The 144,179-nt window shown below is 32.3% G+C and overlaps 5 protein-coding genes, 1 long non-coding RNA gene and 4 pseudogenes across 6 annotated transcripts in view; 8 read left to right on the top strand and 2 right to left on the bottom strand.

The window, feature by feature from the left end:
- The first annotated feature begins 10,438 nt into the window (after nucleotides 1-10,438).
- LOC106145559 (olfactory receptor 6C2-like) lies at nucleotides 10,439-11,391 on the top strand. Its single transcript, XM_013366418.4, has one exon. It carries the CDS (start codon nucleotides 10,439-10,441, stop codon nucleotides 11,384-11,386), a length of 948 nt encoding a protein of 315 aa, XP_013221872.4. The 3' UTR covers nucleotides 11,387-11,391.
- Nucleotides 11,392-31,546: 20,155 nt separating this feature from the next.
- On the top strand, nucleotides 31,547-32,347 carry LOC144378361 (olfactory receptor 6C2-like). Its single transcript, XM_078052380.1, has one exon. It carries the CDS (start codon nucleotides 31,547-31,549, stop codon nucleotides 32,345-32,347), a length of 801 nt encoding a protein of 266 aa, XP_077908506.1.
- Nucleotides 32,348-43,947: 11,600 nt separating this feature from the next.
- Nucleotides 43,948-45,442, top strand: LOC144364763 (olfactory receptor 6C2-like; annotated as a pseudogene).
- Nucleotides 45,443-52,566: 7,124 nt separating this feature from the next.
- On the top strand, nucleotides 52,567-53,505 carry LOC144378360 (olfactory receptor 6C2-like). Its single transcript, XM_078052379.1, has one exon. The coding sequence runs from the start codon at nucleotides 52,570-52,572 to the stop codon at nucleotides 53,503-53,505; it is 936 nt and encodes a 311-aa protein (XP_077908505.1). The 5' UTR covers nucleotides 52,567-52,569.
- A 6,709-nt stretch (nucleotides 53,506-60,214) lies between these two features.
- Nucleotides 60,215-61,168, bottom strand: LOC144378359 (olfactory receptor 6C6-like; annotated as a pseudogene).
- Nucleotides 61,169-78,560: 17,392 nt separating this feature from the next.
- On the top strand, nucleotides 78,561-126,630 carry LOC144378655 (uncharacterized). The gene is made up of 3 exons (XR_013440573.1): nucleotides 78,561-78,715; nucleotides 125,517-125,588; nucleotides 125,873-126,630. It is a non-coding gene; the product is annotated as an uncharacterized LOC144378655 (long non-coding RNA).
- LOC144378358 (olfactory receptor 6C2-like) lies at nucleotides 80,684-81,638 on the top strand. Its single transcript, XM_078052378.1, has one exon. The coding sequence runs from the start codon at nucleotides 80,703-80,705 to the stop codon at nucleotides 81,636-81,638; it is 936 nt and encodes a 311-aa protein (XP_077908504.1). The 5' UTR covers nucleotides 80,684-80,702.
- LOC144378357 (ubiquitin carboxyl-terminal hydrolase isozyme L5 pseudogene) lies at nucleotides 119,228-119,902 on the bottom strand (annotated as a pseudogene).
- Nucleotides 126,631-129,069: 2,439 nt separating the features above from the next.
- On the top strand, nucleotides 129,070-135,489 carry LOC144378654 (olfactory receptor 6C4-like; annotated as a pseudogene).
- A 6,225-nt stretch (nucleotides 135,490-141,714) lies between these two features.
- Nucleotides 141,715-144,179, top strand: part of LOC101978087 (olfactory receptor 6C3) — a 2,608-nt gene continuing 143 nt past the window's right edge. The window contains 3 exon segments of the mRNA XM_078015839.1: nucleotides 141,715-141,804; nucleotides 143,217-143,960; nucleotides 143,962-144,179. The exon segment at nucleotides 143,962-144,179 is cut by the window's right edge and continues 143 nt beyond it. Coding sequence (XP_077871965.1) covers nucleotides 141,715-141,804; nucleotides 143,217-143,960; nucleotides 143,962-144,179 — 1,052 coding nt within the window.

The raw sequence follows: 144,179 nt of genomic DNA, 5'->3' as shown, positions 1-144,179 counted from the left end.
TGTAGTAAGACTTTGCCTATTGATAATTTTTTTAAATGTAAGCATATTAAATTCTCTAATTAAAAGATGCAAAGTAGTTAAATGAACAACAACAACGAAAAGAATGAACTATAAATTGCTGACAAGAACCTCAATTCTCCTCTAAGACTCACACAGACTACAAGTGAAGTTATGTAATAAGTTTTTCCGTGAAAATAGAATCTAAAATAAAGCAGGAGTATCCATAGTCACATCACAAAATTATACCTTAAATAAAAACTATCAGGTCAGAGTTGTAGCTCAGTGCTAAAGTGCTTGCTAGAATGTGTAAGGCCCTGAGGTTAATCCCCAGCACTGCCAAGACCAAAAAGGAAATAAAAAAATAAATTTTAAAAAATGATACAAGGGTAGTAATTAAATAATGATAAAGGGTCAACGCTATAAAAGGAAATAATAGTTATACATGTTTCTAATATTGGAGCACACAAATATATAAAGTAAATATTAATATATGTAAAGGGAGAAATGAACTCCAACCAATAATAGTATGGGACTTTTACATCCCACTTTCAATAATGCACAGAATTGTTCAGGCAGAAAACAACAACAACAACAACAACAACAACAACAACAACAAAAAAACCAGCAGAGTTAATTCTACCTAACAGACATGAGGGGGCCTTGCATCCAACAAATGAAGAATACATGTTCTTCCAAAGCCATGGAATAATTTTGAAAATAGATCATATCATATAATAAATATCAATAAATATTTAAATAATTGAGATCATGTTCATTTATCTTTTCCAAACATAGCATTACATAATAAAAATAGAAATCAATAAAAAAGAAAACTTTGGACATTATATAAATTATATAACAAACTCTGTGTTGAATAACCATAGTTAATGAAGTTTAAAAAATTGTTGAAACAATTGAAATTGAAAACGCAGCATACCAAAACCAATGGTATACAACAGAAGCAGTACTAGGAAGAATGTTCAAAGCAGTCACAGCTGCATCAAAAAAGTAAAGACTTTAAATAAAGAATATATCTTCGATCTCAAAGCAGCAGAAAAAAGAACAAACAAAATTCAAAATTAGTAAAAAGAGAGAAATAATGGTCTAAGACAAAATGACTGGAATAGAAAAATTTAAAAAACTACACAAAAGAAAAGTGAAATGAAGAGCTATTCCTTCAAAAAGATAAAGAAAAGTGACAATTCCCTAGTAAGACTATTGAAAAGAAAGAGAATATTCAAACAAATTATATCAGAGATGAAAATGAAATTATTAATTAGGCACTGAAGAAATACAGAGAAACCTTAGATATTATTAAAAATAACTGTATCAAAAATTGATAAGCTAGAAGAAAAAAGGAAAACTAATATCTGGAAACATACACCTTGCCCAGATTTAATCATGAAGAAATAGAAAAATTGAATAGGTCAACAGTGAATAATGAGGTTGAATCAGTAAATAAAATCTCCCTTCAAAGAAAAATCCAGGACTAGATGGTTTCACTATGAAGTTTTACCAAATATATAATAAATATTAATTTCATTTTTAAGTGGCTCCATAAATTGAAGAGGAAGGACTTTTCCAAATTTCTTCTATCATTTTAGCATGAATTTCCCTGATACCAGAAGTAGACAAGAACATAATAATAAAGAAAACTACAGGTCAATATCCTTCATGAATATAGATGCAAACATTTTCAGAAAAACTAGCAAACTGAATCAGGTGACACATTAAAAAGATTATTCACAATATTCGTGTGGGAATCCAGCCAGGGATGCAAGGATGGTTCAAATTGTACAAATCCATAAACAGGATATACAGCATCAAAAAATGAAGGATAAAAACATGTGATCACATGAATAGATGTAGAACATACATTTGAAACAAACTAGTTCACTTCATGATAAAAATTGCACACATGAAGTATCTCAACATAATAAATATGATAAGTCAACAATTGCAATCACAGTGAATGGAGAAAAGATGGAAGCTTTCTCTCTAATATCTGGAATAATAATGCAATTTCCACCACTTTTACTCTACAAAAAAAATCAGGAAAATGAAAGAAATAAATGACATCTAATATAGTAAAGAGGAAATCATATTGTCATTGTTTGTAAGACAATATGGTGTTAGGTAGGGAAAATTCTCAAAACTCCACTAAAAAACTATTGGAACTAAAATTAATTCAGCAAAGTTGCATGATACAAACTCAACACACAAAAATGATTTGTGTTTCTGTGCACTAATAGCCTATATCTGAATTAGAAATAAAAAGAGATTATTCAGCTATAAAAACAATGATATTATGTGTCACAAAATGGATATAATATAGAACAATATGCAAAGGACAATAAGTCACCTGCAGACAAATATTACCCATTCTTTCTCATAAGTAAATGTTAGAAATATTAAGTTGATTTGATTTTAAAATATAATAGTGATTACTAGAACTGGGAATGGGGAGGATAATGGTGGTTTGAAAACTGGTACTCAAATACAGTGAGATAATATTATAAAGAACAGGGGCAACTGTAATTTGTAATAACTTATTTTATATTTTATGAATAACTAGAAGAAAGAAGCTGGAAGCATCCAAAGACAAAGTAATAGAGATGTATGTTTGCATATAGAACAAATAATGTCCAACTCATCAATGTTCTCCTGTTTTCAACTGTAAATTCTGATTAACACAATTACTGATTTTATAATAACTCAGTATACATAATAATGTTTGTCAATTATTTGCATGTAGAAGATAGTTTGCCAAACATTTTTTCACAGAGGCATCAATAAAATATTTTATAAACAGACATAATTATATCCTTAGAAAGTATAATGGGGAGAATGGGGATTTGAATCTGATTTGTGCTGTTTAAATTTTTTTTCCCATTAAGATGAGCACCTGCCCTCTAACTGATTCTCCTTTGCTATCTTACTGTCTCAAAGGAAAGTGTCTCTGCTGCTGCCTATTTTAGTTGCTTTGCCACAGAGGGCTCAGTAAGTGATGTTTGAACCTGGGCATTAAGGATACTTGGGTATAAACTCATTTAATCCCTGTGTGCCTCCAGGAGAGAGAGCGGAAAACATAAATATCATAATTTTGGGAGTAGAAATATTTACTGCCTGCTCAGAAAGATCAGCGCATCATTCTTCTCAACCAAAAGAAATTTCTTTTTTCTTCTCCCTCTCAGATTTTCTACCAGCATGATGGAGAACAAAGAAAATGTTTCCAATATTCAAAGTAAGAAAGAGTTTCTAAAGATCTGAACATACTATGTATAAAAGGGAAACAAGGAAAACTCAAATACTCTCTAAAACATGTCTAGGGATCAAATTTAGATGATGCTGCTAGCCCAGGACAAGTCATATCTTCTTTCACACAACACAGTTACTAAGGAGCTGCCAGTCAAAACAATGAAAAATTATCAAGAGTAAGTAATGTAAGGTAGATGTGAGAACTGCTTTCTTTTTTGAGAGAAATATTTGTTGGTGTATTTTTCTATAATTGCTTTAAGCTTTGCTTCAACCATTTAATATGGAAAATTTTAAAAAAACATGTTTTTTAATTATTCAAAAGATCCTTGAGAAGACTAATGACTTGTCAGGGCATATTTTTATATATAGCCACCAATCCAGTAATTTGTAGTTATCCATCTAAATGGGAGTTCATAACTCACTTGAAACTAATGTTTGAAATATGATATGTCAAGAGCTTTGTAATGTTTTGAACAACCAATAAAAAAAATAAAAAAATAAAAATAAAAGACACATGAATTGTGCTTTCCATATTAATGGGAAATGCACCACAAAGATATTACATTGCTGAAAATTTCAAAATTTTCTAAATTGTAAACATTCCTTTACTATGAAATATCTCCTATTAGTTGAATGAAAGTATTCCCTTAATAGCTAAATGAGACAAATTACTCTTTTTGAGAGAACTTTTTAGCTGTACATCATTAAATGCACAAAATCATCGAGGCTAAGATTTTCACCAAGACAGTTCATGCTGGTATGTGTTCAGAGGGGGAGTATGAAGAATGAGATGACAGAAAGCTTGTCACTTTTATCTACTTCTAAGATTATTGTCCTCATTGCAGTTTTTGTGGCCCTGAAGTAGTTGAGAGACAATTAGTTGCTAGAAAAACTAAGATCAAATAGCAAGTTATTGTAAAGTAATAGCTTATGATTTACCTGTATAAAAGAGAAACCATTAATACATTGATTTTTATCTAACAAAGGCAAAATAGGACTTGTGTTTAAAAAGACTGAGCTGAATATGGGAAACCCCAGCAAATTTGAAAACAAAGAGCTGTTTTCCTTTCCTTGAATAAGCTCTTAAACTGAGAGGCTTTCAGAAACCAATCTTGAGGTGGGGGTGGGATATCATCAAGGGGAATAGATTTGGTTTTATGGATTTCTTTGAAAACCTTGATTGTGACTCAGAAGTAAATGCATGTGACACACTGTTATTGTACAATATTGATCAGTATGCTTTGTTAGTATCTTCATCCAAGACATACCAGGTCTGTGCCATTTCCCTTAGTGTTCTGCCTATTTTTCTGTGATGATATCCTGAAAGCAAGATGAACCTTGCCATATATATCACATTGGATTTTCAAAGGCACGTGGCATTGGAAGGAAGAATTCATTTTTTTCCAGACCAATAGGATTCATGTTATATGAAGGAATTTTTTAAATTTTTTTAAATATTTGTAGATGGACAGCATGGCCTTATTTATTTTTTTTTATGTGGTGCTTAGGATCAAACCCAGTGCCTCACACATGCTAGGCATGTGCTCTGCCACTGATATACAGCCCCAGTCCTATTTGTTTGAATTTTTAAAAAGCAAATTGAGTTTAAAAAATAAAATAAAATAAAGTCATTCTTAAAACAAACTGTTATCTCTTGCAGAAATATCCTTTCATTCAATGATAGGGAAATAGCAAATGCTCCAGAGACTGTGTTTTCAGATAGTGCATATGTTCTTTGCTAGCATTATAAATAATTAATGCTGGCAGACTAGGGGCAATCATTACTCCATAAACAGAAGCACAGTCTGTTTTTCTACATGAAGACTACACATAATGATCAGAGGCTATATTAAGAAAATAAGACTTGTAATTAATGTAAAAGAACTCTATTAATATTTAACTCATCCTTCATTTATGTCTATATTATAATGCAAATATATAAATTAAGTGATGGTTTATGGCATAAGGAACAGCACTGATGAAGTGGGTACATGACAATGTCAGTGTTGAACACTAAACTTTAATTGCCTAGGTGATTCTCAAACATTAATATTCATATGAAACTCTTAATTTTTATACTACAATTATTCTAGCTCTAATTTCTCCACTAGTATTTGATCTCAGTTTCCTACTTCCTGGTGAAAATTTACTAGCTCTGTCTAATTCCCAAGAATATATGCTTGTGAAAAATATCTTTGACAATTCTAATTAAGAAGATGAATATTACCCATTACAGTGACAGTGAGAGTTTTAGTACAAATTAAATTAATTTTATGGTATGGAACCTAGCCTGGTGCTTGGGAAATAGTGGATGATGAATAGAATAGATTTATTTTATATAGCTTACTTCATGTTTGCCAATAGCCAGGTTCAATCAATTCCTAAAACAGAATTAATAAGAGCAAGAGCAATGAAAGGATCCAGAGCACTTCATTCCTTGGGAAGACTAGGGCCAAGAGGATGTCAGAGTGGCGAACTCTGGCAGAAGGACATTGGGAGTTAGAGAAGATGAGTATAGAGAATGGACACTATGAAGCAATCGTTACCTTAAAACAACTTCCCCCAGCCTGCGCTGGTGGAAAGATTTCTGAGAGGAAAAAATTCAAAAATATTAGGAGAATTAAGAGAATTCTTTTCTTATAAAAAAGAGAAGATATATTTACTCCTACTTAGTAAAATATAAAGACTGAAATAAATGTGATATTGTGTTTCTGAGGAGAAAAATAGGTGAAATTTGAAGTTTGGGTAAAGGATCACATGAAAGGTTTTAAAAGTACAAAAGGAAAAACTATGTGTCAGATAATAAGGAGGAAAATTTTTATTTTAAGGCATTCCAAAAAACATCCTATGTCTGTCCCAAATGATACAGTTGACCAAATGATTTTAGATGTGATTCACCAATAGCTCATTCACTAGGGACAGAGATCAGTGGGTATGGCGCCAGATGCCATTAGGCAGAGTATGAGGCATCAAGTTCATAATTATGGAAGTGAGAATGCATTTAGATACTGTAATTGTCTTTAGCATGGGTTTCTTTTTAACAGCTTTATTGAGGTATAGTTTGTAACATAAACTACATATATTTGAAATACTAAATTTGATGAGGTGGGACACATGCATACCATGAAGACATCAACACAATAGAGAAAATGAACATATCAGCTCCCAAAATTTCCTTGTTTCCCTTTTAGGTTTTGATTTTGTTTGTTTGTTTATAACTGTTTTTGTTTATTTCTTTGTTTTGGTAAACACACTTAACAGTACATATACCCTTTTAAATTTTTTTCAGTGCCCAAAACAGTAGTGCTAATAATGGCACCATGTTGCAGAGCAGATTTCTAGACTTACTTATCTTCATACTGAAATTTCTTAGCCACAGAACAACTCTCCATTTCCACTTCCTCTGCTCCTGGCAACCACCATTCTGAATCTCTTTTGCTTGAATCTGACTGTGTTAAATACTCATGAAGTGGAATCATGCAATACTTGACCTTCGGTAATTCATTTTACTTTGATAATGTCTTTAACAAAGTTATTCATGTTGTTGCATATTGCAGGATTTCTTTCTCTTTAAAGTTGAGTTATATTCCATAGTGTGTGTGTATGTGTGTGCCACATTTTCTTTAATCCACTTATGTGTTCACGTAAATCTGTGTTGTTTCCATGTCTTTGCTATTCTCAATTTTGTTGCAATGAACACAGAAATGCAGATTTTTCTCTGGGATACTTGTTTCTATTCTTTTGGAAATATGACAAAAAAGTGGATTTCTAGATTATGCAGCTATTCTGTTGCTAGTTTTCTTAGTAAACTTCATAACATTTTCTATAGTAACTATCTCAAGTTACATTCCCATCAAAAGGGTGCACAGATTCCAATTTCTCCAAGTCCTTATCAAAACACATCTTTGCTGCTGCTAATATATATCATAAGAGATATAAAGTGACATTTTATTGTAGTTTATATCTTAATATGAACTGTTAGGAAGCTGAATAGTCAAGTTTTTTTTCTTATTGTACGAATCTAAACACCCAAGAATTCCAGTGTAACAAATATTGCACTTTATCCTGTAACTGATTCCAGTTCACTGCAAAGGAAAAATTCACTGCTATTGTGTACCTTACCTCAAAAATGTTGGATCCTAAGAAATTTTTAATTTAATAATATTTTAGGTGAATCAATGGAGTTGAAGAATGGAGAAAAGAGAAAGAAACCTGGCAAGGCAAAGCAGTTTTTCAGATCCTGACAGTTCTAGGCCATAGAAATGTGATGATATTATTTTTCCTTTACAAAAGGTAGGTTTATTTATTTATTACTATGGCAAAATTTTTCTCTAGAAACACAATCACTGAATTTTATTATGAAAAATACAGAAAACTAGATGCCTAAATTGCATCCTAATGTAAATGAGACGAATAGAAGTAATACTATGAACATGAAAATGATTTATCACTAATTACATCCTGGTTATATCAGCAAATGTACTTGGAGTGTCAGTGTGACAGAAATGGTTTGGGGATATAGATAGAAAAGTAAATTAAATAAAGAAGAAAAAAAACTATATTGGTTACAATCACAAGATTTCATAGCAATTCTAATCTTCCAGACATTGCAGTGAGAGCCTTTTAGCTATGAGTATTACTTAACATATTTTCTACTTTTAGAAGGATGGAACACATTACAATTACATAAAGGTTCATTAAATTATTACTTCAAACATTATTATACATGTGTAAGATATCAGGTACTGTCTTTGTAGGCACAAAATATACAACAGAAAAAGAACAAATTCTCTGCTTTTAGAGTACATTTTCTATTGACCCAAACAATCTATTAATCTTGAGAATATTCAGGTACTCTTGGACTTTTTGAATGTATCTGTTCATATTATCTATGTGGATCATTATCGATTTTAGTAAAAACAAACACAATCTCTTTGAGAAGATTAAATTTTTAGATATGCAATAAGAGGTATAAGTCTCAAAAAAGAATAATATCAGAAATCCAAATATTTAGTAGGTGGTATAAGCATCAAAAAAATCAGAAGGTGAAATAATTGCAGTATCAAAAAGTGATATATGGGAAGCCAAAACTGTAAAAAGGGTGGGAATCCTAAGTTCCTAACAAGGAATAAGCCAGGAAAGAGTTAATCAGAAACTAGAAAGAAAACAGCAGCTGCAGAGAGACAATTAGTTATGAAGGGTAAAGGAATGGGTAATACACAGAATGGGGGAAACCCTGGAAAAGGAGAATCTTTAAAGTTTAGAACTGGGCATATTCAGGCCTTTTGTTTTGAAAAGTATTCAAAATGAAAGCTTAATTTGAAGCACATGTAAAATAAAAACTTTGTACTAACTGACCAGAATAGGCATTAAAGAAGTATAAATCTCCCCAGTTCATAGACAATGCTGCTTTGTTTTTTCCTTAAATTTGGTATAAAAGCCAAATATGAAGAAAGTTAAGAACACAAAAATATTGTTTCTACTTTAGAGAAATTTATATGAACATACAGGAGAAATGTAATTACCGTGTACAGCATAATATAATGTGATAGACTCCATGAATGGGTAAACAACAGGTACTTGGAAACACCACAAAAGTATCATATGCTTTGGGTTCATGAATGAAGATTTCCTGAAAGAACTGATACCTATGGGGAACTCTGAAGGACTAATAGGCATTAATCAAAAGTTAGCCTGTGCAGAGGAGAAACCATGTAGAAAATATGAGGAATTTCAAGTTGTCAGTGTTAGTGGAACTCAAACCATAAGGAAGACAGGTAAGAAAATGACAAGTACTAAAATGAGAAAATCAAAGAAGGTATTTTCCATTAGCCTGGCAGGTTAAATAAAAAGATAATTCTTACTATATCAAAAAATAATTAACACAGGAAGAAGATAAGGTAGATCATTTAGAGGATATGATAATTGAGATGTGGACACACAACTTGTTATGTTTAGAGCATCCTCAGATTTGGTATCTGTGGAGTATCCTACAGATGTCAGGGATGACTCATATGTTTAATGATATTTTTATAGAAAATAAAAGTGAATCAGTTAAATCATTCATGAATATATAAATAAAATAATAACAAATAGAACACAATAAGCAAGACGTCTCAGAATACAATATTAGAGATCTCAAATATTTCATATATGAATAGAGAAAAGAAAGCTAAAAAGAGAAACACTAAAAATAATAATGTAAACCTAGAAAAAAGAAAATCAAAAATATGCCATGGGATCAATTTAAATAATGACCAAACTTTGGTTTTTAATGCTGTGGAAATTTCAGGCAAGGTAAAACTAAAATGTGCCATTGGCATCAAAAGAAATGAAGTCTTTGGAGGTGCTCAGAAAGCTATAGGGAATTGCAAGTGAAAGTCCCGCACAGCCAGTTAAAACCTCAATGGATTGAAGATGAACTGAGGAGCAATGAATGTTTTCAAATGAATTTTCAACATCAGGAAAAAGATACAGCCAAGAAGGCTATACTTAGCAATATTAAATATAAATTAATGTCTGGGACTTTAAGAGAAAAGGGGTCATAGTCAAGTAATTGAGCATAAATGTATGCATAAGAAAGCACTCTTTTGTATATATCTTGCACATAACATTTTCTCACCCTATAGGTAAAATAGTTGTACATCAAAACGTCCATAAGTACTAGAGTTTCCACTATCAGATATCTTCTTTTGGTCACTGTCATTTATTTTTTTCCTGGAAAAATATATCTTATCCTTACAACAATCACCAGGTCATAACAAGTGACGAGAATCCATGCTCTTAGTTACCTAGTTATACCCTATATCCAAGGTTTGCCTTGGACAAAGAAATGTTAGCCATCCATAATATGACATCTTTCACTAACCCATCCAGAAATCCAGTCCGTGTAATGATTCATATGTGACTAATTAATATGACAAATCGACTACATTTGCAAATTCAAAGGGGTCATAAATGAATAAAAAATGGACTGTTTTACAATAACATAAAGAAAATCTCCACTGTTCAAACACAAAAAATTCATGAAAGCTGCTAGAATACCAAAATATTGATTATAATGTAAAAGGAAAAGATAAATGTCTGATTTGCTGGGCTTCTATATGCACATCTTTCTGTTGTAGAATTTGAATGTTTCTCTTCATACAATCTTGGATTAGGTAAATATCAGTGTTCTATGATGAGGAACTACACAGCAATAACCACTTTCATCCTGCTGGGACTGACAGATGACCCAAAACTGCAAATTCTGCTTTTTATCTTTCTGTTGCTCACCTATATGTTGAGTGTAACAGGGAACCTGACTATTATCACCCTCACATTGGTGGATCCCCATCTGAAGACACCTATGTACTTCTTCCTCAGAAACTTTTCCTTCCTAGAAGTTTCATTTACTACTGTCTGTATCCCTCGATTCCTGTACAGTTTATCAACTGGAGACAATACTGTTACCTACAATGCTTGTGCAAGTCAAGTATTTTTTGTTTTTCTCTTTGGAGCAACAGAATTTTTTCTCCTGGCAGCCATGTCCTATGATCGCTATGTGGCCATCTGTAAACCCCTTCATTACATGACCATCATGAACAACAGAGTGTGCACCTTATTAGTCCTCTCCTGCTGGGTAGCTGGCTTGATGATTATTGTCCCACCCTTAAGTTTAGGTCTCCAGCTTGAATTCTGTGATTCTAATGCCATTGATCATTTCATCTGTGATGCAAGTCCCCTCTTAAAGATCTCATGCTCAGACACATGGATATTAGAACAGATGGTTCTATTTGTGGCTGTATTTGGTCTCATTATTACCCTAGTCTGTGTGGTTCTGTCCTACACGTACATCATCAGGACCATTCTGAGATTCCCCTCTGTTCAGCAAAGGAAAAAGGCCTTTTCCACCTGCTCATCCCACATGATTGTGGTTTCCATCACCTATGGCAGCTGCATCTTCATCTATATCAAGCCATCAGCAAAGGAAGAGGTGTCTGTAAATAAAGGTGTCTCAGTTCTCACCACTTCTGTAGCTCCCTTGTTGAACCCTTTCATTTATACCTTGAGGAATAAGCAAGTGAAACATGCTTTCAATGACTCCATAAAGAAGATTGTGTTTCTCTCAAAGAAGCAGGACTTTTGATGAATCAAAGGAAATAAAACATTCTGTGACTATTTTACTGTTGCTTTTAACTTATTTCATTGTTTCCTTTCTACATTTCAGTCATATTAGCCTTCTCAAAGACATTTAATATTTCATCCTGATCTCATGCTTATTAAACTCTTTATTACTTTGAATCAAATTCATTCATTGTGTTTTCTTTCATTGTGAATCTAAAAATATAATTTCCATGGAATTAAATTTTTTTCCACTTCTGAGCTAGGAAAAGAAAGAAAATAATATTTTAAATTGTACAAATTATCATGTTAAATTATATGGCAATAATGCTAGTTACTTTCTTACTGTAATACAGTTATAAAATGAATAGCACAAATGCTTATTCAAAACATAAAAAAAATAGTAGAGACATGCTAACATATATTAAACCAAATAAGACATATCAGGCCTATTACACTAATTAGGAAAGGAGACATCAACAGGAGTCTATGATTAATCAGAATTGAAGATGTCTTTAAAATCACTTGTAAAATTACTTGCTATTTCCTTATATAAAAGAGCAATATCACTTAAAAATATACTTAATTTAAAGCAATATAAATTTAAAATCACTTAATATAAGTTTCTAATTCATAATAGATGCATGAAACTTAATTGGAACAATAAATTTTAAGTTCCAAAAAAATGGAAAAATTAATGAAATCAACACAGAAATATAGGGAAAAATTAAGGATATTAATGATTTCTAATGAGCAAAATAGGAAAAACATAAAGGAATATAAATGGTGATATAGGGATCAAGAGAACAATGCAGAAAATACTCAAAAATTAAAGGTCCTAGAGTTTGTAGCTATTAACAGCGTACTTGTCATTTAACAAAAAAGAAAAAAAAAACCCAACTATATATTGCATGTAAAATGCACAACTCTGAGGCAAAGAAATCCACAGGCTTAAAGTAAAAAGACAGAAATTAAATTCTGTGGAAATGGAGCCTGAAAATAAGCAGGAGTAGCTGCTCTCATATTTAACACAGCAGACTTCAAGACAAAATTAATCAGAAGAGACAAAGAAGTTCTCTTCACACTGTAAATAGAGCAACCCAACACAAAGATATCATAATATTTAATATTTATGCCCTACAAAGCTTTCAAAATAGTAACCAAAGAGCCTCTGGATTCTACTGATGTCTGTTGTGATATGTCCTTTTTCTTCTATGATTGTATCTCTTCTCTCATCTCTCATTTTATCTCATCTTTCTCTTTATTTAGTTAGTTTGGCTAAGGGTCTGTATCTTGTTTATTTTTATAAACAATCAAATCTTTATTACATATTCTTGTACCTTTTATTTTCTACTTCATTAATTTTTTCTCAGATCTGAATTATTTAGTTAATTCTACATGTTTTAGAATTGGTTTGCTTTTGTATTTCTAGGATCTTGAGATGCAACATTAGATGTTTATTTGGGATCTTTCTGGGTTTGGGGTTTGTTTATTTTGTTGTTGTTGTTTTTATATAGGTACCAATAGCTATAAACTTTCCTCTTACAACAACCTTCAAAATGTCCCAGTGATTCTGTTCTGATCTATATCTATTCTCATTTTATTCTAAGAATTTATTTATTTAGAGAAAGAACATTAGAGTAACAGAACACATGGCCCCTTCATCTTCTTGCTCTTTAATGACATGATCATTATGGCATCTTCTATTGGTGATTCAATTCTGGATGTAATGTGTATGGAGATGTTTTTGTCAATAGGAAGGAACAAGGCAGGCTTTTCTTGTTTTTCACTGCTGGTGTTTAAAATCGGAGATGTGATATTCATGCCACTGGAATTATGCAAACTTCACTACCCATACAAATACAGAATATTGCTGATTTTTTTCTAGAGTTTCTGCTAAAATAATTTAAAGCCCTCTACCTAGTTAACTTGATAACAATAATGTATAAAGAAGGAAAACTGGACCAGAGTTGTAAGCAATTATGCATGAAAAGAGAAGTGAAGACTTCCTGAACTTAGATCATTAAATGTAAAATTGCTGATGAAGAAAGAAGTATGAAAATCATTTATATTTTTCAAAATGGACCCATTTTTCTTTCTTTTCTCCTCATGCTTACAACATTTCTTTCTCAAATATCATGGTTACTAGAATTCGAAGATCCAATGAAAGCACATTTTGGTACAATTTTATGTTAAATCTTGGTAGACAGAAGAATACATTCTGGTCTTTGGAGGTATTGCTATCTTTGAAATAAAATGTGTGTTAACAAATAATTCATACTGTTGATACAAGTTAATTGCATTATTATGTTTTGATAAGACAAAGCAAGTAGCACATCTCACTGTTCAAAGATCTCAGGATGGGTATCCAATTAACCCAGATCACCACCCTCATTGCTTAGGATGAGGTTTCAGTCTGCTTCTAAGTTGACTTAATTAACATAGTTACCTGTCTCATTTAGTTTTTGCTTGCAGGTTTTTTTTTTTTTTTCTGGCTACCATAGTTGACCTAGTTATCTACTTGGGAAGCCAGAGTAGAAAGGGTATTTCATAGTAAATAGCTGCCTTGCCTTCCCTGTTTCACTGTCCTGGGATCACTATCTTGCTTGAAATATATCAGTAGACAATTAGTTACACTCCCATTGTTTAATTACAAAAATTTAATCAGCTTTTAGTATTAATACTAACTATATCTGTCTCTGAGATCAGGGAAAAGTTGGTCCACATGTAACTTGACTTCAATTACATCTAAATAAACATTAGTGTCTTAGTCCACTTGTGGTCCCGTAACAAAATACCTCAGACTGGATAATTTATAATAAGCACAAATTTATTTTCTTAAAGCAAAGGTACTGGCAGGTTCAGTTTTACAGTGAAGCCTGCTTTCTTCTTCCAAGAGGCATCTTGTGACTGCATCTTTAAGAGGGGAGGAATGTTGGGTCCTCACCTGGCAGGAGGTGGAAGGTGAGAGAACCAAATGCTGAATAAAGCCTCTTTCATGAGGACCTCAATCTCATTCACTGGACAGGAGCCCTCATGACCTATTCACTTTTTAAATGTCTGACTCTTATGACAACAGTAACCATTATATTTCAAAGACTAAATTTGGGAGAGTACACATTCAACCCATAGCAACTAACTTCTTTCTTTTTCAAAATTTAAATAGTGGTGTTTATTTACTTTAATATTCTATTAGCTATATTTAAAATGTTATAATTTCATTCCACACATATTTTGGATATCAGGACTTTTTATAGATAAATGGAGGGTATGTAGGAACACCATAGTTTTTATCACTTTTTAATGAATCAATGAATTAGAATATTTAATAATTTACTCTTTTGCACATATTATTTGATATTTTGAGAAATTCTAATTCTAGACCCATCTACTTTCCACTTCTGTTAACTCAGTCTTATATTTATTACCCTTCTCATTCAACATATAAAATGGATTTAAATTATTTAATCATGAATTTTGAGTATCATGACACCCATTCTCCCTTTTATTTTTTCATTGTACTTCTTGACATCATCAGCCTCCTCCATAAAACAATCCAGTTCCACTGGAAAAATTATCTTTTTGCTCTTGTTCCTATTGGTTAATAATGGATATATATTGGACATGTAGTAATCCAATATATATAATTCTTTCTGTTTCCCAGCCAGTGGATCAATTAGTAAGATGATATAAATATGGAGTCAAAATGAAGCGAGGAAAAAATAGGACAATTTATCTTTCTGTGTATTAGGAATATTTCAAAACTTATAGACTAAAGATGGCTCATTTTCTTCCTTTCCAAGTGAAGAAATAGGATAAGTTCTAAAAACAAATTGAAATAGTTGATTGTTTATTAAGTCACAAAATGGCTAATTACTTGGAGTAAAATTACATATCCTTATATATTATACCAAATTATAATTCATATAGGACACAGATGTAAATATAAACTATGTAAGTAATAAAATCACTGGAAGAAAATATAAATAACATGTATGCCCATATCAGGGTCAAAAGAAAAGGTCAAATAATGCTGGTAAATTTAGAAATCATGAATCAAAATCAAGAATATATATTATGATATAAGATCAAATTCTTCTAAATATCAATTCTATCATTAATATTGAATATTAAATCATGAAATAAGATTTCTAAGATATAAGACTTCTAAAGCAATAAAAATTAGATGTTAAGGGCATGCAAGTATCTTAGGAAAGATAAGAATCCAGCAAATATTTTTATCCAAAAACAGCTAATGGGCAGAAAGATTGTATTCATTAAGAATAAAATACAGGGGCTAGGGATATAGCTCAATTGGTAGAGTGCTTGCCTCATATGCACAAGGCCCTGGGTTCAATCCCTAGTACAATAATAATAATAATAATAATAATAATAATAATTACAGGGCTGGGCTTGTGGCTCAGTGGTAAAGCACTCAACTAGCATCTAGCTTGTGCAAAGCCTAGGTTTGAGGATCCTCAGGACCACATAAAAATAAATAAAAGTATTTTGTCCAGCTAAAACAAAAAGAATACATTACAAATACAATTGAAGAAATTTTTATATCATTAGCAATCATCAAAATGTGAATAAAATGAACAAAACCCAAAATATTATTTGAATTATATATACTAAATAGATAATGTTTAGTATGTGTGTGTATGTATATTTACATACACACAAATATGCATCTTGACCTTGATACTATAACACATATCATTCTCCAAGGACAGAATTCTAATTCCTATGTGCACTAGCTAGCTTTTGTTTTGTCAATAACATAAATTACATTTTACTTTCATTAATGACATTGAAGCAGGGTCACCAAGGTTACTTGTTTTATTAAACTTAATTAATCCTTCCTGATACAGGATGACCATATAAAAGATTCTCCATCATGCCTGTGGTGAAACTCTTAAAGGACTCACCCTATTTTAATCTTATTGAGATTGGACCCTTAGCTTTTTAAAAATCAGAGAGAATTTCTTGTTCTCCCCAGCCAATTTAGTACTCTTTTCTTCTCTTTGGCCACATGGATTTGCAGAAATAGTTTTCTTTCAAATTTTAACCCGATAATGGGATTTGATAACTGTTAGACATCAGGATATAAAATCTGAGGTAACCTGGCATATCTATATTTCTGCTGCTCCCTTTGAGTGCCAGTTCAATAAGAAAACATGACTAGATTATATCCACATTACTACTAATAAATTTTACTTAGTTGTGAATTGCATTAACGAGTCTGTGGATAAAATAAAACTAATGCCTGAATAAAAGACTAAAGTGTAAGTAGCTTTCATATTTCTCAAGTCATTTTTTTTGAAGTTTGGTTAAATGAAATTTTTCCTGTCATTATTGGATATAGATAATACAAATATTGATATTGGTATGTGTTTGTGTGTGTGTTAATTTAGTTTTTAAGGTTATGAGAAACTAATTTCATTACTTGAATGTCATTTCTGTTTTGAGATTATTAACCACAGGCACAAGAAGATTTTTAAGCCTATTTATGAACTGAGACTATGTCTGAGTAATAAAATGTTCAAATACAAAAAGTATACCCACACAGCTATGAGACTAAGTAGGTACTGTACTGTATAAAAGTTATTAGCTAATATCTACAACTTTTTAAATAATTCATTACCTTACTATCCTTATTTTTTCACATGATCTATAAAAGAATTTAGATGAAAAGCTCTGTGACCAGTTGAGCAGATGAAATGCCTAGTCTGAGTAATTATGTCATAATGCTCAAAATTTGTACTGAAGTGTCAGTGAAACACAGCACCACTTCTTCTATTGAAGGAATTATTTTCACTATGAGTGTAACACCTTCTTTGTAGACCACAAGAGTAAAGGACTTTCCTCAAGTAAAGAAAATATCCTGGTGTTTGTCTGTCAATATCTATGATATGATCATTCATATTAAGAGAAAAATATTCTAGGACATGATTAAGATATGCATCATATTGCATAACATAGGGTCTGATATCAAAAATATCACAGTTTAAGTAGGAAAATTGGTAAATAGCAATACAAAACAGCTCTGAAATAGAGATGATGGCTCTAAAAATGCAGTGGAGGTGTAGCAACTTCTAGCAACTGCTACTGGAATCGAAATCATATGTTAGGACCTACTCTAGATGCAGTACAGAAAAATTGATTAAAATGATCAAAACAGAAGACATGAAGTCCACTTAGAGAAGTAATGTTTCCTTCTGAGTGTAAGATCAAAAAGATAAAAGTAAGGTGGAAGTATAAAATGGAAAGTATGAATTGTGTTTATAATATATTAAGCGTCTTTAAGAATGTAGAACCTAATGAAAATGGTCATTTTTCAGATGTGCTCAATCAGGTGGGATAACTTTTGAGGGAAATCAAGACACTTTGGGGTTTGGCAAGAAGAATGACATTAATAATTATACAAATATAATGATTATGGACTACTAAATTAAAAAGCCATTTTTTTTGTTTCAGAAAATAAAAGCCAGAGTAGTTAAACACAGGAAAACATGTAGAGAACTGTAGCCTGCACAGAAATTAAAAGGGTGCATATAGGGATAAGACTGTATCCCAATGGTAGAGTACATGCCAACAGGCGCAATGCCCTGGGTTTGACACCCAGCACTGAAAAAAAAAAGAAAAAAAGAGTATAAGCACATATTGACAAGGTGAATTTATGATTTGATTTGGAAGCTTTATATAAATACCATGTCCTTTGAAATACAATGATTGAATGTATGTAAATCTGCGCTACACTAAATCAATATAACTTGTGTCAAGAATGTTATTATATTGCAACAAACTACTTATAAATAAAAGACTTTTATACATTAATTGTTACCAGAAAGTATAAAAATAAGAAACTATTATGAAATATTAAAGGGTCAGAAGAAATGGCCAATATACAAAATTTTTCTGTATTTATATATATTAAATTAAAAAAATACATATTTTCTCATTTTTGTTAACATGTATTAATTGTATATATGAATGGGGTTGTGTGTGATATTTGCACTAATCAAATCCAGCCTCCCTTTCTCTGCCCTTGCACCCACCCTTCCCAATCTTCAGTATTCACTATTCTACATTTCAGGTTGACAATTTTTGGCTTCCATATGTTAAAATATGTAGAAATTGTCTTTCTGTGTCTGGCTTTTTACATTAACATAATACGCATCCTAATAATTTCATCCATTTTGTTGCAAATGTCAAGATTTCATTCCCTTTTATGGTTGAACAATATTCTGTTGTGAATATATGACACATTTTCCTTACCCAGTCATCTATTGATAGGCACCAGACTGATTCCTTATCTTAGCTATTGTGAATAGTGATGCAATAAACCTGGACAGGTAGTTATTTCTTTGATGAGTAGATTTCAGTTCCTTTGACTTCGTATGCAGAAGTGGCATACATGGATCATACGTTACATCTATCTTTAGTTTTTAAGGAACCTCTATACTGTTATTCACAATAGCTCTGCTGATTTACATCCCTAAGAGTTCCTTTCTCTCCAAAGCCTTGTCAGCATTTGGATATTTTGTTTGTATTCTTGCTTTTTGATAATAATTCTAACTATAGTGAGATTGTATCTCATTATAATTTTCATTTGCTTTTCCTTCATGGGAAATAACTAGTGATTTACTCCTCGGTAATTCCTAATATTTCTAATATATGCTTTTTTTTTCTTTAGTGATTATTTTGTGTGTGTGTGTGTATGTGTGTGTGTGTGTGTTTCTTTTATTGTCAGTCTGGTTAGAGCTTTATTAGTGTCATGCATCTTTCAGAAGTCAATTTTGAATTTCATTGATTTTTCTCTATTTCCTTTTTTATTTTCAATTTTATTGACTTTATTGTCCTTATTATTGTTTGTCTTAGTATGCTTGGAGTTAATTTCATCCTTTTTTATTGTACCTCATTCTCAAAGATTATAAGTATTTCTTTTTCTTCTGTTTCGGTACTTTGACTTTTGGCATGCAGATTGCCTAAAACATCAAATTCAGATATGATAAATCACACAGCAATAACAACATTCATTTTGTTAGGACTTACAGATGAACCACAGCTGCAAATTCTGGTTTTTATCTTTTTATTCTTGACATACATTCTGAGCGTCACTGGTAATCTGACTATTATACTTCTCACCTGTTGAGAGCCAGCGACTGCACCCTGAATATGGCGCTGTTCTCTGCTTCCACTTCCTTAAACGGTTAGAGTTGTTAGAAGTAAACAACTCCTTGTAAGGCTGTGGGGCTGGGCTCTGGCCTGCTTCCACTGCACTGTACCTATTAGACTTTTCCACGTGGTGCTAGTTCATTGGCCATTGGCGGGGCTGGGTACTTAAGCTAGGGCAGACCGACCGCTCTCTCTCTTGTTCCTGTTTTCTCATCATGCTTCAAGGGTCCTGAATAAACTGCTGAAAGAAGAATCCTGTGTCATGTTTCCCTTGCATCTATCTTTAGTTTCCCTTGCCAGCGAGGGGTCGTGACACTCACCCTGATGGATTCCCATCTTAAAACACCTATGTATATTTTTCTTTGAAACTTCTCCTTCTTAGAAATCTCATTCATAACAGTCTGTGTTCCCAGATTCCTCTACAGTATATCAGCTAGGGATAACACCATAACTTACAATGCTTGTGCCAGTCAACTATTTTTTATTAGACTCTTTGGGGTCACATAGTTTTTTCTCCTGGCCGCCATGTCCTATGATCACTATGTGGCCATCTGCAAACCCCTTCATTACATCACCATCATGAACAACAGAGTCTGTGCCATCCTAATCTTCTCTTGCTGGATCTCTGGGTTGGTGATCATCATCACACCTCTTGGCATGGGCCTCCAGCTGGTGTTCTGCGACTCCAATGTCGTCAATCATTTTGGCTGTGATGCATCTCCTCTTTCTGAGATCTCGTGCTCAGAAATGTGGTTTCTAGTGCAGACTATTATTATTGGTGCAGTGTTTACTTTCATTATCACACTAATAGGTGTGATTCTTTCTTATAGAAATATCATTAGGACAATTCTCATATTTCTTTCTGATCAGCAAAGATAGAAGCTTTTTCTACCTGCTCCTCCCTCATGATTGTGGTTTCCATCACCTATGGCAGCTGCATCTTCATCTATGTCAAGCCTTCAGCCATAGAACAGGTGGACATCAATAAAGGGGTATCGTGCTCCCTATATCTGTTGCCCCTTTGTTAAATCCATTTATTTATGCCTTGAAGAACAAGCATGTGAAACAAGCTATCAATGACACAATCAAAGAAATTGCCTTTATCTTACACAAGTAGGAGCATGCTGGATATAAGCAATTAAATGAAAATGACAAGTTAGTTCCTTTACGTCTTTCTTGAAGTTCTAACTGGATTAGCTAGATTAACTTTCTCATGGACCTTTAAATATTGATTTGGGACTCTTCTTAGATAAAATTAATTTTTTATCTCTTTAATATCAGAATTGTTTCTATCATTAAAATATATCAGGCTAGGCATGGTGATGCACTTCTGTAATCCCATTGACTCAGTTGGCTGTGGCAGGAGGATCACAAATTCAAGACCAGCCTCAGCAACTTAGTGAGATTCTAAGAAACTTAGTGAAACCTTGTCTAAAAATTTAAAAAAAAATTAAGAAAGGCTAGGGATGCAGCTCTGTGATTAAGCATCCCTGGGTTCAATCACCAGTACTGAAAAAATAAATTAAAATATGAGTACATCAAAATTTACTTCCAGAAACCAAAATCTTCCTTTCTTTCTTATTTGGATTTTTTATTATTGAAAAAAATGGTATAACTTGGCAGGACCATATTTATGATTTCTGGGGAAATTTTGGAACACTCGTCTTATTTTATATTTATCTATATTTTAAATATACAAATATTATGGATATTTGAAACATAAGAAATACATTCATCTTATTAAAGTTATCACAATATGAATGTTTATAGCAGATACAATCATATTAGTCACATTATGAACCAGCACAGTAGCCTATAAACAGATGAGTAAATAAATAAAACGTGATATATAAAACTCCATTTTGAGTTTTACTCACCATAAAGAAGAATAAAGTTATGATATCTGCTGATAAATGCTTGGAATTGGGGAGCACCAGAAAGGCCATGATCCAAAAAGCCAAGGGTAGAATATTTTTTCTCATATGTGAAAACTAATAACAAAATGTGAGGGAAACTCCATAAAAATAGAGATCAGTGGAGTGGAAAAGGGAATTGACGGGAAGGGGAAACAGACTGGGTAAAAGGAGGAGTGGTGCAATTAAACTGACCAAACTATCCTATGTACATACCTGAATATACCATGGAGAATTTCAACTTTATGTGTCTCTATAATGCACTAATTAAAAATAATACTATAAATATGTAGAAGAAGGATTCATTGAATGGAGAAAAAGGAATAGAGGGAGGGAGAAAGGTAGATAAAGGGGATGGGGATTGAACTGGAACAATTAAATTCATGCTTGTATAATTATGTCAAAATTAATTCCAATATTATGTATAAATATAATTCACTACAGAAATTTAAATAAAGTCTCCTAAAAATAGTTTATTTTCCCAGCATCTTTACCAGCATTTATTGCTGTTTATATTACTGATGACTGCCATCCTGAGTGAGTTGTGATCTGTAGATTTGTATTTCCCTGATGGCTTATCATGTTGAATTTTTTTTCATGTAATTGTTGTCTACTTGTATTTTTCCTTTTGAGAAGTATTTGGTCAGTTTATTTGCCCCTTTTATTAGTTTTTTAAATACTGAGATTTTTTGAGTTCTTTATATATTCTGTTTATATATTATATATTAGTTCTCTGTGTCAGAAGAATAGCTGGCAAAGATTTCCTCACATTCTTTAAGCTTTTAATTTCATTCAATTCTGTCCTTTGCTGTGCAGAAGCCATTTTATTTGATGCCACAAATTTATTATTTCTCATTTCCTGAGTTATAAAGCTTCTATTCAAAAAGTCTTTCCCTGTACCTATATGTTGAGGTGTTTTCCCTACATTTTCTTCTAAAAATTGAAATGTTTCTGATCTTTGATGTTTGAATCATTTTGAGTTGCCTTTTGTGAGAGATATGAGTCTAGTTTCATCTTCTATATATGGATATCCATTGCTATTTACATTAATTGTTTAAAAGGTTCTCTTTTCTCCAATGTATATTTTTAGTATCATTGTCAAGATTAGATGACTATAACTGTTTTTGGTTTGTCTCTGTGTCTTCTAGTCTATTCCATTGGTCTATATGTCTGTTTTTATGCCTGCATCATGGTTTTTTTGTTACTGTGTCTTTGTAATATAATTTGAAATCAGGTATTGAGATGCCTAATTTTGGCTTGAAGATTGCCTTTTCTGATATGAGAGTGGCTTTTAGGTTTCACTTGAATTGAGTATCATTTTCCATCCTTTAACTTTCAGTCTATGAATGCCTTTGCCTATGCAGGATGTTCTTGGAGACAATATACAATATACAATATACAATTTCCCAATCAATATCACTAAATTGGAGAATTAAGACCATTTACATTAAGCATTACTATAGGGAAGTGTGTGTTAATAATCATTTTGTTTTATTTCTAATATCTGAACCATTCCTAATTTTTGTTTGTTTATCTACTTTTCTACATTCTTTCCAATGCCCTTATGGTTATTTTCTGCTTTCTCTGCTATGTGGAGGATTCCTTTAAGCATTCATCAATTCCTTCATTTATGCTTATATTAAAAGGCTTTTAATTTCTTATTCAATTCCGAAGGAGAGTTTTTCTGTATATGTCAATTAGGGTGGAGAGTCATTTTCTTACTGAGCTTGAAATATATCATTTCATGCCCTCTGGGCCTAAAGAGTTTCTTCCGAAAATTCTGCTGCTATTCTGAATGGTTTACCTTTCTCAGTTACTTGGTGCATTTCTCTTGCAGCCTTTAATGTTATTTATTTGTTCTCATTTTTTTTGGCATGTCAGTCATAATAGCTCACAGAGAAGTCCTTTAATAATCATATCTGTTTGAAGATCCAAATGCCTCCAATACCTGCACGTCCATCTCATTCCAAAGACTAGGGAAATTTTCTGATATTATGTCATTGAACAAATTTTCTATGTGTTATTTTCACCTATATTGTACTACATGATTAGCTCCAAGTATTTCCAAAGAATATCTAATAAGGTGGAGACTGCTAAGCTATCACAAGTGTTCCTTCCAATTTAATAGTAATGAGTGCAACTGAGGTATCATATGCACTTATAAGTGTTTTGCACTACACAAAACTGCCAATTGATTATATTCTATTCCTAAGTGTAGCTGGGTTTGTAGATGCCATTGATTATTCTCACATTAAATCATTTGATACTCTAAGGGGTCATTACCATTACTGAAATGTATTTACACACCTAAATTCACTTCTCTTCTGTCTGACCAGATTTATTTCTTTTCCTTAAAGTTATGTCATTCACATTCAGACACATGATTTATCAATTAATTATCTTCATTTTCATATATAAAAGAAAGTATTTTTCTTCAGTAATACCTGACCTAAAGGATTCATTAATTTTCTTGGTCTTTGTATGGATTTTTAAAAATTTGTTATATATGACAGCAGAATAAATTACAATTCATATTACACATATAGAGCACAATTATATTTATATCTGTACACAAAGTAGAATCACACAATTTGTGTCTCCATAGACACAAAATAATGATGTCCATCTAATTCCACAGTCTTTCCTACCACCATGCCCTCTCCTTCCCCTTCCTCCCCTTTGCTCAATCTAGAGTTCATCTAATATTCCCATGCCCCACCCCAAACACATTATGTATCAGCATCCTTAAATCAGAAAACATTCAGCATTTGTGTTTTGGGATTGACTTTACTTCACTTAGCATTATATTTTCCAACTCCATCCATTTACCTGCAAATGCTGTGATTTTATTCTCTTTTATTGCTGAATAATATTCCATGTGTATATGTACCACATTTTCTTTATACTTTCATCTACTGAAGGGCATCTAGGTTGCTTCTACTGCTATAGGCATTGATGTAGCTGTGTCCCTTTAGTATGCTATTTTAAAGTTCTTTTGGTATAAAATGAGGAGTGGGATCAAATGGTGTTTCCATTTCAAGTTTTCCAAGGATTCTCCATACTGCATTCTATATTGGCTGCACCAATTTGCAGTCCCACCAGCAATGTATGAGTGTGTCTTTTCCCCACATCCTCACCAACACTTATTGTTGTTTGTATTCTTTATAATTGCCATTCTGATTGGAGTGAGATGAAATCATAGAGTAGTTTTGATTTCCATTTCTCTGATTGCAATACATGTTGAACATTTCTTTATAATTTGTTAATTGATTATATATTTTCTGAGAAGTGTCTTTTAATTTCCTTGGCCCATTTATTGGTTGGGTTATTTGTTCTTTTGGTGTTACGATTTTTGAGTTTTTTATATATTCTAGAGATTATTGCTCTATATGATGTGTGTGTGTGGTAAAATTTGGTTCCCAAATGTAGGCTATCTATTCATCTTAGTGATGGTTTCTGTTGCTGATAATAAGCTTTTTAGTTATGATTCATTCCATTTATTGATTCATGATATTAATTCTTGTGCTATTGGAGTCTTATTAAGGAAGTTGTGGCCTAATCCAACATGATGTAGATCTGGGACCATTCTTTCTTCTAATAGGCACAGTGTCTCTCATTTAATTCCTAAGTCCTTGATTCATTTTAAGTTGAGTTTTGTGAATGGTGAGAGATAGAGGTTTAATTTCATTTAATTTAATTTTGTTACCTATGGATTTCCAGTTTTCCCAGCACCATTTGTTGAAGAGGTTATCTTTTCTCCATGCCTTTGTCTAATATAAGATAACTGTAATTATGCGGTTAGTCTTTGTGTCCTCTATTCTGTAAATTGGTACACAAGTCTATTTTGGTACCAATACCATGCTATTTATGTTAATATTGCTCTGTAGTTTAAGTTCTGGTTTAGTAATGTGACCTGCTTCACTCTTCTTGCTAAGAATTTCTTTAGCAATTCTGAGTCTCTTATTTTTCCAGATGAATTTTATGACTGCCTTTTTTATTTCTATGAGGAATGTCATTGAGAGTATGATTGGAATTGCATAAACTCAGTATAATGCTTTTGGTAGTATGCTCATTTTGACAATATTATTTCTGCTTATTCAAGAATAAGGTAGATCTTTCCATCTTCTCAAGACTTCTTGTGTGTTGTAATTTTCATTGTAGAGGGCTTTCATCTCTTTCACTAAATTGATTCCCTAGGATTTTTTTTTTGAGGCTATTATAAATGGGATAATTTCCTCATCTCCCTTTCAGAGGATTTGTCACTAATATACAGAAATGACTTTGATTTATGGGGGTTGATTTTTATATCCTGCTACTTTGCTGATTCAATATAGAATTTTCTGGTGGAATTTTTGGGGCCCCCTAGATATAGAATCATATCATCAACAAATAGTGCTAATTTGAGTTCTTTTTTTCCTATGTGTATCCCTTTAATTTCTTTTGTCTGTCTAACTGCTCTGGCCAGTGTTTTAAGAACTATGTTAAATAGAAGTGGTGAAAGAGGCCATCCCTGTCTTGTTCCAGTTTTTAGAGGGAATGACTTCAATTTTTTCTCCATTTAGAATGATGTTGGCCAGTGGCTTAGCGTTGATAGCCTTTATGATGTTGAGATATATTCTGTTATCCCTAGTTTTTCTAGTGCTTTGAACATGAAGGGGTGCTGTATTTTGTCAAATGCTTTTTCTGCATCTATTGAGATGATTATATGATTCTTATCTTCAAGTCTATTGATGTGATGAATTACATTTATTGATTTTCATATGTTGAACCAACCTTGCATCCCTGGGATGAATCCCAGTTGACCATGGTGGATGATCTTTATAATATGTTCTTATATTTGATTTGCCAGAATTTTATTGTGAAATTTTGCATCTACATTTATTAGACATATTGGTCTGAAGTTTTCTTACTTTGATATGTCTTTGCCTGATTTTGTAATCAGGGTGATATTGGCCTTATAGAATGAGTTTGGAAGTGCACTCTCTTTTTCTATTTCATGAAATAATTTGAGAAATATTGATATTAGTTCTTCTTCAAAAGTCTTGTAGAACTGTATCCATCTAGTCCTGGGCTTTTCTTGGTTGGTAGGCTTATGATGGCATCTTCTTATCACTTGAAATCTGTTTAAATTGTGTATATCATCCTGATTCAATTTGGGCAAAATATATGGCTGTAGAAATTTGTTGATGCCTTTGATATTTTCTATTTTATTGGAGTACAAGTTTTCAAAATCATTTCTAATTATCTTCTGTATTTCTGCACTGTTTGTTGTGATAGTCCCTTTCTCATCATCTATGTTTGTAATTTGGGTTTACTCTCTTCTTCTATTCATTAGCATGGCTAAGAATTTGTCAATTTTATATATATTTTCAATGATCCAACTTTTTGTTTTGTCAATTTTTTCTTTTGTTTCAATTTCATTGATTTCAGATGACTTTAATTATTTCCTGTCCACTACTGCTTTTGGTGTTGATTTGTTCTTCTTTTCCTAGGACTTTGAGATGTAATATTAAGTCACTTATGTGTTGACCTTTTCTTCTTTTAATGAATGAACACCATGCAATGAACATTCCTGTTAGTACTGATTTTATAGTGTCCAAAAGATTTGGATATGTTATATCTGTGTTCTCATTTACCTCTAAGAATTTTTTAATCTCCTTCTTGATGTCTTTTGCAACCCATTTTTCATTCAGTAGCATATTATTTACTCTCCAGGTGTTGGAGTAGCTTTTATTTTTTATCATTGATTTCTAATTTCATTCCATTATGATTTAATAGAATGCAGGGTAGTATCTCTACTTTTTGCTATTTGCTAATAGTTTCTTTGTGGCATTATATATGGTCTATTTTGAAGAAGAATGCATGTGCTGCTGAGAAGAAACTATATTCACTTGTTGAAATTGAAATATTATGTATCAGTTAAGTCTAAGTTATTGGTTGTATTGTTGAGTTCTATAGATTCTTTTTTTAGTTTCTTTTTCCAGAGCTATCCAATGTTGAAAGAGGTGTGTTCAAGTCACCCAGAATTATTATTTTGTGGTATATTTGACTCTTGAACTTGAGAAGAGTTTGTTTGATGAATATAGATGCTCCATTGTTTGGGGCATATGTATTTATTATTGTTATGCCTTGTTGATGAGTGGTTTCCTTAATCAGTATGAAATATCCTTCTTTTTCCATTTTGATTGACTTTGGTTTGAAGTCTACTTTATTTGTTGAGGATGGAAACCCCTGTTTGCTTGTGCAGTCCATGTGAATATTATGAATTTCCCCAAACTTTCACCTTCAGTCTATGGATGTCTTTTCCTATGAAAGAAGTCTCTTGGAAACAGCATATTGTTGGCTCTTTCTTGTCTATGTCTTTTTATTAGTGAGTTTAGGCCATTAGCATTCAAGGTTATTATTGAGCCATGATTTGTATTCCCAGCCATTTTTGTTTATTTTTGGTATTTAACTTTACTTGGTTTCTCCTTTGATTCATTTTTTTCTTTGCTTAATACCTCCCTTTGCTGATTTTTATTGTGTTTTAATTCCTCTTCATAGAATATTTTACTCAATATGTTCTGTAATGAATGCTTTCTAGTTGTAAATTCTTTTGTTTATCATGGAAGCTTTTTTATTTCATCATCAAATCTAAAACTTAATTGTGTTGGATATAGATTCTTGCTTGGCATCCATTTTCTTTCAGAGCTTAGTGTATGTTGTTCCAGGATCTCTTGGCTTTGAGGGTCTGGGTTGAAAAATTTGCTGAGATTCAAATTGGTCTCCCTCATTTGGGATCTGATTCCTATCTCTTGTAGCCTTTAAGATTCCACCCATATTCTGTATCCTAGGCATTTTTATTATAATGTGCCTTGGTGTAGATCTGTTGAAATTTTGTACATTTGGTGTTCCTAAGCCTCTTGTATTTGACTTTTCCAATTCATTCTTCATGTTTGGGAAATTTTCTGATATTATCTCATTGAACAAATTGTGCATTGCTTTGGTTTGAAACTCCAGATTGTATACTTTGTCTTTATTATCTGAATTTATGTCTTCTAAGTGATCTACTCTGTTGGTGATGCTTTCTATTAAGTTTTTTTATTTGGTTTATTGTTTCCTTAATTTCAAAGATTTCTGATTTTTTTCAGAATCTCTCTCCTTTCTTGAAGTAATCTTTTGCTACATGTATTTACTTCCTTACCTCTTTGTTGGTGTGATCAATTGATGCCTGCATTTGCTCCCTTATTTGTTTATGATGTCACCAATGGTTCCCTGTATTTGCTCTCTTATCTCTTCATTGGAGTTATCAGTTTTGCCTATATTTGCTCATTTAGGTTTTTCTTTAATTCACAGATCATCATAATTATGAACATTCCAAACTCCTTCTCTGACATTTCATTAACTGTACTGTCCATGAGTTTTGTTATTATAGTATCTTGGTTTGTTTGGGGCAATTTCCTTTTTTGTTTTTTCATGTTGTCTGTGTGTCTTCCTTTTTGTAGTGTTCTTCTGAGGTATTACAGTTTGAACACTACAATCTTGTAGTATTTGTGCAGATTATCTGTATCTCACCTGGGTGTTGGGTTTCCTGACCCTGCTGGTGTCCCAGTATGGATGCTGCTGCAACTATAGGTTGTGGCAGCAATAGGAAGAGGTAATTCAATATAGCAGTGGAGGTGCCCAAAGATAGATGCAATGTCTTTCAGAGATGTGCTTGAAAGGGTGGGCTTTACACTGACTTTTTGTTGTCTACTCTAAGATGTAGCTGCTTGTAGGCCCTGTCTTTTGTCCCAAAGTAGAGGCTACAATGTGGGAAAGGCTATGGGGATGACTGCAGTGTCTCAAGATGGAAATGGGTTAGATCTGGGTTCCAGGTGTGGGGAAGGTAGACCCATGATTACCCTGGGACCTGGCTCCATGCAGGTCAACAAGTTGGATCTGGGCTGGACCTGATCTCCAAGGGGTGTCTGCCAGTGGCGGGTGGACTCAGGCCTGGGAATTCATTAGTGTTAATCTCAAATTGACACCTGAAAAATAACTAGGTTGATAAATGTAGACAATGAACCATGAAGTGATGAGAATTAAATGTGTGGTGTCATAAAAATGAGTTTATGAATAGAGTATTATCTCAGGTTTTTTCTCTAAAACATCATTGGAATTTTTAGCCACATTGGCCATACTTGTTGAAGTATATTCTATAATGATTATTACATTATAGATTCTATAATGATTAATACATCATGTATCTGAAAAGGATAATTTAAGATACATGATGTATTCATAGGATATGTAAACATACACACAACACACACACACACACATACACATACATCTAACATCAATAGTCTCTATGTTGCTGATTAATTGGATAGAAATTAGGTTAAACCTTGTTTTCTCTGAAATAATTATCTAGAATACTCACATAATCCAATAAATTTATGCAGTTCAACATTATTTTTAATTATAAATCATGTAGTGTTCAAGATTTATTTCATATGTTCTGTGAATAATTACAAAATCCATATTCAATTTTTTAGAATTTCATAGACTTTAATATTTTATTAACATAGATCACTTGACTTTTAATATTTAGAACTTAAATTGCAAAATGTAAATTTTAAATGAATAGAGAAGATCTCTATTGAGATTTTCATCAACCAAGAGCATCTATATGAAGTTTATAGAACATGCTTGACAACAATAATAGAACACATGGAAAACTATTTACTGTTTTTACTTTTTATCCTGAATGTTAGAGACAATCAGTAAATAGATAGAAATTCTGGAAAGAAAAAGAGTATTATTTCCTAACTACATTAATGAGACTGCACAAATTTTAGGCTTAACCCTGAACCAAATGCCTATGGTTCAGACTAAAACAGACTTTAGCAAAAGCTTAAATGCTTATTTGAAATTTGAAAAAAAAAACAAAACACATGTGTAGGTAAGATTTTGCTCATGGTCTAAGTATAAAAGGGTACACTGTTTACTACAACAATTTATCTATTAGACCAAATCCCCAAAGGATTATACTACAACTCAGAGTTAAACTAATATATATCTATACAGTCCAGGATACAATTCACCTATCCTGAATTGTAGATGAATTACTACAAAGAACTAGTAAAATATATTCCATTCTGGAAAAAATAAGATAATCAGTCATTGCCAAATCCAAGCAGATTCCAATACTGGTATAATCAGATAAAGACTTTAAAGCAAACAGTTCAACAATAATTTCTGAAATAAAAGGAAGAAAAACACAATAAACAAAAAGTTAAGAAAGCCCACAGAAAAGCATAAAATATATATCTAAGGTGAAAATTTAAGATAGAAATACATTATGCAACTGAAAAGAATTCACTGATTGGGCTTAAAAATATAATATAGATTACACAGTGGAAATTAGAATAATAAAATTATGTAATATTTAGAATAAATAGTTATGTATCTAAAAAAATAGAGTCTCCAACATTCAGGATAAAAAGTTAAAGCTCTAGCATATGTGTGATTAGATTCTCAGAGGAACACTCAGAAAGTGATTTTTTTTAAAAAAAAAATATGAAGATCAATTCAAAGAAAATCACAACCGAATCTATGCATTGTGAAAGAATGAACATAAAAATACAAAAAAGTGACTACATTTAAAAATGAAAACAAAAATGTATAAAGAGTATACATTTTAAAATAACAGATATTTAAATATAAAAATAATAATATATAAAAATAAAAAAAAGATAAATGTCTGGATGTTTATTCTACAAATATCACTAGTAGTTATTTTGGGTTTTTTTTTCTGTTTTTATAAGTTTTTTTCTCTTTGATTTTCAGAAAAGCAGTATTAATATTAACTATTATTAATTTTCTACAATCAGTGTGAGAGGAAAAAGTCAACCTTACTATGTTATAATGCCTAAAGTACTGCTAAAATAAAAGAGGGTGTGGTTTTGTTTGTTGCATTATTTTTCATTAGAAATAAAAACATCAAGTGTTTAAAGGTCATCACAACAAAACAAGGCCAGGAGCTCTTTCATACCATAAATAAGAGGAAGGGGGACAGGCATACATCATTAACTACATTCATACTTCTGGGACTCACCAATAATCCTCAAATGCAGGTTCTGATTTTTATATTTCTGTTTGTCACCTATACATTGAGCATAACTGGGAACCTGATCATCATTATACTCACTTTAGTGGATTCTCACCTTAAAAGTGCCATGTACTTTTTCCTGAAAAACTTCTCCTTCTTAGAAACTTTATTCACCACTGCCTGTATTCCCAGGTTCCTCTATAGCTTGTCAACTGGAGACAAGACAATTTCCTATAATGCTTGTGTTGCTCAAGTATTTTTTATCATCTTGTTTGGAGCTACAGAATTTTTCCTTCTGGACATCATGTCCTATAATCGCTATGTAGCTATCTCCAAGCCCTTGCATTATGTGACCATCATGAACAGCAAAGCCTGCGGTTGGCTTATCTGCTGTTGGATGGCAGGCTTGTTGGTCATACTACCTCCACTGTGCCTGGGCTTAAACCTGGAATTCTGTGACTATAATGTCATTGATCATTTTCTATGTGATGCTTCTTCACTGCTAAAAATCTCTTGTTCAGATACTTGGTTCATAGAACAGATGACCATTGCCATTGCTGTACTGACCACCTTCTTCATGACACTTCTGTGTATAGTCCTGTCCTATATTTATATCATCAAGATTATTGTAAAGTTTCCTTTTGCTCAGCAACAGATGAAGGCCTTCTCTACCTGCTCTTCTCACATGCTGGTGGTTTCTATCACATATGGGAGCTGTATTTTTGTTTATATCAAACCTTCACCAAAAGACCAAGTGGCAATTAATAAGGGCGTGTCAGTGCTTACTACTTCAGTTGCCCCCATGATATTTATACCCTGAAGAACACACAAGTGAAACAAGCTTTTGCAGAGTTAATCAAAAGAATTTCAATGATCTCAAAGTAATAGAATGTTGAATTTAAACATTTAACTTATCAGACTAGAGCAGATAGCCTTAAGTGTATATTCTCACTTTCTTAATTTTTTATCTCTTCCTTGTCCCTGGTATAGTATTATTGTCTTACTTATAGCACTACTGTTTCTCGAATTAAAGATTAAAATATTCTTTCACTTCTTTTGGCAAATAAATTTTCTTTGAGGTTACAGCTGTCCTCAGAGAAAATGGAATCAGATTTCCAGGATCAAGGAGTCTTGAGTATATTCAAACTAGTTTAAGCAAAAACAACAAAAAAAAAGTTATAAACAAAAGGCAATAATGACCATTCTTTTTTCTAATTAAATCACCTTCCTGACAAGAGAAAAATATCATATATGCTAATACTATTCTCAATCAGAAACAAGATAATTTAAAAAATAAAGAAAACTAGAATGTCACCATATACCTGAAAATTAACATATACAAGTTAAGGAACCTGAAAATATCTAGCTTGAAAAAGAAAACTTTAAACCCCTGTGATTTAGAATTCAGATTCACTGGATTATCTCCAAAATGAAAGATTGGAATCTCTGCACAAATTGATAACCCCCATAACAGTTATCCAATAAACTCTATTGAGGTATCCTAAAGCCATCTTTAGGATGGCAAGCCAGGACCAATTTGAAAAAATGTGCTAATGGCAAATTCCTTAATGTATCTTAACCAAGCCAATAGGAGGCAGGAAGCTCAGCTAGATGAAAATAATAGACAGAAATTCAAAAACTAAAGCAGTAAAATATATGGACTCTTCCCTACCCCTCTTGTGTACTCTAGGCCTGTGTTCAGTAGCCCTCATCTGTGTACCTGTTACCTTTGTATATTTGACTATGGCCAAATAACAAATAACCTCAAACTAGCACTCTCAAACACAGATTCCTGGGCTAGGTGGATATTTATGGTGATCTGGGGAGCAATCAACTGATCTCAACCTGAGTTGTTCTCAGATCTCAGCCTGAGTTGTTCTCAGGATTGGCAGGATAAATGTCTGTTCTAAATCACAAAAACAGAAGTAGTATGGTTCTTTATGGAGACTACTAAGTCCACTCCATGTGGTGTTTTATGCTATAGGCCACACTTGCTCACATGAGAGGTCATGTTACTCCAGGGCAGGAAGTATAGGCATGCAAAGTCCAATATCCCTCCTACTGCATTGTATTACACAAGCACACTGCACAATCAGACGTGATTCAAGAGAGAAAGTTGACAGAAGAAGGGACAGTCATTATTGCTGTTTTTTTAGAGACACTGCACCTTCCTTATCTTTTTAAATGTGATATTTTATAGTTACCTATTTTGACTTAGTGCTACTTCTCATTAGCACACACATGGATCCCAGAAAGGAAATGGGGTCTAATGTTGCATTTCAAATTAATTTTTAATGAATTATAGCTGGATGAAACACAAAGATAATATCTTTTGGCTATTCTTAAGTCTTCTTTTAAGAAGTGTCTTTTACCCCCTTTAAATTGAGTCCTTGGGGTGTGCTATTAAATTGCTATTGTGATTTCCTTCTATTTTACATTTTGGATATATATATATATATATATATATATATATATATATATATATATATAGAGAGAGAGAGAGAGAGAGAGAGAGTAAGACCACCATAAAGGAGTTTACCCTTATGTTTTCTTTCTAGAAATTTTACAATTTCATATATTACATTTAAGTTTTTAATAGGTGGTGATGATCAGATGAAAACTATTGGTCAGAATTTCTAAACACAGAGATACTAATAAAATGTCACAACAACTAAAATTCAAAATTTGACTGTTGAATAACTGACTCAGGTGACTGATACATTTGGGGCTAAACTGATGCTCACGTTGCTTTTTTCATATCCAACCAAGCTATGTTTTTAAATGGAGCTATCCTCGATTTATAGTTAAGAATCCTACTTGGTTTTCTTCTGTCTTTTACCTCCATCTCTTCATAAACCCAGTGACAGTTGAATTTTAATAGCCACTTTATTTATAAAATCAAAAACTGAGCACCAGCTCACCATGCATAAGCTTTTAAAAATCTGAAGTTTTGGAAGATGTTGAGCCTTCAGTGATTTAGTTTTGATGGCTAAATATCTAATAAGTCAAATTCTAAGTATATTCTCAGATAATAGAGGAAATTAAAAGCTAAACACACTCTCAAGTTTAGTTGTGGGAAGATTTGACTCTTATAATGTGGGTACTTTTTTTTTCTAACATGAGACTCACTCTCACTTGACATTACTTATTCTCCATGGCTTTGAAAGGATGACTTTTGGCGCCTTATTACTATTTTTACTTATTTTTTTATGTTTCTGCTTGTGTCAAATAAATCATTTTTATTTCCAAACACAATGTTCCTGAACTGTAACATTGCAACACACCAAAAAAATATATGACTGTATAAGTACATAGTCTTATTTTTCACCAAATACTGCAGTAATTTCCAAATTTATTGCTTGGTAAATTTTGAATAGGGGATGAATTGGTGCTTGAAACCAATTATCAACTTTAAGGTATCAATTATCTATTATTCTCCTCCTCTACAGTTTCTCAACTAAATGATAAATAATCATTGTGCTGAGATAAAAATGAATATATCATTATTGTTAACAAAACTGAACTGTATCAGACAGACCAAATTGAGTACTACATACTAGCCATAAATTAACAATAGATGATACTCTAGAACAGTACATTAAGCATAATTTATGGTTGTTGGGATTAAAGAAGATATTGCATTTTGGTTGGGTTTTGTTTTGTGATGGGGCAACAACGAGCAGGTGGAGTCAACACTAAGTGATGATATGCAGGCCAATCTCAACAATTCAGGAAAGTTCTATGTCCCCAAGAAAGAATTGACAAAGGGATTAGAAAACACTTTCTACTTTTTTATACTTTGCACAGGGGAAATTATTCCAGATGCATGAATCTTGTTTGGAAAGCAAAAGATGAATATAGTGACTCTGATTAATATGATTCCTTTTCCTGGCACCCTCTAAATGACATCGGGTTTAATTAAGGAAAGAAAAAAACTAATCTTTGAGGGAAAGGATCATATAATTTGTAAGGGCAATCTTCTTTTTATCCCTTTCCCAAGGAACAGCCTACCTACTAGGAACCACAAAGTGGTGTGTGTGTGTGTGTGTGTGTGTGTGTGTGTGTGTGTGTGTGTGTATGCATGGGTGTGTGTGTTGCTGAAGATTGAATTCAGAGTCTTACACATGCAAAACTACTGTTCTATCATTGAGGTACTCCTTATGTCCAGTAACTACCAACCTTTAATGCTCTGGGATAATTGGTGGACCATTCAGATACTGACCCTTGAAAACTTTGAAATAGTTAAAAATGTCATTTTTTTTTCAAATAATTCCAAAGTCAGGAAGTCTATCCTGTCTCTATGAGGGGTGAGAAATGAGGAGAGCAAATATTCTTGTCTAGACATTATGGGAAAATTCAAAATAATTATTTCATTTTTCCTTTAAGAAATCTTCAAATCACATTGATGGTATAATAACTACAATAGAAATTCAGTGGTATAGATATATTATGTTCATACACTCATGTATAATTTCTTATATGCTTATAATTTATTTTTTGCCTCAGGTGATGGTCATTCAGCTCTAGTTCAATGGATGGATGTTTCTAACAAATTAGCCTCTATCTTGTTTCTGTTTACTGCCATCAAAGGTCCAAGACATCTTCTAGATATAAATGAAATATTCATTTACATTTACAGAAGATTTTCCTAAAATTAAGTCCTTAGAAAAATAATGCCTACAGAGTAGGAAGACTATTGCTGATATTTTAATCAAGGTGCCAAGAAGCAGATTTGATGTAATTCACTGAATAATACCGCATTTGTAAATGTTGAGAATAAAAGCAGCTATCTTTGATGTTCCTTGCTAAACCATGAGTGGTTTATTCTGAACCCATTACTTCCATTTTTAACTGATTTTTTAAAATAAATGAGAGTGGAATGTATTATAATTCTTATTACACATATAGAGCATGGGAGGAATACAAAAACTCTAGATAGGGCAGAGGGGTGGGAGGGGAAGGAAGTGGGCAGGGGCTTAGCAATGATGGTGGAATGTGATGTGCTGCAGTCTGGCTGGGCACAAATAACCGGGAGGTCAGGAGCCATTTTTAGGTTCAAACAGGAACTACTTTATTGCCTGAACCCAACAGGCACTCAATGGGAACTCCACGAGAACTCAATGGGAACTCCTCGAGAACTCAAAAGTAGTGGGCACCCAAGGTAGCAGGAGCCACCTTATTGCTGGACAGCAGAAGTTTATATACACAACTGAATATAAACTTCTTGCTTATATTCAATTTAGCATCATCCAGTTACAGCAATCAGTCATTATCTTAATAATTATACACAGCTTAACTTAATTATCATCATCTTAATGGATCCCTGGCGTTACTTCTCAGCCACTCCTTCTGGCAAAATGCCAGGCACCATCTTGACATGGTTGTGGCTCTCAACATCTCCCCCTTTTGTTTTTAAACAACAAGTATATGGCTTAGGGACTGTGCCTGTCTTAGGTTGTCCAATACTACATATGGTCTTTACACCTCATTGGATGAGCTGACATCAAGGCCTCAGCCTCCTGTCTTAGGTTGGTACCATTGCAATTGGATCTTACCCCTCATTGACTACAGGCCCAGCATTTTTAGCCAGACTTGTGGATAACTACCATCACAAGCAGAAGGGAGGAGGATACAAAATACCACAACACCAAGCCAATTGGTGGCTCCTTTTGGAAAAAGTGTACCACCTATGACACCATCAGCAAAGATACCCCAACACTACCACAATTTGCTGCACTAACAGATAATTCAAAATGCATACAAGTGATACATAGTCCAGGCAAGTTTTGCAAGTAGTCCAAAGCAGAGGTATCCATTAATATGTCCATTTCCTCCCAAAGTAATTTGACTCCTTGAATGAGTATCACGTGTTGAGTTACACTAATCATTGATGCATCAGTTTATACAGTTTGTTGTGATAGCTATCACAGAAGCTGTAGTGTGTTTTTATGTTTGTGTTCACCGGCACTGGGATGAAGATAGGAATTCTGGCAATGATGACTAAAAAAAATTATGCAACACTTCAGCAGGCACTAAAAAAAAGCAATTTTCTAAACAATTTAGTATCCTGAATAGAAGTAGATATAATGAAAAGGAAAGGTGAAAGTAAACAAACAGATCTGTTAACCACATTTTAAAACAATCCTCAACAGCTGTTTACCTAATTTAAATTAAACCGTTTAAATCACGTGAATAAAAAAATATTTGGATCCATTTTTTACATGAGTGCTCCTCATATAGGATATATGGACATACACACATACAGATATACACATAACACAAGTGTGCACACATAACACAATGCATACAACACATAATAGTAGCTTTTCACAGGTGAAATTCCCATTGCAATATTTATAAACTCCATAGTCAAAAAGTAGAACTGATCAGACAAATATTAACCTAAGTCTGTAAAAGCTCAAAATACAAAACAGAACTTCATGATATGGGAAAGGGCAATAATAAAATAGATATTGAAAAAAGCATCCTGGTTACCACCTGGGTTTGACTTTACTTTTGATATCCCATCCTTCTTCCTGTAACTTGCATATGGGTCTAAAGGTGTCCCCACAAGCAAGCATTAAGGTTTTTAACATTTGAAATTGGCCTTACTAGTGTTCATTATTCATTAGCCTCCAGAAGTGGGAGAACCACTGTCATAGATGTAAGGATAGCCAAACTGGAGTTATGGATTTGAGCTGTTATGGATTTGAGCCAAATCATCTTCTTTTTGATCTATAGAAATTGCTTTAGTTAGTGTCTCTGGAATCCAAATTGGCTGCTGTTCTCCCTGTGGAAAAACACAAACAGACCCCCAACTCCAGACAATCACTAGGTCAGGACCTTTCCATTGTACTGTTAGAATATTCTTCCAAAGTACCTTCGGCTTATGTCCATTTTTTGGACACATGTGCCTTTCCACAGCACTAAACCCTGATTAATCCAAATTTAAAAAGTTTAGAGTAAAAAGGGTTATTTTAAGTTTAACTTTGGGGGATATATACCCCTTCCCAATTCCCTCTGTTTGCTTTAATAAGTACATTTTAATAGTTTGATGAGCTCTTTCAACTATGCCTAGTCCCTGTGGACTGTATGGGATTCCTGTTATATGAGTAATGCCAAATGATGAGTAAAATTGCTTAAAAGAGGTAGAAGTATAGCCAAGGCCATTATCTGTTTTTAACTGTTTTGGAACGCACACAGTGGCAAAATTTTGTAAGCAATGAGCTATAATGTCTTTAGTTTTTTCTCCGGCATGAAGGGAGCCCATCAAATATCCAGAAGAAGTATCAACTGTAACATGCAAATATTTTAATCTTCCAAATTCTGGCAAGTGTGTGATGTCCATCTGCCAAATATGGTTAGATATCAGTCCTTTAGGATTGATTCCAAGATTAACTTCTGGTAAAAAGGTCACACAATTTTGACATTGTTTTATTATTTGTCTAGCTTGTTTCTTAGTTATTTTAAAACTTGTTTTTAAAGTATTTGCATTGACATGGAAGGATTTAAGGAAAATTTTTATAAGCTTTTTCTAGTATAGAAAAAATATGTATGTAATGTGTAGTTTTGTCTGCTAAATCATTGCCCAATATAAGGGCTCCAGGCAATCCTGTATGTGCCCTGATATGTCCTATAAAGAATGGATCTTTTCTGTCCCAGATTAAACTTTATATAGCAGAAAACAAAGATAAAACAGTAGAGGAAGGAGAAATCCTACTGGCATCTTCAAGGGATACTATAGCACTAACTATATACTGACTATCAGAAAATAAATTAAATACAAAATCTTTAAACATCACAAAATCTTGTAATACTGCATTAAGCTCTACCTTTTGAGCTGATTGTTTGGGTACTAAAAATGTAAAAGTTTGATGAGGGGTAACTACTGCTGCTGTACCGTTATTTGACTCATCAGTGAATATATTTGGAGCATTCATGATACCTGTTTTTCTTTTCATTTTTGGAAAACTGACAGGATGCAAAGACCAAAAAGACAACAAAGGATTAGATGGTAAGTGGTTATCAAATGAAACATTATATTTGCACATGATTATTGCCAAAGTATTTAACTCATTAGCTAACTCATCAATTTGATCCATAGTATATGGAGTAATAATTTTATTGGGAGAAATTCCAAACACTCCCTTTGCTGATTTTATTCCTTTGAGTATTAATTGTCCTACAGCCTCAGGATACCTAGTAAGAATTGTGTTAGGAGAATAAGATAAATGTATCCATAATAATGGACCTTCTTGCCAAAATACTCCTGTAGAAATATTTTTTGTTGGTAGTACAATAAATAATAAAGGCAAACTTATATCAATTCTATTCAAATGCATATTCTCCATATATGTTTCAATGATTTTTAATGCCTTTCTTGCTTCAGGCATTAACATTCAGGGTGAATTTGGATCTGATGGACCTTTTAGGATATCAAATAAAGGTTCCAACTCTCCTTTTGGTATGTCTAGATAAGGCCTTGTCTAATTTATGTCTCCTAATAACTTTTGAAAGTCGTTAAGTGATTTGAGTTGATGTACTCGTATTTGAATTTTTGGTGGGCGAACCATGATTGAGGATAATAGATCTCCTAAATAATTAATTTGAAAATTTAATTGTACTCTATCTATTGCTATCTCTAGATTATAATTTTTTAATAAGTTTGTAAGTGTGGCATAACATTCTAGCAATGTGTTTTTATCTTTGTGTGCTAATAATACATCATCTATATAGTGAAATATTTGTAGTTCAGGATATTGATTTCTAAGTGGCTGGATTGCTTTGTTAACATAAATTAGAGACATAGTTGGGCTGTTAGCCATCCCTTGAGGGAGTACTTTCCATTCATATCTCTGATCAGGATCTTCATGATTCATCGCAGGGACAATAAATGCAAAACGTGGACTATCCTCAGGATGAATTAAACTTAGATTTTTGCTACTTTTGCTATTGAGTATTTGATTTCTTTATATATTCTTGTTATTCGTCCTTTGTTGAATGAATAGTTTGAAAATTTTATTCCCATTCTTCAGGTTTACTTAACTCTGTTGATTGTTTCATTTGCAGTGTAGAAGATTTTTCATTTGATATAATACCATTTGTTTATTTTTGTTGTTTTCTGTGCTTTGTGAATTATCCAAAAAGGACTTTTCCCAGACCAATATCCTAAAGTGTCTTTGCTATGTTATCTAATAATTTCAAAAGTTTGTGTATGACATTTAAGTCATTTTGAGTTTATGTTTGTATATAGGGAGAGGTAGGGATCTAGATTCTGCATGTGGATATATGTTTTCCCTACCACTATTTGTTGAAAAGACTGTCATTTTTTTTTAAATGAGCAAATGATCTAAATAGAAATGTCTCATAAAGAAGACCTAGAGCTGAGTGCAGTGGCAAATGCCTGTAATTTCAGTGGCTTGGGAGACTGAGGAGGATTGAGAGTTCAAAGCCAGCCTCAACAATGGCGAGGCACTTAGCAACTCAGCGAGACCCTGTCTCTAAATATAATATAAAATAGGGATGGGGATGTGACTCAATGGTTAAGTGCCCCAGAGTTGAATCCCCAGTACAAAAAAAAAGAAGACCTACAAGTGGCTAAAAAGTTTGTGAATGTACACTAAACCTCAATGATAATCAGGGAAATGAAAACAAACAGCAATGATATCCTGTTTAATGCCAGGTAGAATGGCTATTAAGATAAAAAAAAGAAAACAAACAAAAAATGACAACTGGTGAGGCTTCTTCCTTCATACAGTGTTGACGGAAATGTAAGTAAGTATTCCCATTATGGAAACCAGAATGGAGGTTCCTCAAAACTGTACAACCACCATATGATCCAGGAATCCTATTGCTAGATTATTTCCTTTGGAAAAGGAAATAAGTATGTGGAAGAGATATCTGCCCTCCTGTGTCTACTGTAGCATTATTCACAAATAGCCAAGATATGGAATCATCCCAGGTCTCCATGAGCAGATACAAGGATAAAGAAAGTGTTTGCACACTCACACCCACATATACACACATTTACATAATTGAATACTTACTCAGCATAAAAATGTTGAAAATCAGGCACAGAAAGACAACTGATGCATGATCTCACTCATAGGTAGAATGCAAAAAATGATTAATTTCATAGAAACCATGAGTAGAATAGTGGTCACCAAGGGCTACTAGGAGTAAAGTAAAAGAGGAATAGAGACAGCTTGGTAATTGAAGGCAAAAGTATAGTAAGAAAGAACAAGTTCTAGTGTTCTAAAGCACAGTAGGGTAACAATAGTTGACCATAAGTTATTTATATACAAAATAGCTAGAAGAAAACATCTAAATGTCCCAAAGAAATCATTCATGTTTGAGATGATGGACTTGCTGATTACTCTAATTTGATAATTACACACTATATGTATGAATCAAAATATCACACTATAGCCCATAAATATATATCATTATGTGTAGTTTAAGAACATTTAGCTTGGCATGGTGGCACACACCTGTATTGCTAGAAGCTCAGTGGCTGAGGCAGGAGGATAGCAAGTTCAAAGCCAGCATCAGCAACATGAGGCACTAAAAGCAACTCTGTGAGACCTTTTCTCTAAATAAAATTCAAAATAGGGCTGGAGATGTGGATCAGTGGTGGAGTGCTCTTGAGTTCAATCACCAATACCACCCACCCATCCCCCCCAAAAAAGTTTAAGAACATTTGGCATTATATACCCAATTATCCAAATTATGTTGTTAATGTTTAATAGCTTTGTAATGTTTTGAACAACCAATAAAAAATGTTTATTTTTAAATAGCACTTATAAATATATTGATAGATTTGTAGAAAAAAAATAGAAATGTAAACACATATATTGGCATGTGATCTTCCATTTGGGGTAGAGAATCATTTTATCTAGGAATTCCCAAAGTTTCCATTCTGGGGCACAACTGCTTGGCTTCCCCTAAAACATGTAACTGCTAAAAGGTCAACCCCATCCCAGCCCATGTCACAACCCCTAATCATGCATGTGAAATTCCTCTTGCAGGCTATAAAGCTGCTCTGGGAGTGCCAACATGCTGCTGCTCTCCTTGGAGGGACAGCCATGTTGGTTTGCTCCATGCTACTGACAATAAATCTCTGGCGTGTGGTGTGGTCTTTGGACTTTGCGAGTGCCCTTTCAACATTTGTTATGTAGTTTTACATTTTTCCTTTCTAATTGAAATTTCCCAACTATAATGAGTAACTCATGTAACAAACTTTTAATGAGAAATGTGATTTCTTATGATCCTCCCTCAGTTTATGTAAAGTGAAAGTTTTTAAAAAGGAGCTAAAGTTGTGTTTTATTTCACCATCAGATTCTTCTTTTGTTCTGCTGACTTTTATCCACAGCTGCATCCTCCTTTCTCTAAGGACACTGTCTCCAAGATTAGCATACTTTTGTTTATAACCTCAAATTTGGTTATTCCAAAGATTTATTAATAACCATTTGTAGGTCACTAGGGACCCTATTTTTCATTTGGTTGCATTTTTATCAAACAGCAAATTTTAAGCTAGATACAACAAAGGTGCCCATTGTCCTGAGAAGTCAGTGCTAACTATACTAAGATGCAGATTCCTAACATTCCACAGTCTTCATATTAAAATGTTTTCTTTTATTTCGTTCCTTTATTTTAAGGGTATAAAAACAGTAGAAGGAAGTCCAAGGAACTGTTTGAAGATGGATACCTCTGAGATGTTTATTCAACCTAGAGTTGTCATGAATTTGACAGTGGATTCACAAGAAAATGTAACAAGATATTCATATGAAAATCATTTTAATTACCTTTTCAGTTTAGAAATTCTAAGAATTTGTGGGTTTCAACAGCCAACAGAAACTATAAATGACTTTTAAAATAGTAAGTGCAATAAATTTTATTATTTTAGTTTAATTATATTTCCTTTTTTGTAATCTAAATATTATTATTTGTGGAAGAGAAAAAAATTATATTTAGTAAAGCATTTTTTTCTTTATAGATCTGGTTTCCTTGCATAATAAATAAAATGCCACTTTGGGAAGATGTTTATGCATTTCAATTTGACATTTAAATGTTAAAATTTGGTAGTTATCCAGAAATATATTACCTATTTATCAACTCACATCAGAAACTATGATAAATATGCATATAACAACCCCCAGCCCTCCAAAAGAATGACAAACTGGCATAAGTTTCATCACCTCATTAGAGTTCTCTATCCTCATTTCAACCACACACTTTGAAAACAGAATAAACAAAAAATAGTCTCATTTAAAGCATAACCAATATCCAATAGTGATAGGGCTGTTTAACTGGACTCAATGATGTGATCACTGTGTTATCTGAGAGATCAGAGGAGAACTGGAGGAAGGAACTATACCTGAAAATAGTAGCAAAATGAAGGCAGTTTCTCTTTTATGAACTATGAAGGTAATAAATAAGAGCAGAAAAGTTGATCTCTTGAAAGTGAAAATTAAAAAAACAATTCACAGTGGTTCAAAGTCACAGAAAATTTAAATGAACAAAGTTAATGTCTAAATTAAGAGTCTAAATTGAAAGGAAAATGGCTTAGTAGGCATCTAATTAGAAAATTTGCAAAAAAATGAATTCAGTTAGAAACATTTTTGGACAATTGAAAAACATGTGTATAACAGTGTATATTGTGAGGACTCTGATGATGAAAAAAAACATGCAGCCTGATCCCCGCCCCAAGTTAGTATTCTTTGTTAGGTGTTAATAGAGTAGCACATGCCATTTTCTACTAGAGTACATGATAGCAGTCATCAGACTTACAGAAAACTTTCTAGAGGGCTTAAAACAAAAGATTAAATTGATCAAATAAAGTATGCTTACTGTAATGTAATAAATGTTAAAATGTAATACGTTTTAAAACCATTTTGAATAAGAAAAACCTAAATGATAGAGGTAAAACTGATAATTAATCTGTAGCAAACTGTCTCTGAATGTTACATGTAGATTTAACAGAAGTCAGAAAACAACAATGTGAATAATACTGTAACAAGTTTCATTCTACTGGAACCCACAGATGACCCACAACTGCAGGTTCTAATTTTTATCTTTCTGTATCTCACCTATGTGTTAAGCATAAGTGGAAATAGTATCTCCCTCATCTTAGTGAATCTATGCCTTAAAATAGCCATCTACTATTTCCTACAAAATTTTGCTTTCTTGTAGATCTCATTCACATCCTCATGTATTCCCAGAACTTATATAACATAGCAACAGGTGACAAGATGATTATCTACAATGCCTGTGTCAACCAAGTATTTTTTATTGACCTCTTTGGTGTAACTGAATTTTTTCTCCTGGATGCCATGTCCTGTGATCGCTATGTGGCCATCTGCAAGCCCCTGCCTTATGTAATTATCATGAGTAGCAAAATATGCAAGAGAATTCTATTTTGTTATTGGGTGGCTGGTCTGTTTATTTTAATCCCCCCACTCAGCCTAGGCCTAAATCTGGAGTTTTGTGATTCTAATATCATTGATCATTTTGTTTGTGATGCATCTCCACTCCTAAAAATCTCTTGCTCAAATACTTGGTTTATGGAACTGACAATTATCATCTGTGCTGTACTGACCCTCATTATGACACTCATGTGCATAATTCTGTCCTACATTTACATCATCAAGACCCTTCAGCTCAGTGGAATAAAAAAGCCTTTTCTACCTGTTCTTCACACATGATTGTGGTTTCCCTCACCTATGGCAGCTGCATCTTTATCTATATCAAACCTTCAGCAAAGGACTCAGTGGCCATAAATAAGGGGGTGACTGTCCTCACTACTTCCATCACTCCCAAGCTGAAGCCCTTCATTTACACACTAAGGAACAAACAAGTACAACAGGCCTTCAAGGACTCAGTCAAAATAATTTTTATATTTTCAAGAAATAAGTGAAGTTTGATGAACAAGTTTGGTGGATTTCCCAAAGTCCGCTGGCAAGTTAACTTTTTCAAAACACTCTTGCTCATCCTCATCCAGTGGTATCTTCTCCACAACCTCTTTTAAGATCACATCATTCCATAATAGGCATGTTAATAGCTTTCAAAATTTTAAACCTTGCTTCATTTTCAAATTTGAAGACCTAATAATAAGATAAAAGAAAAAAAATAGATATAAACTTCTTGTCATTTTTTTACATTTTCATGGACAACAGAACAAATAATCATCACCACTGTTTCTTCCAATCCAAAACTTCCAAAAGATTCATTCATTAATTCACCTAATAAATGTGTATTGGGTACTTTCTTTAGGGTAGGGACTGTTCTAGATCCTACAAACAGAGGACAAAAAAAAAATCAGAATAAAAATAAAATCCTCCTATGCACCCTCAGAAATAAAAACAAGAAATGGAACAAGCAAGCTAATTGATTATCAGCTGAAGAATGGATGAAGAAAATGTGGTATATATACACATTGGAATACTTCCCAGACATAGAATAAAATGAAACTCTGTTATTTGCAAGAACATAGGTGAAAGTGGAAACAATTGCATTAAGAGAAATAAGCTGGTGCAGTGGTGCATGCCTGTATTCCCAGTGACTCAGGAGGCTGAGGGAGGAGGATCATAAGTTTGAGACCTGTCTCAGTAATTGTGAGACCCTCAGGAATTTAGAGAGACTATGTCTCAAAAATAAAAAATAAAAATGACAGGAGAAGTGGCTCAGTGGTTAAGTGCTCCTACTTCAATCCTAAGTCCAAAAGAACAGAGATACAAACAGAAATAAGCTAGGAATAGACACACAAGTACTTTATGTGTGAAATATAAAAAAGTACATCTCACTGAAGTTGTGTATAGAGTAGCAATTGCAAGAGGCTAGGGAAAGTAGAATAGGGAAAGGTAAATTGATGAGTAGTAAGTTACAGATAGGAGTAAGAAGTTCTGCTGTGCTACTGCCAGGAAGAGTGACTTCAGATAACATTAATATATCAGATATTTCAAAAAGTTAGAAGAAAGTATCTTGAATGTTTTGGTCATAAAGAAATGACAAATGTTTGAGAAGATAGCTTGTTTTCACCCTGATTAGAATATTATACAGTGTATCCATGTATTGAAGAATCATGTTGTACCCCATAAATATGTATACTTTTTATGTTTTTATGTGTTAGTTTGAAAATTAAATTTAAATAATAAAAACAAAAAGCTTAGATTGCACCAAAAATTAGTGCTTTTGTCATGAAAGGGAATTACAAACCTTTCAATTTGAGAAAAACCTCTAAAATACTAAAAGTTAAATATTGTGAGATTTTAAATTATATCAAATTAATAAAGCCAAAATTTTAAATAGGATAGGATTTATCAATACAAAAGGAAGTTAAAGAAATAAGGTTAAAAATGCTATTTTGAGAAATTTGAATGTTTTCGTACTACAAAAAAATCTGCCAGATAGAGATAGGTATATTAATATATCTACCCAAAATGTTAGTGAAATAAGCAAACACACACAGAAAAAATAATAAAGTAAAAGAAATCAAGGAAATAAAAGAAGCCAAATATATAGTATCTTTAAAATTTAGATAATTTTCTAAAAGGAATATGAAAAGCTATAAATATAGTACTACATTTTTAGGACATAAACAGCAGTATAAATTGTTTATCAGATTCCCCCCACAAAAAGCTCATGTGGCTCATCATCTGAAACTAATTCTCCCATCCCAATGGCATTTAAATTTACATTTATTTTGTCCCTCATCTTTACCATTTAATGTTTATATGTTCAAAAAACTTTTCCTCATTTTTTTATGCCTCAGTTCTCAAAATAAAATTTACTCCTTCTAAGAAATTTTTTCCTGTCCAATCAAAATCCTACATGCTCAAACCCCAAAGAGTCACAATGCAGAAACATCCTGTATATCTGCTATTATAACATTTTCTCTCTGTCTATATCTTTTAGTAAATTGTCAGTATTGAAAGTCAGTATATTTTTTGTCCTTGAGTATGAATAATTTCAAATATCTTGAAAGTACAACTTTCTCAACAATAAAAATGACACAAGAAATATTTGGATCAATATAACAGAAAATAAAAGAGAAAAATATCTCCAACAAGAGGAATTGAAACCAAAGTGGAATTTATGCTATATTGATTATAACATAAATATGCTTCCTGCATTTCATTTTTAATTGCTGCTTTCAGTGAATATATAGTTCCAATATATTATACATATATATTTGTTATTTTATGTATCATTTTATTGATTTTACTGTATGTATTTAAACAACATGAGATACATGATGAAATGATTACTACAATCAAGAAAATAAATATACCCATCATCTCAAAAATTCTTTGTTTTGTGTATAGTAAAAGTACCTGATATCTCTATTGACTTTTCAGTATAAAATAAAATATTATTAGTTATAGTCCTCCTGATGTAAATTGTCTGTAGATTAATTCATATTGCATAAATGCTAGTTTGTACCCTTTGACCTACATTGCATAGATTGGTTGAATATCATACACTTTCTTTTCCTAATGGATATATCCATATTCTACCTACTTAGTTGCATTTTCTCTAGTAAAAGATATAAAATCAGAGATCCTGGGGTTTTTCAAAAGAGTTGAAACTTTTCAAAAGAGTTAACTCTTTGAAAAGTTAACCTTGAGGTAATAGTATCTAAATCCAGATCCTGTCCTCATTCCTAGTAGCCATGAGATTTTCACCAACTCACCCTACTTCAGTCATTTCCTTTTGACTGAAGCACTTAATCCATTTTTAAGAAAACAGCTGTATTAGTAAATCAAATACCACAGAGTACACCTTAAATATAAATAGTAAAAAGTAATAAACACACCTTTATTAATATGTGACTTATATACATATAAGTATATGAAGTATAGATTATAATTGTACAATTAAATATAGAACCAAATTATTTTGTTATATTTACAAAGTTGTGCATACTTCACCATAATCTAACTTTGGAACATTTCTATCATCCCAAAAGGAACCTTGTTATCCTCAGCCATCACTTTTCATCTATCTCTTTCCACATTTCTTCCCAGCCTGAAACAGCAAATATACTTTCTTCTCTTACTGGTCAAAGAACAGAGAGTTTCAGTTAGGAGATCTGTTGTATATCAGGGTGAATATATTGAATAATAGTATATTGTATACTACAAAACAGTTAAAAATAAGTTCAAATCTCTAAGCATGAAGTCATGGGAGGTGATGGATGGAAGCACATGGCCACCAAATGACTAAGGCATGAGACAGGAAGCAAGCCTTGGATCAGCTAGCTTTCCTCTATTCTGCAGTGAAGTCCATTGATCAGGCTCAAATGGGTTCATTTCAGAGTACAGGAAATTGCCTCTGGGGTTACAAAAGAAGTTTCGGTTTTATAGTTTACAATGAGGGTGACTTAATCAATGGAGACTGCAGATGTGCAGTTTGGACAGTCAGGGACCTAGTTGTACAGGTTAATATTTTAACTCTGGAAGGCAATTGTAAAAAGGTTTAAACTTCTCATTACTGGGAAAAGCTCCCAACTCAATTGTTCACTGCTTATCTCTGGGACCCACCTAGAGCTTACCTAGAGCTTCAGTATTTGCTTTTCTCTTTCCAGGACTCTCTGCAATGGGAAAGTATAAAAGTGCAGGGCCCAGCATTTTGGTATTTGCCTCCTTCCTTCAGGACCCACTGTGGTTGGGAAGGGGTGAAGGTTTACTTTGGGTGAAGATGCTGGTAATGAACATGGAAAGGATGAAAGTTTACTTTTTCCCTCAAGGCCTGTTCTTAATGTTTGGCTAATTTCTCTCCCTCCTCCAGAGCCACTCTGTCCCTCCATTTTTTCCTGTCTTGTAGAAATATTATTTTTCATAACCCTTCAATGGATATGCTAATTAGCATACTTTGTTCAGTTTTCATTGCATACATATATCAAAACATATTGCATGCCATTACTGCATACAATTATGGTTTGTCAAATTAATACTAATAAAGTTATATTTATTGTATGTGAGCTTTAAAAATATACTTATACTTAGTGGTGTTATAAGAAATTTGCTTAACAATATTTTCATGCCTTCATTTATATTTCTATTCTTGGGGGAATTATATAATCAATTTTATGAAAGAATAAATTTCATGTTGTGAAGATCTTTCAGTGGATTTGAAGTCACAGAAATGCTGGGGTACTAGATTTTAACATAATTTAAAATATCAGAAAATTTAGTGCACAAAAAGAAATTGACATTTCTGCTTTCTTTTAGAATGCTCACAGTTGAACCTAGGCATGTTTGTTGAAATTATTTATTTGTTTTGACTGAAGAATTTTTATGGTTTGTGTAATAAGAATAATATTCTGAGAAAGGAAATCTGAGTAATATATTAAAATCTTTATGTATAGCTTATTTTTTGCATAAAAATTGGTAAAGCAGAAAAAGATACAGATCTTTTAGCTACCTTGTGTGCTAACAATTAATTAAAAGAAACTGGACTAGGTTTTGCTTTTAATGAGAGTCTTAAAGTTGTTTCACAAGTCTCTTTTAATGATCCACAAGCTTTCTATTGTCTCTAAAGTCCATGTTCCCATTGTTACTACAGTAGGTTTGATTGTTTTTCCCCAAGTTCATTACACAAATGATTCATTAGTGGTTTTTGAATCTGGGTCACAGGGGACTTTTGTGTTTATTAACTTTGTTGCAGATTTGGCAAATAAAATAAATATCTAGCTTCAAATTAGAAAACCCTTTCTCTGAGCAAAAGAGTTCTGAACACCAATTATTCTAAAGGTAACAATAGTTCCCTTGAACATACTTTTCAGTGATAGTTAAAAATTAAAAAAAAAAAATCCTGGGCTTATGATAGAACTATATCTATTGTGAGAAAGTTGGTGCAATTGATAAAAGAGAAAATCCAAGAATATCACGTATTCCCAGGATAGTGTTAGTGTTGAAGTGACCAATTCAATCAATAGTGGCTAAAAATTATCAAGTTTATTCTCAACATTTTCAAGTTGTGTCTGTAAAAATACATGTTAACAACTAATAGAGGAAGGTTATGATTAATTGCCAGAAGGGTAAGTATAATAAATTCTGTTATTTGTTTCATTTTGTTTTTTGAGAATTGGGTCATATGTGACTCTAATAAATAAATCTTTCCTGATTTCATTACAATTTAGAAATGTAAATTAAGGTGGTATTAACTAAACAATATTTTTAAAGTGCTTTAATCTTGTGTATTGTATAAATATTTATAAGATTATATTAGGCAACAATAAGAAAGGTAGCATAATTTGTGTCATGTGAAAAGTAGTAACATCTCCAACAAAAATTTCTGGAAACTAAAAACTAGAAACTAATGGCTAGATATGTACATATCCAGTAAAATTGGATACTGTGAGACAGAGATAAAATGGAGAAATACAGAACATTGAAGAAAAGATTACTCTAGATAATCCATGTGAAATGTTTATTTCAATGTCTAGTCTATAGTAAAGTTTTAATAATTAGAACATACTAATTTAATTATAAATAATACAAGGTGAGAAGTAAAAAAAAGGTGTGGAAAATCATAATTTTCACTTGGGTTCTGTTTGGGGTACATCTAATTATATGATTGAGATCATAAAGGGCAATAACTTTTTAGAGCTGAGAAATTCATGAAAATAAACTATCAGTAAGAAATAATGAAGCACTAAGAACTATCAACATAAGAGACACTAGCAAGAAAATAAATATCTAGAAATGACAAAGCCAAAAGTTGACAGGTTCAATATGTATGTAACAATCATCAAGTTAACAGAGGGTACTAGAAATACTGTGTGGTTGAAACACTTCTGAGCTGGGAAGGGAGGCACACTCATATAATCTCAGTGACTGGAGAGGCTGGGACAGGAGAATCACAAGTTCAGGTCCAGCCTGGGTAATTTGTTAGACCCTGTCTCAAAATTAGTTAAAGCAAATAAAGAAAACACACATTATAACATTATACTTAGAAATTTCCTAAACTTCAACCAAAAAAGGGCGGTGTTTGACAAACTTTCATGTAATTCATATATTTAAAAACAAATGGGCAAAACATGATTTCAGTATAATAATGATTGAATGTATGGTAACCAACAAAAGGAAAATAATTATGAACCGGGGCACCTAAATAGTTAAATTATAGTTATTACTCATTATTAGACAGGTACTTTTATAAATATTTTATATAATATACTTTCACATAGTACATGTATGAAGAATAATATTTTATTTTCCATTTTACACTAACAAACTGAGTCACAGTGAAATTAAATTATGTTTGAAGAAATATGTAATAGTTTAAACCTAATATATTTTGGACCTTGGGATACTAATACAGTATTTTGGACTGTGCTTCACACTTATACACATTAAAAATAAAAAATGTGATTTTTATCAGGTATATATTCCATACCTAATTTATATTATCATCCTATACAATAAATTCATTCTCAAAATACTCTTTCTTATGTACTGCAATAGGAAAGGAGTATTTTAAATAGAAAATTATGAGAAAAAAACAGGGGAATTAGTAAGGAAGTAGTTGTTTACAGAAAACACAAGTGTACTTGACATCCTCAGCCACAGATGGAGAGCCTGTATAATTAACTGTCTGTGTGATATAATTGTATTAATAACAAGACTTCAAGAAAACATAAATATGAAAAAGAAAATTTAGGGTTCAGCTTTAGGATTCACAGTATGAATAAGGAAAATCTCTCAATCTCAGAAAACACTAATAGTCAAATCTAATTGTTTGGGAAAATTAAATTTGAGATGCAGGTAAAATAAAAAATAAGAACAGAATGCAATAATAAGGAAGCAACCATAACATTTTGGAATTGGTACAGATAATGCAATTTGATTTTTTAATCTACCCTGAAATGACCAAAAATATATGATTATAGAACCTATGCTACCAGTGAATGACAATATTTGTAAACAAAATAGCTAAATACATGTGAATGGGTTTTTAAGGTTCTTCCTCTGTGAATTACTATCCTAAATAAACATCTCTGATTTTAAAAGCAAATTAAGTAGAAGTCAGGATCCACTTATGAGAAATCACACAGTAACAACATTTATCCTGCTGGGACTGACAGATGACCCACAACTGAAGGTCGTGGTTTTCATCTTTCTCTTTCTCACCTACATGCTGAGTATAACTGGGAACCTGGCAATCATCTCCCTCACCTTGCTGGATGCACGCCTCAAGACTGCCATGTACTTTTTCCTACAAAACTTCTCCTTCTTAGAAATCTCATTCACCACTGCTTGTATTCCCAGATACTTGTACAGCTTATCAACAGGGGATAATACGATCACATATGACAGTTGTGCCATTCAGATATTTTTCACTGATCTCTTTGGTGCAACAGAATTTTTTCTCCTTGCCACCATGTCCTTTGACCGATACATAGCTATCTGCAAACCTCTACACTATGTGACCATCATGAACACCAGGGTCTGCAGAAGACTCATCCTTTGTTGCTGGACAGCTGCTTTGTTGGTCATACTCACACCGCTTAGCCTGGGCCTGAATCTGGAATTCTGCAACTCTACTATTATTGACCATTTTGCCTGTGATGCAGAACCCATCCTAAAAATCTCATGCACAGAAACATGGCTCATTGAGCAGATGGTTATAATTTGTGCTGTGTTAACTTTTATTATGACTCTTATATGTGTAGTTCTATCCTATGTATACATCATTAAGACTATTCTGCAATTCCCTTCTGCCCAACAAAGGAAAAGGGCATTTTCTACCTGTTCTTCCCATATGATTGTGGTCTCCATAACCTATGGGAGCTGTATCTTCATCTATGTTAAGCCTGCAACAAAAGATTCAGTGGCTATTAACAAGGGGTTGACAGTCCTTGTTACGTCCATCAGTCCCATGTTGAACCCCTTCATTTACACACTGAGGAACAAGCAAGTAAAACAGGCCTTCAAGGATTTAGTCAAAAGAATTGCATTGTTCTTAAATAAGTAAGGGAATTTGCTAGTGTAAAAGTATTCTAAGTGTACTGAAAAGATTGTTGATCTCTAAATATGTGTCTTTGACAGTTTACATCATTCCTTTCTTTGCAAGGAAAGAGTTTCAGGATAAGTTTTCTCAAAAAGAAAATCTACTTCCAGGCAACTAAAGGACTTCACATAATAGAAAATCTGAACAGAATTGCACATAAAATTAAACAAAAACATTAATGCATTCACCACATATTTGGGATTGAGTAATTGTGTTGATAGAATTTCCCAATTCTAATATTTTTATTTATATATGATAGCAGAATGCATTACAATTCTTATTACACATATAGAACACAATTTTAATATCTGTGGTTGTATACATAGTATATTCACACCTATTCATGTCTTCATACCTGTTCTTAGGATAATAATGTTCCCCACATTCCACCATAATTTATAACCCCATACCCTCACCCTTCCCCTTCAACCTCTCTGTCCTATCTAGAGTTCGTGTATTTCTGCCATGCCCCTGTTCCCTATCCAACTATGAATCTGCCTCCTTATATTAAAAAAAAAATTAGCATTTGGGTTTTTGGGATTTGCTAACTTCACTTAGCATTATCTTCTCTAACTCCATCCATTTATCTGCAAATTTTATGGTTTTATTCTCTTTTATTGTAATATTGCACTGTGTATATATCCCACATTTTTAATCCATTCGTCTATTGAAGGGCATCTAGGTAGCTTTCACAGTTTAACTATTGTGAATTGTGCTTCTATAAACATTGATGTTGCTGTGTCCCTGTAGTATGCTGTTTTTATGTCCTTAGGTTATAGACTCAAGAGAGGGATAGCTAGTTAAATGGTGGTTCCATTCCCAATTTTCCAAGGAATCTCCATACTGCTTTCCATATTGGCTGCATCAATTTGCAGTTCCACCAGCAGTGTATGAATGTACCTTTTTCCCCACATCCTCACCAACACTTATTGTTGTCTGTATGCATAATAGCTTCTATTCTCACTGGAGTGAGATGAAATCTTAAAGTGGTTTTGATTTGTATTTCTCTAATTGCTAGTGATGCTGAACATTTTTTCATGTATTCATTGATTGCTTGTACATCATCTTCTGAGAAGTGTCTCTTCAGGCCATTCCCTCATTTATTGATTGGGCTATTTGACTTTTTGATGTTTAGCTTTGGGGGTTCTTTATATACTCTAGAGATTAGTGCTCTATCACATGTGTGAGGGGTAATGATTTGCTCCCAAGATGTAGGCTCTCTATTCATCTCACAGATTGTTTCTTTTGCTGAAAAGAAACTTTTTAGTTTGAGTCCATCCCATTTATTGACTCTTGATTTTAATTCTTGTGCCACAGGGCTTTTATTAAGGAAGTTGGGGCCTAGTCCCACATGATGGAGATTAGGGCCTACTTTTTCTTCTATTAGACATAGGGTCTCTGGTTGTATTCCTAATTTCTTGATCCATTTTGAGTTGGGTTTTGTGCCTGGTGAGAGATAGGGGTTTAATTTAATTTTGTTGCATATGGATTTGCAGTTTTCCCAGCACCATTTGTTGAAGGGGCTATCTTTTCTCCAATGTATGTTCTTGGCACCTTTGCCAAATATAAGATAATTGTAGTTTTCTGGGTTAGTCTCTGTTTCCTCTATTCTGTACCATTGGTTTACCAGTCTGTTTTGGTGCCAATAGCATGCTGTTTTTGTTACTATTGCTCTCTAAGGTCTGGTATAGTGATGCCACCTGCTTCACTCTTCTTGCTAAGGATTGCTTTAGGTTTTCTGGGTCTCCTATTTTTCTAGATAAATTTCATGATGTCTTTTTCTATTCTATGTGGAATGTCATTGGGATTTTGATTTGGAATTGCATTAAATATGTATAGTGCTTTTGGAAGTATGGTCATTTTGTTAATATTAATTCAGTCAATCCAAGTGCAAGGTAGATCTTTCCATCTTCTAAGGTCTTCTTTCATTTCTTTATTTGGGGTTCTGTAATTTTCATTATATAGATCTTTCACCTTTTTCATTGAATTGATCCCCAAGTATTTTATTTTTTTAGGCTATTGAAAATGTTGTAGTTTTCCTTGTTTCTTTTTCTGAATATTTGTCAGAGATAAAATTGTGGTTATAATTTTATATAAAATTCTAATATTGAAAGCCTTTTCTAAAGGAAGTCACCATTTTCAGCAGGGGAATGAAATAAATAGAAAACCTACTAATTTCCTAGTGTTTTAATGGATTTATGGAACCAATGAATTAAAAACATGATAAAACATCTTACATGTAAATTATAAACACAAAAATAACAACTCAAAAATATATGCATTTCAATGTTTAATAAACATCTGTATAAATGTTCATGTCAACATGGAAACTGAATTATAAAATATGAAATCCTACAAGTTTGAATACTCTGAAAGTCACAGGGTAAATGAACTAAATTCAATAGAATTTACATGAAGTAAGATGCTAAAAATTCTTTTTCTAAACTTTTTTTTTTAGTTTTGATGGATCTTTATTTTATTTATTCTATTGGTGCTGAGGATTGAACTCAGTGCTTCACACATGGTAGGGAAGTGCTCTACCACTGAACCACAACACCAGCCCCCAAAATTCTTGAAAGACTTGTATTTGCAAGGCAAATGTTCATATATCTATATATTTATTTTGTTTTATGACTTATCTATAATTAATCTTTAGCTGTCGAGAAATTATAATTATTAGATGACTATAAAATTATTTAAAAAGTGAACAGTGTGAGGGGTAGGGGATATACCTTAGTAGGTAGAGTGCCTGCTTAGCATGCCCAAGGGCCTGGGTTCAATCCCTGCACCAACAACAACAAAAAAAAGAAATTGAAAAACATTGAATGTATATAAATTAGCCATATAAATGACTACAACCCAATGTAAATTTATGGAAGCTGTATCTCCATCTATTTAAAACTTTCAATCTGTTGATCTCATAATTGGTAAGGGGCATTATTGCCATCTAGACAACAACTTCTCCTCCTCCTCCTCCTCCTCCTCCTCCTCCTCCTCCTCCTCCTCCTCCTCCTCCATCCTTCTTCTTCTTCTTCTTCTTCTTCTTCTTCTTCTACCAGGGATTGAACCCAGATGCACTTTAACAATGAACTATATTCCAAAGCCCTTTTTTATTTTGAAAGTGGGTTGCTTAGTAGCTTGCTCAGTTGCTGAGGCTGGCCTCAAAATTGTGGATTTCCTGCCTGAGCATCCAGGGTGGCTAGGATTACAGCTATGCACCACCACACCTGGCTGTTTTTAACAGCCATAATGAAAGAATCTCAATGCAACATATATTTTTATAAATTATTATTTTAATCGTACACTTATATGATATATAATGTTATAATTCAATAATTCAATATAGACATAAGATGCATAATGATCAAACTACCTTTCTGTTAACATTTCCAACTATTAACATTTTAAAAATGTTTTGTCAATGCATCTTATCAATATAAGATTCATACTATGCAAATGAATCTTACCTATGAGTTAAGAACTAAAGGAAATATTGGATAAAAATTTAAGTGTTGTGACACACTAGTATAATTTGAGATTTTCTGGAAAAAATTGAATTTTGCATACATAATTCAATATAAACAATTGGAAAGGAAATATGTAAAGTGTGCCACTTTTTAGATAAACACCTAGTAATACCGACCAGGCAAGAAGGGGAATAGAGTAAAAGGAGTTAGGGATGTGGAGAATCTCTATCTAATACAGGCATTTTGGGGCCACTAATATTTTCAGTTGTTCTACAACACTAACACCAATTTGGCCTCCAGTTCTGATTCTGGTGACTTCTCTTTTCATCACTTTTGCAATTTAGTCCAAACTTCCCACATTTTTTTCAGTGGACCCAGTTCATGCCCTAACTCCAAGATCAGTTAACACTATTAATTATATTCTTACTGTTCTAAATCCCTGATGTGACAAGCACTGGGTGTTTATGAATGGAAATTAGTGAACTTAGTGACTACTGAGTTATTAGAAATTCTGTTTCAAGAAGTTTATATTGCAGCCAGGCATAGTGGTGTACACATATAATCCCAGCAACTCAGGAGGCTGAGTCAGGAGTTTCACAAGTTTGAAGCCTACCTCAGCAACTTAGCAAAGCACTAAGCAACTTAGTGAGACCCTGTTCAAAGTACAAAAAAAAAAAAAAAAGAAAGAAAAAACTTAGATTGAAATAATGCTCTTCACCTATCTTGAGATCAAGATAATAAAGTCACCTGAAGCTTTGGGTTCACATAGAGAAGATCTAATGGCCCAGACTGAGAAGCAACAGCAAGCCATATAAAGAGCCTTTTTTCACAGCTAGTATCCTAAATTTCTTGAAATGTTCAAAAAATGTTAATCTTGAAAGCTTACGCTATGCAAGGTCATATGTTAGGCATTTTATATCTAATAATTTTATATTTACAGAAATAGATAACAGTTTCATGAGGAACACATTTATCACAGTATTAAGAAGTTATAAATTTAAGGCTAATCTTGTTTATTAAATGTTTTTATAGTGCATCATAACTATACATGATACTGTAGATAATTTTGACATAATCATACATGAATTCAAATATATTTCTTGTACTATGCATTTTATTTTATAGACCTCATTCCACTGTCAATGAAGCTATCTTTATTCAAATTCCAGGAGCATGTCTATTTTGTCTATTAAAATACAAATTCTTAGATAACTGTTTGGTGAAGTAATAAATGAAAAAATGAATGAGTATAGTTTTTTTTCCCCCTAGGGATTGTAATTCAATGGCTGAGAAGTATTTGTCCTAGAAGAGCTTGGAGTAGAGATATTGTTCTACAGGGATATATAGAGATCATAAAACATAGACCTGTTTTAGACTGGCAAAATTATATTGCCTTAATAGTAATATATTTTCTTATGTATATTGTTCTTTTTTCCTGATTCTTCACTACATCAGAAATTATGTACTTTGCCCTGTAAAACCATGTTACCAACCAGGACATCAACATTAGTAGATTTCATGGACTTAAGCATTTGTAATGGACAGGACTTCAAACATCCCTATATTATGAGAGAAAATTGAGTAAGAAGATGAAAAATACTTCTTATCCCTCCCCACCTGTCCACAATACTGATATCACTCTTCTTTTTGGGGAGGGGGGAATAATGAGATTGAAGTCAGGGGCACTTGACCACTAAACCACATCCCCATCCCGATTTTATATTTTATTTAGAGTCTCACTGAGCTGATTAGTTCCTTGCTTTTGCTGAGGCTAGTGTTGAACTCAAAATTCTCCTGCATCAGCCTCCTAAACTACTAGGATTACAGGCATGTGCCACTCTTTGAGCAGAGCCAGTGATAGAAGCAGTGCTTTGCATTCTCTGATACCATGCTTTAGTCATTAAATCTTCATTGGATTATAGGTTGCTGAGTCAACATCACACATGACTTTCCTAGTTGTTCACTAACAGTAGGGGACCAATTAAGAAGCCATTTCCCAGAGTTTCGTTCTTAGAATGGTAAATTAAAACCATGAAAGGACTTTGTGCAAAAATTGGATGTGAGAAGAGAAGCAAAGGTTATTATTCTCCAGAGGTGTAGTCAGGCTACTGAGTTAACATGACATCCAGAGTATCTTCTCATTAAGTATTTGAGAATTACCTACTTTGCTGCTAAGGTTTTCATAAGCACTCTCCCAGAACTTACTAAAGTTCATTGCCATTTTCCACTCACATTTTCTATACCTTTTATGCATGGCTATAACCTGAAATTTTCAGTATTAATTTCCTAGATATCCTGTAATCAACACTCACACTTTGGCTTTTGGCTCCCTCGGGTCTTTAAAAGCAAGATGAATCTTGGAGTCTATTGAATTATAAAAACAAATAACTCAAGTATAGTTTTAGCTAAAGGGGGTCATAAGGAGAGCAAAAAAAAAATGTGGAATGTATTTCTCTACAGGTATCTTTCTTTTTTTTTTTTTTTCCTTAAGGGATAATTTCTTAAGCTTCTCTGTCTGGAAGATGGGAATTGAAAATGAAGTCAGCAAGACTTGCAGAGATAGTCCATTCCTATTAATTCCCTTTTGACAGATTTTAGTTCAAAAGGACATATGAAAGGATAATTTTCAAGGATTGGCATTCAATTCATTCATTTTTCACACCAAAAAAAAAAAAGATTCAGTTTTGTGGAGAGATTCCTCAGAAACTAAAATATCACGATATTGGAGTAAGGGAGGAAAAACTATCCAAAGGACAGGAGACCTTTGGTTAGTAGCTGAATCTCAACAGCATAGAGAAGAAGCTGTGCATGCATGCAATAGCATGGGTAAACTTTGCTATGTTGAACAAAAGAAGTCAGACATGTAATTCAAACAGAAAGTTACTTTCACATAAAATTTCAGAACAGGCATGACAGGCACAAGAACAGTTACTAAAGATCATCATTGTATACTCTGATTCAATGGCATATGGAGATGTTTTTATACACATGCTTTAAATATATAAATATTTCTCCAAACCAACATAAAAATTTATATATAATGAATTGTAGGTTGACTTTCTCTCATGGGTTAGTATCATCTTTATTGTTCAGAGACTATGAAGTAAGAACCAAAGCCTGTGTTCAATTATTTTTACTCCAAATGACATTTATTTATGTTTACAAATAACTTAGTTGTAATTATTTTGATTCCACAGGAGAAAATTTTATTTATGTCTAAACTCTGCCTTGTTGTTTTTAAAAGAACAAAAACTTTGGAGCATATGCTTGAGAGCTTCTCTCACCTGCTGGTTCCTCAGGGTGTAAATGAAAGGGTTGAGTAAAGGGGCAACAGAGGTATTAGGCACAGCTACACCTTTAGTTAAACTCACCCTTTCTTTTGCTGATGGCTTCATATACATAAACATACAACTTCCATAAGTAATAGAGACAACTACCATGTGTGAGGAGCAGGTGGAAAAGACCTTCATTCTTTGTTGAACAGAAGGGAATTTGAGAATGGTTTTGATGATGAATGTGTAGGAGAGGATCACTAATAACAATGTGAGGGCAAGTGTTAACACAGCTAAGACAAAGGCCATCAATTCGATTAAATGTGTATCTGTGCAAGAGATCTGCAGGATGGGGGGTGTCACACAGAAAGTGGTCAATCACTTTGGAAGCACAGAAATCCAGTTTGAGTCCAAGGAGCAAAAGGGGAAAGATGATTAAGAATCCAGCTACCCAGGAGCTGAGCACCAGTTGGTAGCATACCTTGCTATTCATAATGACTGGGTATTGCAGAGGTTTGCAGATGGCAATATAGCGGTCATAGGACATGGCAGCCAGGAGGTAAAACTCTGTAATCCCTAGTATGAAAAAAAAAAAGAATAATTGAGTTGCACAACAATTGTAGGAAATTGTTCTGTCTCCAGTGAGAATGCTTATCAGGAACCGTGGGATGCAGACTGTTGTGAAGGAAATTTCCAAGAAGGAAAAATTTCGGAGGAAGAAATACATTGGAGTCTTGAGGTGGGGATCCAGCAGGGTGAGGAGGATGATGGTTAAGTTCCCCATCAGGCTCAATAGAAAAATAGAAACAGGAAAATCACAATTTGTAGCACAGAGTCATCTGTCAGTCCAAGTAAAATGAACTCTATCTCCATGGATTGATTCTTCATTTCTCTTTTGTCCTATCAAATTTACAGAAAATAAAAACTAATCTCATGAGTAAGAAGTTAGTTCTTCCTTTTCAGCTATATAAAACTCCATTTCCAAAAATTTGCCAATTCACAAATATTTCTCAAATCAGCTTAGATTTCATCACAATGAACATAATCTGCACTTCAGTCATCATCTTTATGAGAACACTTAGAGATCCTTCCCTTGTCCAGAACTGAGTGTAACCTACTTACCAGTTTATAGGACATTTAATATAATCTATAACTAATCTTTCAAATACTTTATCACAATAAGCTGTTCAAATATTCTTTTTTTTTTTTGGTCTTAGGGATTGAACTAAGAGGTACTTAACCAGGAAGCAACATCCCAAGCACCTCCACACACTTTATTTATTTAGAGACACAGTCTCACTGAGTTGCTTAGGGACTCACTAAGTTGGGGAGACTGGTTTTGAACTCAGAATCCACCTGGCTCAGCTCACCACCAGCTGCTAGTATTGTAGGCATTCACCATCATGCCCAGTTTGTGTGATCAAACAAATTATCATTCAAGTGACACAATGATTATACAAAATAGTTTTCTTCCAAGTAGCCAAAATAACTAGAAATTTAGGGATACATATAATAGTATAGGAAATTTCTAAGAAAGAAAAAATATATAAGAATCCAGTGAATATACAGCAGGGTGAGAGAGGGGATGATCAGCTCAAAGCAATGCTTAACAAATATTTGTGAAGCAGGAACATAAATAACACAACATTCAAATATGGGTTATTTGAATTCACCAAGATAAACACTGTCACTACTGCATGGTTTCCCATTATCATGTTCTGTCTTTTATCAGGTCTGAATTGTGAGGGTAGAGGGAAAGATCTATCTAATAACAGTGATAGCTAGTACTCAATTTATGGTTAGCAAAATTATGTTTCAGGTAGAGTTATGCAATGCTCATTTATGAATTACAGGTAGTATGCTGGTAGATAACAAGATAATGTTTTTCTTTTAGTTATAGTTTTAAAAACAAATAAGATCCAGTGGTGTGCAATGGACACTAAAGGTTTATTGAAGCAGATAAATATAAAATGTGTTTGTGATATGTCATTAGAAAGGAAATACATCATGAGAAGAAAAGAAGGATTATAGAAACCAAAACACTAAGAACACTTCTAAAAAGTTAGATGAATGATTTTAAGGAAAAAATTGGATCAATAAAATTCAGAAAGATAATTATATATAGAAGTAATAAGGGAAGAATTTTTAAAACATAGTATGCTTATATTATTAAAACATACCTCTTTGCTTATTCCCTAATGTGTAGACTGCAATCATGAGTATACTTTAAGTCAGAATGATCTAGAGGGGGAAAATATGTGTTGAATTTCAAAATTACATTACATTGTTGGACTGGTTTTCAAATAAATTTTGGATAGCATCTACAGCCTTCTCAAAATAATGATATGGAAATGTCAGGCAAACAAGCAACTATGTTAATAACTGTAACTTTGGGCCTATTGAGAACTATAGATGCAACAATTACTATTCTCAATGCTCTGCATTTTTTTCTGTAGAACAAAAGAGATTAAACATTAAAAACTGTGCTCAGGTTTATATTCAGAGCAAGGGGTCAGATTAATAGAGACTATTTTCAGAAGTTATAGCTTTAAAATTACACAGTTGTCTAAAAGTTTTACTCTCAAGTTTTCATATAAGTTTTAACTAGAAGATCAATTATGGACACTCATCCTAAAAAGAATTATTGATACTCCTATGGAAAAAAAAGAACCAAAACTAACCAAAAAATGAGAGTTCTTTCCAGTGTTCTCTACAGGAATTTAAAGAAGGAGATAACTAAGTGTTTGCCTCTTAGATGGGCCTTAGATGGAGATGAAAAGATGAGACCATTTATGTTAGGCAGATGAAGCAAGATAAAAGCCAAATAAAAGCACAATCATTGGAAAGAGCAGTGATCCACGTCCAGAGGTCCTTATCACAATCAGATGATTGGGAATTATATATTATAAAATTATCTAATTTATACAAATGATCCCAATGAGAACACTGATATAAATGTTCAATTATATAATAAACTAGAATTTCCTCATATTATATTGTTGATTTATCCGGATTCAACAATCACACATACCATGTATATTTACAATATATGCTATGAGGGAGAATAATATAAAATCAAGTGAACACAGACCAATAAATGCAATTATATGCAGTGTTGTTGACCAATAGTGAATACCACATAAAATTTTAAATTTAAAAGGCTTGTCAGTTTTAAATCATTATTCATCTTATCTATAATATTTCACCAATATCTACAAGTTAAAGTATAGTTAGTAGTTAAAACACTAACCATTTAATAGTTTAATACAGATTATTGTATACATTATCTGGGCCAACCCACTGTAGTTCCATACTTAACTCAGCATCTTGGTGAGCAGAAAACACTGATGATCAGTTTTTCTCCCTAAGCACTTAAATCTACACAAAATATATGATTGACTTAAATGTTATTTTAGAAAGATTATTTTTGATTCATGTACTACATGTTTTCAGGAAATTTATCAAATTACCTTCTTTCCTAAAATTTGCTATAACCCACTATCTGACCCTTCCTAAATGTGATATGCAATGAAATATGAAAATTAACCATTTTTTGATACCGTGAAGGATTTATGTCTTCTTACAGGAAAACATCTAACAAGAACAAAGAACTCTCAGGGTAACTGAGATCCCAAAACGTCATTTCCTAAGGGATTGCCAATTTTTGAATTACAGAAGTCTTTTCTACACACACACACACACACACACACACACACACACACACACTTTTATATGTTCTAATTTTGCTTCCAGGAATTCTGTGTATGTTGCTCTACTAGTTCATTGCCTAGTACTCGCCCATTCCCCGATACATATTTTAGGATTTAGAAATAGAAAGAAAAATATTTTAAGTTGATGTGAAAACTGAGAATATAAAATGAAAAAAAAAATATAGCCTCTGTAAACCAACTAAATTCAAGCTAAATTTTATATACTACAGATATCATAATTCCTTTTGGTTTATTCATTAAATAACAATATCCTGTCAAACACACCACATCTATCTTGGAGATATTTCAAATTTGTTATGGCTGCATAGTCTTTCTTTATAAGGATCTGTCATAATTATTGAATTGCTCTCATTTTTAGCTAAGAGTTTGTTTCCAATATTTTCAATTAGAGAGCAATCATGAATAAAATCATGGACATACATTTTTATAATTTTTAATAAAAAGAAATTATATAATATTAGAGGTCATAATGTAAGTATAAATTCCTAAAACTGGAATTTCTGAGTCCAAAATAAATGCCATTCACTTTCATTTAGCAATGTTAAATCATTTTCTACACACGGTGTTTCCACTCCGATTAGATTAACAGTCTATTATTATTGTTCTTGTTTTTCAATAACCTTAACATCAGAAGAGGTTTTTACCATTATAAAGTATTGGCAATCTTACAGGTTGAACATGGTAACAGAAAATTGTTTTATTTTGCATTTATCTAATTATATGTGTTATTTGATATCATTTCACAAGTCAAAAAGCCATTTCCTACATAATTGTGAATTGTCTATATACATCTTTCCCTAATTTTCTCTAACAATTTTTTATTTTCTTATACCATTTAAGAGTTATTTATATATCAATAATATCATCTTTGTATCTTTGAAATGTTGCAAGTATTTCCTCCTAGGTTGAATGTGATTTGAATCTGTTCATGAGATTGTGTCCATGTGCTTGTACTAAAAAACAATAATTAAAAAAAACCACTTTATTTTAGTTTCTTTAAATGTGTTGATCATTTTTATTGTGCCTGTATTTGATAAACAGGTAAAAACCCTTTCTTATATCAAAGATAAAAAGAAATTCGCCATATTAACTATTTCCTATGTTGAATAGCTTTTTAAAATATAATTCCATTAATTTGCTTTTGCTTTTGTGTCCTATGTTTGGGTCTTTTCCAAAAATCCTTGCCCATTTCAATGACTTAAATATTTCCCCTATATTTTCTTCTAGTTGTTTTCTAATTTCATGTTTCACATTTAAGTCTTTCTTTCTCTTTGACTTAGTTTTTAGGATTGATAAGAGAAGGGAATTTAGCTTTATTCCTCAGCATTTGTATATTGAATTTTACCAACATTGCTTATTGAAAAGGGTATCATTTCTCCAAAGCATGTACTTAGCATCTTTGTCATAAATCAGTGGCTGTAGGTGTGTGGGTTGCTTTACTGGGCTTTCTATTCTGTTCCACTGGTCTATGCATCTGTTTTTATCCCAATACCATGTTCTTTTGATTACTGTAGCTTTGCAGTATATTTTAAATTCAGGTAATGTAATGTCTCCCAATTTTTTCATTTTGCTCAAGAGTGTTTGGGTTATTTAGGGTCTTCTGTGGTTGAATGTGAGTTTTAGGATTTTTTTCTAATTCTGTGAAGAATGCCATTGATATTTTTATAGAAATTGCATTGTGTCTGTAGATCACATTGGGTAATAGGAACATCTTAACTTTTGATTCATTTAATTCAAAAGCATAGAATGTCTTCTTATTTTTGTATCTTTCATCTTTGATTCTTTCATTAATGTTTGTGGTTTTTATTGTGAAATTATTCTTATGTATTTTGTATTTTTCTAACTATTGCAAAGGCACATTCTCTCTTGGTTGTAGATAATTCACCAATGACCTATAGAAATTGAACTGTATTATATATTGATTTCTATTGGGCAATTTTGCTGAATTCACTTATTAATTCTATTTGTTTCTTGGTGGAATATTTAGGAAGATCATATAGTCTGCCAACATATACAATTTGTCTTCATCCTTCTTAATTTGGATGCACTTTACTTCTTTTATTGCAAAATGCTCTGGCTCTGACTTTGAGTATTATGTTGAATAAAATTGGGGAAATAGCCATCTTCATTTTGCTCCAGATCTTAGAAATCTTTCAGCTTTTCTCCATACACTATGATGTTAGCTTATGACTTGTTATACACAGCCTTTATTATGTTGGCGTTACTTTCCTTCAAAACCTAATTTGTTCAGAGTCTTCATCATAAAGAGATAATAAATTTCATCAAATGCCTCTTCAGTATGTACTGAAATGATTATATTTTTGTCCTTCAATATGATGACATAGTTACTAATTTGTTATTATTATTTATTAATTCACATGTTGAACAATCCTTGCATCTTTAGGACAAATAATATTTGATTATGCTAAATAATTATTAAAATATATATTTTAGTTATAGATGGACATAATACCTTCATTTTATTTATTCACTTTTTTATGTGGTGCTGAGGATCAAACCCAGTGCCTCACACGTGCTAGGCAAGCATTCTTCCACTGAATCACAAGCTCAGCCTGATGAATAATTTTTTAATTGAATTGGATTCAGGATTTTAGTATTTGATCAATAATTTTGAATCTATATCTATCAAGGACATTAGAACATAGATTTCTCTGTATTCTGCACGTGTGTGTGTGTGTGTGTGCGCACGCGTGCGTGTGTACATCCTTGTATGGCTTAGGTGTTAGAGTAATAGTGGCTGCATAGAATAAATTTGTAAGAATTTTCTTCTCTTTAATTTTTTGGAAAAATTTAGGAACAATTAGTATTAGTTCTTTTTTCAGTGTTTGGTGAAATAGAGCAGTTAAACCATCTATCTTATCCTTGGCTTTTCTTTAATGGGAGATTGTTGTAAAGCCTACATGTGACAAGGGATTAATATTCAATTATATAAGGAACTTAAAGAACTCAATGTCAAAAAAATGAAAAAAATAAATTAATTAAAAACTAGCATAAAAACCTGATTTTATGTATGTGAAATTAACCTAACTAGATATTCATGAAAAGAAAACAAACAAATGTCCAACACAAATATAAGAAAATCCTCAACATGACAAGTTATCATGGAATTGCAAATCAAAACCACAATATTACCTTACTATCATCAAAAAGACAAAAGACACCAAGTGTTACTGAAGACGTGGAGAAAACAGAACCTTTGTACATGCAGGGGAAATGTGAATTAGGACCACTTTGAAAACAGTGTACAGAATCCTCTAAAACTAGAAACGGAAATGTCATATGCTCCAACAACCCCAATGATGGGCACATATTCAGAGGAAATGAAATCAGTAGGTCAAAGGAACATCTGTACTCTTATGTTTATTGCGGACTATTCTCATAAGCCAACAAATGAAAACAACATAGATGTTCATCAAATGATGAACAATAAAGAAAATGTGGTATAGTCACACACTAGAATACTATTTCACCTCAGGGGCAGGGGAATAAAATCTTGTCCTTTGAAAAAGCATGAATAGAATAGAAGATCATTTTGTCAAGTGGAAAAAAATAGGCACAGAAAGACAAGCACTATGTGATATCACTAATATGGAATCTAAAAATGTTTTTTTTTTCATGAAAACCAGAGTAAAATGATAGTTAACAGAACTGAGAAGAATAAGGAAGAAAGAGGGATGAGGACTGGCTTATCATTGGGAATGAAGACACATTTAGATAGAAGTAAAAAGTTCTTTGCTCTTGCACAGTAGGGTGAATACTGATGACAGCAATGCATTGTATATTTCAAAAATCTGAAAGAAAGGTTATTGAGATATGTTTTCATTATAATGACATGAAAAACATTTAAGGAGATATATGTGTTTACACTTTCATAATATTTGCACCAATATTTCAGATCACATTCTATAAATATATATAAGTTCTATGTATAAATATATTTATGTTCTATGTATCAGATAAAAATTCAAAAAGAAATTTACTCACAATTTCTTTTATACTATTTATTTTCATTTTCTACATTTTGATTCCCTAAGCCAGGCTGGGGATGTGGCTCAAGTGGTAGCGCGCTCGCCTGGCATGCATGCAGCCCGGGTTCAATCCTCAGCACCACATACAAACAAAGATGTTGTGTCCGACGAAAAACTAAAAAACAAATATTAAAAATTTCTCTCTCTCTCTCTCTCTCTCTCTCTCTCTCTCTCTCTCTCTCTCTCTCTCTCAATCTCTTAAAAAAAATTTAGATTCCATAAGCCATTTGGGGTTGATTGTTATGTAAGGTGTAAGAAATGAACTAATTTTAGCTTTCCAAATTGTTTATCAATTTGCCCAGTAATACATCTTTAAAAGTTCATATTTTCCTAAAATCATCTTTTCATTATATGCACAATTTCACATATTATATAGTCTATATCAACGCTTTCATTTTTAATTATCTCCATTGAGAAAAATCTTGTTGGTGTTTTTTATTAACTTTTTTATTAAACTTTTAGTAAAATAACAGAAATTTCATCATTTTAGAAAGAATAATTCCACTGAATCACAAGAAAGAGTTTGTTGTTCCTTTCTACCTATAGGGAGTGTGTACAATGTTTTACATTATTCAAACAAACAGTTATTTTCTTCAAAATACAAAAACAACATATTCTAGGGCAGTCTAATTAAGAATAAGAGGAGAGAAGACTGAAATAAATAAAATCAGAAATGAAAAAGGAAACATATGACAGACACCTCAGGAAAAAAATCATAATGAACTGTTATGAAAAATTATATGCCACAAAAATGGAATAGCTTAGAGGAACTGGACAGATTCCTAGAAGTATGTACCCTACCAAGGCTGAATCAGGACCAGCCTGAACAAAGTAATTACAATCAGATGGAAGTAGAAGTCAAAACTTCCCTAAAAAAAGAAAAGCCAAAGATAAAATGGTTTTGAAGATGAATTTGACAAAAAATCAAGGAAGAATTAATACCAATTCTTCAACTCTTTGAAAAAAAATATAAATACAGGGAACCCCTACAAATTCATTTTCTGAGATATCACTCTGAATCAAAAGCCATAATATCTCAAGTAATTTGACCACAATAGAAATCCCAATTCAGCTTTGAATAAATAATACTGTAAATGGAATGTATAAATAACCCAACAAATAAGTTTATAAAAGAGAATCTGTTACTAAAAATTTTATGCTATGACTATCTTAAGAAAATGAATATAAATTTCTAAGAATATCTGAATGTAGGTATTATGACATGTTTGAGGAAAAGAGCAGTAAGAATAAATAATATAAAATTTAGAAAATAATTTATTTTCACTTATTCATAAAAAGACTGCAAAATTCTGTTTAAGAACTTATTTATGTATAAATGATATTGAAATTTTAAAAAGTCTAATCATAGACTAATGCCAACATAATGTTAAATTACTTATCTTAGTAAAATTAATGAAGAAATATTTCCATTAAGATGTACAAATAAAATTATTTAAGGGATAAAGGATTTTGTATTATTATTTAACTTACCAAAATTTCAAGGTATTTATTTTGAGATAATAATGAACATTCTGGGCTGAGGTTGTGGCTCAGTGGCAGAGTGCTTTCCCAGCAAGTGTGAAGCACTTGGTTCAATTCTCAGTACCACTTATCAATAAATAAAATAAAGCTCCATTGACAACTAAAATATTTTTAAAAAATAATGAACATTCTGACAGTTTTCTTTTGAATAATAAATAAAGGTCTTTCACTTTTAAGTATTTATTCTGATTCAGAAAGATTAATTTTATGAGTATATAATACCTGGCTGTATGCAAACTCAGAATGGAAGTGTATAACTATAAGCATCTATTTTGAAAAAAGTTGTCAAATAGTTAATTTAATGGGTATTTTACAGGCAAATTAGAATGACTTTTGTGGGATAGGTGCTATTGAGATACTAAAAAAAAATGTGTTATGACTGAAGTAGCAAAGGGAAGAGATTGATAACTCTGACTTGAAATGAGGAAACAGGTACTTAAGAAAAGTGATATTTTGAGAAGGCACAGAACAACTAATATATGAAGTATTTCAGAATAAATGACAGCTAACCAAACTTGAACAGTGTTGCTTTACATGTAGATCTGACACATAGGTCAGACAAATAGTATCTTAAAACAAAATGGAATTAGTATTTTTCTTACTCAACAGTGATTCACAAATCACTTAGAATTTGCTTCAGGAATATCCCAAATTAATCAGAGGACATTTGGGTAGTTTGAAAACATCAAATAATATGTTTCAGTATTAATTTTCAAAACAAACCATTGAGATTATCACATTTTTTTAATCATGATAAAATTCATTTAGAAATATAAACTCTTTTATCTAAAAATTAAGTGTTTTGTTAATTTAGAGCATATGCCTATATACATAGATATACACCTATATACAAATACACACATAAAACATTTAAATATACACTTCAAAGGTAAATAGTTCTCAAATGTAAACATAAAATATTTTTTAAAACCATTGTGAATAAGAAAAAAACCTAAATGATAGAGGTAAAACTGCTAAATAATCTGTAGCAAACTGTCTCTGAATGTTACATGTAGGTTTAACAGAAGTCAGGAATCAACAATGCTAAATACTGTAACAATTTTCCTATCACTGGAACTGACAGATGACCCACAACTGCAGGTTCAGATTTTAATTTTTCTATTTCTTACCTACCTGTTAAGCATAAGTGGAAATATGACTATTATCTCTCTCATCTCAAGAGAAGGGACGTGTTATGTTGGAAAGTGCTTAATTTTATTCCCATCTTATGTACTCATTGAATGTTCATTTACATATAAAGTTAATTGTCTCTTCATTTCTGTTTTCTGCGATTTTATAGATGCAAAAATTGAGGCCAGGAAAATTACATTGTTTCAAATTGTTACCAAAAGTAAGTCAGAATCAGAATCTGGGTTTTCCTGCTGGCTCTGTCTAATAATCAATGTCCCCAGAGCCAATTAGTCAGTTGATCAATGTATCACATTTATTTGTTTCTTTTTAACTATTCAGCTTTCATTTTACCCACATGACTGTATTTCTTACCTACATGTTAAACATGAGTTGAAATATGACTATTATCACTCTCATCTTAGTGAATCCATGCCTTAAAATAGCATCTACTATTTCCTATAAAATTTTGTTTTCTTGGACATTTCATTCACTTCTGCATGCATTCCCAGATACTTATCTAATATAGCAACAGGTGACAAAATGATTACCTACAATGCTTGTGTCAGCCAAGTATTTTTTACTGAACTCTGGTGTAACTGAATTTTTTGTCCTGGCTGCCGTGTCCTATGATGGCTATGTGGCCATATGCAAGCCCCTGTATTCTGTGACTATCATGAGTAGTAGAGTCTGCAGGAGACTTGTCTTTTGTTGTTGGGTAGCTGGTCTGTGTATTTAATCCCCCCACTCAGCCTAGGCCTAAATCTGGAGTTTTGTGATTTCAATATCATTGATCATTTTGTTTGTGATGCATTTCCCCTCTGAAAATCTCATGCACAACTACTTGGTTTATGGAACAGACCATTATCATCTGTGCTGTAATAACCCTCATTATGACACTCATGTGTGTAGTTCTGTCCTATATTTACATCATCAAGACAATTTTAAGATTCCCTTCTGCCCAGCAAAAGAAAAAAAGCCTTTTCTACCTGTTCTTCCCACATGATTGTGGTTTCCCTCACCTATGGCAGCTGCATCTTTATCTACTTTAAACCTTCAGCAAAAGACTCAGTGGCCATAAATAAGAGGGCGACTGTCTTCACTACTTCCATAGCTCATGCTGAACCCCTTAATTTACACAATAAGGAACAAGCAAGTACAACAGACCTTCAAGGACTCAGTCAAAAGAATTTTTATATTTTTCAAGAAATAAGGGACATGAAATTGATGAACAAGTTTGGTGAATTAACCAAAGTCTGCTGGCAAGTTAACCTTTTCAAAAGCTCTTGCTCATCCTCATCCAGGGGCATCTTCTCCACAAGCCTCTTTTAAGACCACATCATTTCATAAAAGGCATCTTAATAGCTTTCAAAATTTTAAATCCTTGTTTCATTTTCAAATTTGAAGACCAAAAAATAAGATAAAAGAAAAGAAAATATATATAAACTTCTTGTCATTTTTTACATTTTCAGGCACAACAGAACAAATAATCATCACCACTGTTTCTTCCAATCCAAAATGTCCAAATGATTCATTCATTTATTCACATAATATGTATGTATTGGGTACTTTCTTTAGGGTAGGTACTGTTCTAGGTCCTACAAACAGAGGAAAAAAATCAGAATAAAAAAAATCCTCCTATGCACCCTCAGAAATAAAAACAAGAAATGGAACAAGCAAGCTAAGTGATTATCTGCTGAAGAATGGATGAAGAAAATGTCGTATATATACACATTGGAAAACTTCCCAGACATAAAATAAAATGAAACTCTGTTATTTGCAAGAACATAGATGAAAGTAGAAACAATTGCATTAAGAGAAATAAACTGGTGCAGTGGTGCATGCCTGTAATCCCAGTGACTCAGGAGGCTGAGGGAGGAGGATCATAAGTTTGAGATCTGTTTCAGTACTTATGAGACCCTCACATTTGAGAGAGACTATGTCTCCAAAATACAAAATAAAAATGGCAGGAGAAGTGGCTCAGTGGTTAAGTGCTCCTGATTCAATCCTCAGTCCAAAAGAAGAGAGATACACACAGAAATAAGCCAAGAACAGACAGACAAGTACTTTATGTGTGAAATATAAAAAAGTACATCTCATTGAAGTTGTGTGTAGAGTGGCAGTTGCAAGAGGCTGGGGAAAGTAGAATGGGGAAAGGTAAATTGATGAGTAGTAAGTTACAGATAGGAGTAAGAAGTTCTGCTGTGCTACTGCCAGGAAGAGTGACTTCAGATAACATTAATATATCAGATATTTAAAAAAGCCAGAAGAAAGGATCTAGAATGTTTCAGTCATAAAGAAATGATACAGTTTGTGAAGGCAGATTTTTTTCACTCTGATTAGAATATTATACAATATATACATGTATTGAAGAATCATGTGGTACCCCATAAATATGTATACTTTTTATGTTTTTATGTGTTAGTTTAAAAAGTAAATTTAAATCATAAAAACAAAAAGCTTAGATTGCACCAAAAATTAGTGTTTTTGTCATGAAAGGGAATTACAAACCTTTCAATTTGAGAAAAACCTCTAAAATACTAAAAGTTGTATATTGTGAGATTTTAAATTATATCAAATTAATAAAGCCAAAATTTTAAATAGGATAGGCTTTCATCAATAAAAAAGGAATAAGGTTAAAAATGCTATTTTGAGAAATTTGAATGATTTCTACCTCAAAAAATTATGCTACATATAGATAGCTTTATTAATATATCTACTCAAAATGTTAGTGAAATAGGCAAACACACATGGAAAAAAATAAAGTAAAAAGAAGTCAAGGAAATAAAAGCAGCCAAATATATAATATCTTTAAAATTTAGATAATTTTCAAAAAAGAATATGAAAAGCTATAAATATAGTACTACATCTTTAGGACATAAACAGCATATAAGAGTTTAAATTGTTTATCAGATTCCCCCACAAAAAGCTCATGTGGCTCATTATCTTAAACTAATTCCTGCATCTCAATGGCATTTAAATTTACATTTTTATATTTTTTTGTCCCTCATCTTTCTATATGATGTTTATATGTCCAAAAATTTTTTCCTCATTTTTTATGCCTTGGTTCTCAAAATAAAATTTACTCTTTTTAAGAAATTTTTCCTGTCCAATCAAAATCCTACATGCTCAAACCCCAAAGTGTCACCATGCAAAAACATCCTGTATCTCTGCTATTATAACATTTTCTCTCTGTCTATATCTTTTAGTAGATTGTCAGTATTGAAAGAAAAAATTTTGTCAGTTTAGTTTTTGTCTTTGAGTATGAATAATTTCAAATATCTTGAAAGTAAGCCTTTCTCAACAATAAAAATAAAACAAGAAATATTTGGATCATTACAACAGAAAAAAATCTCTCCAACAAGAGGAATTGAATGTATCAGGGTTGAAAACCATAGTTGAATTTATGCTATATTGATTCTAACATAAATATGCTTACTGCATTCCATTTTTGATTGCTACTTTCAGTAAGCATATAGTTCCAAATAATTACACATATACATTTATTATTTTATGTATCATTTTATTGATTTTATTGTATGTATTTAAAGTAAACAACATGGTATACATGATGAAATGATTACTACAATCACGAAAATTAATATACCCATCATCTCAAAAAGTCTTTGTTTTTTGTATAGTAAAAGCACTTGATATCTCTTATGGATTTTTCAGTATAAAATAAAATATTATTAATTATAGTCCTCCTGATGTAAACTGTCTCTAGATTCATTCATTTTGCATAACTGCAAATTTGTAACCTTTGACCTACATTTCATAGATTGGTTAAATATCATACATTTTATTTTTATAAAGATGCATCCAGATTCTACCCAGTTAGTTGCATGTTCTGTAGTAAAAAATATAAAATCACAGATCCTGGGGTTTTTCAACTCTTTAAAAAAGAGTTGAAACTTTTCAAAAGAGTTAACTCTTTGAAAAGTTAACCTTGAGGTAATAGTATCTAAATCCAGATGCTGTCATCATTCCTACCAGCCATGAGATTTTTACCAACTCACCCTACTTCAGTCATTTCCTTTTGATTGAAGCACTTAATCCATTTTTTAAGAAAACAGCTGTATTAGTAAATCAAATACCATAGAGTACACCTTAAATATACATAGTAAAAAATAATAAACACACCTTTAGTAATATGTGACTTATATACATGTAAGTATATGAAGTATAGACTATAATTGTACAATTAAATATAAAATCATTTTTTTGTATTTACAAAGTTGTGCATACCTCACCAGAATCTAACTTTGGAACATTTCTATCATCCCAAAAGGAACCCTGTTATCCTCAGCCATCACTTTTCATCTATCTCTTTCCACATTTATTCCCAGCCTGAAACAGCAAATATACTTTCATCTCTTACCAGTCAAAGAACACAGAGTTTCAGTTAGGAGATCTGTTGTATATCAGGGTGAATATATTGAATAACAGTATATGGTATATTACAAAACAGATGAAAATAAGTTCAAATCTCTAAGCATGAAGTCATTGGAGGTGATGGATGGAAGCACATGGCCACCAAATGACTGAGGCATGAGACTGGAAACAAACCTTGAATCAGCAAGCTTTCCTCTATTCTGCATCAAAGTCCATTAATCAGGCTTGGAAGGGCTCATTTTCTTTTTTTCTTTTTTTTTAATTTTAAAACAAATTTATTATCTTTAAAAAGCAAATAAATATCATGTATACAAATTTAGAATTTAGTTATGCATATTGGAGTTAAAATAAATAGTTCAAATTTTATTCTCCACTCATCCTAAATAGATGTCTCCATATATATAATCATTAGAATAGTTAATATGTATCTTTCCAGCCTTTTAAATACAATACAAATACAAAATCAAGACTCTGTAACATATACTAGCCATTTTTTTTGTATTTGCCTTCTACTCATTTTTTCCTACTTAAATGTATTTTGCTGTTTTACTTTCTATGCACACAACATTACCTCATTCTTTTTATTTTTTAATTTTTTTAAAATTTTTATTGTTGGTTGTTCAAAACATTACATAGTTCTTGACAAATCATATTTCACACTTTGATTCAAATGGGTTATGAACTTCCATTTTTACCCCGTATACAGATTGCAGAATCACATCGGTTACACATCCACTGTATTACATATTGCTATACTAGTGTCTGTTGTATTCTGCTGCCTTTCCTATCCTCTACTATCCCTCATCCCCTCTCCTCCCATCGTCTCTCTCTACCCCATCTGCTGTAATTCATTTCTCCCCCTTATTTTTTTGCCCCCTTTCCACTCACTTCCTCTTGTATGTAATTTTGTATAACCATGAGGGTCTCCTTCCATTTCCATGCAATTTCCCTTCTCTTTCCTTTTCCCTCCCACCTCTCACCCCTGTTAATCTTCTTCTCATGCTCTTCCTCCCAACTCTGGATATAAAATCAACACGCATAAATCAAAGGCATTCCTGTATATCAGCGACAAATCCTCTGAAATGGAAATGAGGACAACCACTCCATTCACAATATCCTCAAAAAAAAAAAATAAAATACTTGGGAATCAACCTAACAAAAGAGGTGAAAGACTTATACAATGAAAACTACAGAAACCTAAAGAGAGAAATAGAAAAAGATCTTAGAAGATGGAAAAATATACCGTGTTCATGGATAGGCAGAACTAACATCATCAAAATGGCGATATTACCAAAAGTTCTCTATAGGTTTAATGCAATGCCAATCAAAATCCCATTGGCATTTCTTGTAGAAATAGATAAAGCAATTATGAAATTCATATGGAAAAATAAAAGACCCAGAATAGCAAAAACAACTTTAAGCAGGAAGTGTGAATCAGGCGGTATAGCGATACCAGACTTTAAACTATACTATAGAGCAATAGTAACAAAAACAGCATGGTACTGGTACCAAAACAGGCGGGTGGACCAATGGTACAGAATAGAGGACACAGAAACCAATCCACAAAAATACAACAATCTTATATTTGATAAAGGGGATAAAAGCATGAAAGGAAGGAAGGATAGCACCTTCAACAAATGGTGCTGGGAAAACTGGAAATCCATATGCAACAAAATGAAACTGAATCCCTTTCTCTCGCCATGCACAAAAGTTAACTCAAAATGAATCAAGGAGCTTGATATCAAATCAGAGACACGACATCTGATACAAGAAAAAGTTGGCTATGATCTACATACTGTGGGGTCGGGCTCCAAATTCCTCAATAGGACACCCATAGCACAAGAGAAGGGCTCATTTTCTGAGTACAGGAAATGGCCCCTGGGGTTACAGTAGAAGTCTGGGTCTTATAGTTTACAATGTCGGTGACTTAATCAATGGAGACTGCAGATGTGCAGTTTGGACAGTCAGGGACCTAGTTGTGCAGGTTAAAATTTTAACTCGGGAAGGCAATTGTAAAAAGGTTTAAACTTCTTGTCACTGGGAAAAGCTCCCAACTCAATTGTTCACTGCTTATCTCTGGGACTCACCTAGAGCTTACCTAGAGCTTCACTATTTGCTTTTCTCTTTCCAAGACTCTCTGCAATGGGAAAGCATAAAAGTCCAGAACCCAGCTTTTTGGTATTTTCCTCCTTCCTTCAGGACCCACTGTGCTTGGGAAGGGGTGAAGGTTTACTTTGGGTGGAGATGCTGGTAATGAACATGGAAAGGATGAAAGTTTGCTTTTCCCTCAAGGCCTGTTCTTAATGTTTGGCTAATTTCCCTCCCTCTTCCGGAGTCACACTGTCCCTTCATTTTTTCCTTGGGGCGCTGTCTTGTAGAAATATTATTTTCCATAACCCCTCAATGGATATGCTAATTAGCATACTTAGATCAGTCCTCATTGTACACATATATCAAAACATATTGCATGCCATTACTGCATACAATTATGGTTTGTCAATTTAATACTAATAAAAATATATTTATTGTTTATGAGCTTAAAACATATCCGTATACTTCGAAGTATTAGAAAAAAATTGTTTAATATTTTCATGCCTTCTATTATATTTCTATTACTGGGGGAATTATAAAATCAATTTTATGAAAGAATAAATTTCATGTTGTGAAGACCTTTCAGTGGATTTGAAGTCACAGAAATGCTGGGGTACTAGATTTTAACATAATTTAAAATATCAGATAAGTTAGTGCACAAAAGGAAATTGACATTTCTGCTTTCTTTTAGAATGTTCACAGTTGAACCTAGGCATGTTTGTTGAAATTATTTATTTGTTTTGACTGAAGAATTTTTATGGTTTGTGTAATAAGAATAATATTCTGAGAAAGGAAATCTGAGTAATATATTAAAATCTTTATGTATAACTTATTTTTTGCATAAAAATTGGTAAAGCAGAAAAAGATACAGATCGTTTAGCTACCTTGTGTGGTACCAATTAATTAAAAGAAACTGGACTAGGTTTTGCTTTTAATGAGATTCTTAAAGTTGTCCCACAAGTCTCTTTTAATGATCCACAAGCTTTCTATTGTCTCTAAAGTCCATGTTCCCATTGTTACTACAGTAGGTTTGATTGTTTTCCCCCAAGTTCATTACACAAATGATTCATTAGTGGTTTTTGAATCTGGGTCACAGGGGACTTTTGTGTTTGTTAACTTTGTTGCAGATTTGGCAAATAAAATAAATATCTAGCTTCAAATTGGAAAACCCTTTCTCTGAGCAAAAGAGTTCTGAACACCAATTATTCTAAAGGTAACAATAGTTCCCTTGAACACACTTTTCAGTGATAGTTAAAAATTCAAAAAAAAAAATCCTGGGCTTATGATAGAACTATATCTATTGTGAGAAAGTTGGTGCAATTGATAAAAGCGAAAATCCAAGAATATCACGTATTCCCAGGATAGTGTTAGTGTTGAAGTGACCAATTCAATCAGTAGTGGCTAAAAATTATCAAGTTTATTCCAACATTTTCAAGTTGTGTCTGTAAAAATACATGTAAACAACTAATAGAGGAAGGTTATGATTAATTGCCAGAAGGGTAAGTATAATAAATTCTGTCATTTGTTTCATTTTCTTTTTTTTTTTTTGAGAATTGGGTCATATTTCATTAAAATTTAGAAATGTAAATTAATGTTTTATTAACTAAACAGTATTTTTAGAGTGCTTTAATCTTGTGTATTGTATAGATATTTATAAGATTATATTAGGCAACAATAAAAAATGGTAGCATAATTTGTGTCATGTGAAAAGTAGTAACATCTCCAACAAAAATTTCTGGAAACTAAAAACTAGAAAGTAATGTCTTGATATGCACATTTCCAGTAAAATTGGATACTGTGGGACAGAGATAAAATGGAGAAATACAGAGCATTGAAGAGAAGATTACTCCAGATAATCCATGTGAAGTGTTTATTTCAATGTCTAGTCTGTAGTAAAGTTTTAATAATTAGAACATAATAATTTAATCATAAAGGATACAAGGTGATAAGTAAAAAGAGATGTGGAAAATCATGATTTTCACTTTGGTCGTGTTTGGGGTTCATCTAATTATATGATTGAGATCATAAAGTGCAATCACTTTTTAGAGGCTAGAAATTCATGAAAATAATCTATCAGAAAGAAATAATGAAGCACTAAGAACTATCAACATAAGAGACATTAGCAAGAAAATAAATGTCTAGAAATGACAAAAACAAAAGTTGACAGGTTCAATATGTATGTAACAATCATCAAGTTAACAGAGGGTACTAGAAACACTGTGTGGTTGAAAACACTTCTGAGCTGGGAAGGGTGGCACATTTGTATAATCACAGTGATTGGAGAGGCTGGGACAGGAGAATCACAAGTTCAAGACCAGCCTGGGTAATTTGTTAGATCCTGTCTCAAAATTAGGAAAAGCAAATAAAGAAGACACACATTATAACATTAAAGTAGAAATTTCCTAACTTTCAACAGAAAAGTGGAGGTATTTGATAAACTTTCATGTAATTCATATATTTAAAAACATGGGGGCAAAACATGATTTTAATATAATAATGATTGAATGTATGGTAACCAATGAAAAGAAAATAATTATAAACCAGGGCACTGAAGTAGTTAAATTATATTCATTACTCATTATTAAACAGGTACTTTTATAAATATTTTTTATACTATATTATCACTTAGTATATGTATGAAGAGTAATATTTTATTTTCCATTTACACTAACAAACTGAGTCACAGTGAAATTAAAGCATGCTTGAAGAAATATGTAATAGTTTAGACCTGACATATTATCAACCTTGGGATAATATTACAGTATTTTGGACTGTGCTTCACACTTATAGACAATAAAAAATTTAAAATAATTGTGATTTTAATCAGGTATATATTCCATACCTAACTTATATTATCATCCTATACAATAAATTCATCCTCAAATACTCTTTCTTATGTACTGCAATAGGAAAGCAGTATTTTAAATAGAAAATTAAGAGGAAAAATCAGGGAAATAAGTAAGGAAGTAGCTGTTTACAGAAAAAAACAAGTGTACTTGACATGCTCAGCCACAGCAGGAGAGCCTGTATAATTAACTGTCTGTGTGATATAATTGTATTAATAACAAAACTTTAAGGAAACACAAATATGAAAAAGAAAGTTTAAGGTTCAGGTTTAGGGTTCACAGTATGAATAAGGAAAAACTCTCAATCTCAGAAAACACTAGTAGTCAAATCTAACTGTTGGGGAAAATTAAATCTGAGATGCAGGGAAAATAAAAAATAACAACAGAATACAATAATAAGGAAGCAACCATAACATTTTGGAATTGGTACAGATAATGCAATTTAATTTTTTTAATCTACCCTGAAATGACCAAAAATATATAATTATAGAACCTATGCTACCAGTTAATGACAATATTTGTAAACAAAATATTTAAATACATGTGAATGGGTTTTCCAGGTTCCTCCTCTGTGAATTACTATCCTACACAAACATCTCTGAATTTTAAATGCAAATTAAATAGAAGCCAGGATCCACTTATGAGAAATCACACAATAACAACATTTATCTTGCTGGGACTGACAGATGACCCACAACTGAAAGTAGTGATTTTCATCTTTCTCTTTCTCACCTACATGCTGAGTATAACTGGGAACCTGGCAATCATCTCCCTCACCTTGCTGGATGCACACCTTAAAACTGCCATGTACTTTTTCCTACAAAACTTCTCCTTCTTAGAAATCTCATTCACAACTGCTTGTATTCCCAGATACTTGTACAGCTTATCAACAGGGGATAATACGATCACATATGACAGTTGTGCCATTCAGATATTTTTCACTGATCTCTTTGGTATAACAGAATTTTTTCTCTTCGCCACCATGTCCTATGACCGATACATAGCTATCTGCAAACCTCTACACTATGTGACCATCATGAACACCAGGGTCTGCAGAAAACTCATCCTTTGTTGCTGGACAGCTGCTTTGTTGGTCATACTCCCCCCACTTAGCCTGGGCCTGAATCTGGAATTCTGCAACTCTAATGTTATTGACCATTTTGTCTGTGATGCAGAACCCATCTTAAAAATCTCATGCACAGAAACATGGCTCATTGAGCAGATGGTTATAATTTGTTCTGTGTTAATTTTTATCGTGACTCTCATATGTGTAGTTCTATCCTATGTATACATCATTAAGACTATTCTGCAATTCCCTTCTGCCAAACAAAGGAAAAGGGCATTTTCTACCTGTTCTTCTCATATGATTGTGGTTTCCATAACCTATGGGAGCTGTATCTTCATCTATGTTAAGCCTGCAGCAAAAGATTCAGTGGCTATTAACAAGGGGGTGACAGTCCTTGTTACGTCCATCAGTCCCATGTTGAACCCCTTCATTTACACACTGAGGAACAAACAAGTAAAACAGGCCTTCAAGGACTCAGTCAAAAGAATTGCATTGTTCTTAAATAAGTAAGGGAATTTGCTAGTGTAAAAGTATTCTCAGTTTACTGAAAAGATTGTTGATCTCTAAATATGTATCTTTGACTTTTTACATCATTTCTTTCCTTGCATGAAAAGAGTTTCAGGATAAGTGTTCTCAAAAAGAAAACTTACTTCCAGGCAACTAAAGGACTTCCCATAATTAAAAATCTGAAAATAACCTGCAACAAAAAAACAGAATCAATGCATTCACCACATATTTAGAATTGAGTTATTGTGTTGATAGAATTTCCCAATTCTAATATTTTTATTTATATATGACAGCAGAATGCATTACAATTCTTATTACACATATAGAACACAATTTTTCATATCTCTGGTTGCATAGTATATTCACACCTATTCATGTCTTCATACCTGTACTTTGGATAATAATGTTCCTCACATTTCACCATCATTTATAAGTCCATGCTCTCTCCTTTCCCATTCAATCCCTCTGCCCTTTCTAGAGTTCGTCTATTCCTACCCCAACCCCGTTCCCTATCCAACTATGAATCTGCCTCCTTATATCAAATAAAACATTCAGCATTTGGATTTTTGGGATTGGCTGACTTCACTTAACATTATCTTCTCTAACTCCATCCATTTACCTGTGAATTTCATGATTTTATTCTCTTGTAGTGTAATATTGTATTGTGTACATATCTCACATTTTTTAATCCATTCCTATATTGAAGGGCATCTAGGTTGCTTCCAAAGTTTAACTATTGTGAATTGTGCTGCTATAAACATTGATGTGCTTTGTTCCTGTGGTATGCTCTTTTTAAGTTTTTAGGGTATAGACTGAGGAGAGGGATAGCTGGTTTAAACAGTGGTTCCATTCCAAATTTTCCAAGGAATCTCCATACTGCTTTCCATATTGGCTGCATCAATTTGCAGTTCCACCAGCGGTGTACAAATGTACCTTTTACCCTACATCCTCACCAACATTTATTGTTGTCTGTATGCATAATAGCTGCCATTCTGACTGGAGTGAGATGAAATCTTAGAGTAGTTTTAATTTACATTCTCTAATTGCTAGTGATGATGAACATTTTTTCATATATTCATGTATTGCTTGTACATCATCTTCTGAGAAGTGTCTTTTCTGGCCCTTCGCCCATTTATTGATTGGGTTATCTGATTTTTTGGTGTTTAGCTTTTTGTGTTCTTTATATACTCTAGAGATTAGTGCTCTATCACATGTGTGAGGGGTAAAGATTTGCTCCCAAGATGTAGGCTCTCTATTCATCTCACAGATTGTTTCTTTTGCTGAAAAGAAACCTTTTAGTTTGAATCCATCCCTCTTATTGACTCTTGATTAATTCTTTTGACACAGGACTCTTATCAAGGAAGTTGGGGCCTAATCCCACATGATAGAGATTAGGGCCTATTTTTTCTTCTATTAGACATGGGGTATCTCGTTGTATTCCTAAGTCCTTGATCCATTTTGAGTTGAGTTTTGTATCTGGTGAGTGATAGGGGTTTAATTTCATTTTATTGCATATGGACTTCCAGTTCCCAGCACCATTTGTTGAAGAGGCTATCTTTTCTCCAATGTATGTTCTTGGCACCTTTGCCAAATATAAGATAATTGTAGTTTTCTGGGTTAGTCTCTGTTTCCTCTATTCTGTACCATTGGTTTACCAGTCTGTTTTGGTGCCAATAGCATGCTGTTTTTGTTATTATTGCTCTATAAGGTCTGGTATAGTGATGATACCTGCTTCACTCTTCTTGCTAAGGATTGCTTTAGCTTTTCTGGGTCTCTTATTTTTCTAGATAAATTTCATAATGACTTTTTCTATTTCTATGAGAAATGTCATTGTGACTTTGATTGCAATTACATTAAATATGTATAGTGCTTTTGGAAGTATGGTCATTTTGTTAATATTAATTCTGCCTATCCAAGGGCAAGTTAGATCTTTCCATCTTCTAAGGTCTTCTTTGATTTTTTTTTCTTTTGGGTTCTGTAATTTTCATTATATAGATCTTTCACCTCTTTTCTTAAATTGACTCCAAGTATTTTATTTTATTTTATTTAGGCTATTGAAAATGGTGTAGTTTTCCTTGTTTTTCTTTTTAAGGTTTTTTCAGTGATATGCAGAAATTCCTTTGATTTACGGGTGTTGATTTTATATAAAATTCTAATTTTGAAAGCCTTTTCTAAAGCAAGGCACCATTTCAGGCAATGGAGATGAAATAAATAGAAAACCCTCTAATTTCATGTCCTTTTGATTCTAATGTTTTAATGGATTTATGGAACCAATGAATTAAAAACATGATAAAACATCTTACATGTAAATTATGAACACAAAAATAATAACTAAAAAACAGATGCATTTCAATGTTTAATAAACATCTGTATAAATGTTCATGTCAACATGGAAACTGAATTATAAAATAAATTATAAAATAAATTCTATAAGTTTGAATACTCTAAAAATCACAGGCAAGTGAACTAAGTTTAATAGAATTTACATGAAGTAAGATGCTAAAAATTTTTTTTCTAATTTTTATTTAGTTTTGATGGATCTTTATTTTGTTTATTTTATTGGTGCTGAGGATTGAACCCAATGCTTCACACATGATAGGCAAGTGCTCTACCACTGAACTTCAACCCCAGCCCCCAAAGTTCTTGAAAGACTTGTATTTGCAAGGCAAATATTCATATATCTATACATTTGTTTGGTTTTATGATTTATCTATAATCATATTTAACTTTTAGTAAAATAACATAAATTTCGTCATTTTAGAAAAATAATTCTATTGAATCACAAGAAAGAGTTTGTTTTTCCTTTGTACCTTTAGGGAGTGTGTACAATGATTCAAATTATTCAAACAAAGAGTTATTTTCTTCAAAGTAGAAAAACAACATATTCTAGGGCAGTCTAATTAAGAAAAAGTGGAGAGAAGACTGAGATAAACAAAATAAGAAATTAAAAAGGAAACATTATGACAGAAACCTCAGGAAAAAATCATAATGAACTGTTATGAAAAATTATATGCCACAAAAATGGAATAGCTTAGAGGAACTGGACAGATTCCTAGAAGTATGTACCCTACCAAGGCTGAATCAAGAATAGCCTGAACAATCTAATTACAAATAGATGGAAGTAGTAGTCAAAACTCCCTTTAAAAAAAGCCCATGATAAAATGGTTTTGAAGATGAATTTGACAAAAACTCAAGGAAGAATTAATACCAATTCTTCAACTCTTTGAAAAAAAATATACATACAGGGATCACCTACAAATTCATTTTCTGGGATATCACTCTGAATCAAAAGCCATAATATATCAAGGGTAGGTACTGTTCTAGGTCCTATAAACAGAGGGAAAAAAAAATCAGAATAAAAAAAAAATCCTCCTATGCACCCTCAGAAATAAAAACAAGAAATGGAACAAGCAAGCTAAGTGATTATCTGCTGAAGAATGGATGAAGAAAATGTGGAATATATAGACATTGGAATACTTCCCAGACATAAAATAAAATGAAACTCTGTTATTTGCAAGAACATAGATGAAAGTAGAAACAATTGCATTAAGAGAAATAAACTGGTGCAGTGGTGCATGCCTGTAATCCCAGTGACTCAGGAGTCTGAGGGAGGAGGATCATAAGTTTGAGATCTGTTTCAGTACTTATGAGACCCTCACATTTGAGAGAGACTATGTCTCCAAAATACAAAATAAAAATGGCAGGAGAAGTGGCTCAGTGGTTAAGTGCTCCTGATTCAATCCTCAGTCCAAAAGAAGAGAGATACACACAGAAATAAGCCAGGAACAGACAGACAAGTACTTTATGTGTGAAATATAAAAAAGTACATCTCATTGAAGTTGTGTGTAGAGTGGCAGTTGCAAGAGGCTGGAGAAAGTAGAATGGGGAAAGATAAATTGATGAGTACTAAGTTACAGATAGGAGTAAGAAGTTCTGCTGTGCTACTGCCAGGAAGAGTGACTTCAGATAACATTAATATATGAGATATTACAAAAAGCTAGAGAAAGGATCTTGAATGTTTCAGTCATAAAGAAATGATACATGTTTTCAAAGACAGATTATTTTCACTCTGATTAGAATATTACACAATGTATACATGTATTGAAGAATCATGTGGTACCCCATAAATATGTATACTTTTTATGTTTTTATGTGTTAGTTTAAAAACTAAATTTAAATAATAAAACAGAAAGCTTAGATTGCATCAAAAATTAGTGTTTTGTCATGAAAGGGAATTACAAACCTTTCAATTTAAGAAAAACCTCTAAAATACTAAAACTTGAAAATTGTGAGATTTTAAATAATGTCAAATTAATAAAGCTAAAATTTTAAGTAGGATAGGCTTTTTTCAATAAAAGGGAAGTTAAAATAAATAAGGTTAAAAATGCTATTTTGAGAAATTTGAAGATTTTTACTACAAAAAAATCTGCCAGATATAGATAACTATATTAAAATGTCTACCCAAAATGTTACTAAAATAAGCAAACACACAGAAAAAAAAATAAAAGAAATCAAGAAAATAAAAGCAGCCAACTATATGGGAATTTTAAAATTTAGATAATTTTCTAAAAGGAATGTGAAAAGGTATAAATAATAGTACTACAATTTTAGGATATAAATAACTGTATAATGTAAGAGTATCAATTGTTTACCAGATTCCACCTACAAAAAGCTCATGTGTCTCATCATCTGAAAGTAATTCCCCCATCCCAATCATATTTGAATTTACATTTTTCTAATTTTTTCCCTCATCTATTCCATATGATATTTATGTCAAAATAATTTTTCCCCTTTTTTTATGCCTCGTTCTCAAAATAAAATTGACTCCTGCTAAGAAATTTTTCCTGTCCAATACTGCATGCTCAAACCCAAAAGATTCACCATGAGAAGCAGTCTATATCTCTGCTATTATAATATTTTCTCTCTGTGTATATTTTTTAATAAATTGTCAGTATTGAAAGTATAAACTTTGTCAATATAGTTTGTGTCCTTGAGTATGAATAATTTCAAATATCTTGAAAGTACAACTTTCTCAACAATAAAAATGACACCAAAAATATTTAAATCATTATAACAAAAAATTAAAGAGAAAATATCTTTAACAAGAGGAATTAAAGTATCAGTGTTGAAACTGAAGATGAATTTATGCTATATTGATTATAACATAAATATGCTTCCTGAATTTCATCTTTGCTTGCTGCATTCAGTGAATATATAGTTCCAACTTATTATAATATATATATATATATATATATGTATCATGTTATTGACTTTATTGTATGTATTTAAAGTAAACAACATGATATACATGATAAAATGATTACTACAATCAAGAAAATTAATATACCCATCATCTCAAAAAGTCTTTGTTTTTTGTATAGTAAAAGCACCTGATATCTCTTATGGATTTTTCAGTATAAAATAAAATATTATTAATTATAGTCCTCCTGATGTAAACTGTCTCTAGATTCATTCATTTTGCATAACTGCAAATTTGTTACCTTTGACCTACATTTCATAGATTGGTTAAATATCATACATTTTATTTTTATAAAGATGCATCCAGATTCTACCCAGTTAGTTGCATGTTCTTTAGTAAAAGATATAAAATCACAGATCCTGGGGTTTTTCAACTCTTTAAAAAAAGAGTTAAAACTTTTCAAAAGAGTTAATTCTTTGAAAAGTTAACCTTGATGTAATAGTATCTAAATTCAGATCCTGTCATCATTCCTACTAGCCATGAGATTTTACCAACTAACCCTACTTCAGTCATTTCAGTTTGATTGAAGCACTTAATCCATTAAAAAAAAACAGCTGTATTAGTAAATCAAATACCATAGAGTACACCTTAAATATACATAGTTAAAAAACAAACACACCTTTAGTAATATGTGACTTATATACATGTAAGTATATGAAGTATAGACTATAATTGTACAATTAAATATAAAATCATTTTTTTATATTTACAAAGTTGTGCATACCTCACCAGAATCTAACTTTGGAACAACCCAAAAGGAACCCTGTTATCTTCAGTCATCACTTTTCATCTATCTCTTTCCACATTTCTTCCCATTCTGAAACAGCAAATATACTTTCTTCTACTATTGGCCAAAAGACACAGAGTTTCAGTTAGACAGAAGGTCTAACTGAAAACATATCAGGATGAATACATTGATTAACAGTATATTGTATATTACAAAACAGTTGAAAATAAGTTCAAATCTCTAAGCACAAAAATATGGAGGTGATGGATGTAAGCACATGGTGACAAAATGACAGAGGCAGGAGACAGGATGCAAACCTTGGATTAGCAAGCTTTCCTCTATTCTGCAGTGAAGTCCATTGATAACGATTGGAAGGACTCATTTTCTGGGTACAGGAAATGCCCCCCTCTCCCGTTACAGAAGAAGTTTGGGTCTTATAGTTTACAAGTTTGAATACTCTGAAAACCACAGGGCAAATATGGTTTTCAGAGTATTCAAACTTCCTCCTCCTCCTCCTCTTCTTCTTTTTTTATATCAGGGAGAGAACCCAGGTGCAATTTACTAATGAATATATTCCCAAACCCTTTTTTTATTTTGAAAGTGTGTCTCACTAAGTTGCTTATTACCTTGCTCAGTTGCTAAGGCTCCCTCAAAATTGTGGATTTCCTGCCTCAACTTCCAGGGTGGCTAGGATTACAGGTATGCACCACCACACCTCACTGTTTTTAACAGCCATAATGAAAGAATCTCAATGCAACATACATTTTTATTAATTAATTTAATTAAATTAATATTAATTTAGTGGTACAACTATATCAGATATAACATGATAATTCAATTATTTAATACATGCCTAAGGTGTATAATGATCAAAATACCTGGCTGTTAACATTTTCAACTATTAAAACTTAAAAAATGTTTTGTCAATGTGTCTTATCAACATAAGATTCATAATATGCAAATGAAACTTACCTATGGGTTAACAACTAAAGGAACTATTGGATGAAAATTTAAGTGTTTGACCCACTAGCATAATTTGAGATTTTTCTGAAAAAGAATTGAATTTTGTATATATAATTCAATATAAACAATGGAAATATGTAAAGTGTGCCACTTCTTAGAACAACACCTACTAATTTTGGAAAAGATGAATGTTTGCTTTTTCCCTCAGGGACCCACGTTAATATTTGGCTAATTTCCATCCCTTTTCCGGAGCCATACTGTCCCTTCATTTTTCCTTGGGGTGCTGTCTTGTAGAAATATTATTTTCTCTAACACTTCAATGGATATGCTAATTAGCATGCTTTGATCAGTCTTCATTGTACACATATATATTAAAACATATTGAATGCCATTACTGCATACAATTATGGTTTGTCAAATTAATATTAATAATAAAAATATATATAAATGTGTATATATACCTATATATGTCATATAGGTATATATATCACACACATACACATATGTATAATACATATATATTATATTTTCCTTTTGATTAATCTGTTTAAGGGCATCTGGGCTCGTTCCAGAACTTGTCTATGTGAATTGCACTACTGCAAATATGAGTGTGCCCATATCATATAGTATGATTTTTAGTTCTGGGGGTAAATACCAAGGGGTTCAACAGTGCAATTTTTAGATTTTGGGATAAATACTAGGATTGGAACCACTATAAAATAATAATGGTTATATAGAAAAACTCATGATCCTCCTCCCTCAGGCTCCTGAGTCACTGGGATTACAGGCATGCACCAGCTTATTTCTCTCTCTTTTCTTTTCTTTTTTTTTTTTTTGAGAATAATGTTTTTATTCAGACCACAATTTGGAAAAGTTATAGTCTTTAAAATATTCCAGAGTCTACTATGGGGAGGAATGAGTACTAGGTAATAAACATTGAAACAACAGCATATAGTGCTTTGGTGTGTTATGCTAAATAACTTTTCATTTGTTTCATTAAATCCATCTTTTCTCCGTTTGGGCAGTTTATAGTAAATGATGACATTTGTTGTAAGGGTGGTTGGAGATTGACCCAAGGAACATTCTACCACTGAGCTACATTTCCACTGAGCCCTTTATGTTTTTTATTTTAAGTTGCTGAGACTGTCACCAAACTGATTTTGAAATTAGTTTGATTCTCCTGCCTAAGCCCCCTGAGTAACTATGAGTACAGGCATGTGCCATTGTACCTTGTTGAGATATAAATATTTTTAAAATATTAATACTTAACCTAAAGTAAGGAACATAATTTAATGTATATATTTCAATGAATATTTACAAATGTAGTTATAATGTTACCAATACACAGATCCATTTTCAACATTCCTGAAATCTCTTTAATGCCCCTCCAAATAAATCTGCTGTGCTAACTAATCTGAAATTAGTTTGTTTAGTCATGCTCATTATACAGAAAGACAGTAGTCTCTCCCTCCTTATCTGAAGTTTTGCTGTCCACTTTTTAAAATACCCTCAATCAACTGTAGATCAAAAATATTAAATAGAAATTTCCAGAAAAATTATGAATTTTAAATTGCACACCTTCCAGAGTAGCACAGTAGTATCTCACACACCATCCCACTATATCCTACTCCAGCCCTGATCATCCTTTTGTAAACAATATCCACATTCTATGCAATACACAGCTTGTAGTAACATTGTTGCTTCAGTAACTCTTGCTTTTAGTAAGGCATATTGTGCCTAGTAATTAATCCAAAATGCAAGAGTAGTCAGTGCTGAAAATTCAAATATGCCAAAGAGAAAACATGAAGAGTTTACTTTAGTTGAAAATGTGCTCTAGATGAATTTTTTTTAAAAAGTATGTATAGTGTTCAGTACTATTCACAGTTTCAAGAATCACCTGGTGGACTTAGACTGTATGGCCTGTGGATTAGGGAGGAAATACTGTACAGAATGTTTACATTTTTGCTCTAAATTTATTTACTAAACATTATGTCTGTGATAGTTACTCAAGTCGTTATACTGGCAATATCTCTTTTGTTTTTCATAAAAAAATAATTTTTTTAATAAAAAATAAAAATTGTGCATATTTAGGAGGTACCATGTAATGTTTCAATACATGTATCCATAGTGTTACATTCAAGTCTAAGTAAATACATCTTTCTTCTCAAACACTTAGCCTTTATATGTGATGAAAAAATTCAAAATGCTTTCTTCTAACCATTTTAAATATATTATACATTACTTTTGCTTAAGAGTCCCCAACTATGCAATAAAACACCAGAATTTATTTTTTATATATAAGAGTCATGTAGTTAATTATTGAACTACATTTGTTCATCCCATCATCCCCTGATCCTCCGAAGACTCTAGTAACCACCATTATGCCCTTTACTTCTGAGACTAACTATTTTAGATTTCATATGAGTGGTATCCTGCAATATTTGTGTTTCTAATGCTTGGTAACATCCATGTTGTCACAAATGAGAGGACTTCATCATTTGTTATGCCCGAATAGTATTTCCTAGTGTGTTTTTATCACATTTTCTTTATTCACTCATCAGTTTAGTAACTAGCTTCATCTTAATTCTATGTTATTGAGGATAGTACCACAATAAATTTGGGAGTACGGATGTATCTTCAACATAGTGATTCTATTTCCTTTAAATATATACCCACTAATAGAATTCCTAAAACTATAATTGTTCCACTCTTTTTTTAATTTAATTTTTTTGAGGAATCTCCATACTACTTTTCACAATGGCTGTACAAATTTACGCTATTAACAATGTGCAAGGGTTTGCTTTTTCCATATCCTCTCCAACATTTGTTTTTTGGTCTTTTTGACAATAGCCCTTCTAATGGACATAAGGTGGGATGTGCATTTCCCTAATGACTTAGTTTTATTGCATTATGGTCAGAAAGGATACTCAATATGATTTCAGGATTTTTAAATTTTATGATAAGACATATTATCTTACTCTGACAGATCTGGTACTAGATTCTAAGTCTAAGACCTGATCTTAATTACTTCTTTCTGCCCCCTTCTCTCTCATCCTTCTCTTAATTCCCTCTATCTTTGTAGATATCTCCTACCACACTGCACTCTTTGTTGATGTGGGAAATTTAAAATAGGGAACTTTTTGCTTCCTGCTTTCTTCAATGAATCTTTTCTTATTATGCTAAAACCAGGTGCTGTCATCTCTCATATGGTTTCCTTAGATACTGTGAAGGTAAATTACAAGTGTGAATAGTTGTTCAAATTGATGTATCTGTGATTAAAGGATCACTGGAGGGTCTTCCTCCACCATTATACTCTTCCTCCACCAGGCAATACTTCAGTCATTTAATTTCTAAGTCATAGTCAATCATATACAGATGATTTAATTTAATCCTTTTCTGATGATGAATATTTAGATCTTTTTCAGTAACTACTAAAAATATTAAACATATTTTTCCAAGCATTATTATACATTTATGCACTCATATATTTAGAATATATACTTAGATAACACTGGTAAGCTATATAATAGCACTATATTTAGCTTAATCGACAATGCCAAAAAATTTTTAAGGATGATGTATCAATATAGTCTCACATCACAATGCACGAAGGTTCCAATTGTTTCGTATTCTTGCCAACACTTAACTTTACCAGATCTATTAATTTTAGCTACTTTGAAGCTAATAATATTGATTACCTTATTATATGTCCTTCGGATGTCAGATATCTATTTGTGAAGTGCTTATTCAAATAATATTTCTCTTTATTAAATTGTCTTTCTATTTAAAATTTTTTTAGGAATTTGAATGTTCTATATTTTCCATGTACTGAAGGTACTTACCCCCTGTGTCTTGTCTCTTCATGTTCTAATTTATACTGACTTTGAAAAACAAGAGTTCAAAATTTTAATAAACTCCAATTCATCATTTCATCTTTGTTGTTAATAGAATTCTTTGTGTTTTGCTTCAGAAATCTTTGCCTAATCTCAATATCATGCAGGCAGTTAAACACATTGTATTCCACAGGTTTCAATCACAGAGGTGAATGACCTATATGAAATTTACTTTGTCTCTAATTTGAGACAAGGAACAATTCCATTTTATCCATGGATCATCACATAATCCAGCATTCTTTTATTGAAAAAAATTTCACTCTTTCCTCTTCCCATTGAGTGGTAACTTTGTAATAATCAATTGTTATGTAAATGAATATTTTTCAGGACTCACTGTTTAATTCCATTGATGTGTTTCTCTTCCTTTGAATGGAGTATTCAGAGGTGTTCTTGTGTTTTAGGCTTTTGTTAGTGTGTTGTTTGTATATTTTGTACCAACTTCTTCAAATTTACCAATTACTATTATATTTACTTACTCAAAAAATCTACTTGTAGTGTCTTTTAAATGTTGCAGCATATACAACCAATTAATCTTCAAATAAAGACAATTTTATTTACTTACAATTATTGCTCAATGCATGAAAAGTACAAATTATGGAAGAGTATGCTGTGTCATATTCTCAACAGAAAAGTTGTTAATATTAAAAATAGCATAGATTAGATTCCCCTCATCAGATTAACAAATCCTGTTTCTATGTAAACTTTGCTAAGAATATGTAATGAGTAGGTGTCCATTACCTCTCAGTGAGTGAGGGAAAGGGTGGGCTGGCTGTGAAATAAAAGTTATGGAAGTAAAACCATGAAATAGATGCCAAAGACCAGAAATATAGTTTACAGAGGGGACAGTGGGAGGTTAAGACCACCAGAGAGGTATTGCTTCTAAGAAAATGGATCCTGTGCTTGCTTTATTTATATCAGTACAGATGAAAGGGGATTGGTAGGTATAGGTTTCAGTGAGTCTTGTCTCAGGTGCTTGCTTCTTCATAAATGCAGGATATGGGTGGGGGTAAGAAGGCTGTTTGGCTCTTAGTGGGTCTCGTATCCCATGCTATGCTAGAACTTGAGCAGTGAGCTAGGTAGTGAGCTTTCTCAAACCAGTGGGTTCCTACTGGGAGTTCCTGATACAAGGCTTTCCTGCCTAATGTCTAGAACACAGCTTTAGTTGATGCACGTTTCATGGATGGCTCCCTGCAAAGTGGGAATTATATTTTGTCAAACTATTTTTTCTGCATTATTGAGATCATCATATCTTTATTTATTTACTCTACCAGGGTAGTAGATTACATTGAAAATTTTCAATTGATGAGCCAACTTAGAATTTCTGAAATCAACCTTATTTTATGAATTTTATGTATCTCCTTTGCTTTCTTACCCTATTTAATTCAAAGACTTATATTTAGAGATCCTTACATTTATTTTAACATGAATAAAGCTGTAATTAAATTTATAAATCCTTTTTAAATTTTATATCAAGTTCATATTACAAGTTGAGAATATCTTCTCCTTTTTTCTTTTCTCTGGATGAGTTTATGCAAAATTAGTGTTTATTGTTTTTTTCAATGTTTGGATTACTTTACATGTAAATCCATTTGATCCTGAATTTTATTTGTGAGAACATTATGGATTATGGAAATCATGACTTGACATGTTTTGGAATATTCATAATTCCTAGCCCTACTTTTCTCCATCTGTTTTATTTTATTTTCCAGTTAATCTTTATTTTATATGTGTAATTTTATTGGACTAATGTCTTCATGATACACCATTAATATTTATTTAGTAATTATTAGGTCTGTAGTGATATTCTGTTTTGTGACTATTGCCATTTAAATAGTTTTTATTTTATTCTCTTTTTCTTGATAATATTTGCAGTTATTTAACAATTTAATTAACCTATTTTAAAAAGTAAATTTTATAATTTTCTTATGTTTACATTAAATAAAACAAATTTTTGTTTTTACCATTTAATATTCTTTATTATATTTTATTTTAATTTGTTCTTTTGTAGTTTCTTTACATACATACTTATGTTACTGGGTTTTCTACATGTCTTATTTTTTAAAACATGGATTTAAAATATACATTTTCTGTTCAATAATGCATTACCTATATGTCACAAATTTTGATATATTTTATTGCAGTTAACTTAAAAATATAATTTAATTTAAATTTTTTTTCTCCTTTCATCTTGCTTAGAAATCACTTAAAAGTTTTAAATATTTATATTGAATTTTTAAAGTATAACAGGTACAAAAATACAAGAGTGACATAGATAAGTTCTGCTTAGGTAAAACCAAACTATATGTAGGTAAAAATGTGCAAATTAATAATTAAAATTGTTTCTCACTAAAAAGGCAAGAGAAAGATCTTATTAATACATAGAAAATTGCCGCAGTTTGGCTGGGCACAAATCATGAGCCACTGAAGCAGGAACAAACTTTATTTCTGAACTCCACCAGCACACTCCACACATGCTTCCCAGGAGCTCTCCCGAATGCCAAGCGTGGCTCCTCCAGGAACCACCAACGGGAAATCCCTCCTCCAGCACGTCCCCAACCAATGCGAACTCTTCAGGAATCCCTGTGAGAGCTCAACCAGAACTTAATGGGAACTCTCCAAGAACTCAAAAGTCATCATCTTAAAGGCTCGCTGGTGTCACCTCTCAACCACTACTTCTGGCAAAAATGCCATGCATCATCCCGAGTCCACTGTGGCCCTCAACAGAAAATAACAATAGGTTAATTAAATTGTTAGACTTAAGACATAGAATGGAAGTCTATTCCATTTGACTTTGTGTTTATTTTGATGCCAATATCATAATGTTTTCATTGCTCTTCTTCATCTGCTCCCTCCAACCCTACCCAATTTCCTTCTCAATCTCTAAAAATCAGTATTCTAGTTTCAGTTCCATTTTTTTTTTTTTTACATTTCCACATATGAGACAGAACATGTGATTCATGACTTTCTGTGTCTGGATTATTTCACTTAACATGTGTTCTCCAGTTCCATCTATTTTGCTGCAAATTATTTCATTTTCCTTTATGGCTGAATACTACTCCAGTATAAATATAACACATTTTTTTGGTCCATTCATCTACAGACAGGCACCTAAGCAGCTTTATATTCACTCTTGTAAATAGATCCACACAAACAAAGGTACATGGGTATTTCTTTTGGTAGGATGACATCATTTCCTTTAAATATATATACCTAGGAGAGAAAAAAGTGGATAATCTTACTAATTCCATTTTAAAATTATTTTTGAAAACCACCATGATGTCCTCTATACAGGCATTATTAATTTACCTTCTGACCCAAAATTTATAAGACATATTTCTTCACATATTCACAAGCATATCTGTAGAGCAGGACTTTTTAAATTTTTTTTGTTGTTGTTAATAAGAACCATTCTAACTGGGGCAAATGACATCTCATTGAAATTTTGATACAACATGATGTCTTAATAGCCTTGATTAAACTGTTTTTCACTCTTTTAATATTTTGTGTAACATTTGCTAAAAACCTGTACTATTTTCCTGTACTTTTTCCATCACTGTTTATCCTTTGAGCATGACTACATAGTTGTGTTTAGTTCAGGGAAGATACTAACTCAAAACGTTATACTTAGCATATAAATTAAAACATTAATCAATCCAAACAAGAGACTCTACAATGGCCAGTGTTGTTGAGTAAGAAAGTAAGCAATATATATATACTGATTCCCAAGCTTCCTTTTTGAATTTCAATACCAGTGTGTATTATAATTTATATATATATATATATAGATAGATAGATAGATAGATAGATAGATATAGATATTGATATAAAGTGTGAACAGTATTAAAAAGTTAAAGGAGAACAGATTAAAAATAAAGAATATAATTAATGCATTTGGTGAATCATAATATTTTCTCAGTTTGAAAAGTGTCATGAAGCACTGGGTAGAGATCCAGAGTAGAAATTTAAATTCTACATTTGGTTGCTATCTCCATCCCAGAAAAATGTCATTAAGGGAAAAATTTTCAAGCTTGGTGTTGTTATTGGTTTTTTACCATTTTTTTCTCTATCTCAATGGACACTGATTCCCAAGCTTCCTTTTTGAATTTCATTACGAGTGTGTATTATATTTTATATTCCTTTAGTTTTGTGTGCATTCTTCTTGAAATATTCATTCACTGAATGGGTCCCTTGGGCTAGTGGAGAAAACATGGATAAAATATGAAGTATAAAATTTATGTAGAAAACATGGTAAACAATTTTAAAATACCTGACATTTTCTTTATTTTATATATTTTTTTCTTACTCTCGAAAGTTAAAGAAATAGATCCACTCTGGATAAAATGGAAAAACAAAAATAAAAACACTAATGATAAAAATCAAACTAGTTTTGGAAAATGGGGAAATGTTTTTTTTAAGTGCAGATTTCCCTGGATTATAACAATGGCATTGTCTAATATTTTTACTGCTCAACAGTCATTCAGAGTAGTAATGAAATTACGTGAAAATCACAGGTAAGTTGGACATATAGAAAGCAGAAAACTCAAATTTCAGCATTGATGCAATACTTAAAAACTTGACATTCATCATATTAAATATAATACATTTGAGTTATATTTTGAAATGATAGATTGAAAAGCATATAAAATGATTAGTATGTTTTTTATTATATCAGCTTATTCAATTTCTACTGATAAAATCAGGAAATCACTACCTGTATATTTGATTTTTAATGAAATCAAATTGTAACACTGTCCTTAAGAGAATAGACTTCAGTTTGTGGTAGTCTGAGATTATAATTGACATTTGCTTGGTATATGAATTAATGGAAATTATACAATCTCTGAACTTCAATAATTCATTTAAGAATTACAACAAAATCATACTTGTGTTGTAAGGTTTGATGCAAAATATAAAAAACTTCAGTTACTGGAATAAATAGTGCATATAGTAAACCACAAATATTCTGAATAACCTTCCCAGAGTTGAGAATTAATTTTAACTAAAAGAAAAATGAAATAATGAACACAGCTATTTTTAGAGTCTGTCACATGATTTATGAAGCACATTTACTTATATAATTTTATTTAATTCTCCAAGATACTCTTGAAATTTCAAGTGCATTTTGAACAGAGAAACTGAAGCTTAATAGATTGAGTAACTCAGCCAAAATCACAAACCCATTGCACAGAGCATTTGTATTTTTAACCTATGCCTCTATAACAGAAAAGCACAAATACTTTCTATGAAAGAAAAATGGCTTTATGTCATAAATAAGAAATTAAGCATGTTTTGATGTGATGATTTATTATTATTTCCTATTGCTTGTTTTGATTATAGATGGCTAGTTAATGGAATGAAAGTATGAGCCCTTACAGATATGAATGTCAACACATATGAAATGCTCATTAAATGTGATCTGATAATCTCTTTTCCCTTGGTTTAATTCTATATTCACTGCTACAAATGCACAGAGTGAAACCTGCTGATCATTAATGAAATCAATAAATATAAATTATTCCTATTTCTCTAGGGAAAATCACCTAAATGATTGTGATAAACAGTAAGACCAAATTTGAATAAGTCTTTTACACTCATTCCATTTTCCTGAGGAGTCTTTGCTTTATTCACGTTTTATTCATTTTCAAAGGAACTAACCCCCATGCCATGGTCCAGAGCATGGAATGCTTAAGCCATGTCAGAAGTGCATTTTACTGTACTTATGAAGCTGAGCTAGAGATTGCCCACATGTTGAATTCAATAATTGCCCCATTATCCAATGTAATAAACTAGACTCTGAACAGCTCTTGAAATTCATAAAATAAAAAGAGAGTCTGTGACATGATCACTAACTACATATTATATAACTATGATCTATAAAATTTCTCCAATGACCTCCATCAGGGTTTAATCAAAAAAGAGAATTCGACAAAATATACAGAAGTTTGAAAAAAATAGTCTTTCAAAGTTATTGCATTGCTAAGCACTATTTCAACCCAGTGCAACAAAAAATTATTATAAAACATAACACACACACACACACACACACACACACACACACACACATCCCAGAAATCAAATGGAACCGAAGTTTCTTTTCTCTGTCTCTTCACACTCTTTGGTTCTGCAAACCTAATATAGCCTTTACTTAGAATTCCTTTTTTAAATTGTGCATCAAATATATTGCTCATATCTCACCTAAAAGGGTCATTGTGAATATTTATTTGACGGTAGAAATTTGTTTTTTTATATTGCTTTTATTTTTTAATACATGACAGCAGAATGAATCACAATTCTTATTAAACAAACAGAACAGAATTTTTGATATCTCTGTACATAAAGTATTTTCACACCAGTTCTTGTCTTCATACATGTACTTTGGAATGATGTCCATCATATTCCACCATCATTGCTAACCCCCTGAGCCCTCCCTTCTCCTTCCACACCTCTGCCCTATCTAGAGTTCATCTATTCCTCCCACGCTCCCCCTCCCTACTCCACTATGAGTCAGTCACCTTATATCAAATATTTACCATTTGTTGTTTTTTTGGGGGGGGAGGTGGGGATTAGCTAACTTCAATTAGCATTATATTCTCCAATGCTATCATTTACATGCAAATGCACGTTTTAGCACCTTTGTCTAATATAAGATAATTGTAATTTAGTATAGGAAAAGAAGAACTTAAATTAGCACTATTTGCTTAGGATATGATTCTACACCAAAAAGACCCAAAAAGCTCCACCAGAAAACTTCTAGAAATAGTAAATAAATCCAGAAAAGTAGCAGGTTATAAAATAAACACTCAAAAATCAAAGGCATTTCTGTATATCAGTGACAAATACTCTGAGGAGGAAATGAGGACAACTACCCCATTTATAATAGCCTCTAAAAAATAAAATAAATTAAAATACATGGGAATCAGTCTAATGAAAGAGGTGAAAGATCTATACAATAAAAACTATAGAACCATAAAGGAAAAAATCAAAGACCTTAGAAGACTGAAAGATCTAACTTGCTCTTGGATAGGCAGAATTAATATTATCAAAATGACCATACTTCCAAAAGCACTATACATATTTAATGCAATTCCAATCAAAATCCCAATGACATTCCTCATAGAAATAGAAAAGGCCATCATGAAATTCATCTGGAAAAATAAGAGACGAAGAAGAGCTAAAGCAATCCTTATCAGGAAGAGTGAAGCAGGTGGCATCGCTATACCAGACCTTAAAATATACTACAGAGCAATAGTAACAAAAACAGCCTGGTATTGGCACCAGAACAGACTGGTAGATCAATGGTACAGAATAGAGGACACATAGACTAACCCACAAAATTACAATTAACTTATATTAGATGATGGTAGAAATTTGGAAGGAGTAGGAAAATCTTGACCCTGTTTTATTGCCATCGTATTTAACAAATATTAAATATCACTTTTAATTTTCATTCTGAATGTCTAAAGGAATGTGTTGTACCTTTGGAAGAAAGATAAGAAGTAGTTTGATGTTATGAATGAAAGAAAATGATAGCTTAATAACCTAAGTTATGAAAAAATATCAGATATAAAAGCTGAAATGTTTAAAAAAATGATTGAATATATTCTTCATCTGCTATTCAAATACATCATTGAAAAAACTGAAGCCTCTCAGAATTATACACATCTTATTAAATATCAGACGTATATGAATGCTTATGATTATATCGATTTTATTTAATATTGGCATATGAATACAATTAATTAAATTTTTATTGAATTTTTATTTGTTTTTATGAGTTATACATGAAAGTATAATGCAGTTATGCAATATAAAAATCTATGCACTCTAAAAGTCTCTTATTTTTCTAAATAAGTTTCATGATTGCTTTTTCTATTTCTATGAAAAATGCCATTGGAGTTTTAAAAGGAATTTCATTAAATCTCTATAGAATCATGTTATTTGCAAATAGTGATGTTTTAAGTTTTTCTTTTTCTACTTCTATCTTCTTAATTTTTTCTTCTATTTAATTGCTCTATTTAGTTTCAAGAATGTTGTAGAACTACAGTGACAAAAGAGGGCTACCTTGTCTTGTTCCAATTCTTAAGGAAATGTTTCCAATTTTTTTTACACTTAGAATAATGTTGGCCTTGGGCTTAGCATAGATACTTTTTACAATGTTGAGGTATGTTCCTACTATTCCTGTTTTCTAGTGTCTTGAGCATAAAGGGGTGTTGTATTTTGTGAATTGCTTTCTCTGTATTCATTGAGATGATCATAGAATTCTTGGTTTTAAGTCTTGATGTGATGAATTACATTTGCTGTTTTTTTCTGTATATTGAACCAACTTTGCATCCCTGGAATGAGCCCCAATTGATTGTGGTTCACTGTTTTTAATATGTTTTTGCATGCAATTTCCAGAATTTTATTGAGAAATTTTGCATCTATGTTCATGAGGGATAATGGTCTGAAGTTTTCTTTGGTCAAGGATGCTAGCCTTCTATGTCATAAAACAATTTGAGCAGTATTGGTGTTAATTCTTCTGTGATGGTATTACAGAACTCAGCTGAAAATCTCTCTGGTCCTGGGCTCTTCTTAGTTGGTAGGCTTTTGATGGAGTCTTCTATTTCATTGATTGAGATTGATCCTTTTAAATTGTGTATGTACTTCTGGTTTGGTTTCGGGTAGGTCATATGTCTCTAGAAATTTGTCAATGTCTTCAAGATTTTCTAATTTATTGGAATAAAAAATTTCAAAATAGTTTTGAATTATCTTCTGTATTTCAGTAGTGACCATCGTGATATTTTCTGTTTTACTATGAATTGTAGTAATTTGATTTTTATCTCTTTTTCTCTTTATTTGTGTGGCTAAGGTTTAAACAATTTTATTTATTTTTTCAAAAAACAAAACTTTTTGTTGAGTCAATTTTTTTGTATTGTTTTTTTTGTTTTAATTTCATTGATTTCAGTTCTAATTTTAATTATTTTCTGTATTCTGATACTTTTGGTGTTGATTTGTTCTTTTTCTAGATTTTGAGATGTATTGTTAGGTCTTTTATTCAGTAACTTTCTATTCTTTAAATGAATGAGCTAAATACAATGAACTTTTCTTTTACCACTTCATTCATGGTGTCCCAGATATGTGGTATGACTATTTTTATTTACCTCTAAGTATTTATTTTATTTTGTCCCTGATTTCTTCTTATTATTGGTCATTCAATGGTGTATTATTTAATCTCTAGGTGATAAAGTAGATTCTATTTTTTATTCTATCATTAATTTCATTTCATTGTGATCTGATAAGATGCATGGTATTATCTCTATTTTTTATATTTGCTATGAGTTGCTTAATGGCATAAAATATGATCTATTTTAGAGAAGGATCCATGTGCTTCTGAGAAGAAAGTCTATTCACTTATTGCTGAATAAAACATTCTATATATGTTGGTTAAGTCTAAATTATTGATTGTATTAATGAGTTCTACAGTTCCTTTGTTTAGTTTTTGTATGGAATATCTACTTAGTAGTGAAAGAGGTGTATTAAATGTCACCCAGTATTATTGTGTTGTGATTTATTTGATTCTTGAAGTTGAAAAGTGTTTGTTTGATGTATATAGATGCTTCATTGGTAGAGGCCTAAATACTAATGACATTTATGTTTTGTTGATGTATAATTATGTTAAGCAGTATTAAATGTCCTTCTTTGTCCCTTCTGATTATCTTTGGCTTGAAGTACACTTTCCCTCGTATAATAATAGAAACCTCTACCTGTTACATGGTTGATATGAGTGATTTTTTTTTCCATTCTTTCACCTCCAGTTTTTGTATTTCATTGTCTACGAGGTGAGTGTGTTGGAGACAGCATATTTTGAGGTCTTGTTTAAAGAATAAATAATTAAAAGAAGCTTTCTCAAACTATGCTTGTCTATCTCTTTAAATGAGGGCATCCTCAAATTTTAACAATAATAACATTTATTATTTTAACTATAATGCAAACTAAGTAGAATAGGCACAAATGTCAAAAGACAACACTCAGGTCTGCCAAAATATCATGAAATTTTACAAGTGATTCACATAAAATAAATCTCAGATTCTGCCCTTCCAGTCTTTGTTGTATTCTACTTCTTTCTCCCCTCTGTCTCTGACACCTGTGTTTGCTCAGTATTTCTGACTTCCAATTGGTTAGTGGTAGGAGTTGGAAAAGCTCATGAGTGATAGTAAAAGTCTATAGATAGCTAAGGACAAAGCACTCACTTTATAAAAACAATGTGTCTCTCCTAAGCTTAATAATACTCAAAGAAAATTAAACTTTTTCTTTTGTTAGTTTGTTATACTTGCATACAATATTTGGACTTATTTTGACAAAATCACACCTGCAAGGAATTTAATTTATTCCACTTCAGTCCCCAGTGTCTCCTCCTAATTTTCCTTTCCTCCTCCCTTCCCCTATTCTCCTTCCTCTACTCTACTGGTCTTCCTTTCACTCATTTATTTATTTATTTATCATTGTTTTATTCTTGATAGATATAAATAAAGGTAGAATTAATAATGGTAATTTTGTACATGAACATATTGTAATTTTCTCAAATTCATTGAACATTTCCTTCCCCTTTTCCATCACTCCTTCCTCTCTCTCAGTCATCTTCATCTACTCCACTGAGTTTTCCCTATAACTTTATAACCCCTTACCTTTTCCCCTTATTTTGCTCTAGCAAAGTATGAATATGAAAAAATCCAACCCTTGATTTTATGAATCTGACTTATTTAACTTAGCACAATATTCTCCAGTTATATTCATTTACTGGCAAATGCTATAATTTTATTATTTTTATAGCTGTGTAAAACTTCATTGTGTATATATACCACATTTTCTTAATATTTTTATTTGTTAGCTTGATATCCTTATATAACATATAACTTGTCTTACATAACTTATAACTTGGCTATTGTGAATTGTATACTATAAAATTGATATGACTATACGATTATTATAAGCTGATTTTAGTTCTTTTAAATAAATTCCAAGGAGTGAGATAGCTGAGTTATAGAGGGGCTTCCTTCCTAGTTTTTTTTTAATTTTTTAAAATTTTTTATTGTTGATTGTCCAAAACATTACATAGTTCTTGATATATCATATTTCACACTATGATTCAAGTGGGTTATGAACTCCCATTTTGACCCCGTATACAGATTGCAGAATCACATCAGTTACACTTGCATTGATTTACATATTGCCATACTAGTGTCTTTTGTATTCTGCTGCCTTTCCTATCCTTTACTATCACCCCTCCCCTCCCCTCCCCTCCCCTCTTTTCTCTCTACCCCCTCTACTGTAATTCATTTCTCCCCCTTGTATTATTTTTCCCTTTCCCCTCACTTCCTGTGGTATGTAATTTTGTATAACCTAGCAATACCAGACTTCAAACTACACTACAGAGCAATAGTAACAAAAACAGCATGGTACTGGTACCAAAACAGGCAGGTGGACCAATGGTACAGAATAGAGGACACAGAAACCAATCTACAAAAATACAACAATCTTATATTTGATAAAGGGGTTAAAAGCATGCAATGGAGGAAGGATAGAATCTTCAACAAATGGTGCTGGGAAAACTGGAAATCCATATGCAACAAAATGAAACTGAATCCCTTTCTCTCACCATGCACAAAAGTTAACTCAAAATGATCAAGGACCTTGATATCAAATCAGAGACACGGTGTCTGATAGAAGAAAAAGTTGGCTATGATCTACATACTGTGGGGTCGGGCTCCAAATTCCTCAATAGGACACCCATAGCACAAGAGTTAATAACTAGAATCAACAAATGGGACTTACTCAAACTAAAAAGTTTTTTCTCAGCAAAAGAAACAGTAAGAGAGGTAAATAGGGAGCCTACATCCTGGGAACAAATCTTTACTCCTCACACTTCAGATAGAGCCCTAATATCCAGAGTATACAAAGAACTCAAAAAATTAGACAATTAGATAACAAATAACCCAATCAACAAATGGACCAAGGACTTGAACAGACACTTCTCAGAGGAGGACATACAATCAATCAACAAGTACATGAAAAAATGCTCACCATTACTAGCAGTCAGAGAAATGCAAATCAAAACCACCCTAAGATACCATCTCAGTACAGTAAGATTGGCAGCCATTATGAAGTCAAACAACAACAAGTGCTGGCAAGGATATGAGGAAAATGGTACACTTGTTCATTGTTGGTGGAACTGCAAATTGGTGAAGCCAATTTGGAAAGCAGTATGGAGATTTCTTGGAAAGCTGGGAATGGAACCACCATTTGACCCAGCTATTCCCCTTCTCGGTTGGTCTATTCCCTAAAGACCTAAAAAGAGCATGCTATAGGAACACTGCTACATCGATGTTCATAACAGCACAATTCACAATAGCAAGATTGTGGAACCAACCTAGATGCCCTTCAATAAATGAATGGATAAAAAAAATGTGGCATTTATACACAATGGAGTATTACTCTGCATTAAAAAATGACAAAATCATAGAATTTGGAGGGAAATGGATGGCGTTAGAGCAGATTATGCTAAGTGAAGCCAGCCAATCCCTAAAAAACAAATGCCAAGTGTCTTCTTTGATATAAGGTGAGTAACTAAGAACAGAGTAGGGACCAAGAGCATGAGAAGAAGATTAACATTAAACAGGGATGAGAGGTGGGAGGAAAAGGGAGAGAGAAGGGAAATTGTAGGGAAATGGAAGGAAATCTTTCCTAGTTTTTTGGGGAATCCCCATACTGCTTTCCAAAGTTGTTGTACTATTTTACAGTCTCATTAATAAAGTAGGATTGTATCTTTTCCCTCACATCCTCTCCAGCATTTATTATTATTTCACTTCTTGATTTTGTCATTATGACGGCAATATGATATCTTGTAGTTTTGATTTTCATTTTCCTGATCATTAGAGTTTATAAATAGTTTTTTATAAGTTGACAATTTGTGCTTCTACTTTTGAGAAATTTCCATCTAGTTCTTTTGCCCATTTATTGTTTGGGTTATTTGGTTTTGGTGTCAAACATTTTGAGTTTTTTATATACTCTGGATATTAGTCCTCTATCAGAGGAGAAGCTGGCAATTATTTTCTTCCTTTCTTTAGATTATATATTCATGCTTTTAATCATTTCCTTTGCTTTAATTTTAATTTTAATTAAAGCTTTTAATTTGAGGCCATACCACATATTGATTCTTGATTTTATTTTGAGTTTTAGTGGTTTTGTTCTGGAAGCTGGAGGCTGCACCAATGTGTTGGAGTGTTGACCCTATGTTCTCTTCTAGCAGTTGCAGAAATTTTGATCTAATTCCAAAATTAGGTATTTGATCCCTTTGATTTCACTTTTGTACAGAGTGAGAGATAAGGATCTAGTTTTATTCTCCTCCATATAGATGCCCACTTTTCCCAAAAATATTTGTAAAACAGGCAATCTTCTCTTACTTGTGTATGTGAGCACCTTTGTCAAGTATCAGACAGTTTTAAGTATGTGGGTTTGCTTCTTTGTCTTTAAGTCTATTCCATTGGATATATATATATATATATATATATATATATATATATATATATATATATTGATGCTGATATCATAATGTTTTCAATAGTATAACTCTATAATATAATTTGAGATCAAGTATTGTAATACCTCCAGCCACCCTCTTTTTTTGCTCAGTATGCTTGGGCTGTTCTGTCTCTTATCTTCCAAATAAATTTCAGACTGTTTTTCTAGTTCCATAAAGAATGTCATGGCTATTTTTGTTGGAGATTTCATTGAATCTGTGTATCGTTTTTGACAATAAGGCCATTTGGGCAATATTTACTCTGCCTATCCAAGAATATAGGATGCATTTCCACCTTCTAAGGTTTTCTTCAGTGTTCTATAATTTGCATTGTAGAGATTTTTTGCCACCTTGGTTAAATTAATTCTAATTTTTTTTTGGTTGTTTTTGATTTGGGGGTAGTTTGTTTGCGTTATTTTGGGGTTTTTTTTTTAGATTATTGTGAATGAGATATTTTTCTTAATTTCTTTCTCAGGAAAATTACTATTGGAGTATAGGAAAGCTATTGACTTATGAATATTGGTATTGAATCCTATTACTTGAAAAATTGATGTATCAGCTTTAGAATTCTTCTGGTAGAGCTTTTTGAGTTGCTAGATATAGGATCATATACTCCTCAAACAGATAAGTACATTTCTTGTTTTCATATTTGTACCTATTTAATTTCCTTCTCTTGTCTGATTGCTTTGACAAGAGTTTTAAAAACTATATTGAATCAGCTTGGTGAGACTGGATGACCTTGTGTTGTTCCTGATCTTGGAGGAAATTCTTTCAGTTTTTCTCCATTCAGTATAATGTTGGCTTTGGGTTTTTCATATATAACCTTTACAATGTTGTGATAAGTTATTTCTCTCCCTAGTTATTTCAATATTTTAAATGTGAATGGGTGCTATATTTTATTAAAGGCCTTTTATGCAACTATTGAGGTGATCATATAATTATTATTCTTTAAAAAGGAGATGTCTACCCAGATTGGAACAATGACTCAAAGGTGAATCTATTTGGTAAGAAATATTATGGGAACATCTGTGAACAATAAGATATATTAACTGGAATCAGAACACTATGATTTCAAAGCCTTGCCAATCACTGCAATCTTGGTAATAAGCACATTTAAAAACACATTTTATTTATACATATTAATTAGACATATTAATGTGATTCAATATGATTTTCTATAGATGCTTACAATTTTACCTTCCTAATCACTAGAAATCAGTATTCTACTTTCAGTTCTACTTTTTTTTGTTTTACACATATGAGAGAGAAAATGTGACAAATTACTTTCTGTGTCTGGATTATTTCACTTAACATATGTCATCCAGTTTCATCTGCAAACAATTTTATTTTTCCTTATGGCTAAATACTACTTTATTATAAATTTGCCACATTTTCTTTATCCTTTCAGCTACAGATGGGCACCTAGGCTGAATCTATATTCATTCTCATGAATAGCGCTACAAAAACATGCACACATGGGTATTTCTTTGGTGTGCTGACCTCATTTTCTTCAAATATACATCCAGGAGAGGAAAAGCTGGATGACTCAATAATTGTATTGTTAATTCTCTGAGAAGCACCATGCTGTTTTCCATAGAGAAATTATTAATTTACATTCTGATCTAAAATTTATGTGAGTTCTTAGTCCACATATTCACCAGCATATCTGTGGGGCAGGGTTTGTTTGCTTGTTTTTTGGTTTGTTTGTTTTGTTAACAATAACCATTCCAAATAAGGCAAAAAGGCATCTCATTGAAGTTTTAATATAAAACCATTTCTTAATTTGCCTTAACTAAAGATTTTTTCACTGTAAAAGAGAGGAAATTAAAAGATCACTGTCATTATCAGGTGGCTTTGCATTTCCTCTGAAGATAGAAATGATAACACTATTTCAAATTAATTCCAGATCCATAGTTGGATATTTATTAATCCTCAACTCATGTTTTTTCTTTGTTCTTTCTTCTATAGGTTTGACAAGAGAAAAAATAAGCAAAAAAGAATGAGAAACTGCATATAAGTCACAAATTTTATCATCCTAGGTCTGTCAGATGATCCAGGCTCCAGGTGGTAATATTCATCTTTCTCTTCTGCACCTACATGCTCAGCATCACTGGGAACCTGACCATCATCACCCTTACTTTGCTGGATTCCCATCTTCAGACTCCCATGTGTTTCTTCCTCAGGAATTTCTCCCTATTAGAAGTTTCATTCACAATCCTCAGTATACTCAAGTTCCTAGGTACCATTATTCCAGGAGCTGAAATCATTTTTTTTAACAAGTGTATAGCTCAGTTTTTTTTTTTTAATTCTCTTGGGAGTTACTTAATTTTACCTTCTGGCTGCCATATCCAATTCTCACATTGCCCTCTGCAAACCTCTGCACCACATAACAATCATCAATTGCAAACTGTGCACAATGCTTGTCTTTGCTTCCTGAATGGTCTCATTCTTAATTGTCTTCCCTGCACTCAAGTTGCTGCTACAGCTTGGTTACTGTGGGCACAATATCACTGACCATTTATCTTTGATTATTTCCCCATACTCCAACTTTCTTGTTCAGACACTAAATTCCTAGAGATAATGGGGTTTTCCTGTGCTGTGTTTACTCTGTGTTCACTTTGGCATCAATATTTCTGTCCTACATATATATCATCAGAACCATTTTGAAGATTTCTTCTACTAGTCAGAGGAAAAGGGCCTTTTCCACATGTTCTTCTCACATGATTATCATTTCCATCTCAAACTGAAGCTTCATTTTTATGCACACTAAACCCTTAGTAAGAGAATGTCTTTGAGCAAGGGAGTGGCTGTACTAAACACCAAGTAAAGCAGAACTTCAAGAGCATGGTCCAGAGGATGTTTTTTTTCTGGAAATTAATGAATGTCATTCTATGGTATATGGATCTTTCAAGGCAAAACTGAATGAAAAATTACCTATATCTACATAAATTCCTTCTAAATACTTCATTTCACTCATCTGCTTAGACATATTTATACATCACCAACACCGCATATTTCAGTTAGCTTACAAGCAGGATCTTAACTATTTTAAGTTAATTAATATATAGAGTACTTGATCTTGCACCTGTGTAATTAAATTTTAGGTAACCAATAATCCCTACTGTTTCTCATATCAAAGCAAGATAGATTGTGACTTTACTCATAAAATCGATTGCTAAAATATAAAAAGATTACTAAAAGTCACAATTAAAAATAAAACTTAATTTATATTAAATGGAAAAAATGTATCTTAATTTCTCTAAAATGTGATGTGATCAGAAATAGATTGCTATTGACAAAAAATATTTTTCTTAATTATATTCTGATTCTTTCAACTGACACAAATTTTTTTTCCTACTGACATGATGAAGAAAATGACAAAAACTCTAGAATAGTGTGAGAGTCACTCCTCATAGAATGTCTTGGAAATGGTGATACCTGAATTTTAAATGTCTTAGTTTTCCTCTATTAGTAAATCTACAACACTGTCTTTATCTCTCTGTTGTCTCTTTCATGAAAAGTTTCATTCCCTTCACTCATAGACAAAACAAAAAAAAATGATTATTTTAGGTTAATGAATTTATAGTCAATGCATTGATGATTATGTCAAAGAAAATGATTTGGGAGGTAGTTGAGAACTATAAAAACTTTGTTTATGCACAGTTTTATAATAATGAATCTCTCAACTCTAACATATCATCAAGAAAATTGATTGTCTTGGGTTAGTAGTTATGAGTCAAGGTAAATGATAGATTTTTGTTTCCTAATTTTCAGCTTCATCTAATATATGAATAATGTAAATAACTCTATATGTCTGCTAAGTCCATAACAGAAGTCTACTTTTCACCTAGACAAAAATGTCCTTTAGTATTCAGCTATCTTTTGCCACTGTGCTTCCATAGGAAGGTCTACACTTTTTCTTACAAGCAGATTCTAATATAATGTTACCACAAAACAAAAATTAAATGATAATTGTTTTTGAATATGACTTTTTATTGAGGCAATTTGTAATGAAAGGAAATAACATTTGCTTTTGTAAGATTATAATAAGCAAGCAGAAATGCAAAACTGAAAATCATAAGTGTAGAAAAAACAACATACAAATGTTAAGTAAATACATGTAAATAGTAGTTAGTTTATACATATTGGAAAATAATAGAGTATGGGAAAATTGATCATCTTGATTGACAAAAACTTATCTGAAGAAGTTGACTCTAATAGTCAATAAATATAAATACATAAAATCACTATAAATTTTTTTCCAAAAGTAATACAATTGTCCCTTGAACAACATGGGTTTGAACTGCCTGGGTTCACTTCCATGCATACTTTTTGGAGTTTGTGACAATTTGAAAAAACTTGCAGACAGTCTACATATCCTAGAAATATAAAAAATAAAATAAAATAAAGCTATGTTATGAATGCATAAAATAAACCTAGATAATACCCTATTATTTGCTACCAAAGAACATATATAAACCTATTACATAAAGTTAAATTTATCTGAACTTCTCTATATGAACACAATTTGTAGTGCTATTTACAATGGGGAGTACTACCACAAGTAAAGATGCATAGAATAGACTGTGGTACACACTACAGTACTGTACTAATTTCATAGCCCTTTCTTGTTGCAAGTATTCCCTTAAAACACCCTATAATGCTAATCATTCCCCCCTGAGCAGTTTGTGTTAACTGACTGTCCATGTCCTCAAGAAGGCCACCAGTTAGCAACAGGCTATTAGCAATTAATCTTTGGGAGAGTCAAAGTTATACATAGATTTTCAACTGTGCAGAGATTCAATAACTCTAACCTCACAATTATTTAAAGGTCAACCTTATGCTCTAAATTGAAATCATAAAGTATTATAATATGAAATTCTGATGGCTAACTGAGGTTTTATGAAAAATGCATCAGACACTCATTGGAGATCATTTTTGTAGATTTTCACTAAACTATTTATAATCATTTTATTGTTCACATAATATTTCACAAAATAATTTTCATTCTAGCATAGGAAAATTTCATTTATGTAACACACACCCAAAATACACCTTTCTCATACTGTTTTTGTAATCTCATGACATAATCAAATTATTGTTTGTGTGTTATAAAATGATATCTAACATAAATAACCATTGATTTACAATAATATAAATAGTCATTCATTTTCATTAGTGAATAATCATCTTGGAAGTTGATACTAGCAAAGGTAAATGGTTGCTAAGAATGAAAACTCCTTAATATTACTGCATATTTGTACTTCCTTAATTCACATATCCATGGAACATTCCTAAAGTTCTAGACATTAAAAATATTCTCAACAGGGCAAGAATCATTCATGGAACATTGAAACACTTGAGATTATAGCAGGTGGTGATTGGCTAAAAAAAAAAGTTATAATCCTTAAGATGTGGCACTAGGATCCAACTAGTGGTAGAGCTCTTGCCTAGCATGCATAAAGCCCTGGGTTTGACCACCTGAACTGTTAGAAAAAAGTGAGAGTAAGAGAAGGAGAGAGATTCCTTATCACTCTTAAAGTATAAGTAAGAATCATACAACCAGATAACTTTGGAAGAGGCTTAATTGTAAGTGTGTGTGTGCTTGTGTGTGTTTGTGTGTGTGTGTGTGTGTGTGTACAACTGAAAAGATGGAACAAATAGATAATATTAGAATAGAAAAAGAAGATACATGTTATTTTTTTGACTTTCATAACATTTTCTATCTCATTTTGTGCTTAATTAAATTCTTCTAAGAATAAATGCCTTCATTTTTTTCCTTCCTTTATTTTCTTTTATTTTCTGTTTTCTTGTTGTTGTTGTTGTTGTTGATGATGATGATGATGATGATGATGATGTTGATACCAAGGATTGAACCCAGGGGCATCTAACTTTCGAGCAACATCCCAAGTCCTTGTATTTATCTATCTATCTATTTATTTATTTATTTATTTATTTTTGAGAGCGAGATAGAGTTTTTAATATTTATTTTTTAGTTTTCGGTGGACACAACATCTTTATTTTATTTTTATGTGGTGCTGAGGATCAAAACCAGAGCCCCACGCATTCCAGGCGAGCACGCTACCACTTGAGCCACATCCCCAGCCCCCTTTTTATTTTTTATTTTGAGACAGAGTCTCACTAAGTTGCTGTGGCTGGCTTTAAACTTGTGATCCTCCTGCCTCAGCTTCCTCGAACTGCTGGGAATACAGGCATGAGCTAGGGTGTCCTACAATGTTTTTCTAAAGTAATTTACTTATGTTTCTATAAAAGTAAACCACATTTGTCTTTTTATTAGAAGCATCTTTATAACTCAGATATGGTGGAGATATTTTGCAGTTCTCTGTAACTACTTTCTATATTATCTTTATGCTTTTGTAAAATTATTTTTCATCTCTAATTCACAATATGCTAAGGGAAATGTTTAGGCACAGTCATTTAATAATATTATTTTCAACATCTCCCAAAATTAAAATAATTAATACCATTAGATACTATTCATATCTCTGTATTTTAAATTGAATACCGACTTGTAGTACTGTGTTAAAGGAATAGACCTGAGTTGTACATAGTCTGAGAGTGTATTCCACATTTGCTAGCTGTGTGGATTAATGGAAATTTTACAATTTTGAGTCTCAATGTTTCTTTAGGAATAGGTGGAACAATTTCACACTTGTGTTATGATAACTGAGATAAAATAAAAAAAGTTTTCAGTCACTGGAATAAACTTTTGTTTAGTAAATCACAATTACTATTAGTAACCTTCCAAGAGTTGAGAATTAATTCCAACCAAAAGAAAAATCATCAACACAGATATTTTTAGAACCTAAGAGCCACGTGATTTATGGAGTACATTTGTTTACATGATTATATTTAATTCTCAAAAACAGTCTTGAAATTTCATTTGCATTTTAAGCAGAGACTGAAGCTTAATGAATTTAAATAATACACCCAAGTCACTAATCCATTGCATGACACATCTGTATTTTTGATCTACATCTAAAAACCTAAGCTCATACCTAATGTAATAAAGAATAATCTAATCATGTTTTGAGATGAGTATTTCCTCTTCCTTTCTTTTTAAATTATAGGTAACTAGGTAATGAAATGAAAATATAAACACTGACACAAGTGTTAGTATTTATGAAATGATCATCAATTGTGATTCAATGATCTCTCTTTTCCCTTGATTTCTTTCTCTGTAAGCTGGTATGATTACAGAGAATTGAATCTGCCCATCATTACTGAAATTAATAAATATAAATTATTCTTATTTCTATTACTTTTTAGGCAAAAGTTTCCTAAAATAATTGAAAGAAACAGTAAAAATAAATTCTTGTAAACAAGTGTTTCAACCACTCAGTTGGTGCTCCTAGGGAGTCTTTGCTTTATTCATGTTGACAGACTTTTTCAGGAACCATCATCTCCCATGTCCTGGCTCAGAGCCTGAAATGCCTAAGAAGTGTAAAAGTGCATTTTAGTGTGGTTACAGAGCTGAGCTAGAGATTGCCCACATGTCGAATTCAATAATTAGCTTGTTCTGTAATGTACTAACCTAGATACTGAACAGATCTTGAAATTTATAAAGTAGAAATAAAGAGTGTAACAGAATCAGATGCTCTATGAAATTTTACTAATGATTTCCACTGAGGTTTAAGTGAAGAAAAGAGAATTGAGCAAACGAAATATTGAAAAACTAGGTTCTCACAGTTGTTGCATTACTAAAGAAGATTTAAACCCAGTGCAATATATATATTTAACAAACAACCAAAAGAGAGAGAGAAAGTGGGGTGGAGATCAGAAATCAATGGAACCAAAGTCTTTTATCTCAGTCTCTAAAGAACATCCTTTGATCCTTCACACCTAATATATATTTTAGTATAGTGTTTCTAATTAAATATATTGCCCATATCATATTGGCTTTATTTATATGGTCATTATTAATATTCATTTGATAGTAGAGATGTGGAAAGCGCAAATTTTATTTAACAAGTTATAAATATCACTATTACATTTCATTTTGAAATCTATCTCAGATTCTTTGGAAAGAAAATAAGAAGTAATTTTGATGTAATATGTAAAATGAAATGAGAACTAAATAACCAAAGACATGTTCTTTCAGGAGAAAATATAGAGTTTCATTCATAAATAATAAACTAAAATGATGAGTTAGATCTCTGCAGATACCCATCATCCTCCATATAAACACATCCTTAGTTTAAGGATCAGGAATCATATATATCTTATTCAGTATTTAATTAACTTTCTTTCAAAGGAATAGAAATACTCATAATTTTTTCATGCTCATTTTATATTAACAAATGAAAACAATCCATTGAATATTTACAAATTTTTATAGAAAAGCACAGTATGCCACACTTAATTATTGATGTTCAATATCCTACTGCTAGAGTTTCTGAGTTTCTTTAAGTCTGTTTCTTTGGTCTTTGGAAACTTTCTATACAAATGATCATTTTTGTGTGATGTGCTCATAAAGCCTTCTTCTGTTTATTTATATCATCCTTCACAGCTCCTCCTACATTTCTTCAGAACTTTAATTAGTAGCAACAAATAGTGACTCATGATATTATTAATATTCACAAAAATATTAAAATTAACAAAGATTAGAAAAATATATAGATATTTAATAAAGTTGGAAACAAGGATAAATAGAGTGCATTCATACATTTTACTATGGAATAGTAATAATTTAAATATATTTTTAAAAGTATGAGTTTCCCATATCAGTAACTTATTATAAGAACTTTAAAATTGAGATTGTCACCAAATCTGGTCTATTTGATGGGAAGGTGGTTTATTACTTCAAGGTATTATGAAAAACTCTTGATTTCAATAAAAACAAACACAAAGTAAAAGTAATATTACTGGAGGAGGCATAAAGAGAATTGAAAGAAATGTTACAAAAGTAATTTGGAAATAATGTTTAATGAAGTTTTTAAAAATTTATGTATCAATAAAATGTGATTTCCCTTACTTGTTTTGTTTTAAATTCATTCCATATAGGGACATTGAGCTAAGTGTTTAAGTATATCTTGTAAGGTAATGTTCAAAAATACATCTTATAAGAGAAATATAAGACATAACTACTGCCCAGCCTAGAATAGAACATAAAATAGGGAACTGAGCCTGATGGCAGCATTTGTTTCAACAACAAACTCAGCCTTAACTGGATGAATCTTTCTATTAGCAGAAGATAAGATCCTGTCCTTTCAAGAATGAGTAGGGTAAGGACAGAGTTCACAGGAGACTTCAGCATAGTAAAGGTGTGGTGCGTTGGGAGGAAGGACTAGGGGTTCTTATAACATTATACAATGGATACTCCTCCTGTGATGGAAAGAGGTGATTTGGAATGTCATTACAATGAGCCACTCACAATGCTAGGTATAGCTTACTGAAAACTTCACAATCACTTCCAGAAAGATTATTACTAATAAGTATCAGAAAAACAAACTAGCCATGGATGATGTTGTTATGCTGTGAATACATAATTTTCTCAGGTACGATGATCAAATCCTGCTAGGGATGAGAGTAGAGTGTGTGTACAGTCAGGTAATTCCTAGTCTGTTGTTGTTGTTATTCTTGTGTAATTCTCTTGGGATAAAATGTATTTGTTACTATTTATCTAAGATAGCCTTTGACTCAGAACATCATCCTAATCCTAAGGTATTTTTCTCAGTGGTTAGAGAATATTTTCTGCATAGAAAATGTCTATACAATTTCCATTAAATGTTAAGCATATTTCCAAATGCTTCACATGTATTATTTAAATCTTACAATTATCAAATGAGATTGATTTGTATTGTAGATAAGAAAACTGAGCACAGAGGAGTGATTTTAAGAACCTAAAGAGTAAATTGGATTTACCACCAGATATTCCCATTCTTTCATAGGGAAATATCTTTAGTAATAACATTAAACTTTACCTCTAAAAAAGCATTAGAACTTATTATTTTTTAAATAAAAATAAAAATGTTAAATTAAGTTTTCTTGGGGTACGCTTATCTATTTATCTGAGGCCATCCTCAAATATTAATAACAATAATAAGGATATATTGCTTCAATTAGAAAACAAATTAAGTTGACTAGTAATAAACAATATAAAAGTGACACAAGTAGACTAAAATGTCATAAAATCTTGCAAGAGCTTTACATTCAATAAACCTCAAATTCAAACCTTCCAGTGTTCATTGTTTCCTGCTCCTTTCTCCCCTCTATCCTTCACACCTAGGCTGCTTATACCAATGGCACCAGGATTTCCAACTTCTAAAGAGATAGGAGGAAGAATTGGAAAGTTTATTAGCATTAGTAAATGTTAGTAGATGGCTAAGGATAAAAAATCACTTTAAATAATTATATGTCTTTTCCATTTTTGGTAATTTTCAATGAAACTAAACTATTACATAAGAGGAAATGTCTATGGAGATTGGAGCATTGTCCTAAAAGGAAGATATTTTGCAGACCCAGGTATGAAAGATAAGACATAACATTTGGAATCAGAAAAGTCTGGCTAAAACCTTAGTTAGCCCTACCATTTCAAGCTGTATAATACCAAATTATTTTCTTATTATATTTAAACTTATTTTATGCACACATATTAATTAAATTCAATGTGATATTTCTGTAGATGTATACAACATTCATTGATCATAATCAACAACCCTTCTTCCACTGTCCCATCAACCCACCCCTGTATCCTTCCTAATTGCTACTAATCACTATTCTACTTAGTTGTTTATTTTATTTTGTTTTGTTTTTTAGATGCCGCATATGAGAGACTACAGTGATACTTGTCTTCCTGGGTCTAGCATATTTCACTAAAAATAATGCATTTAATTCCATCCATTTTGCTGCAAATGATTTCATTCCTCTTTGTGGTTGAATACTTCTATTTTGAGTACATATACTACATTTTATACATCCATTCCTCTGTTGAAGAGCACCTAGGCCCTTAATATTTTCCAATTGTGAGTTGTGCCACAATAAACATGGGCATGCAGGAATATCATTAGTATAATGACTTCATTTCTTTTTTATGTATACCCTGTAGTAGCATGGCTGGATCATTTGGTAGTTCTATTTTTAGTTTTTTAGCACCTATGTGCTATCCTTCATAGTGGCTGTACTAATTTACATTCTTACCAACAGTTTATAAGAATTCTTTCTCCACATATTATCCTCAGTATTTCCTCGTGTGTGTGTGCTTGTGTGTGTGTGTGTGTGTGTGTGTGTGTGTATTTGACAATAACCATTCTAACGTGGTGAAAGGACACCTCACTGCAATATTGATACTAAAGCAGTTTTTAATCTACCTTAACTAAAGAGTTTTTCATTGTAAAAGAGTTGAAATTAAAGGGTCGTTGTCATTGTCAGGTGGCTTTCCATTTCCCTTGAAGATGGAAATGGCATAATATCTCAGCAAAATTCCAACTTCACACTGGGATATTTATTAATCATCAACCCAAGTTTTTTGTTTGTGCTTTCTCCTATAGGTTTGACAAGAGCAAACATAAACAACTGAAAGCCAGATGAGAAACCACACAGAAATAAGAGCATTTATCCTCCTGGGCCTGTCAATTATTGTAGGAAGATCTTAATAATATGCCTCAAAACAATATTTTAAATTAAGAACAAATTGTAATGCTTAAAGAGTTTTGGTTTTAAGAAATGATGGTAGTGATTATAGAGAGTCCTTCTACACCAATATGAACAAAATTAGTATAGATCAGTTTCCAAGAGCCACATAATGTACAATTTGATCACAAAGGATTTTTTTTGGGGGGAAGGGTTTATTTTGGTTTTTATTTTATAAAATACTACTGAACTGTATTCAAGCTTATAATTTTCTTTTCCAAGATAAATGCTAAAGGAAATTTTATAAAGATTTTTTGTAAAGGAAATAATGTACTATTTTCTTTATCATCATTTCTTAAAACACACAAGCCTCACATTTTCCATAAAAACACACCTGAACAGCTTGAAAAGTTTGCCAAATTGAGAGTAACACCAAAACTCTTTAAGCATTACAATTTGTTCTTAATTGAAAATTTTGTTTTGAGGCATACTATTAAGATCTTCCTACAATAATTCTATAATATGTTTTAAAAAATAACCCAAACACTAAGAAAATAAAAGGAGACACAGACACAAGATGCAGAGACAGGAAAAGAAGTAGCAAAATGGCAGAGAGGCCAAGCTCTTAAGCTTTATTTATATCAACAGGTTACTTTAGGTCATTGGCATCATCAGTTCATATTTTTCATTGTGTCATTAGGCAGGTTATAGAGTTAGCCACATTATGCAATTTATTTCTCAGCTACATATTAAGTTGTAATGTACAATATTAGAAGTTTTGTGTAGCTCTCAAGAAAATCCATTGTATAAAGTTTCTGTTATGAGGACAGGTTTAGGCTCAGTGAAACATTGTGGTTGTCTAACAAGAGAGTTCCTTTATTCCCAGGAACTGTGTGCCTGAGATCAAGGGCAAGGCTGATAAGACTCTAGTGGCATTGCCACAGCAGCTAGACATAGCACATGGATTAGTTATGTTCTGCAGGGCTTTCTAAGGGTGGGAAACAGAGCCAGTTGCCGAGCAGGAGTTTTCTCACCAGCGGAACACTTCCCTGTATATTCCCATGGTCAGATTCCCTACAAAACACTTTAAGAAAGTTTGCTAAAATAAAATTACAATGCATAACCATATTTTTTCTTCTGACAGAAATGGAAATTACTAGAAACTGAAGTCATGCTCTTTTCAAATGACCTCCATTAAAATCAAATAAGTGGTATAAGAGAAAAAATTCAGTTTTAAGAGCCTCAAAACATATATAAAAGATGGAAATATTGATTTTTTATTAATGATAAGAAGTTAAGATCTGACATTTAAAAATCAAAAGTATTTTTGCTAAAAAAAAGATGAGTTAGAACAATTACAGGTAAAAAATATCATTTGTGCATTTTTTAGTTTCATTAGTGTAGTTCTACATCGAGAATACCAATAACAGTTCTCAGATCCAATGGCTAAAAGAATGGAATCTGGGCAAGCACTCTCAATATCACTTATATTAATACTCACTGTATACATATGATTCAGGTAAGGATCATGTTTATTAATCATGCATTAAAGACAATGCAGTCTGGTACTATTAGCAAACATGCACTGAGTCAAATAGGATATTGCTCAAAGTTCCTCATACTTTGTGTTGCCATGAAAATAAGTGTAAAAGCAGAAATTTGTGCACAACCCAAAGTATTCTCTTCATTTGCTTTCCTGAGCTTTCTCTGCATTCTATTGTTCTTTTGCCTTTTCTATAAGAGGTTTTAACTGCTGGTGTTCTGCTAAAGTCTTGAACAATTCCATTATGCAAGGCAGATAATTAATCTTTCTTCTGATTTTTCAATCTTCTATCTTTTTAAATTTTGTACATCTTCTTCAATAATCATCTGATTTGGGACAAATTCTGATTGAATAGCATTTAACATATTACTACCCTGATCTGTTCCATAGGTTCCTCTGCAAGTTGTCTTTGTAACTCTGCTACCTTCTGCTGGTGCATCGTTTTTCTGTCAGACACATGACCATTAGGTTAAATCCAATTTCACCTTCACTTTACTTTTGTATTCCTTTTACTCTGACGGTTGGTATTGCGCTGATCTGATCATCTTGATTGTATGCAACTAAATCAATTGGTTCTTCTCTTAGTCCAATTCATACAGTCTTCCATTAACAGGAACATAACTAAAAAAGTGAAAAGCATCTTCTTCTTTGGCTGATGTCTTTGCATCAAATTCAAACGTTTGCTGTCTAAAAAAACTGTGGTCTGTCGAATTGCTGAGGGCCAAACCCTTCATAACTGCATTAAAACTTTGTGAAAATTCTTTAAACTCTGATAATGTCTCTCCTAAATGGACAACTTGATGGGTAAGGTTCAATACACACTTACAATGGCTCGAGTTGCACATGCATTTTTAATTACTGGCTTGGAGAAATATATCGTGTTAAGTCTGAATTCCTTAACACAGTGCATCCTGGTCCTTCTGGCTGCCACTTGAGAAGAAAAATTAAGCCATGAACTGGTTTTAATTTTTCAAAATTCTCAGGTTCTAAACTCCATATTTCTTCTGCTTGGGCCCCTTGGTAACCGAATCCCTTGAATGAGCTCGGTAAAGACCCAGGAGAGGCTGTCCATGAGGCACCACTCCCCGGCCTTGCAGGACTCACTGGCCTTCTCCTCTGTCTCCAGAACCAGCTGCAGTGGGTCACGGATCTTAGCAAACCCGCAGCGGAGCACTAATTCTTGAAACAGTTGTCATTACCTACGAATATAGAGTGTAGTTTTTGATGTAACTTTTTTCAATAAAACCTAGGGGCTCATTTAATTCTTTCAACAATTTTATGAGGTATATATAATTAATATTTTTCATTACTCCAAGGTATTTTTCTTTAGGTATATTAAATAACTCCAAAATTATATACATATGAGAGTGAGAGAACATAAAATATAAAACTTAACAAGAAAAATAAAATCAATTAGATTAAATCATGTTATAAGCAGGTACAAAATACCATAATGAATCCCATCATTCTGTATAATTAATATGCACTAATAAAAAACTTGCACATGAAAAAAATGACTGCAATTATGATAAATTGGTGAGAGTTTAACAACTTTCGGGAGAACTTAAATTGAGAGTCTAGAAATGACTTTAGAGTTTATAATAGTAAGGGTAAGAAATGACATCTCTTGTGATAATATTCTACTTACTTTATTTTTGTACTAAGCAAATCATATGCATGATTTATTTTATAAATTCCCTTAGAAAATAAGTAGTGCTGTTTGTAATTTATAGTGAATGAGCAAAGTGAAGTAGATGTTGAGAATTCAATATTTCAGACATTATACCTTGAAATTACAGGATAAGTCTACTTCTCTAATATCACAAACCAGATTCATAAATTTCCAACACTGACATTCACTTGGGATGTTGTATTAAAAGTTTCTGATAAGTACCAGAATTGTTAGAGAAATTTCCATTACTTCTATCATTATTATACAGGTTATCATTAATTATCTTATGACAGGTTTGGTGGATATTGTGAGCAAAAAGGCTGATTCTGCATTAAATGTTCTAAAATTGTTATAGGGAGAAATTGTCCAGGCAATGTTATCATTGATGATGATAGAAGGTTGGATTTTCTCCTGTTTACCCTACCAGAGTTATGATCAGTTCTGTAATAATTGGTAAATGTGAGCACGTTTTTGTCCTAAGCCTATGATAAAACTCTTCTTTTGCTGTCCCTTTAGTTTTTATTCTTATCATATTATATTTTGTGTTCTAAAATATCACATAATTTCTTCATTCAAATATTTACCAGATATTATCTCACATTATTTAACATGCATGAATTGTACAGTTTTCCTGATTGCTTTGTGCATGGACTTAAATCAGAAAGTAAACCCCTGTGTTTCTTGCATTTAAAATGAGAATCTGATACTTATTAAGATGAGGCTTAAAAATTTCCTAGAAACATGTCACCGTCTATACAAGTGCTTAATAAAGTGTCATTATTAACATTATCTTAAACAATGTAGCATACAACCATTTACATACAATTTGCTCAAAAATAATTCACTCTTATGAAGCCAAGTAGTGTTAATAGGACAACTGTCCTTGCATGGTACCAAATATGGTTCCCTTAATCACAATTACAACATCTCAGCTTAGTCATGTATAAATTAGAGATTATAAAAAAATGTATTTATTATATTTATATAATACTTTTATATTAAATTTTATTTAAATTAAATACAAATTTATTTTTATATGTATAATAATAAATTTTATTCAATTTAATTATGTGTATTACATTTCTTTTTATTTATTTTTATTTATATATAACAGTTTAACACATTACAATTCTTATTACATATATAGACCTCAATTTTTCATATCTCTGGTTGTATACATAGTATACTCACACAAACTCGTGTCTTCATACAATTACTACAGATAATAATGATCATCACATACCACCATCATTAATTACCCCATATCCCTTCCCTTCCCTTCCAAATACTCTGCCCTATCTAGAGTTTGTCTATTCCTCCCATGCTCCCTCTTTCTATCCCACTATGAATCAGCCTCCTTATATAAAAAAAAAATGGCATTTGGTTTTTTGGGATTGGCTAACTTCACTTAGCATTATCTTCTCTAACTCCATACATTTTCCTGGAAATGACATTATTTTATTCTCTTTTATTACCAAGTAATATTCCATTGTGTATATATGCCAATTTTTTTTTATCCATTCATCTATGGAAGAGCATCTATGTTGGTTTCACAATTTATCTATTATGAATTGTGCTGCTATAAACATTGATGTATCTGTAGTATGCTGTTTTTAAGCCATTTGAAAATAGACCAAGGAGTGGGGTAGAGGGGTCCAAGTGTGGCTCCATTTCCAGTTTTCTAAGAAATCTCCATACTGCTTTCCATATTGGCTGCAGTCCCACCAGCAATGTATGCATGTGTCTTTTTCCCACATCCTCACCAATACTTATTGTTGTCCATCTTTATAATAGCTGCCATTCTGACTGGAGTGAGATGAAATCTCAGTTTTGATTTGCATTTCTCTAATTGCTATCGATAATGAGCATTTTTTCATGTATTTGTTGATTGATTATATACCATCTTCTGAGAACTGTCTCTTCAGGTCCTTGGCCTATTTATTGTTTGGGTTATTTTTTGTTTTGCTGCTTAGCTTTGTGAGTTCTTTATATACTCTACTGATTAGTGCTCTATCTGATGTGTGAGGGGTAAATATTTTCTCCCAAAATGTAGGCTCTCTATTCACCTCACAGATTGTTTCTTTTGCTAAGAAGATTTTTTTAGTTTGAATCCACCACACTTATTGATACTTGATTTTAATTCTTATGCCAAAGGAATTTATTAAGGAAGTTGGGTCCTAACACCACATGATGGAGACTAGGGCCTACTTTTTCTTTTATTAGACTCAGGGTCTTTGGTTTTATTCCTAAGTCCTTGATACGTTTTGAGATAATTTTTTGACATGGTGAGAGATCAGGGTTTAGTTTCATTTTTTTTTTTTTGCATATGGATTTCCAGTTTTCCCAGCTCCATTTGTTGAAGAGACTATTTTTGCTCCAATGCATTTTTTGAGAATTTTGTCTAATATAAGATAATTGTAATTTTGTGGGTTAGTCTCTGTGTCCTCTATTCTGTACTATTGGTCTACCAGTCTGTTTTGGAGCCATTACATTAAATCTGTATAATGTTTTTGGTGGTATGGCCATTTTGATAATACTAATTCTGCTTTTCCAAGAGCAAGTTAGATCTTTCCATCTTCTAAGCTCTTCTTTGACTTCTTTCTTTAGGTTCTGTAATTTTCATTATATAGATTTTTCACCTCTTTCATTAAGTTGATTCTCAAGTTTTTTGTTTGTTTGGGTTTTTTTTTTTTAGACTACTGAGAATGGGGTAGTTTTTCTCATTTCCCTTTCAGAGGATTTGTCACTGATATACAGAAATGCCTTTGATTTGTGGGTATTGATTTTATATCCTGCTACTTTGCTGAATTCATTTACTAGTTTTAGAAGTTTTGTGGTGGAATTTTTAGATTCTTCTAGTGTTGGGAATACAAATCAAGTCAAGATGGCGCCTGGCACTTTGCCAGGAGGAGTGGTTTGTGATGTAATGCCAGTGAGTCACTAAGATGATGAGGATTCCTTAATGACTGCTATATCTAGATGATGCTAATTAAGTTAAACTATGTGTAATCAGTTGTGTATATGTACCTCTGCTGTCCTGCAGAGAAGTGGCTCCTGCTACCTTAGGTGCCCGCTATTTTGAGTTCTTGCTCAGTTCATGCTGAGTTCACTCGCAATAAAGTAGTTCCTGTTTCAACCTTCAAGTTGCTTGTCACCTCTAGGTTATTTAGCCCAGCTGGTCTAAGGCATTCTAGGTATAGAATCATGTCATCAGCATATTTAGTGCCATTTTTTTCTATGTGTATCAGTTTAATTTCTTTTGTCTGTCTAATTTCCCTGGCTGGTATTTCAAAAATATGTTACAGACAAGTTGTAAAAGAGAACATCTTTGTCTTATTCCAATTTTTAGAGGGAATGCTTTCAATATTTCTACATTAAGATGATGTTGTCCTGGGGAATTTCATTCCACTTATGATGTTGAGATATGTTCCTGTTATCCCTAAATTTTCTAGGGTTTAAACATGATGGGGTACTGTATTTTGTCCAATGCTTTTTCTGCATCTATTGTGATGATCATATGATTCTTATCTTTAAGTCTATTGATGTGATAAATTACATTTATTGATTTCCATATGTTGAACAATCTCGCCTCCCAGGGATGAATCCCACTTGATCATGGTGCACAATCTTTTTTATATGTCTTTGTATTCATTTTGCCAGGATTTTATTCAGAATTTTTGCATCTATGTGCATTAGTGATATTGGTCTGAAATTTTGTTTCTTTGATGTGTCTTTGCCTGGTTTGGTAATCAGAGTGATATTGGCCTCATAGAATGAATTTGGCAGTGCTGCCTGTTTTTCTCTTTCCTGAAATAAATTGAAGAGTATTGGTATTAGTTCTTCTTTAAAGGTTTTCCAGAACTTGGCTGTGTATCCATTGGTCCTGGGTTTTTCTTGGTTGGTGGATTTTTTATGGCATCTTTGATTTCATTGCTTGAAACTTATCTGTTTAAATTCTGGATATCATTGTGTTTCAATTTGGGAAAATTATATGACTCTAGAAATTTGTCAATGCCTTTGATATTTTCTATTTTATTGAAGTACAAGTTTTCAAAATAATTTCTAATTATGTTCTGTATTTCTGTAGTTTCTGTTTTGATATTTACTTTTTCATCATGTATCTTAGGAATTTGAGTTTTCTCTCTCCTTCTCTAATGATCTGTCAATTTTATTTATTTTTGCACAGAACCAACTTTTTGTTCTGTCAATTTTTTTCAATTGTTTGTTTTGTTTCAATTTTGTTGTTCTCAGCTCTAATTTTAATTATTTCCTGTGTTCTACTGCTTTTGGTGTTGATTTGTTCTTCTTGTTATAGGGCTTTGAGATGTGATGTTAACTCATTTATTTTGACTTTTTCTTCTTTTAAGGAATGAACTCCATGCAATGAACTTTCCTCTTAGAACTGCTTTCAGAGTGTCCCAGATATTTTGATATGTTGTATCTGTGTTCTCATTCACCTCTAATTTTTTTAAGCTCCTCTTTGATGTCTTTTGCAACATATTGTTCATTCAATAGCATTTTATTTAGTCTCCAGGTGTTGGAATAGCTTCTGTTTCTTATTTTATAATTGATTTCTAATTTCATTCCATTTTGATCTGATAGAATGCAGGGTAGTATCTCTACCTTTTTATATTAGCTAAGAGTTGCTCTACAGCATAATATATGGTCTATTTTAGAGATGGATCCATGTGATGCTGAGAAGAAAATGTATTCTCTCACTGAAGAATGAAATATTCTATATATGTCAGGTAAGTCTAAGTTCTTACTTTTATTATTGTGTTGTATAGTTTCTTTGTTCAGCTTTTGTTTGAACGATCTATCTACTGATGAAAGAGATGTGTTAAAGACACCCCAAATTATTATGTTGTTTTTATTTGACTGTTGAACTTGAGAAAAGTTTGATGAATGTAGATGCTCCATTGTTTGGGGCATACATATTTACAATTAAACTTATAATTGTTAAGTCTTGTTGGTATATGGTTCCCTTGAGCAATTTGTAGTGTCCTTCTTTATCCTTTTTGATTGACTTTAGTTTGAAGACTTCTTTATTTGATATGAGGATGGAAACCCGTGCTTGCTTTCACAGTCCATGTGAGTGGTATGATTTTTCCCATTTCTTCACCTTCAGTCTGTGGATGTCTTTTCTTATGAGATGAGTCTCTTGGAGGCAGCATATTATTGGGTCTTTTTTTTTTTTTTTTTTGGTTGGGGGGTCAAATCTGCTAGTCTTGTCTTTTGATTGGTGAGTTTAGGCATTAACGTTAAGGTTTATTATTGAGACATGATTTGTATTCCCAGGCATTTTTGTTTATTTTTGGTATTTAATATGACTTGGTTTCTTCTATGATTAGATTTTCCTTTAGTATAATACCTCGTCTTTATCCACCCAATAATGAACAGCTCTCTGAGACAGGCACGGAAGTCTCAGTGCTCAGCCATCAGGACCATCTGGGTGAGTAGTGCCTAACTGGAAATTCAAAAGGGTGGGAGCAGGAAAGATCAAGTTTGTAGACTAAATCAGGGACCAGGAATTATGAGGTCCACAGATGATGTAAGGGCTAAGATCAGGCTCTTACATCACACAAGTGGAACACAAAGGAGATTCCTGGGGAGAAGTCTTCTAACATGGAGTGGCAAAGGCTATACCCTACCTCCAAGAGTTCCACTTCCAGGACTAACCCTTCAACCCTAGAAACTTGAGGGTGAGCTACCAGCAAAGTATAGACAATTCCACCTATTGACTGAGAAGGGAAGCTGAGGAACTTGAACTCCAATGGAAACAATTGTTTAACTTTCAACCATTGTTTAATTTTCCATTGAGATCATGTTTTTCTATTTCGCTCTCTCTCACATTTCAACTATTTTTGCAACCAAGAATTTTCATGCATAAGTTATTGAGGATGGCATGTCTAAATAATATATTAAAGTTTTGTTATGTATTCTTTTATTTTTACTTTTTCTTTTAAATTTTTTATATTTTTCATCTTACTTATCTGTCTCTCTGGATTCTATTTCTCTCTTTTCTCCTGCTAGCAGCCAATCTCTATTAATTCCTCTTTACTCTTTCTATAATTATTTACTTCTATCTTATCTTCTCTTTCTTAATACATCACAGCCTACACCACTTCTGTTCTCTCTTTGTTCATCATTTGAAATCATATACCCACTTGCAAACTTATCATTTGTATTGTAGAAAATAATTGAACATATTATTTTTGTTTATTGCAACAAAACTGTAGATGTCTTAATATGATCTATTGGTTTAAAGCTGTACAATGTTAGTATTGGGTGCAGTTAATATTTGTCTTCCCCCTTAAAGATGAGGCACTGGAAACTTTCAGGAACACTGCAAGTCTACAGAGTAAAAATCATACTACAACAGATTCACAAGGCAAAATGGGAAGACTCACAAAAAAAAATGAAAAAACAAGGGAACTAAGTCCCCAAATAAACCAAGATGCTCTAATCACAGAATCCATTAACAACATAGTAGAAGAAATGTTATTTTACAATGTTCATAGTTAAAAAAGGAGTAAAAGCAGAAATAAATTTCAGGTTGTGAAAGATCATTTCAATGACCAGAAAAATTATAAAAAGGAATCAAGCAGAAATCCTTGAAATGAAGGAATCAATAAACCAAATTAAAAATTCAATAGAAAGTATCACCACTTAGAATACAGTATCCCAGACAATGGAGAAAAAATACACAGTCTTGAAAATAAATTTGACTACACAGAGAGGATGGTAAGAAATCATAAACAAAAATTCCAAGAATTATGGTATAGCATAAAAAGGCCAAATTTAATATTTATCATGATAGAGGAATCAGTAGAGATACAAATAAAAGAATGCACAATATTTTTAATAAAATAATGTCAGAAAATTTCCCAAACCTGAAAAATTGCTTGGAAAATCAAATATAAGAGGCTTACAGAACTCAAAAGTACAAAATTACAACAGACCCACACCAAAGCATACTATAATGAGAATAACTAACATACAGAATAAGGATAGGGTTTTAAATGCTGCTAGATGGAACAACAGGTCACATTTAGAGGTGTACCAATCTGGATTTTAGCTGATTTCTCAACCCAGAAACTCAAGCTAGGAGATCTTGGAATAATATGTACCAAGCTCTGAAAGGAAATGGATGCCAGCCAAGAGCACTACACCCAGAAAAATTAAGCTTCACATTTGTAGATGAAATACAAAACTTCCATAATAAACAAAAGCTAAAAGTATTCACAACTATAAAGTCTGCACTACAAAACATACACAATAAATTATTTCAGGAAAAATAAACAACAAATAAAAATGAAAAACAACATTTGGAAATACTATACTAGAAGAGTAATCTATCAAGGGAAAAACTATTACAAATTAATAACAAGAAATAAATCAAAAGACAGGGAATAAAAATCATCTCCAATAATGAAATTGAATGTAAACAGCCTAACCTCATCTATTAAAAGACTTGGCTTGGCATATTTGATTAAAAAATAAGACTTAATAATATGTTGCCTACAAGAAACTCACCTCATAGGCAAAGACATCCACAGACTGAAGGTAAAAATTGGAAATATATATATATATATATATATATATATATATATATATATATATATATGTATATATAAAATTCAGATGGATCTCAAAAACAAGCAGGGTTTCTATTCCCATATAAGATGAAATGGACTTCAAGTTAAGTTAATCAGAAGAGACAAATAAGGTCCTTTCATACCACTTAAGGGAATTTTATGTCAACAAGATATAACAATTGTAAATATTTATACCCCAAACTGTGGAGCACCTATGTACATCAAATAAAACCTTATTGATATCAAGGATCAAATAGATCACAACACAATTATACTGGGTGACTATGTGCTTTTCTCAACACAGGACAGATCTTCAAAAAAAAAAAAAAACAAAACAAAGAAGCTATAGCTATAACACTAAAAAATACAATTTATAATTTAGACCTAACAGACACTACAGAATACTTCATCCATCAATGGTGCATACACTTTCTTCCCAGCAGCATATGTATTATTTTCTAAAATATCTTATATGTTAGACCACAAAGTAACTCTTAACAAATACAAAAAAAGATACAGATAATACCTTGCATTCTGTGAGATTAAATAGAATAAAATTTGAAGTCAATGATAAAATTTAAAAAATAGAAGCTACTGTAAAAACTGGAGACTAAAAAAATGCTATTATAGATTTATAATGATAAATGCGTAGCAGAAGAATTCTGGGGCAAAATAAATATACTTAGGTAAATAAGAATAGTGATGCAACATATCAAAATCTCTGGGACACTATGATGGTAGTTCTAAGAGGAAAGATCATTTGTTCCATTGAGCTCATTCATTAAAAGAATTGAAAGACACTATATAAACAATCCAATATTACATCTAAAGGCACTAGAAAAAGAAAAATTTCACTAAAATCAGTAGAAAACAGGAAATAATTAAAATCAGAGCCAGAATCAATATAATTTGAATTAAAAAATTCAAAAATGCTATGAAACAAAATGTTAGCTTTTTGAAAGCATAAATAAAATTTATAAACCCTAGAAAATCTAAAAAAAAGTAAGCAGGGAAAAATTCATTATTAAAATCAGTAATGAAAAAGGAAATATAACCATAGAAATTACTGAAATACAGAAGATACTCAGATGAAATTTTGAAAATTTATACTCTAATAAAGTAGAAAATCATGAAGACATTGATAAATTTCCAAAGACATATGACCTACCTAAATTGAACCAGGATGATATAGAAAACTTAAACATCAATTTTAAGTAATGAAATTGAAGACACCATCAAAAGTCCATCACTCTACCAACAACAAAAAAGTCTACAACCAGAATGGAATCTCAGGTGAGTTCTACAAGACCTTGAAAGAACTGACACCAGCACTCCTCATATTATTCCATGAAATAGAAAAGGAGAAAACTCTTTAAAATTCTTTCTATGAAGATAGTATCACCCTAACACCCAAATCAAAAACACATCCAGGAAATAACACTTCACAACAATATACCTCCATGATGAACATAGATGCAAAAATTCTTAATAAAATACTGGCATATGAAAATACATTAAAAAGATACTACGCTATGATCAAGTGAGGTTCATCTCAGAAAAATGAAAGGTTATTTCAACATACAAAATTCAATGCAATTTACCACATAAATAGACTTAAAGACAAGAATCGTGATTATCTCAATAGATGCAGATAAAAAATCGACAAAATACAGCATCCATTTATGTTTAAAACACTAGAAAGACTAGGGTAAAAAAAAAATCTACCTCAACACATTGTGAAAGCTATGTACATCAAACCCAAAGCCAACATCATTCTAAAATACAACAACAAAAACAAACAAACAAACAAAATTGAATGCATTCCCTCTAAAAACTGCAAAAAATACAGGGATGCCTTCTATGATCACTTGTATTCAAACATAGTCCTTGAAACTCTAGTCATTGCAATAAGGCAAAGGAAAGAAATTATAGGGACACAAATAGTAAAAGATGAACACAAACTATCTCTAAAGCTGAACATTTCATCCTGCATTTAGAAAACCCTAAGAACTCTACCAGAACACTTCTAGAATTCATAAATAAATTCACCAAACTAGAAAGACACAAAATTAACACACATAAATCAATTGCATTCCTATATTCCAAAGATGAATCAGCTGAAAAAGAAATTGGGTAAACTATCTTATTCATAATAGTCACAAAAATAAAATATTTGGGACTCATCTAGCAAAAGATGTGAAAGACCTCTACAATAAAAACTACAAAATAGTAAAGAATAAAATTGAAGAAGACCTTAGAAGATGGAAAGATCTTCCATATTTTTGGATAAGTAGAATTAATATTGACAAAATGGCTATACTGGGCCAGGGTTGTGGCTCAGTAGTAGAGCGCTTGCTTAGCATGAATGAAGCACTGAGTTCAATCCTCAGCACCACATACAAATAAATAAATAAAATAAAGGTATTGTGTCAAAAAATATATATTAAAAAAAATGACCATGCTACCAAAAGTGCTATACAGATTAAATGCAATTCCCATTAAAATTCCAAAGATAATTTTAATGTAAATAGAAGAGGTCATTACAAAATTCATTTGGAACAATTAGAGTCCCAGAATAGCCAAAGCAATCCTTATTGTGAATGGTGAAGCAGGAGGTATCTCAATACCAGAACTTAAAATATATTACAATGCTATTGTAAAAAATCAGCAAGGTATTGGCACCAGAATAGGTGTGAAGACCAATGGAACTGAATAGATAACACAAAGACAAACCCACATGAATACAATTATCTGATACTAGACAAAGGCAACATAAACATACAATGGAGAAAAGACAGCCTGATCAACAATTGGTGCTGTGAAAACTGGAAATCCATATATAACAGAATAAAACTTAATCCATGTCTCTCACCCTGAACAAAAATCAAATCTAGGTGAATCAAAGACCTAGGAATTAGACAATAAACCCTGCACTTACTAGACGAACGTGCAGGCCCAATACTGTAACTTTTCATCTAAGGAACCAACTTACTTAACAAGATGCCCAAAGTACAAGAAGTAAAATAAAAAATCAACACATGGGATTGTTTCAAACTAAAAACTTCTTTAAAACAAAGGAAACAATCAAGAACATGAAGAGCCTACAGAATTAGAGAAAATCTTAGAAACTTCATCTCAAATAAGGTATTAATCTCCATGATATACAAAGAACTCAAAAAACTTAACACACACACAAATAATAATAATAATAACCCAATAAATCAAAATGGACAATGAAACAAAACAGACACTTCTCAAAAGAAGAAATGTAAACAGTCACCAAATATATGAAAAAAAGGTAAACATCTCTAGCAATCAGAGAAATGTTAATTAAAACTGAAATCTCATCTCACTCCAGTAAGACTGACAATTATCAAAAGTATAAGTACCAATAAATGTTAGTGAGGATGTGGGGGAAAGAGTCCACTAAGACATTGTTAGTGGATACTGACAATTTGTGCAACCGTTCTGGAAAGCAGTTTGGAGATTCCTCAAAAAGATGGTGGAATGTTTATATAATTTGACCCAATTATATGACTCCTCAGTATATATCCAAAGGAATTAAAAGTCAGCATACTACAGTGACATCACCACATCAATACAATTCACAATAGCTAAGCTATGGAACCAACCCTACATGCCCATCAACAGATGAATGCATAAATAAAATGTGGTTTATATACATAATGGAATATTACTCACCCATAGGAATCATAAAAAAAGAATGACTTTATGACATTGCCAGTAAATAGATGGATGTAGAGACTATCATGCTAAGTGAAATAAGCCAAAGCCAAAAAACTAAAAGTCAATGTTTTCTCTGATAAGTGGAAGCTAACCCACAATAGAGGGGGAGAGGAGGAATGGAAGTTCAGTGGATTAGATAAAAGGTAATGAAGAAAGGGAGGGAAGAATAGGGAGACAGTGGAATGAATCTGATATAACTTTCCTATGTACATATATAGATACACTGCAGTGACTCTCACCATCATGTAAACCCACAAGACCAAGGTTCTAATTAGAATAAGATACATTGCATGTTTCTATGTGTGTCAAAACAGATTGTATTGTCATGTATAACTAAAATCAGCAAATTATGAAAGAAAAAAAATCATTCAGATTCCATCTTACTCTATTCAGAATGGCAATAATCAAAAATACCAATAATAATAAATAAATACTGGCCAGGATATAGGAAAAGGTACACTCAAAATTGTTGGTGGGAATGAAAATTTATACTACCACTGTGGAAAATATATGATTCCTCAAAAAAAAAAAAAAAAAACAACTAGAACCAGTTCCCTATGACTCAGGTTTTCTACTTTTTGGTATTTTCCTGAAAAAAATAAAAATCAGCATTACTCTTGTGATACAGAGACATCATTGTTTATAGCAACAGAATCCACAATAATGGAGTTCAGGAATTAACCCAGGAGCCTATCAACAGATGAACAGATTATGAAAATGTGGTTTGTGTATACAATAGGGTTTTACTTAGAAATAAAGAGAAATGAAATTATGACATTTATGTAAATGGATGGAAATGAAGAACAATATTCTTACAGATATGGGCCAGACACAGAAAATTAAGGATCAAATGGTTTCTCTCAAATATGGAAGCTAGATCAAACAGAAGGGAAAAGTTTGGTTCCATTAAAATAGGATGGACTTCAGTGGAATACAGGAAGGGGATTGAGGCCGGAGAAGATAAATAGGAAAGGGGAGGAACTGAAGAATAAAACTTTTCAAATTGTGCTTTATACATATAAGAACATTCCACAGTGAATTTCACCTTTATGTATATCTATGAAGCACCAATTAAAATCATAAATTAATAGAGGACAAGTAAAGTAAAAAGGGGAACTAGGGAGGGGAGAGGAAAGAAGAAGAGGCAATAAACTGTACTGGGGACTAAAATGGAGCAAAATGTATTCATGCATGTATGATCAGGTTAGAATGAGCACCACTATTATGTATAACCCTATGCTTTAATAAAAATATTATTACTATAAAGAGGCTTTTCATGTTTCATTTTTCACTATTGCCAGGTTCACAGCATCAGTTCCCCCAAGCATCACCCTCTTAGTGATGCTCAGTTTCGGCTCCCTCTTGGGTGGATTTGGAACATCTTCCCTAGATTCCTGTTCAAAGTTAATTCTCAGTATTATTTTTTTTCCAGGAGCTAATTAACATTTCTGGATCTAGGCCCCTGGGCAATAATTTATCCCCCAATGACTCTGCTGATTAAACTAGAAGAAATGTGTGCCACTGAAACTGGTATAAAATTGCAATGAAGTTCATTACCAATCTTCAGAAAAAATGGAGAAAATAAGACTTTAAAGAAGAGGGTGTGCCCTGATCTTTGATGATTTTAAATAAGCCAACTTCTTAAGAAATTGTAAGAGGAGTTTTGATTTGAATCAATAGAGGAAGGGTAGTAATAAGCAATTGTTAAATGAAGGGACAGACAGACATGCCTTTTTCTCAAAGCCTGCCTGAATACTTTGTGAATAATCAGGGCATACATTAGGATTAAAAAATAAAATATGTGATAATTTATTGGACCTTTTCATGCATATCTGACATCTCAGTTCTGACATTATGTAGCTCCAGAGATACAATCCCTCATCATCTTTTCTATGTAAAAAAGTGAGTATGTACAGAGGTCATCAATGTTACCTTTCCATAGTGGTGATTTATCAGATCTTTATCAATTTGAATTTCTACTAATCTTGGGGTATTTTTATTTAAAATCTTGTTTAAAAAATTTTTAATGATCAATTAAGCATGAAGTAAAAAAAAAGTTGGGGGCTGGTTTAAACAGAGGCATTTCCTCTAAACAAGTTTCAAGGGAAATCTAAATATTCTCAATATTCTGCTCAATATTCCTCAGCTACTTTCCCCTTCCCAACACTGTTTTTCCCTTTCTCAGCTTCACAGCAAATTGAAGTTGCAATGAAAAACGACTCTTTGACTGAATTCATCCTTCTTGGACTAACAGGTATTCCAGAGCTTCAGATTATCATTTTCATATTTCTCCTCCTCACATACCTGTTCAGCATCATTGGGAATCTGACAATCATCATCCTCACACTGCTGAACTCCCACCTCCAGACTCCCATGTATTTCTTCCTCCGGAATTTCTCCTTCCTGGAAATTTCCTTTACATCTACTTTCACTCCTAGGCTGCTATTCAGCATCTCAACTGGGATCAAGACTATCAGCTTTGCTGGATGCTTCACTCAATATTTCTTTGCTATTTTCTTTGGGGCCACTGAATTTTACCTTCTGACTGCCATATCCTTTGACCGCTATGTGGCCATCTGCAAACCTCTGCATTATACCACTATTATGAACAGCAGGATTTGCCTCCAGATGGTTCTCTGCTCTTGGCTTTGTGGCTTCCTGATCATCTTGTTCCCAATCATCCTGACCAGTCATCTGGATTTCTGTGGGTCCAATGTGCTAAATCATTATTACTGTGACTACAGACCTCTCATAGAAATCTCTTGCTCAGACACTAGTCTACTGGAACTATTTGACTTTATCTTAGCACTTCTGACACTGGTAGTCACACTGGTGCTGGTGATCCTCTCCTACACAAACATCATCAGGACCATTCTGAAGATCCCTTCTGCTCAGCAAAGGATTTAAAAGGCCTTTTCCACATGTTCTTCTCACATGATTATCATCTCCCTCTCTTATGGAAGCTGCATCTTCATGTACATAAAGCCTTCAGTGAAAGAAGGAGTTGCTTTCAATAAGGGAGTAGCTGTACTCAATAACTCTGTTGCCCCTTTACTGAATCCATTCATATACACTCTAAGGAATAAACAGGTAAAAAAAAAAGCCTTCAAGGATATGGCCAGAAAAATTGTGCATCTTCATTTATTTTAGTGGCCTCAAAACAAATGAAAATTGTTAAAGATGTTTCTGAAGGTGCTCTTCAGTTGTTAAAGTGATTTCTTAGATGAATTAAATGTAAGTACCTATTGAATTTTCAGATTAAATTTCCACCAAGAAATGATTAATTAAAGAAGGTTAATTCAAATTTGTTCTGGGAATAACTTTTAGATTTAAAAAAGAGGAGAGTATTTTTTAAACTATGCAAACACAGACAAAATGAACAATCAAAAACCAAAAAAAATCTGCTTGAAAACTTTTCTGCTTTTCATAAATATGACAAGCTGAATGATCAACTCTTTATCCCCCAAGGAGCTCTCGGACTCATCACTAATTATCAGAGTGTGGATACAGGTCGATGATAGAACACTTCTCTAGAATGTTAAGAAATAAAAAAAAACATAGTAATTATTTTATTATTAAAAAAGTTGTAAATGTACTGTTTTAAATATGACTGGCTGTTTCTCAGAAGAGATTGTTCGTAAACGATGCCCCCAAATACTCTAAAAAAACACTTTTTCTATGGTTTTAAACAGCTTTATTTTGGTAGATATTCCTTTTATTTTATTTTACTTGTTTTTTAGATGTACATGGACACAATACCTTTACTTTATTTATTTATTTATTTATTTATTTATTTATTTATTTATTTATTTATTTATTTATGTCATGCTGAAGATCGAACCCAGTGCCTCATATGTGTGAGGCAAGTGCTCTGCCACAGAGCCACAATCCCAGCCCATGAAGCTACTCCTTTTGATGACTCCAAAAACTGCCTTCCTGTAACCACCTACAGAAAGGTACAGTGTTAGATGATATGAATATTTTTAAGGACATTTCTGGCTGTCTTATTTGGGTGCTGAAATTAGAATGAAGGGTGTTAAGTGGAATCATCTTGTTTCATTGAAAAGGAGACCCAGGCAAAGAGAAATCACAGGGAATTTTGGCAATGATAAAAAGCCATTAAGACAAGAGTGTAACAAGGCTGTGCCTGACATTTAGAGGACACATTTATAGATGATTCTGGGATGGTTAGGGTGAATAATAAGGATGCTATGTCATGGTCTATTAACCCTCTCCACAGTTTCCTGCTTGAAAGTCCTTTGGATACCCCTCTGACCTTGCCCATCTTTGTGAGGATGGTAGACCCCTGGCTTCTCTGCTTAAGTGGAACCACCTGGCAGCTGACATCCTCAAGAATATTAACAAGCCCAACTTTATGGCTATTTATGTCCCCCATGAACATCTATCTCTCCCACCATCATATGTGGTGTATGAAAGCCACTATTAAACATTAGTGATGCTTGTTCCCCTCTCAGAATCCTAGTCCTCATGCCCTTGGAGAATGTGAGACCTCCTCTGGAATGAATCTTTGTAGGGCCATATAAGATATCAGTGAGCATTGGACATTGCTTTTTCCAGGCTCTATGGGACACCTTAGCCATAAAATGAGGTCCTTGCCTAGATGTTAAATTCCATGTCTTTAGAAAATTTCCGTGTCCATAACTTTTAGCTCAACAAGTCTTACATGCCTGACCCCTAAGCAATATCTATATCTCTGACTCCACCCAGGCAAGTTGTCTGGTTATTACAGTGTATAGATTTTTTTTTTTACCTCTTAAGTCACCATGTCTCCACATACATGATATGGGATTTAAGGTATTAGCTTAGCACCTAGGAAAGGAGATGAGAACAGCTCCAGAGGGAAGTTTTTCCTCTCTTGCATAGTGTAGACCCCTGAACCACCTGCTTACCACTTCTTACTAAGGAACAATGAGCCACAGTTATAATTCCAATTGTTCATAGGGTTAAAAATGTGAAAATATTCAGGCCTATATATCCAAAGATCCTTTTTTCATATTTCTAGTCATGTTTCCCTCATCAGGGTCTTTAGCTTTATAACACACCAGTGTTGTGAAAAATTCAGAGGTTTCTGAAACTCAATGACTAGAAAAAGCAGATCAACATGCCACTCACATGTTTGTTCTTACACTACAGAAAATATATCCTCCTTTGAAAGCTACCATGTAGACCCTCTGGCTCTCACAATTAGCTACTAACTAGTTAATACACACTTGTGATTCATCTTTAGGGCATCAAGCTGAATAGGGTTGGGAAGGTGGACACTGGTTCAAAGGGGAATGGAAATGTTAATACCTTCAAATGTTAATACCTTCAGGACACTTCAAGGTCCCCTAACAGATATCCAAACAACACCTGCCACCCAGGAGACTGGCCCTCCCAGCAGGGAATTATTAATGAGCATTTCCTGGCTCACCTCCCCCTGAATCACCTCTTTCCTGCTTTTTCACCACATGGTGGGATAAAAGGTATGACATGAGAAGTAAAAAACACAGAAATTATATGAAGGACATGACTCACCCCCTAACATAATTATGAGAAGAACATGACTCACCATGCCAGCTCTGTTCTCCTTTATCAGTCATCTGAGTATCCCTTAACCCAGCCAGGATGACACATATAATTAACCAGACCACCTTTAATTCTTCTAGAACCAGGTTAAGTGGGAAAAGGTATAGTTTGATATATTTTAAAAATATTTGAGAAGGAATAACAAAACAAGCCATAAACTGATTATTTTTAATTGACCCTATAACCAGGCTTTGTGTGACATATAAGATAAAATATTGAGTCATACAAACCGCCTGTCAGTAAAACTTATAGGTTATAAATTCTGTGTGATCTTAGTTCTTGGGTTTTCCTGACACAGTCAAAAAAAATTCTGTCACTGAAATCTCCTTAATGTCTTTGTTTGAGCATTGCTATTTTAATGAGCAAATCCTAAACATCTGACTTAATCTTAAGCCTATCTGTACTGCAGGACTGCACATAATCCTTAGCCTAGTCTGTGTGTGAGCTTTTGTCATTTTTTATAGCATTTTATCAGCTAATAAAATAATTTTAAAAATTATTATGTTTATTATTTAGTGTGCCTCCATCCAGTTCATGCAAATTAAATTCTCTGTCACTTTTCTTGACTATAGTTTCTCAAGCATGCAATAGAGTGCTTGAAATGAAGTTTGTACCAAAAACAAACAAAAATAACCTTTACTTACTAAATACAAGTGTAGAGAGGCCATAATAAACTAAAGGGATCAATAAAGCTAATGAAAAATGAAAGAAAACAACAGCATACAAAAATATATATGGTCAGTCAAAAGTTGAAAATTTTTACTGGAAAAATATGATTACAATTTTAGGAGATGTTGACAATAAGTCTTGAGTTTCTCTTCATCTCAGTACTCAGACAAGAACGCTAGGAAATACAGCTTCAGAAATCTTTATAATGATGTCTGAAGATGCTGGGAATTTTCTTGGGATCCTCACCACACCAATTTTCTTGGGATCCCCCTTACTCTTTTTCCCCTTATTTTTTTTTTTTTTTGGCTTCTGTATATGATGAGACCAATTATTTCTGAATCTGGCTTATTTCACTTAGCATTATATTCTCCAGGTCTACCCATTTATAGCAAATGTCATGATTTCATTCTTCTTTATGACTGTGTAACAACTCCATTGTGTTTACATATCACATTTCCTTAATCCATTCATCTGTTGACAGGCACTTAGCCTTGTTCTATGATTTGGTTAATGTGAATTTCACTGAGATTAACATTGGCATGCATATATCACTGTAGTGTGCTGATTTTAGTTCTATAGGATAAACTCTGAAGAGTGGGATAGCTGGGTCATATAGTAGTTCCATTTCTAATCTTTTGTACAACCTCCATACTGCTTTCCTGAGTGGCTGTGTGAATTTATAGTCCCACCAATAGTGTATCAGTATACTTTTTTTCTTCACATTCTCAACAGAATGATTTATTATTTGTATTCTTTATGATTACAATTCTAATTGGAGTGTGATGAATTTTCAATACAATTTTGATTTGCATTTCTCTCATCTTCATGGATGTTGAATTTTTTGTGTGTATTTGTTGGGTATTTGTATTTCATCTTTTGAAAAGTGTCTGTTTAGTTCTTTTGCCCATTTATTAATTGAAGTATTTATTTTACTAGTGCTGTTTGTGTTCTTTATATGTTCTAGATATTAATCCCCTGTCAGAGGAGTAGCTGGCAAATTTCTCTCCCATTCTGTAGGTTTCCTTTTCATGCTCTTAATTCTTCCCTTTGTTTTACAAGAGCTTTTCAATTTGATTCCATCTTACTCATTTATTCTTGGTTTTGTTTCTTGAGCTTTATAGATCTTCTTTGGGAAGATGGTGCCTGCACCAATAAGTTGGGGTGTTGACCTCATGTTTTCTTCTTACAGTTGCAATGTTTTGGATCTAATTTCTGGACCTTTGATTCACTTTGAGTTGACTTTAGTGCAGGATGAGAGATTAGGATCTAGTTTTATTCTTCTATATATCGCTGATCAGTTTTCCTACCACCATTTGTTAAAGAGGCTAGCTTTTCTCCAACAGCTCTCCAATATTATATATATATCTATATATCTATATATAATTTTAAAAATTTATTTGTTCTAATCAGTCATACTCGATAGCAGAATGCTCCTTGATTCATTGTACACAAATGGAGCACAATTTTTCACTTCTCTGGTTGTTCACAAAATAGGGTCACAGGGTCACACCGTTTGTACAATCATACATGTACCTAGGATAATGATGTCCATCTCATTCCACTATCTTTCCTATCCCCCTTCCCCCCCCTTCTCTCCTGCCCCTTTGGCTAATCCGAAGTTCCTACATTCATCCCCTGACCCTCCCCCCACTATGGATTAGCATCCACTTATCAAAGAAAACAATTGGCCTTTGGTTTTGGAGATTAGCTTACTTTGCTTAGTACAATATTTTCTAGCTCCATCCATTTACCTGAAAATGTCAAAATTGTATTCTGTTTTATTGCTGAGTAATAGTCCATTGTGTATATGTACCACAGTTTCTTTATCCATTCATCTATTGAAGGACATTTAGGTTGTTTCCACAGCTTGGCTATTGTGAATTTTACTGCTATAAACATTGATGTGGCTTCGTCACTGTGGTATGCTGTTTGTAAGTCCTTTGGGTAGAAACCACAGAGTAGCATACCTGGGTCAAATAGTGGTTCCATTTCAAGTTTTCTAATGAATCTCCATACTACTTTCCAGAGTGCTTCTACCAATTTGCAGTCCCACCAGCAATGTTTGTGTGTACCTTTTCTTCCATATCCTTGCCAACAGTTATTGTTGCTTGTATTCTTGATAACTGCCATTCTGACTAGAGTAAGATGAAATTTTAGAGTAATTTTGGTTTACATTTTTCTAATTACTACTGTTATTGAATATTTTCCTCATATATCTGTTGATTAATTATATATAGTCTCCAGGATATATAAAGAACTCAAAAAACTTAACACCAAAACACAAAAATAAACAAACAAACAAAAAACTACCAACCCCATCAATAAATGGGCTAAGGAGTCCAATGTATATTTTTGACACCTGTGTCAAGCATCAGATGGCTCTATGTTTGTGGGTTTGTCTCTGTGCCTCCTATTCTACTTAAATGATCTATATTTTTTATGCTAATAACATGTTGTTTTGTTATTATAACTTCATAGCATAATTTGGGGTTAGATATTCTAATGCATCCAGTCTTGCTCTTTTTGCTTAGGATTGCTTTTGTTATTCTGGGTCTCTTAATCTTCCAGATGAATTTCAGGAGTGTTTTTTCTATTACTGTGAATAATGTAAAAATATTTGAGAAGCATGAAGAACATGAAAGAGAATAAATAGGTATAACCCACTAGCCAGATTGTCATATAAATAAAGGTTTCTCAAATTGTGGTTATTTTTTATTAAAATGTTGAAATGATTTTAAATAAATGTAAAGCCAAGATGAATCATAAGATGAGGAAAGTTGACATGGCAATTAAATACTCTACTTTATAATGAGGAATTAATTAGTTAAAATAAGTAATAATATTTTCTTAAAGTATGAGAAAAATATGTACATTATAATAGTGATTTTTTAACTTATTATAATAGAGTAATCCTTAGTTTATAGGTAACCAACATCTAACAATGACAAAGTATTAGCAATCAAAAAGGCATACAAGAAAATTTTTATATTTTAAAAACATAATTAAATATGATTTAGATTCGGGTTCAGGTTTTGTAACAAAGTTATTTTTGTTGTTCATGAAATATTGCATAATAATACAATATTACATAATTGCAATCAATGGAAATAAATAATTTGTAGAATAGCATTGAGCATTGTAGATTCTCTGTGGTATACAAAAGGAATGTAACCATTCTCAAGGGAGATCCACAATAGAGAAAAGTTAGGAGGCTACTGAGAAACTGAAGGTTGGCTAACAGAAATCCCTCAAGGTCAATAAGATAGAAGAGATGTGGCTTGAACTTTATCTTGTTCCCATGAGATCAAATCTTCAGAAAACAAAAGAAATAGACTTGAAGTATTTATATTTGAGATATAAGGTACAACCAATTGAAAACAGGATTATGGTATAAGAATCTATACTTATAATACCCAATAATATTTTAACTTTCTCTGTTCTTTATTTAAATATTACTTTCTTAAAATACTAGATCAAATGAATGAAGGGGAAGATAGTATATTGTTACATTTTCTGAAGGTTTCTGATGTTACATTTTTATTTCCTAAAATATTTCCCCTTCATCATCATAAAATAGGGAAAATATTAAATTAAATTTGATTAGCGTAAACTTTGCTAATGTCTGTCCTTCACAGCATAAATTTGACTATGTAAAATATGGAAAAGTCAGGTGTTAGGACTTAGCTGGACCAAATCCACAGAATAGTATACCCAGGGCAGTGTTTGAAGAGCTGGGGACTAACTTAATGGGTTAAGGTGAATGGGAGAGGTCTTCCTGTACATTTCTAGGTATCCTGATGGATTAGTGGATCCATGAAATGAGTGTCTCATGTGGGACAAAATGTCTAAGGAAGAAAACATTTTTCCATAAAAATTAATGGCTAAGGATGGATGATGTTCAAATGGAAAATATACTGTGCTCTAATCCAAGTGACAGAGCTGCCAAGATCTAAGGCAAGTATTAATTTCAAATTTATGCTTCAAAGCAAAATGAAAAATAAATATATGTTCTTTTAAGCTCATGAATGAAAAATGTCTGTGTAATGTGTGCCCCATGTGTGTGTATATATGTGTATATATGTATACACATATATTTCTAAACAAAATCATCAAACACATCAAACATTAAAGATTTTAATAGAATTATAAGATAAATCAAGAAGTAAACACATTCCCTGGTTGCTACATGAAATAATCACATTATTTATCTTACAATAAATTTATATATATACTATGTATATAATGTTCTTGTTATCTTGATAATTACTCCAAAACAGTAATATTAAAATACAATGAATAATTAAATCAAATAATTTATATTTTTAAAATGTATTTCATATTTTAATAGAATTATTAATTAATTTCTTATATCATAAAAGGAATAATGGATCGTTACTTTTTACTTTTATTTTATTTTATTTTTACTTTTGCCATTTATCAAATCAAGATAATTTATTTTTGTTTTTAGGTTGTAGTATGAGCTTACATATTCACCACAGGAAAAGAAAGAAAAATGCATGATTCATGTAACTTTTTCAACAAAAAAGGTATCAATATTTTGCAGAAATTTGACTCAACATAAAAATTATTGGTTTTATTCAACATCACTCAATCGTGTGGCTTAATTTATAAAAATTCCCTAAACACTGTTGCTAGATTTAAAATAAAAGAACCAGTAGCAAACAAGCTGGCCTTACAAATATGTCATAAAATATAATGCAAAGAGAGTAATAATGTAAATAAAATTGTTATAGATTATGGAAGATATTTTAGAATTGTATCAATAAAGACTATATTGTTTATAATAATTATATCTTTCTTCTCTCTTTAATTTCTTTTATTTCCAATATCTTTAAAAGAGGAAAAAGGAGAGACCCAGAGAGAGGGAAAAAGAGAAAGAAAGAGAGAGAGATAAACCATACAGTGATTACACAATTTGTGCTCCTAGGTCTTTCTGATAATCCTAAACTTCAGATTGTAATTTTCCTGTTTTTATTTATCACTTACATATTAAGTGTCACTGGGAATCTGACTATCATCACTCTAACCTTGGTGGATTCCCATCTACAGACTCCTATGTATTTCTTCCTCCGGAACGTCTCTTTTTTAGAAATCTCATTTACAACTGTTTGTATCCCTAGGTTTCTAGGCGCTATTGTCACCCAAGATAAGACCATTTCCTATAACAATTGTGTAGCACAACTTTTTTTCTTTATCTTCATGGGAGTGACAGAATTTTACATTCTCACTGCCATGTCCTATGACCGCTATGTTGCCATCTGCAAGCCCCTTCATTACACAACCATTATGAGCAGGAAACTCTGCACCCTGCTTGTGCTGTGTGCCTGGGTGGGTGGGTTTCTGACCATTTTCCCACCCCTGATGCTTCTGCTTCAGCTGGATTAGTGTGCTTCCAATGTCACTGATCACTTTGCATGTGATTATTTTCCCCTCTTACAACTGTCTTGCTCAGATACATGGCTCCTAAAAATCATTGGTTTCTACTTTGCTCTGGTTTACTTTACTATTCACTTTGGCATTAGTGGTTTTATCTTACATGTACATTATCAGGACCATTTTGAGAATTCTCTTTGCCAGACAGAGAAAAAAGGCTTTCTCCACCTGTTCCTCTCACATGATTGTCATTTCTATTTCTTATAGAAGTTGTATATTCATGTATGCTAATCCCTCTGCCAAAGAAAAGGCATCACTGACTAAAGGAGCAGCTATTCTCAA

This window comes from Ictidomys tridecemlineatus, chromosome 6, assembly GCF_052094955.1.
Source record: "Ictidomys tridecemlineatus isolate mIctTri1 chromosome 6, mIctTri1.hap1, whole genome shotgun sequence".
Classification (NCBI taxonomy): Eukaryota; Metazoa; Chordata; class Mammalia; order Rodentia; family Sciuridae; genus Ictidomys; species Ictidomys tridecemlineatus.
Note: the sequence above shows the minus strand (reverse complement) of the source record. Positions and strands in the feature narration are given on the sequence as shown.

Excerpts from the sequence above, each read along its gene's own strand:
- LOC144378358 (XM_078052378.1), top strand. The coding sequence starts at position 80,703 with ATGAGAAATCACACAATAACAACATTTATCTTGCTGGGACTGACAGAT.
- LOC144378361 (XM_078052380.1), top strand. The coding sequence starts at position 31,547 with ATGCAGGTTCTGATTTTTATATTTCTGTTTGTCACCTATACATTGAGC.
- LOC106145559 (XM_013366418.4), top strand. The coding sequence starts at position 10,439 with ATGAGGAACTACACAGCAATAACCACTTTCATCCTGCTGGGACTGACA.
- LOC144378360 (XM_078052379.1), top strand. The coding sequence starts at position 52,570 with ATGAGAAATCACACAGTAACAACATTTATCCTGCTGGGACTGACAGAT.